Raw genomic sequence first — 144179 nt, 5'->3', positions numbered from 1 at the left:
CCAGAGCGATTCGCCCAATGAGTCCTTGATATTTAGTCATTTTCAGCCAATATTTTGGATTTTTGAAAATTTCACTTATTTGTGAAAATATCCACTAAATGAGGGAATAATATGTGTGAGGGTACTCCAGGAGAGTTCCAAATGTGTGTGGGTAGAATATATATCCCACGGGGGTAAAATTGAAAAAAGTTGAAAAAATTTTTTTCTTGGACTTAGTCATTTTTCCGGCGTTTATCAGACTTTCAGATAGGGGAAATGTGAGTGAGCGTTCCGATTTCAGTTCCAGAGCGATTCGCCCAATGAGTCCTTGATATTTAGTCGTTTTCAGCCAATATTTTGGATTTTTGAAAATTTCACTTTTTTGTGAAAATATCCACTAAATGAGGGAATAATATGTGTGAGGGTACCCCAGGAGAGTTCCAAATGTGTGTGGGTAGAATACATATCCCACGGGGGTAAAATTGAAAAAAGTTGAAAAAATTTTTTTCTTGGACTTAGTCATTTTTCCGGCGTTTATCAGACTTTCAGATAGGGGAAATGTCAGTGAGCGTTCCGATTTCAGTTCCAGAGCGATTCGCCCAATGACTCCTTGATATTTAGTCGTTTTCAGCCAATTTTCTGGATTTTTGAAAATTTCACTTTTTTGTGAAAATATCCACTAAATGAGGGAATAATATGTGTGAGGGTACCCCAGGAGAGTTCCAAATGTGTGTGGGTAGAATATATATCCCACGGGGGTAAAATTGAAAAAAGTTGAAAAATTTTTTTTCTTGGACTTAGTCATTTTTCCGGCGTTTATCAGACTTTCAGATAGGGGAAATGTCAGTGAGCATTCCGATTTCAGTTCCAGAGCGATTCGCCCAATGACTCCTTGATATTTAGTCGTTTTCAGCCAATATTTTGGATTTTTGAAAATTTCACTTTTTTGTGAAAATATACACTAAATGAGGGAATAATATGTGTGAGGGTACTCCAGGAGAGTTCCAAATGTGTGTGGGTAGAATATATATCCCACGGGGGTAAAATTGAAAAAAGTTGAAAAAATTTTTTTCTTGGACTTAGTCATTTTTCCGGCGTTTATCAGACTTTCAGATAGGGGAAATGTGAGTGAGCGTTCCGATTTCAGTTCCAGAGCGATTCGCCCAATGAGTCCTTGATATTTAGTCATTTTCAGCCAATATTTTGGATTTTTGAAAATTTCACTTATTTGTGAAAATATCCACTAAATGAGGGAATAATATGTGTGAGGGTACCCCAGGAGAGTTCCAAATGTGTGTGGGTAGAATACATATCCCACGGGGGTAAAATTGAAAAAAGTTGAAAAAAATTTTTTCTTGGACTTAGTCATTTTTCCGGCGTTTATCAGACTTTCAGATAGGGGAAATGTCAGTGAGCGTTCCGATTTCAGTTCCAGAGCGATTCGCCCAATGACTCCTTGATATTTAGTCGTTTTCAGCCAATTTTCTGGATTTTTGAAAATTTCACTTTTTTGTGAAAATATCCACTAAATGAGGGAATAATATGTGTGAGGGTACCCCAGGAGAGTTCCAAATGTGTGTGGGTAGAATATATATCCCACGGGGGTAAAATTGAAAAAAGTTGAAAAATTTTTTTTCTTGGACTTAGTCATTTTTCCGGCGTTTATCAGACTTTCAGATAGGGGAAATGTCAGTGAGCATTCCGATTTCAGTTCCAGAGCGATTCGCCCAATGACTCCTTGATATTTAGTCGTTTTCAGCCAATTTTCTGGATTTTTGAAAATTTCACTTTTTTGTGAAAATATCCACTAAATGAGGGAATAATATGTGTGAGGGTACCCCAGGAGAGTTCCAAATGTGTGTGGGTAGAATATATATCCCACGGGGGTAAAATTGAAAAAAGTTGAAAAATTTTTTTTCTTGGACTTAGTCATTTTCCGGCGTTTATCAGACTTTCAGATAGGGGAAATGTCAGTGAGCGTTCCGATTTCAGTTCCAGAGCGATTCGCCCAATGACTCCTTGATATTTAGTCGTTTTCAGCCAATTTTCTGGATTTTTGAAAATTTCACTTTTTTGTGAAAATATCCACTAAATGAGGGAATAATATGTGTGAGGGTACCCCAGGAGAGTTCCAACTGTGTGTGGGTAGAATATATATCCCACGGGGGTAAAATTGAAAAAAGTTGAAAAAATTTTTTTCTTGGACTTAGTCATTTTTCCGGCGTTTATCAGACTTTCAGATAGGGGAAATGTGAGTGAGCGTTCCGATTTCAGTTCCAGAGCGATTCGCCCAATGACTCCTTGATATTTAGTCGTTTTCAGCCAATTTTCTGGATTTTTGAAAATTTCACTTTTTTGTGAAAATATCCACTAAATGAGGGAATAATATGTGTGAGGGTACCCCAGGAGAGTTCCAAATGTGTGTGGGTAGAATATATATCCCACGGGGGTAAAATTGAAAAAAGTTGAAAAAAATTTTTTCTTGGACTTAGTCATTTTTCCGGCGTTTATCAGACTTTCAGATAGGGGAAATGTTAGTGAGCGTTCCGGTTTCAGTTCCAGAGCGATTCGCCCAATGAGTCCTTGATATTTAGTCGTTTTCAGCCAATATTTTGGATTTTTGAAAATTTCACTTTTTTTGTGAAAATATCCACTAAATGAGGGAATAATATGTGTGAGGGTACTCCAGGAGAGTTCCAAATGTGTGTGGGTAGAATATATATCCCACGGGGGTAAAATTGAAAAAAGTTGAAAAAATTTTTTTCTTGGACTTAGTCATTTTTCCGGCGTTTATCAGACTTTCAGATAGGGGAAATGTCAGTGAGCGTTCCGATTTCAGTTCCAGAGCGATTCGCCCAATGACTCCTTGATATTTAGTCGTTTTCAGCCAATATTTTGGATTTTTGAAAATTTCACTTTTTGGTGAAAATATCCACTAAATGAGGGAATAATATGTGTGAGGGTACTCCAGGAGAGTTCCAAATGTGTGTGGGTAGAATATATATCCCACGGGGGTAAAATTGAAAAAAGTTGAAAAAATTTTTTTTTTGGACTTAGTCATTTTTCCGGCGTTTATCAGACTTTCAGATAGGGGAAATGTCAGTGAGCGTTCCGATTTCAGTTCCAGAGCGATTCGCCCAATGAGTCCTTGATATTTAGTCGTTTTCAGCCAATATTTTGGATTTTTGAAAATTTCACTTTTTTGTGAAAATATCCACTAAATGAGGGAATAATATGTGTGAGGGTACCCCAGGAGAGTTCCAAATGTGTGTGGGTAGAATATATATCCCACGGGGGTAAAATTGAAAAAAGTTGAAAAAATTTTTTTCTTGGACTTAGTCATTTTTCCGGCGTTTATCAGACTTTCAGATAGGGGAAATGTCAGTGAGCATTCCGATTTCAGTTCCAGAGCGATTCGCCCAATGACTCCTTGATATTTAGTCGTTTTCAGCCAATTTTCTGGATTTTTGAAAATTTCACTTTTTTGTGAAAATATCCACTAAATGAGGGAATAATATGTGTGAGGGTACCCTAGGAGAGTTCCAAATGTGTGTGGGTAGAATATATATCCCACGGGGGTAAAATTGAAAAAAGTTGAAAAAATTTTTTTTTTGGACTTAGTCATTTTTCCGGCGTTTATCAGACTTTCAGATAGGGGAAATGTCAGTGAGCGTTCCGATTTCAGTTCCAGAGCGATTCGCCCAATGACTCCTTGATATTTAGTCGTTTTCAGGAAATTTTCTGGATTTTTGAAAATTTCACTTTTTTGTGAAAATATGCACTAAATGAGGGAATAATATGCGTGAGGGTACCCCAGGAGAGTTCCAAATGTGTGTGGGTAGAATATATATCCCACGGGGGTAAAATTGAAAAAAGTTGAAAAATTTTTTTTTTTGGACTTAGTCATTTTTCCGGCGTTTATCAGACTTTCAGAGAGGGGAAATGTGAGTGAGCGTTCCGATTTCAGTTCCAGAGCGATTCGCCCAATGAGTCCTTGATATTTAGTCGTTTTCAGCCAATATTTTGGATTTTTGAAAATTTCACTTTTTTGTGAAAATATCCACTAAATGAGGGAATAATATGTGTGAGGGTACCCCAGGAGAGTTCCAAATGTGTGTGGGTAGAATATATATCCCACGGGGGTAAAATTGAAAAAAGTTGAAAAAAATTTTTTCTTGGACTTAGTCATTTTTCCGGCGTTTATCAGACTTTCAGATAGGGGAAATGTTAGTGAGCGTTCCGGTTTCAGTTCCAGAGCGATTCGCCCAATGAGTCCTTGATATTTAGTCGTTTTCAGCCAATATTTTGGATTTTTGAAAATTTCACTTTTTTTGTGAAAATATCCACTAAATGAGGGAATAATATGTGTGAGGGTACTCCAGGAGAGTTCCAAATGTGTGTGGGTAGAATATATATCCCACGGGGGTAAAATTGAAAAAAGTTGAAAAAATTTTTTTCTTGGACTTAGTCATTTTTCCGGCGTTTATCAGACTTTCAGATAGGGGAAATGTCAGTGAGCGTTCCGATTTCAGTTCCAGAGCGATTCGCCCAATGACTCCTTGATATTTAGTCGTTTTCAGCCAATATTTTGGATTTTTGAAAATTTCACTTTTTGGTGAAAATATCCACTAAATGAGGGAATAATATGTGTGAGGGTACTCCAGGAGAGTTCCAAATGTGTGTGGGTAGAATATATATCCCACGGGGGTAAAATTGAAAAAAGTTGAAAAAATTTTTTTTTTGGACTTAGTCATTTTTCCGGCGTTTATCAGACTTTCAGATAGGGGAAATGTCAGTGAGCGTTCCGATTTCAGTTCCAGAGCGATTCGCCCAATGAGTCCTTGATATTTAGTCGTTTTCAGCCAATATTTTGGATTTTTGAAAATTTCACTTTTTTGTGAAAATATCCACTAAATGAGGGAATAATATGTGTGAGGGTACTCCAGGAGAGTTCCAAATGTGTGTGGGTAGAATATATATCCCACGGGGGTAAAATTGAAAAAAGTTTTAAAAATTTTTTTTTTGGACTTAGTCATTTTTCCGGCGTTTATCAGACTTTCAGATAGGGGAAATGTCAGTGAGCGTTCCGATTTCAGTTCCAGAGCGATTCGCCCAATGAGTCCTTGATATTTAGTCGTTTTCAGCCAATATTTTGGATTTTTGAAAATTTCACTTTTTTGTGAAAATATCCACTAAATGAGGGAATAATATGTGTGAGGGTACCCCAGGAGAGTTCCAAATGTGTGTGGGTAGAATATATATCCCACGGGGGTAAAATTGAAAAAAGTTGAAAAAATTTTTTTCTTGGACTTAGTCATTTTTCCGGCGTTTATCAGACTTTCAGATAGGGGAAATGTCAGTGAGCATTCCGATTTCAGTTCCAGAGCGATTCGCCCAATGACTCCTTGATATTTAGTCGTTTTCAGCCAATTTTCTGGATTTTTGAAAATTTCACTTTTTTGTGAAAATATCCACTAAATGAGGGAATAATATGTGTGAGGGTACCCTAGGAGAGTTCCAAATGTGTGTGGGTAGAATATATATCCCACGGGGGTAAAATTGAAAAAAGTTGAAAAAATTTTTTTTTTGGACTTAGTCATTTTTCCGGCGTTTATCAGACTTTCAGATAGGGGAAATGTCAGTGAGCGTTCCGATTTCAGTTCCAGAGCGATTCGCCCAATGACTCCTTGATATTTAGTCGTTTTCAGGAAATTTTCTGGATTTTTGAAAATTTCACTTTTTTGTGAAAATATGCACTAAATGAGGGAATAATATGCGTGAGGGTACCCCAGGAGAGTTCCAAATGTGTGTGGGTAGAATATATATCCCACGGGGGTAAAATTGAAAAAAGTTGAAAAATTTTTTTTTTTGGACTTAGTCATTTTTCCGGCGTTTATCAGACTTTCAGAGAGGGGAAATGTGAGTGAGCGTTCCGATTTCAGTTCCAGAGCGATTCGCCCAATGAGTCCTTGATATTTAGTCGTTTTCAGCCAATATTTTGGATTTTTGAAAATTTCACTTTTTTGTGAAAATATCCACTAAATGAGGGAATAATATGTGTGAGGGTACCCCAGGAGAGTTCCAAATGTGTGTGGGTAGAATATATATCCCACGGGGGTAAAATTGAAAAAAGTTTAAAAAATTTTTTTCTTGGACTTAGTCATTTTTCCGGCGTTTATCAGACTTTCAGATAGGGGAAATGTCAGTGAGCGTTCCGATTTCAGTTCCAGAGCGATTCGCCCAATGAGTACTTGATATTTAGTCGTTTTCAGCCAATATTTTGGATTTTTGAAAATTTCACTTTTTTGTGAAAATATCCACTAAATGAGGGAATAATATGTGTGAGGGTACCCCAGGAGAGTTCCAAATGTGTGTGGGTAGAATATATATCCCACGCGGGTAAAATTGAAAAAAGTTGAAAAAATTTTTTTCTTAGACTTAGTCATTTTTCCGGCGTTTATCAGACTTTCAGATAGGGGAAATGTCAGTGAGCATTCCGATTTCAGTTCCAGAGCGATTCGCCCAATGACTCCTTGATATTTAGTCGTTTTCAGCCAATTTTCTGGATTTTTGAAAATTTCACTTTTTTGTGAAAATATCCACTAAATGAGGGAATAATATGTGTGAGGGTACCCCAGGAGAGTTCCAAATGTGTGTGGGTAGAATATATATCCCACGGGGGTAAAATTGAAAAAAGTTGAAAAAAAATTTTTCTTGGACTTAGTCATTTTTCCGGCATTTATCAGACTTTCAGATAGGGGAAATGTCAGTGAGCGTTCCGATTTCAGTTCCAGAGCGATTCGCCCAATGACTCCTTGATATTTAGTCGTTTTCAGCCAATTTTCTGGATTTTTGAAAATTTCACTTTTTTGTGAAAATATCCACTAAATGAGGGAATAATATGTGTGAGATTACCCCAGGAGAGTTCCAAATGTGTGTCGGTAGAATATATATCCCACGGGGGTAAAATTGAAAAAAGTTGAACAAATTTTTTTTTGGACTTAGTCATTTTTCTGGCGTTTATCAGACTTTCAGATAGGGGAAATGTGAGTGAGCATTCCGATTTCAGTTCCAGAGCGATTCGCCCAATGAGTCCTTGATATTTAGTTGTTTTCAGCCAATTTTCTGGATTTTTGAAAATTTCACTTTTTTGTGAAAATATCCACTAAATGAGGGAATAATATGTGTGAGGGTACCCCAGGAGAGTTCCAAATGTGAGTGGGTAGAATATATATCCCACGGGGGTAAAATTGAAAAAAGTTAAAAAAAAATTTTTTTTGGACTTAGTCATTTTTCCGGCATTTATCAGACTTTCAGATAGGGGAAATGTCAGTGAGCGTTCCGATTTCAGTTCCAGAGCGATTCGCCCAATGACTCCTTGATATTTAGTCGTTTTCAGCCAATTTTCTGGATTTTTGAAAATTTCACTTTTTTGTGAAAATATCCACTAAATGAGGGAATAATATGTGTGAGGGTACCCCAGGAGAGTTCCAAATGTGTGTGGGTAGAATATATATCCCACGGGGGTAAAATTGAAAAAAGTTGAAAACATTTTTTTCTTGGACTTAGTCATTTTCCGGCGTTTATCAGACTTTCAGATAGGGGAAATGTCAGTGAGCGTTCCGATTTCAGTTCCAGAGCGATTCGCCCAATGACTCCTTGATATTTAGTCGTTTTCAGCCAATTTTCTGGATTTTTGAAAATTTCACTTTTTTGTGAAAATATCCACTAAATGAGGGAATAATATGTGTGAGGGTACCCCAGGAGAGTTCCAAATGTGTGTGGGTAGAATATATATCCCACGGGGGTAAAATTGAAAAAAGTTGAAAAAAATTTTTTCTTGGACTTAGTCATTTTTCCGGCGTTTATCAGACTTTCAGATAGGGGAAATGTGAGTGAGCGTTCCGATTTCAGTTCCAGAGCGATTCGCCCAATGAGTCCTTGATATTTAGTCGTTTTCAGCCAATATTTTGGATTTTTGAAAATTTCACTTTTTTGTGAAAATATCCACTAAATGAGGGAATAATATGTGTGAGGGTACTCCAGGAGAGTTCCAAATGTGTGTGGGTAGAATATATATCCCACGGGGGTAAAATTGAAAAAAGTTAAAAAAAATTTTTTTTTGGACTTAGTCATTTTTCCGGCGTTTATCAGACTTTCAGATAGGGGAAATGTCAGTGAGCGTTCCGATTTCAGTTCCAGAGCGATTCGCCCAATGAGTCCTTGATATTTAGTCGTTTTCAGCCAATATTTTGGATTTTTGAAAATTTCACTTTTTTGTGAAAATATCCACTAAATGAGGGAATAATATGTGTGAGGGTACCCCAGGAGAGTTCCAAATGTGTGTGGGTAGAATATATATCCCACGGGGGTAAAATTGAAAAAAGTTGAAAAAATTTTTTTCTTGGACTTAGTCATTTTTCCGGCGTTTATCAGACTTTCAGATAGGGGAAATGTCAGTGAGCATTCCGATTTCAGTTCCAGAGCGATTCGCCCAATGACTCCTTGATATTTAGTCGTTTTCAGCCAATTTTCTGGATTTTTGAAAATTTCACTTTTTTGTGAAAATATCCACTAAATGAGGGAATAATATGTGTGAGGGTACCCCAGGAGAATTCCAAATGTGTGTGGGTAGAATATATATCCCACGGGGGTAAAATTGAAAAAAGTTGAAAACATTTTTTTCTTGGACTTAGTCATTTTCCGGCGTTTATCAGACTTTCAGATAGGGGAAATGTCAGTGAGCGTTCCGATTTCAGTTCCAGAGCGATTCGCCCAATGACTCCTTGATATTTAGTCGTTTTCAGCCAATTTTCTGGATTTTTGAAAATTTCACTTTTTTGTGAAAATATCCACTAAATCAGGGAATAATATGTGTGAGGGTACCCCAGGAGAGTTCCAAATGTGTGTGGGTAGAATATATATCCCACGGGGGTAAAATTGAAAAAAGTTGAAAAAATTTTTTTCTTGGACTTAGTCATTTTTCCGGCGTTTATCATACTTTCAGATAGGGGAAATGTGAGTGAGCGTTCCGATTTCAGTTCCAGAGCGATTCGCCCAATGACTCCTTGATATTTAGTCGTTTTCAGCCAATTTTCTGGATTTTTGAAAATTTCACTTTTTTGTGAAAATATCCACTAAATGAGGGAATAATATGTGTGAGGGTACCCTAGGAGAGTTCCAAATGTGTGTGGGTAGAATATATATCCCACGGGGGTAAAATTGAAAAAGTTTAAAAAATTTTTTTTTTGGACTTAGTCATTTTTCCGGCGTTTATCAGACTTTCAGATAGGGGAAATGTCAGTGAGCATTCCGATTTCAGTTCCAGAGCGCTTCGCCCAATGACTCCTTGATATTTAGTCGTTTTCAGCCAATTTTCTGGATTTTTGAAAATTTCACTTTTTTGTGAAAATATCCACTAAATGAGGGAATAATATGTGTGAGGGTACCCCAGGAGAGTTCCAAATGTGTGTGGGTAGAATATATATCCCACGGGGGTAAAATTGAAAAAAGTAAAAAAAATTTTTTTTTTGGACTTAGTCATTTTTCCGGCGTTTATCAGACTTTCAGATAGGGGAAATGTCAGTGAGCGTTCCGATTTCAGTTCCAGAGCGATTCGCCCAATGAGTACTTGATATTTAGTCGTTTTCAGCCAATATTTTGGATTTTTGAAAATTTCACTTTTTTGTGAAAATATCCACTAAATGAGGGAATAATATGTGTGAGGGTACCCCAGGAGAGTTCCAAATGTGTGTGGGTAGAATATATATCCCACGCGGGTAAAATTGAAAAAAGTTGAAAAAATTTTTTTCTTGGACTTAGTCATTTTTCCGGCGTTTATCAGACTTTCAGATAGGGGAAATGTCAGTGAGCATTCCGATTTCAGTTCCAGAGCGATTCGCCCAATGACTCCTTGATATTTAGTCGTTTTCAGCCAATTTTCTGGATTTTTGAAAATTTCACTTTTTTGTGAAAATATCCACTAAATGAGGGAATAATATGTGTGAGGGTACCCCAGGAGAGTTCCAAATGTGTGTGGGTAGAATATATATCCCACGGGGGTAAAATTGAAAAAAGTTGAACAAATTTTTTTTTGGACTTAGTCATTTTTCCGGCGTTTATCAGACTTTCAGATAGGGGAAATGTGAGTGAGCATTCCGATTTCAGTTCCAGAGCGATTCGCCCAATGAGTCCTTGATATTTAGTTGTTTTCAGCCAATTTTCTGGATTTTTGAAAATTTCACTTTTTTGTGAAAATATCCACTAAATGAGGGAATAATATGTGTGAGGGTACCCCAGGAGAGTTCCAAATGTGTGTGGGTGGAATATATATCCCACGGGGTAAAATTGAAAAAAGTTGAAAACACTTTTTTCTTGGACTTAGTCATTTTTCCGGCGTTTATCAGACTTTCAGATAGGGCAAATGTCAGTGAGCGTTCCGATTTAAGTTCCAGAGCGATTCTCCCAATGAGTCCTTGATATTTAGTCGTTTTGAGCCAATTTTCTGGATTTTTGAAAATTTCACTTTTTTGTGAAAATATCCACTAAATGAGGGAATAATATGTGTGAGGGTACCCCAGGAGAGTTCCAAATGTGTGTGGGTAGAATATATATCCCACGGGGGTAAAATTGAAAAAAGTTGAAAAAAATTTTTTCTTGGACTTAGTCATTTTTCCGGCGTTTATCAGACTTTCAGATAGGGGAAATGTCAGTGAGCGTTCCGATTTCAGTTCCAGAGCGATTCGCCCAATGACTCCTTGATATTTAGTCGTTTTCAGCCAATTTTCTGGATTTTTGAAAATTTCACTTTTTTGTGAAAATATCCACTAAATGAGGGAATAATATGTGTGAGGGTACCCTAGGAGAGTTCCAAATGTGTGTGGGTAGAATATATATCCCACGGGGGTAAAATTGAAAAAAGTTTAAAAAATTTTTTTTTTGGACTTAGTCATTTTTCCGGCGTTTATCAGACTTTCAGATAGGGGAAATGTCAGTGAGCGTTCCGATTTCAGTTCCAGAGCGATTCGCCCAATGACTCCTTGATATTTAGTCGTTTTCAGCCAATTTTCTGGATTTTTGAAAATTTCACTTTTTTGTGAAAATATGCACTAAATGAGGGAATAATATGCGTGAGGGTACCCCAGGAGAGTTCCAAATGTGTGTGGGTAGAATATATATCCCACGGGGGTAAAATTGAAAAAAGTTGAAAAATTTTTTTTTTTGGACTTAGTCATTTTTCCGGCGTTTATCAGACTTTCAGATAGGGGAAATGTGAGTGAGCGTTCCGATTTCAGTTCCAGAGCGATTCGCCCAATGAGTCCTTGATATTTAGTCGTTTTCAGCCAATATTTTGGATTTTTGAAAATTTCACTTTTTTGTGAAAATATCCACTAAATGAGGGAATAATATGTGTGAGGGTACCCCAGGAGAGTTCCAAATGTGTGTGGGTAGAATATATATCCCACGGGGGTAAAATTGAAAAAAGTTGAAAAAAATTTTTTCTTGGACTTAGTCATTTTTCCGGCGTTTATCAGACTTTCAGATAGGGGAAATGTCAGTGAGCATTCCGATTTCAGTTCCAGAGCGATTCGCCCAATGACTCCTTGATATTTAGTCGTTTTCAGCCAATTTTCTGGATTTTTGAAAATTTCACTTTTTTGTGAAAATATCCACTAAATGAGGGAATAATATGTGTGAGGGTACCCCAGGAGAGTTCCAAATGTGTGTGGGTAGAATATATATCCCACGGGGGTAAAATTGAAAAAAGTTGAAAACATTTTTTTCTTGGACTTAGTCATTTTCCGGCGTTTATCAGACTTTCAGATAGGGGAAATGTCAGTGAGCGTTCCGATTTCAGTTCCAGAGCGATTCGCCCAATGACTCCTTGATATTTAGTCGTTTTCAGCCAATTTTCTGGATTTTTGAAAATTTCACTTTTTTGTGAAAATATCCACTAAATGAGGGAATAATATGTGTGAGGGTACCCCAGGAGAGTTCCAAATGTGTGTGGGTAGAATATATATCCCACGGGGGTAAAATTGAAAAAAGTTGAACAAATTTTTTTTTGGACTTAGTCATTTTTCCGGCGTTTATCAGACTTTCAGATAGGGGAAATGTGAGTGAGCATTCCGATTTCAGTTCCAGAGCGATTCGCCCAATGAGTCCTTGATATTTAGTTGTTTTCAGCCAATTTTCTGGATTTTTGAAAATTTCACTTTTTTGTGAAAATATCCACTAAATGAGGGAATAATATGTGTGAGGGTACCCCAGGAGAGTTCCAAATGTGTGTGGGTGGAATATATATCCCACGGGGTAAAATTGAAAAAAGTTGAAAACACTTTTTTCTTGGACTTAGTCATTTTTCCGGCGTTTATCAGACTTTCAGATAGGGCAAATGTCAGTGAGCGTTCCGATTTAAGTTCCAGAGCGATTCTCCCAATGAGTCCTTGATATTTAGTCGTTTTGAGCCAATTTTCTGGATTTTTGAAAATTTCACTTTTTTGTGAAAATATCCACTAAATGAGGGAATAATATGTGTGAGGGTACCCCAGGAGAGTTCCAAATGTGTGTGGGTAGAATATATATCCCACGGGGGTAAAATTGAAAAAAGTTGAAAAAAATTTTTTCTTGGACTTAGTCATTTTTCCGGCGTTTATCAGACTTTCAGATAGGGGAAATGTCAGTGAGCGTTCCGATTTCAGTTCCAGAGCGATTCGCCCAATGACTCCTTGATATTTAGTCGTTTTCAGCCAATTTTCTGGATTTTTGAAAATTTCACTTTTTTGTGAAAATATCCACTAAATGAGGGAATAATATGTGTGAGGGTACCCTAGGAGAGTTCCAAATGTGTGTGGGTAGAATATATATCCCACGGGGGTAAAATTGAAAAAAGTTTAAAAAATTTTTTTTTTGGACTTAGTCATTTTTCCGGCGTTTATCAGACTTTCAGATAGGGGAAATGTCAGTGAGCGTTCCGATTTCAGTTCCAGAGCGATTCGCCCAATGACTCCTTGATATTTAGTCGTTTTCAGCCAATTTTCTGGATTTTTGAAAATTTCACTTTTTTGTGAAAATATGCACTAAATGAGGGAATAATATGCGTGAGGGTACCCCAGGAGAGTTCCAAATGTGTGTGGGTAGAATATATATCCCACGGGGGTAAAATTGAAAAAAGTTGAAAAATTTTTTTTTTTGGACTTAGTCATTTTTCCGGCGTTTATCAGACTTTCAGATAGGGGAAATGTGAGTGAGCGTTCCGATTTCAGTTCCAGAGCGATTCGCCCAATGAGTCCTTGATATTTAGTCGTTTTCAGCCAATATTTTGGATTTTTGAAAATTTCACTTTTTTGTGAAAATATCCACTAAATGAGGGAATAATATGTGTGAGGGTACCCCAGGAGAGTTCCAAATGTGTGTGGGTAGAATATATATCCCACGGGGGTAAAATTGAAAAAAGTTGAAAAAAATTTTTTCTTGGACTTAGTCATTTTTCCGGCGTTTATCAGACTTTCAGATAGGGGAAATGTCAGTGAGCATTCCGATTTCAGTTCCAGAGCGATTCGCCCAATGACTCCTTGATATTTAGTCGTTTTCAGCCAATTTTCTGGATTTTTGAAAATTTCACTTTTTTGTGAAAATATCCACTAAATGAGGGAATAATATGTGTGAGGGTACCCCAGGAGAGTTCCAAATGTGTGTGGGTAGAATATATATCCCACGGGGGTAAAATTGAAAAAAGTTGAAAACATTTTTTTCTTGGACTTAGTCATTTTCCGGCGTTTATCAGACTTTCAGATAGGGGAAATGTCAGTGAGCGTTCCGATTTCAGTTCCAGAGCGATTCGCCCAATGACTCCTTGATATTTAGTCGTTTTCAGCCAATTTTCTGGATTTTTGAAAATTTCACTTTTTTGTGAAAATATCCACTAAATGAGGGAATAATATGTGTGAGGGTACCCCAGGAGAGTTCCAAATGTGTGTGGGTAGAATATATATCCCACGGGGGTAAAATTGAAAAAAGTTGAAAAAAATTTTTTCTTGGACTTAGTCATTTTTCCGGCGTTTATCATACTTTCAGATAGGGGAAATGTGAGTGAGCGTTCCGATTTCAGTTCCAGAGCGATTCGCCCAATGAGTCCTTGATATTTAGTCGTTTTCAGCCAATATTTTGGATTTTTGAAAATTTCACTTTTTTGTGAAAATATCCACTAAATGAGGGAATAATATGTGTGAGGGTACTCCAGGAGAGTTCCAAATGTGTGTGGGTAGAATATATATCCCACGGGGGTAAAATTGAAAAAAGTTTAAAAAATTTTTTTTTTGGACTTAGTCATTTTTCCGGCGTTTATCAGACTTTCAGATAGGGGAAATGTCAGTGAGCGTTCCGATTTCAGTTCCAGAGCGATTCGCCCAATGAGTCCTTGATATTTAGTCGTTTTCAGCCAATATTTTGGATTTTTGAAAATTTCACTTTTTTGTGAAAATATCCAATAAATGAGGGAATAATATGTGTGAGGGTACCCCAGGAGAGTTCCAAATGTGTGTGGGTAGAATATATATCCCACGGGGGTAAAATTGAAAAAAGTTGAAAAAATTTTTTTCTTGGACTTAGTCATTTTTCCGGCGTTTATCAGACTTTCAGATAGGGGAAATGTCAGTGAGCATTCCGATTTCAGTTCCAGAGCGATTCGCCCAATGACTCCTTGATATTTAGTCGTTTTCAGCCAATTTTCTGGATTTTTGAAAATTTCACTTTTTTGTGAAAATATCCACTAAATGAGGGAATAATATGTGTGAGGGTACCCCAGGAGAGTTCCAAATGTGTGTGGGTAGAATATATATCCCACGGGGGTAAAATTGAAAAAAGTTGAAAACATTTTTTTCTTGGACTTAGTCATTTTCCGGCGTTTATCAGACTTTCAGATAGGGGAAATGTCAGTGAGCGTTCCGATTTCACTTCCAGAGCGATTCGCCCAATGACTCCTTGATATTTAGTCGTTTTCAGCCAATTTTCTGGATTTTTGAAAATTTCACTTTTTTGTGAAAATATCCACTAAATGAGGGAATAATATGTGTGAGGGTACCCCAGGAGAGTTCCAAATGTGTGTGGGTAGAATATATATCCCACGGGGGTAAAATTGAAAAAAGTTGAAAAAATTTTTTTCTTGGACTTAGTCATTTTTCCGGCGTTTATCATACTTTCAGATAGGGGAAATGTGAGTGAGCGTTCCGATTTCAGTTCCAGAGCGATTCGCCCAATGAGTCCTTGATATTTAGTCGTTTTCAGCCAATATTTTGGATTTTTGAAAATTTCACTTTTTTGTGAAAATATCCACTAAATGAGGGAATAATATGTGTGAGGGTACTCCAGGAGAGTTCCAAATGTGTGTGGGTAGAATATATATCCCACGGGGGTAAAATTGAAAAAAGTTTAAAAAATTTTTTTTTTGGACTTAGTCATTTTTCCGGCGTTTATCAGACTTTCAGATAGGGGAAATGTCAGTGAGCGTTCCGATTTCAGTTCCAGAGCGATTCGCCCAATGAGTCCTTGATATTTAGTCGTTTTCAGCCAATATTTTGGATTTTTGAAAATTTCACTTTTTTGTGAAAATATCCACTAAATGAGGGAATAATATGTGTGAGGGTACCCCAGGAGAGTTCCAAATGTGTGTGGGTAGAATATATATCCCACGGGGGTAAAATTGAAAAAAGTTGAAAAAATTTTTTTCTTGGACTTAGTCATTTTTCCGGCGTTTATCAGACTTTCAGATAGGGGAAATGTCAGTGAGCATTCCGATTTCAGTTCCAGAGCGATTCGCCCAATGACTCCTTGATATTTAGTCGTTTTCAGCCAATTTTCTGGATTTTTGAAAATTTCACTTTTTTGTGAAAATATCCACTAAATGAGGGAATAATATGTGTGAGGGTACCCTAGGAGAGTTCCAAATGTGTGTGGGTAGAATATATATCCCACGGGGGTAAAATTGAAAAAGTTTAAAAAATTTTTTTTTTGGACTTAGTCATTTTTCCGGCGTTTATCAGACTTTCAGATAGGGGAAATGTCAGTGAGCATTCCGATTTCAGTTCCAGAGCGCTTCGCCCAATGACTCCTTGATATTTAGTCGTTTTCAGCCAATTTTCTGGATTTTTGAAAATTTCACTTTTTTGTGAAAATATCCACTAAATGAGGGAATAATATGTGTGAGGGTACCCCAGGAGAGTTCCAAATGTGTGTGGGTAGAATATATATCCCACGGGGGTAAAATTGAAAAAAGTAAAAAAAATTTTTTTTTTGGACTTAGTCATTTTTCCGGCGTTTATCAGACTTTCAGATAGGGGAAATGTCAGTGAGCGTTCCGATTTCAGTTCCAGAGCGATTCGCCCAATGAGTACTTGATATTTAGTCGTTTTCAGCCAATATTTTGGATTTTTGAAAATTTCACTTTTTTGTGAAAATATCCACTAAATGAGGGAATAATATGTGTGAGGGTACCCCAGGAGAGTTCCAAATGTGTGTGGGTAGAATATATATCCCACGCGGGTAAAATTGAAAAAAGTTGAAAAAATTTTTTTCTTGGACTTAATCATTTTTCCGGCGTTTATCAGACTTTCAGATAGGGGAAATGTCAGTGAGCATTCCGATTTCAGTTCCAGAGCGATTCGCCCAATGACTCCTTGATATTTAGTCGTTTTCAGCCAATTTTCTGGATTTTTGAAAATTTCACTTTTTTGTGAAAATATCCACTAAATAAGGGAATAATATGTGTGAGGGTACCCCAGGAGAGTTCCAAATGTGTGTGGGTAGAATATATATCCCACGGGGGTAAAATTGAAAAAAGTTGAAAAAATTTTTTTCTTGGACTTAGTCATTTTTCCGGCGTTTATCAGACTTTCAGATAGGGCAAATGTCAGTGAGCGTTCCGATTTAAGTTCCAGAGCGATTCTCCCAATGAGTCCTTGATATTTAGTCGTTTTGAGCCAATTTTCTGGATTTTTGAAAATTTCACTTTTTTGTGAAAATATCCACTAAATGAGGGAATAATATGTGTGAGGGTACCCCAGGAGAGTTCCAAATGTGTGTGGGTAGAATATATATCCCACGGGGGTAAAATTGAAAAAAGTTGAAAAAAATTTTTTCTTGGACTTAGTCATTTTTCCGGCGTTTATCAGACTTTCAGATAGGGGAAATGTCAGTGAGCGTTCCGATTTCAGTTCCAGAGCGATTCGCCCAATGACTCCTTGATATTTAGTCGTTTTCAGCCAATTTTCTGGATTTTTGAAAATTTCACTTTTTTGTGAAAATATGCACTAAATGAGGGAATAATATGCGTGAGGGTACCCCAGGAGAGTTCCAAATGTGTGTGGGTAGAATATATATCCCACGCGGGTAAAATTGAAAAAAGTTGAAAAAAATTTTTTCTTGGACTTAGTCATTTTTCCGGCGTTTATCAGACTTTCAGATAGGGGAAATGTCAGTGAGCATTCCGATTTCAGTTCCAGAGCGATTCGCCCAATGACTCCTTGATATTTAGTCGTTTTCAGCCAATTTTCTGGATTTTTGAAAATTTCACTTTTTTGTGAAAATATCCACTAAATAAGGGAAAAATATGTGTGAGGGTACCCCAGGAGAGTTCCAAATGTGTGTGGGTAGAATATATATCCCACGGGGGTAAAATTGAAAAAAGTTTAAAAAATTTTTTTTTTGGACTTAGTCATTTTTCCGGCGTTTATCAGACTTTCAGATAGGGGAAATGTCAGTGAGCGTTCCGATTTCAGTTCCAGAGCGATTCGCCCAATGAGTCCTTGATATTTAGTTGTTTTCAGCCAATTTTCTGGATTTTTGAAAATTTCACTTTTTTGTGAAAATATCCACTAAATGAGGGAATAATGTGTGTGAGGGTACCCCAGGAGAGTTCCAAATGTGTGTGGGTAGAATATATATCCCACGCGGGTAAAATTGAAAAAAGTTGAAAAAAATTTTTTCTTGGACTTAGTCATTTTTCCGGCGTTTATCAGACTTTCAGATAGGGGAAATGTCAGTGAGCATTCCGATTTCAGTTCCAGAGCGATTCGCCCAATGACTCCTTGATATTTAGTCGTTTTCAGCCAATTTTCTGGATTTTTGAAAATTTCACTTTTTTGTGAAAATATCCACTAAATAAGGGAAAAATATGTGTGAGGGTACCCCAGGAGAGTTCCAAATGTGTGTGGGTAGAATATATATCCCACGGGGGTAAAATTGAAAAAAGTTTAAAAAATTTTTTTTTTGGACTTAGTCATTTTTCCGGCGTTTATCAGACTTTCAGATAGGGGAAATGTCAGTGAGCGTTCCGATTTCAGTTCCAGAGCGATTCGCCCAATGAGTCCTTGATATTTAGTAGTTTTCAGCCAATTTTCTGGATTTTTGAAAATTTCACTTTTTTGTGAAAATATCCACTAAATGAGGGAATAATATGTGTTAGGGTACCCCAGGAGAGTTCCAAATGTGTGTGGGTAGAATATATATCCCACGGGGGTAAAATTGAAAAAAGTTTAAAAAATTTTTTTTTTGGACTTAGTCATTTTTCCGGCGTTTATCAGACTTTCAGATAGGGGAAATGTCAGTGAGCGTTCCGATTTCAGTTCCAGAGCGATTCGCCCAATGAGTCCTTGATATTTAGTCGTTTTCAGCCAATATTTTGGATTTTTGAAAATTTCACTTTTTTGTGAAAATATCCACTAAATGAGGGAATAATATGTGTGAGGGTACCCCAGGAGAGTTCCAAATGTGTGTGGGTAGAATATATATCCCACGGGGGTAAAATTGAAAAAAGTTGAAAAAATTTTTTTCTTGGACTTAGTCATTTTTCCGGCGTTTATCAGACTTTCAGATAGGGGAAATGTCAGTGAGCATTCCGATTTCAGTTCCAGAGCGATTCGCCCAATGACTCCTTGATATTTAGTCGTTTTCAGCCAATTTTCTGGATTTTTGAAAATTTCACTTTTTTGTGAAAATATCCACTAAATGAGGGAATAATATGTGTGAGGGTACCCCAGGAGAGTTCCAAATGTGTGTGGGTAGAATATATATCCCACGGGGGTAAAATTGAAAAAAGTTGAACAAATTTTTTTTTGGACTTAGTCATTTTTCCGGCGTTTATCAGACTTTCAGATAGGGGAAATGTGAGTGAGCATTCCGATTTCAGTTCCAGAGCGATTCGCCCAATGAGTCCTTGATATTTAGTTGTTTTCAGCCAATTTTCTGGATTTTTGAAAATTTCACTTTTTTGTGAAAATATCCACTAAATGAGGGAATAATATGTGTGAGGGTACCCCAGGAGAGTTCCAAATGTGTGTGGGTGGAATATATATCCCACGGGGTAAAATTGAAAAAAGTTGAAAACACTTTTTTCTTGGACTTAGTCATTTTTCCGGCGTTTATCAGACTTTCAGATAGGGCAAATGTCAGTGAGCGTTCCGATTTAAGTTCCAGAGCGATTCTCCCAATGAGTCCTTGATATTTAGTCGTTTTGAGCCAATTTTCTGGATTTTTGAAAATTTCACTTTTTTGTGAAAATATCCACTAAATGAGGGAATAATATGTGTGAGGGTACCCCAGGAGAGTTCCAAATGTGTGTGGGTAGAATATATATCCCACGGGGGTAAAATTGAAAAAAGTTGAAAAAAAATTTTTCTTGGACTTAGTCATTTTTCCGGCGTTTATCAGACTTTCAGATAGGGGAAATGTCAGTGAGCATTCCGATTTCAGTTCCAGAGCGATTCGCCCAATGACTCCTTGATATTTAGTCGTTTTCAGCCAATTTTCTGGATTTTTGAAAATTTCACTTTTTTGTGAAAATATCCACTAAATAAGGGAAAAATATGTGTGAGGGTACCCCAGGAGAGTTCCAAATGTGTGTGGGTAGAATATATATCCCACGGGGGTAAAATTGAAAAAAGTTTAAAAAATTTTTTTTTTGGACTTAGTCATTTTTCCGGCGTTTATCAGACTTTCAGATAGGGGAAATGTCAGTGAGCGTTCCGATTTCAGTTCCAGAGCGATTCGCCCAATGAGTCCTTGATATTTAGTAGTTTTCAGCCAATTTTCTGGATTTTTGAAAATTTCACTTTTTTGTGAAAATATCCACTAAATGAGGGAATAATATGTGTTAGGGTACCCCAGGAGAGTTCCAAATGTGTGTGGGTAGAATATATATCCCACGGGGGTAAAATTGAAAAAAGTTTAAAAAATTTTTTTTTTGGACTTAGTCATTTTTCCGGCGTTTATCAGACTTTCAGATAGGGGAAATGTCAGTGAGCGTTCCGATTTCAGTTCCAGAGCGATTCGCCCAATGAGTCCTTGATATTTAGTCGTTTTCAGCCAATATTTTGGATTTTTGAAAATTTCACTTTTTTGTGAAAATATCCACTAAATGAGGGAATAATATGTGTGAGGGTACCCCAGGAGAGTTCCAAATGTGTGTGGGTAGAATATATATCCCACGGGGGTAAAATTGAAAAAAGTTGAAAAAATTTTTTTCTTGGACTTAGTCATTTTTCCGGCGTTTATCAGACTTTCAGATAGGGGAAATGTCAGTGAGCATTCCGATTTCAGTTCCAGAGCGATTCGCCCAATGACTCCTTGATATTTAGTCGTTTTCAGCCAATTTTCTGGATTTTTGAAAATTTCACTTTTTTGTGAAAATATCCACTAAATGAGGGAATAATATGTGTGAGGGTACCCCAGGAGAGTTCCAAATGTGTGTGGGTAGAATATATATCCCACGGGGGTAAAATTGAAAAAAGTTGAACAAATTTTTTTTTGGACTTAGTCATTTTTCCGGCGTTTATCAGACTTTCAGATAGGGGAAATGTGAGTGAGCATTCCGATTTCAGTTCCAGAGCGATTCGCCCAATGAGTCCTTGATATTTAGTTGTTTTCAGCCAATTTTCTGGATTTTTGAAAATTTCACTTTTTTGTGAAAATATCCACTAAATGAGGGAATAATATGTGTGAGGGTACCCCAGGAGAGTTCCAAATGTGTGTGGGTGGAATATATATCCCACGGGGTAAAATTGAAAAAAGTTGAAAACACTTTTTTCTTGGACTTAGTCATTTTTCCGGCGTTTATCAGACTTTCAGATAGGGCAAATGTCAGTGAGCGTTCCGATTTAAGTTCCAGAGCGATTCTCCCAATGAGTCCTTGATATTTAGTCGTTTTGAGCCAATTTTCTGGATTTTTGAAAATTTCACTTTTTTGTGAAAATATCCACTAAATGAGGGAATAATATGTGTGAGGGTACCCCAGGAGAGTTCCAAATGTGTGTGGGTAGAATATATATCCCACGGGGGTAAAATTGAAAAAAGTTGAAAAAAAATTTTTCTTGGACTTAGTCATTTTTCCGGCGTTTATCAGACTTTCAGATAGGGGAAATGTCAGTGAGCGTTCCGATTTCAGTTCCAGAGCGATTCGCCCAATGACTCCTTGATATTTAGTCGTTTTCAGCCAATTTTCTGGATTTTTGAAAATTTCACTTTTTTGTGAAAATATCCACTAAATGAGGGAATAATATGTGTGAGGGTACCCTAGGAGAGTTCCAAATGTGTGTGGGTAGAATATATATCCCACGGGGGTAAAATTGAAAAAAGTTTAAAAAAATTTTTTTTTGGACTTAGTCATTTTTCCGGCGTTTATCAGACTTTCAGATAGGGGAAATGTCAGTGAGCGTTCCGATTTCAGTTCCAGAGCGATTCGCCCAATGACTCCTTGATATTTAGTCGTTTTCAGCCAATTTTCTGGATTTTTGAAAATTTCACTTTTTTGTGAAAATATGCACTAAATGAGGGAATAATATGCGTGAGGGTACCCCAGGAGAGTTCCAAATGTGTGTGGGTAGAATATATATCCCACGGGGGTAAAATTGAAAAAAGTTGAAAAATTTTTTTTTTTGGACTTAGTCATTTTTCCGGCGTTTATCAGACTTTCAGATAGGGGAAATGTGAGTGAGCGTTCCGATTTCAGTTCCAGAGCGATTCGCCCAATGAGTCCTTGATATTTAGTCGTTTTCAGCCAATATTTTGGATTTTTGAAAATTTCACTTTTTTGTGAAAATATCCACTAAATGAGGGAATAATATGTGTGAGGGTACCCCAGGAGAGTTCCAAATGTGTGTGGGTAGAATATATATCCCACGGGGGTAAAATTGAAAAAAGTTGAAAAAATTTTTTTCTTGGACTTAGTCATTTTTCCGGCGTTTATCAGACTTTCAGATAGGGGAAATGTCAGTGAGCATTCCGATTTCAGTTCCAGAGCGCTTCGCCCAATGACTCCTTGATATTTAGTCGTTTTCAGCCAATTTTCTGGATTTTTGAAAATTTCACTTTTTTGTGAAAATATCCACTAAATGAGGGAATAATATGTGTGAGGGTACCCCAGGAGAGTTCAAAATGTGTGTGGGTAGAATATATATCCCACGCGGGTAAAATTGAAAAAAGTTGAAAAAATTTTTTTCTTGGACTTAGTCATTTTTCCGGCGTTTATCAGACTTTCAGATAGGGGAAATGTCAGTGAGCATTCCGATTTCAGTTCCAGAGCGATTCGCCCAATGACTCCTTGATATTTAGTCGTTTTCAGCCAATTTTCTGGATTTTTGAAAATTTCACTTTTTTGTGAAAATATCCACTAAATAAGGGAATAATATGTGTGAGGGTACCCCAGGAGAGTTCCAAATGTGTGTGGGTAGAATATATATCCCACGGGGGTAAAATTGAAAAAAGTTTAAAAAATTTTTTTTTTTCGACTTAGTCATTTTTCCGGCGTTTATCAGACTTTCAGATAGGGGAAATGTCAGTGAGCGTTCCGATTTCAGTTCCAGAGCGATTCGCCCAATGAGTCCTTGATATTTAGTAGTTTTCAGCCAATTTTCTGGATTTTTGAAAATTTCACTTTTTTGTGAAAATATCCACTAAATGAGGGAATAATATGTGTTAGGGTACCCCAGGAGAGTTCCAAATGTGTGTGGGTAGAATATATATCCCACGGGGGTAAAATTGAAAAAAGTTTAAAAAATTTTTTTTTTGGACTTAGTCATTTTTCCGGCGTTTATCAGACTTTCAGATAGGGGAAATGTCAGTGAGCGTTCCGATTTCAGTTCCAGAGCGATTCGCCCAATGAGTCCTTGATATTTAGTCGTTTTCAGCCAATATTTTGGATTTTTGAAAATTTCACTTTTTTGTGAAAATATCCACTAAATGAGGGAATAATATGTGTGAGGGTACCCCAGGAGAGTTCCAAATGTGTGTGGGTAGAATATATATCCCACGGGGGTAAAATTGAAAAAAGTTGAAAAAATTTTTTTCTTGGACTTAGTCATTTTTCCGGCGTTTATCAGACTTTCAGATAGGGGAAATGTCAGTGAGCATTCCGATTTCAGTTCCAGAGCGATTCGCCCAATGACTCCTTGATATTTAGTCGTTTTCAGCCAATTTTCTGGATTTTTGAAAATTTCACTTTTTTGTGAAAATATCCACTAAATGAGGGAATAATATGTGTGAGGGTACCCCAGGAGAGTTCCAAATGTGTGTGGGTAGAATATATATCCCACGGGGGTAAAATTGAAAAAAGTTGAACAAATTTTTTTTTGGACTTAGTCATTTTTCCGGCGTTTATCAGACTTTCAGATAGGGGAAATGTGAGTGAGCATTCCGATTTCAGTTCCAGAGCGATTCGCCCAATGAGTCCTTGATATTTAGTTGTTTTCAGCCAATTTTCTGGATTTTTGAAAATTTCACTTTTTTGTGAAAATATCCACTAAATGAGGGAATAATATGTGTGAGGGTACCCCAGGAGAGTTCCAAATGTGTGTGGGTGGAATATATATCCCACGGGGTAAAATTGAAAAAAGTTGAAAACACTTTTTTCTTGGACTTAGTCATTTTTCCGGCGTTTATCAGACTTTCAGATAGGGCAAATGTCAGTGAGCGTTCCGATTTAAGTTCCAGAGCGATTCTCCCAATGAGTCCTTGATATTTAGTCGTTTTGAGCCAATTTTCTGGATTTTTGAAAATTTCACTTTTTTGTGAAAATATCCACTAAATGAGGGAATAATATGTGTGAGGGTACCCCAGGAGAGTTCCAAATGTGTGTGGGTAGAATATATATCCCACGGGGGTAAAATTGAAAAAAGTTGAAAAAAAATTTTTCTTGGACTTAGTCATTTTTCCGGCGTTTATCAGACTTTCAGATAGGGGAAATGTCAGTGAGCGTTCCGATTTCAGTTCCAGAGCGATTCGCCCAATGACTCCTTGATATTTAGTCGTTTTCAGCCAATTTTCTGGATTTTTGAAAATTTCACTTTTTTGTGAAAATATCCACTAAATGAGGGAATAATATGTGTGAGGGTACCCTAGGAGAGTTCCAAATGTGTGTGGGTAGAATATATATCCCACGGGGGTAAAATTGAAAAAAGTTTAAAAAAATTTTTTTTTGGACTTAGTCATTTTTCCGGCGTTTATCAGACTTTCAGATAGGGGAAATGTCAGTGAGCGTTCCGATTTCAGTTCCAGAGCGATTCGCCCAATGACTCCTTGATATTTAGTCGTTTTCAGCCAATTTTCTGGATTTTTGAAAATTTCACTTTTTTGTGAAAATATGCACTAAATGAGGGAATAATATGCGTGAGGGTACCCCAGGAGAGTTCCAAATGTGTGTGGGTAGAATATATATCCCACGGGGGTAAAATTGAAAAAAGTTGAAAAATTTTTTTTTTTGGACTTAGTCATTTTTCCGGCGTTTATCAGACTTTCAGATAGGGGAAATGTGAGTGAGCGTTCCGATTTCAGTTCCAGAGCGATTCGCCCAATGAGTCCTTGATATTTAGTCGTTTTCAGCCAATATTTTGGATTTTTGAAAATTTCACTTTTTTGTGAAAATATCCACTAAATGAGGGAATAATATGTGTGAGGGTACCCCAGGAGAGTTCCAAATGTGTGTGGGTAGAATATATATCCCACGGGGGTAAAATTGAAAAAAGTTGAAAAAATTTTTTTCTTGGACTTAGTCATTTTTCCGGCGTTTATCAGACTTTCAGATAGGGGAAATGTCAGTGAGCATTCCGATTTCAGTTCCAGAGCGCTTCGCCCAATGACTCCTTGATATTTAGTCGTTTTCAGCCAATTTTCTGGATTTTTGAAAATTTCACTTTTTTGTGAAAATATCCACTAAATGAGGGAATAATATGTGTGAGGGTACCCCAGGAGAGTTCAAAATGTGTGTGGGTAGAATATATATCCCACGCGGGTAAAATTGAAAAAAGTTGAAAAAATTTTTTTCTTGGACTTAGTCATTTTTCCGGCGTTTATCAGACTTTCAGATAGGGGAAATGTCAGTGAGCATTCCGATTTCAGTTCCAGAGCGATTCGCCCAATGACTCCTTGATATTTAGTCGTTTTCAGCCAATTTTCTGGATTTTTGAAAATTTCACTTTTTTGTGAAAATATCCACTAAATAAGGGAATAATATGTGTGAGGGTACCCCAGGAGAGTTCCAAATGTGTGTGGGTAGAATATATATCCCACGGGGGTAAAATTGAAAAAAGTTTAAAAAATTTTTTTTTTTCGACTTAGTCATTTTTCCGGCGTTTATCAGACTTTCAGATAGGGGAAATGTCAGTGAGCGTTCCGATTTCAGTTCCAGAGCGATTCGCCCAATGAGTCCTTGATATTTAGTAGTTTTCAGCCAATTTTCTGGATTTTTGAAAATTTCACTTTTTTGTGAAAATATCCACTAAATGAGGGAATAATATGTGTGACGGTACCCCAGGAGAGTTCCAAATGTGTGTGGGTAGAATATATATCCCACGGGGGTAAAATTGAAAAAAGTTTAAAAAATTTTTTTTTTGGACTTAGTCATTTTTCCGGCGTTTATCAGACTTTCAGATAGGGGAAATGTCAGTGAGCGTTCCGATTTCAGTTCCAGAGCGATTCGCCCAATGAGTCCTTGATATTTAGTCGTTTTCAGCCAATATTTTGGATTTTTGAAAATTTCACTTTTTTGTGAAAATATCCACTAAATGAGGGAATAATATGTGTGAGGGTACCCCAGGAGAGTTCCAAATGTGTGTGGGTAGAATATATATCCCACGGGGGTAAAATTGAAAAAAGTTGAAAAAATTTTTTTCTTGGACTTAGTCATTTTTCCGGCGTTTATCAGACTTTCAGATAGGGGAAATGTCAGTGAGCATTCCGATTTCAGTTCCAGAGCGATTCGCCCAATGACTCCTTGATATTTAGTCGTTTTCAGCCAATTTTCTGGATTTTTGAAAATTTCACTTTTTTGTGAAAATATCCACTAAATGAGGGAATAATATGTGTGAGGGTACCCCAGGAGAGTTCCAAATGTGTGTGGGTAGAATATATATCCCACGGGGGTAAAATTGAAAAAAGTTGAACAAATTTTTTTTTGGACTTAGTCATTTTTCCGGCGTTTATCAGACTTTCAGATAGGGGAAATGTGAGTGAGCATTCCGATTTCAGTTCCAGAGCGATTCGCCCAATGAGTCCTTGATATTTAGTTGTTTTCAGCCAATTTTCTGGATTTTTGAAAATTTCACTTTTTTGTGAAAATATCCACTAAATGAGGGAATAATATGTGTGAGGGTACCCCAGGAGAGTTCCAAATGTGAGTGGGTAGAATATATATCCCACGGGGGTAAAATTGAAAAAAGTTTAAAAAATTTTTTTTTTGGACTTAGTCATTTTTACGGCGTATATCAGACTTTCAGATAGGGGAAATGTCAGTGAGCATTCCGATTTCAGTTCCAGAGCGATTCGCCCAATGAGTCCTTGATATTTAGTCGTTTTCAGCCAATTTTCTGGATTTTTGAAAATTTCACTTTTTTGTGAAAATATCCACTAAATGAGGGAATAATATGTGTGAGGGTACCCCAGGAGAGTTCCAAATGTGTGTGGGTGGAATATATATCCCACGGGGTAAAATTGAAAAAAGTTGAAAACACTTTTTTCTTGGACTTAGTCATTTTTCCGGCGTTTATCAGACTTTCAGATAGGGCAAATGTCAGTGAGCGTTCCGATTTAAGTTCCAGAGCGATTCTCCCAATGAGTCCTTGATATTTAGTCGTTTTGAGCCAATTTTCTGGATTTTTGAAAATTTCACTTTTTTGTGAAAATATCCACTAAATGAGGGAATAATATGTGTGAGGGTACCCCAGGAGAGTTCCAAATGTGTGTGGGTAGAATATATATCCCACGGGGGTAAAATTGAAAAAAGTTGAACAAATTTTTTTTTGGACTTAGTCATTTTTCCGGCGTTTATCAGACTTTCAGATAGGGGAAATGTGAGTGAGCATTCCGATTTCAGTTCCAGAGCGATTCGCCCAATGAGTCCTTGATATTTAGTTGTTTTCAGCCAATTTTCTGGATTTTTGAAAATTTCACTTTTTTGTGAAAATATCCACTAAATGAGGGAATAATATGTGTGAGGGTACCCCAGGAGAGTTCCAAATGTGAGTGGGTAGAATATATATCCCACGGGGGTAAAATTGAAAAAAGTTAAAAAAAATTTTTTTTTGGACTTAGTCATTTTTACGGCGTATATCAGACTTTCAGATAGGGGAAATGTCAGTGAGCATTCCGATTTCAGTTCCAGAGCGATTCGCCCAATGAGTCCTTGATATTTAGTCGTTTTCAGCCAATTTTCTGGATTTTTGAAAATTTCACTTTTTTGTGAAAATATCCACTAAATGAGGGAATAATATGTGTGAGGGTACCCCAGGAGAGTTCCAAATGTGTGTGGGTAGAATATATATCCCACGGGGGTAAAATTGAAAAAAGTTGAAAACACTTTTTTCTTGGACTTAGTCATTTTTCCGGCGTTTATCAGACTTTCAGATAGGGCAAATGTCAGTGAGCGTTCCGATTTAAGTTCCAGAGCGATTCTCCCAATGAGTCCTTGATATTTAGTCGTTTTGAGCCAATTTTCTGGATTTTTGAAAATTTCACTTTTTTGTGAAAATATCCACTAAATGAGGGAATAATATGTGTGAGGGTACCCCAGGAGAGTTCCAAATGTGTGTGGGTGGAATATATATCCCACGGGGGTAAAATTGAAAAAAGTTGAAAACACTTTTTTCTTGGACTTAGTCATTTTTCCGGCGTTTATCAGACTTTCAGATAGGGCAAATGTCAGTGAGCGTTCCGATTTAAGTTCCAGAGCGATTCTCCCAATGAGTCCTTGATATTTAGTCGTTTTGAGCCAATTTTCTGGATTTTTGAAAATTTCACTTTTTTGTGAAAATATCCACTAAATGAGGGAATAATATGTGTGAGGGTACCCCAGGAGAGTTCCAAATGTGTGTGGGTAGAATATATATCCCACGGGGGTAAAATTGAAAAAAGTTGAACAAATTTTTTTTTGGACTTAGTCATTTTTCCGGCGTTTATCAGACTTTCAGATAGGGGAAATGTGAGTGAGCATTCCGATTTCAGTTCCAGAGCGATTCGCCCAATGAGTCCTTGATATTTAGTCGTTTTCAGCCAATTTTCTGGATTTTTGAAAATTTCACTTTTTTGTGAAAATATCCACTAAATGAGGGAATAATATGTGTGAGGGTACCCCAGGAGAGTTCCAAATGTGTGTGGGTAGAATATATATCCCACGGGGGTAAAATTAAAAAAAGTTGAAAAAAATTTTTTTTTGGGCTTAGTCATTTTTCCGGCGTTTATCAGACTTTCAGATAGGGGAAATGTGAGTGAGCATTCCGATTTCAGTTCCAGAGTGATTCGCCCAATGAGTCCTTGATATTTAGTCATTTTCAGCCAATATTTTGGATTTTTGAAAATTTCACTTTTTTGTGAAAATATCCACTAAATGAGGGAATAATATGTGTGAGGGTACCCCAGGAGAGTTCCAAATGTGTGTGGGTAGAATATATATCCCACGGGGGTAAAATTGAAAAAAGTTGAAAAAATTTTTTTCTTGGACTTAGTCATTTTTCCGGCGTTTATCAGACTTTCAGATAGGGGAAATGTCAGTGAGCATTCCGATTTCAGTTCCAGAGCGATTCGCCCAATGACTCCTTGATATTTAGTCGTTTTCAGCCAATTTTCTGGATTTTTGAAAATTTCACTTTTTTGTGAAAATATCCACTAAATGAGGGAATAATATGTGTGAGGGTACCCTAGGAGAGTTCCAAATGTGTGTGGGTAGAATATATATCCCACGGGGGTAAAATTGAAAAAAGTTGAAAAAATTTTTTTTTTGGACTTAGTCATTTTTCCGGCGTTTATCAGACTTTCAGATAGGGGAAATGTCAGTGAGCATTCCGATTTCAGTTCCAGAGCGATTCGCCCAATGACTCGATATTTAGTAGTTTTCAGCCAATTTTCTGGATTTTTGAAAATTTCACTTTTTTGTGAAAATATCCACTAAATGAGGGAATAATATGTGTGAGGATACCCCAGGAGAGTTCCAAATGTGTGTGGGTAGAATATATATCCCACGGGGGTAAAATTGAAAAAAGTTTAAAAAATTTTTTTTTTGGACTTAGTCATTTTTCCGGCATTTATCAGACTTTCAGATAGGGGAAATGTCAGTGAGCATTCCGATTTCAGTTCCAGAGCGATTCGCCCAATGACTCCTTGATATTTAGTCGTTTTCAGCCAATTTTCTGGATTTTTGAAAATTTCACTTTTTTGTGAAAATATCCACTAAATGAGGGAATAATATGTGTGAGGGTACCCCAGGAGAGTTCCAAATGTGTGTGGGTAGAATATATATCCCACGGGGGTAAAATTGAAAAAAGTTGAAAAAATTTTTTTCTTTGACTTAGTCATTTTTCCGGCGTTTACCAGACTTTCAGATAGGGGAAATGTCAGTGAGCATTCCGATTTCAGTTCCAGAGCGATTCGCCCAATGAGTCCTTGATATTTAGTTGTTTTCAGCCAATTTTCTGGATTTTTGAAAATTTCACTTTTTTGTGAAAATATCCACTAAATGAGGGAATAATATGTGTGAGGGTACCCCAGGAGAGTTCCAAATGTGTGTGGGTGGAATATATATCCCACGGGGGTAAAATTGAAAAAAGTTGAAAACACTTTTTTCTTGGACTTAGTCATTTTTCCGGCGTTTATCAGACTTTCAGATAGGGCAAATGTCAGTGAGCGTGCCGATTTAAGTTCCAGAGCGATTCTCCCAATGAGTCCTTGATGTTTAGTCGTTTTGAGCCAATTTTCTGGATTTTTGAAAATTTCACTTTTTTGTGAAAATATCCACTAAATGAGGGAATAATATGTGTGAGGGTACCCCAGGAGAGTTCCAAATGTGTGTGGGTAGAATATATATCCCACGGGGGTAAAATTGAAAAAAGTTTAAAAAAATTTTTTTTTGGACTTAGTCATATTTCCGGCGTTTATCAGACTTTCAGATAGGGGAAATGTCAGTGAGCGTTCCGATTTCAGTTCCAGAGCGATTCGCCCAATGACTCCTTGATATTTAGTCGTTTTCAGCCAATTTTCTGGATTTTTGAAAATTTCACTTTTTTGTGAAAATATGCACTAAATGAGGGAATAATATGTGTGAGGGTACCCCAGGAGAGTTCCAAATGTGAGTGGGTAGAATATATATCCCACGGGGGTAAAATTGAAAAAAGTTAAAAAAATTTTTTTTTTGGACTTAGTCATTTTTACGGCGTATATCAGACTTTCAGATAGGGGAAATGTCAGTGAGCATTCCGATTTCAGTTCCAGAGCGATTCGCCCAATGAGTCCTTGATATTTAGTCGTTTTCAGCCAATTTTCTGGATTTTTGAAAATTTCACTTTTTTGTGAAAATATCCACTAAATGAGGGAATAATATGTGTGAGGGTACCCCAGGAGAGTTCCAAATGTGTGTGGGTAGAATATATATCCCACGGGGGTAAAATTGAAAAAAGTTGAAAACACTTTTTTCTTGGACTTAGTCATTTTTCCGGCGTTTATCAGACTTTCAGATAGGGCAAATGTCAGTGAGCGTTCCGATTTAAGTTCCAGAGCGATTCTCCCAATGAGTCCTTGATATTTAGTCGTTTTGAGCCAATTTTCTGGATTTTTGAAAATTTCACTTTTTTGTGAAAATATCCACTAAATGAGGGAATAATATGTGTGAGGGTACCCCAGGAGAGTTCCAAATGTGTGTGGGTGGAATATATATCCCACGGGGGTAAAATTGAAAAAAGTTGAAAACACTTTTTTCTTGGACTTAGTCATTTTTCCGGCGTTTATCAGACTTTCAGATAGGGCAAATGTCAGTGAGCGTTCCGATTTAAGTTCCAGAGCGATTCTCCCAATGAGTCCTTGATATTTAGTCGTTTTGAGCCAATTTTCTGGATTTTTGAAAATTTCACTTTTTTGTGAAAATATCCACTAAATGAGGGAATAATATGTGTGAGGGTACCCCAGGAGAGTTCCAAATGTGTGTGGGTAGAATATATATCCCACGGGGGTAAAATTGAAAAAAGTTGAACAAATTTTTTTTTGGACTTAGTCATTTTTCCGGCGTTTATCAGACTTTCAGATAGGGGAAATGTGAGTGAGCATTCCGATTTCAGTTCCAGAGCGATTCGCCCAATGAGTCCTTGATATTTAGTTGTTTTCAGCCAATTTTCGGGATTTTTGAAAATTTCACTTTTTTGTGAAAATATCCACTAAATGAGGGAATAATATGTGTGAGGGTACCCCAGGAGAGTTCCAAATGTGAGTGGGTAGAATATATATCCCACGGGGGTAAAATTGAAAAAAGTTTAAAAAATTTTTTTTTTGGACTTAGTCATTTTTACGGCGTATATCAGACTTTCAGATAGGGGAAATGTCAGTGAGCATTCCGATTTCAGTTCCAGAGCGATTCGCCCAATGAGTCCTTGATATTTAGTCGTTTTCAGCCAATTTTCTGGATTTTTGAAAATTTCACTTTTTTGTGAAAATATCCACTAAATGAGGGAATAATATGTGTGAGGGTACCCCAGGAGAGTTCCAAATGTGTGTGGGTAGAATATATATCCCACGGGGGTAAAATTAAAAAAAGTTGAAAAAAATTTTTTTTTGGGCTTAGTCATTTTTCCGGCGTTTATCAGACTTTCAGATAGGGGAAATGTGAGTGAGCATTCCGATTTCAGTTCCAGAGCGATTCGCCCAATGAGTCCTTGATATTTAGTTGTTTTCAGCCAATTTTCGGGATTTTTGAAAATTTCACTTTTTTGTGAAAATATCCACTAAATGAGGGAATAATATGTGTGAGGGTACCCCAGGAGAGTTCCAAATGTGAGTGGGTAGAATATATATCCCACGGGGGTAAAATTGAAAAAAGTTTAAAAAATTTTTTTTTTGGACTTAGTCATTTTTACGGCGTATATCAGACTTTCAGATAGGGGAAATGTCAGTGAGCATTCCGATTTCAGTTCCAGAGCGATTCGCCCAATGAGTCCTTGATATTTAGTCGTTTTCAGCCAATTTTCTGGATTTTTGAAAATTTCACTTTTTTGTGAAAATATCCACTAAATGAGGGAATAATATGTGTGAGGGTACCCCAGGAGAGTTCCAAATGTGTGTGGGTGGAATATATATCCCACGGGGTAAAATTGAAAAAAGTTGAAAACACTTTTTTCTTGGACTTAGTCATTTTTCCGGCGTTTATCAGACTTTCAGATAGGGCAAATGTCAGTGAGCGTTCCGATTTAAGTTCCAGAGCGATTCTCCCAATGAGTCCTTGATATTTAGTCGTTTTGAGCCAATTTTCTGGATTTTTGAAAATTTCACTTTTTTGTGAAAATATCCACTAAATGAGGGAATAATATGTGTGAGGGTACCCCAGGAGAGTTCCAAATGTGTGTGGGTAGAATATATATCCCACGGGGGTAAAATTGAAAAAAGTTGAACAAATTTTTTTTTGGACTTAGTCATTTTTCCGGCGTTTATCAGACTTTCAGATAGGGGAAATGTGAGTGAGCATTCCGATTTCAGTTCCAGAGCGATTCGCCCAATGAGTCCTTGATATTTAGTTGTTTTCAGCCAATTTTCTGGATTTTTGAAAATTTCACTTTTTTGTGAAAATATCCACTAAATGAGGGAATAATATGTGTGAGGGTACCCCAGGAGAGTTCCAAATGTGAGTGGGTAGAATATATATCCCACGGGGGTAAAATTGAAAAAAGTTAAAAAAAATTTTTTTTTGGACTTAGTCATTTTTACGGCGTATATCAGACTTTCAGATAGGGGAAATGTCAGTGAGCATTCCGATTTCAGTTCCAGAGCGATTCGCCCAATGAGTCCTTGATATTTAGTCGTTTTCAGCCAATTTTCTGGATTTTTGAAAATTTCACTTTTTTGTGAAAATATCCACTAAATGAGGGAATAATATGTGTGAGGGTACCCCAGGAGAGTTCCAAATGTGTGTGGGTAGAATATATATCCCACGGGGGTAAAATTGAAAAAAGTTGAAAACACTTTTTTCTTGGACTTAGTCATTTTTCCGGCGTTTATCAGACTTTCAGATAGGGCAAATGTCAGTGAGCGTTCCGATTTAAGTTCCAGAGCGATTCTCCCAATGAGTCCTTGATATTTAGTCGTTTTGAGCCAATTTTCTGGATTTTTGAAAATTTCACTTTTTTGTGAAAATATCCACTAAATGAGGGAATAATATGTGTGAGGGTACCCCAGGAGAGTTCCAAATGTGTGTGGGTGGAATATATATCCCACGGGGGTAAAATTGAAAAAAGTTGAAAACACTTTTTTCTTGGACTTAGTCATTTTTCCGGCGTTTATCAGACTTTCAGATAGGGCAAATGTCAGTGAGCGTTCCGATTTAAGTTCCAGAGCGATTCTCCCAATGAGTCCTTGATATTTAGTCGTTTTGAGCCAATTTTCTGGATTTTTGAAAATTTCACTTTTTTGTGAAAATATCCACTAAATGAGGGAATAATATGTGTGAGGGTACCCCAGGAGAGTTCCAAATGTGTGTGGGTAGAATATATATCCCACGGGGGTAAAATTGAAAAAAGTTGAACAAATTTTTTTTTGGACTTAGTCATTTTTCCGGCGTTTATCAGACTTTCAGATAGGGGAAATGTGAGTGAGCATTCCGATTTCAGTTCCAGAGCGATTCGCCCAATGAGTCCTTGATATTTAGTCGTTTTCAGCCAATTTTCTGGATTTTTGAAAATTTCACTTTTTTGTGAAAATATCCACTAAATGAGGGAATAATATGTGTGAGGGTACCCCAGGAGAGTTCCAAATGTGTGTGGGTAGAATATATATCCCACGGGGGTAAAATTAAAAAAAGTTGAAAAAAATTTTTTTTTGGGCTTAGTCATTTTTCCGGCGTTTATCAGACTTTCAGATAGGGGAAATGTGAGTGAGCATTCCGATTTCAGTTCCAGAGTGATTCGCCCAATGAGTCCTTGATATTTAGTCATTTTCAGCCAATATTTTGGATTTTTGAAAATTTCACTTTTTTGTGAAAATATCCACTAAATGAGGGAATAATATGTGTGAGGGTACCCCAGGAGAGTTCCAAATGTGTGTGGGTAGAATATATATCCCACGGGGGTAAAATTGAAAAAAGTTGAAAAAATTTTTTTCTTGGACTTAGTCATTTTTCCGGCGTTTATCAGACTTTCAGATAGGGGAAATGTCAGTGAGCATTCCGATTTCAGTTCCAGAGCGATTCGCCCAATGACTCCTTGATATTTAGTCGTTTTCAGCCAATTTTCTGGATTTTTGAAAATTTCACTTTTTTGTGAAAATATCCACTAAATGAGGGAATAATATGTGTGAGGGTACCCTAGGAGAGTTCCAAATGTGTGTGGGTAGAATATATATCCCACGGGGGTAAAATTGAAAAAAGTTGAAAAAATTTTTTTTTTGGACTTAGTCATTTTTCCGGCGTTTATCAGACTTTCAGATAGGGGAAATGTCAGTGAGCATTCCGATTTCAGTTCCAGAGCGATTCGCCCAATGACTCGATATTTAGTAGTTTTCAGCCAATTTTCTGGATTTTTGAAAATTTCACTTTTTTGTGAAAATATCCACTAAATGAGGGAATAATATGTGTGAGGATACCCCAGGAGAGTTCCAAATGTGTGTGGGTAGAATATATATCCCACGGGGGTAAAATTGAAAAAAGTTTAAAAAATTTTTTTTTTGGACTTAGTCATTTTTCCGGCATTTATCAGACTTTCAGATAGGGGAAATGTCAGTGAGCATTCCGATTTCAGTTCCAGAGCGATTCGCCCAATGACTCCTTGATATTTAGTCGTTTTCAGCCAATTTTCTGGATTTTTGAAAATTTCACTTTTTTGTGAAAATATCCACTAAATGAGGGAATAATATGTGTGAGGGTACCCCAGGAGAGTTCCAAATGTGTGTGGGTAGAATATATATCCCACGGGGGTAAAATTGAAAAAAGTTGAAAAAATTTTTTTCTTTGACTTAGTCATTTTTCCGGCGTTTACCAGACTTTCAGATAGGGGAAATGTCAGTGAGCATTCCGATTTCAGTTCCAGAGCGATTCGCCCAATGAGTCCTTGATATTTAGTTGTTTTCAGCCAATTTTCTGGATTTTTGAAAATTTCACTTTTTTGTGAAAATATCCACTAAATGAGGGAATAATATGTGTGAGGGTACCCCAGGAGAGTTCCAAATGTGTGTGGGTGGAATATATATCCCACGGGGGTAAAATTGAAAAAAGTTGAAAACACTTTTTTCTTGGACTTAGTCATTTTTCCGGCGTTTATCAGACTTTCAGATAGGGCAAATGTCAGTGAGCGTGCCGATTTAAGTTCCAGAGCGATTCTCCCAATGAGTCCTTGATGTTTAGTCGTTTTGAGCCAATTTTCTGGATTTTTGAAAATTTCACTTTTTTGTGAAAATATCCACTAAATGAGGGAATAATATGTGTGAGGGTACCCCAGGAGAGTTCCAAATGTGTGTGGGTAGAATATATATCCCACGGGGGTAAAATTGAAAAAAGTTTAAAAAAATTTTTTTTTGGACTTAGTCATATTTCCGGCGTTTATCAGACTTTCAGATAGGGGAAATGTCAGTGAGCGTTCCGATTTCAGTTCCAGAGCGATTCGCCCAATGACTCCTTGATATTTAGTCGTTTTCAGCCAATTTTCTGGATTTTTGAAAATTTCACTTTTTTGTGAAAATATGCACTAAATGAGGGAATAATATGTGTGAGGGTACCCCAGGAGAGTTCCAAATGTGAGTGGGTAGAATATATATCCCACGGGGGTAAAATTGAAAAAAGTTAAAAAAATTTTTTTTTTGGACTTAGTCATTTTTACGGCGTATATCAGACTTTCAGATAGGGGAAATGTCAGTGAGCATTCCGATTTCAGTTCCAGAGCGATTCGCCCAATGAGTCCTTGATATTTAGTCGTTTTCAGCCAATTTTCTGGATTTTTGAAAATTTCACTTTTTTGTGAAAATATCCACTAAATGAGGGAATAATATGTGTGAGGGTACCCCAGGAGAGTTCCAAATGTGTGTGGGTAGAATATATATCCCACGGGGGTAAAATTGAAAAAAGTTGAAAACACTTTTTTCTTGGACTTAGTCATTTTTCCGGCGTTTATCAGACTTTCAGATAGGGCAAATGTCAGTGAGCGTTCCGATTTAAGTTCCAGAGCGATTCTCCCAATGAGTCCTTGATATTTAGTCGTTTTGAGCCAATTTTCTGGATTTTTGAAAATTTCACTTTTTTGTGAAAATATCCACTAAATGAGGGAATAATATGTGTGAGGGTACCCCAGGAGAGTTCCAAATGTGTGTGGGTGGAATATATATCCCACGGGGGTAAAATTGAAAAAAGTTGAAAACACTTTTTTCTTGGACTTAGTCATTTTTCCGGCGTTTATCAGACTTTCAGATAGGGCAAATGTCAGTGAGCGTTCCGATTTAAGTTCCAGAGCGATTCTCCCAATGAGTCCTTGATATTTAGTCGTTTTGAGCCAATTTTCTGGATTTTTGAAAATTTCACTTTTTTGTGAAAATATCCACTAAATGAGGGAATAATATGTGTGAGGGTACCCCAGGAGAGTTCCAAATGTGTGTGGGTAGAATATATATCCCACGGGGGTAAAATTGAAAAAAGTTGAACAAATTTTTTTTTGGACTTAGTCATTTTTCCGGCGTTTATCAGACTTTCAGATAGGGGAAATGTGAGTGAGCATTCCGATTTCAGTTCCAGAGCGATTCGCCCAATGAGTCCTTGATATTTAGTTGTTTTCAGCCAATTTTCGGGATTTTTGAAAATTTCACTTTTTTGTGAAAATATCCACTAAATGAGGGAATAATATGTGTGAGGGTACCCCAGGAGAGTTCCAAATGTGAGTGGGTAGAATATATATCCCACGGGGGTAAAATTGAAAAAAGTTTAAAAAATTTTTTTTTTGGACTTAGTCATTTTTACGGCGTATATCAGACTTTCAGATAGGGGAAATGTCAGTGAGCATTCCGATTTCAGTTCCAGAGCGATTCGCCCAATGAGTCCTTGATATTTAGTCGTTTTCAGCCAATTTTCTGGATTTTTGAAAATTTCACTTTTTTGTGAAAATATCCACTAAATGAGGGAATAATATGTGTGAGGGTACCCCAGGAGAGTTCCAAATGTGTGTGGGTAGAATATATATCCCACGGGGGTAAAATTAAAAAAAGTTGAAAAAAATTTTTTTTTGGGCTTAGTCATTTTTCCGGCGTTTATCAGACTTTCAGATAGGGGAAATGTGAGTGAGCATTCCGATTTCAGTTCCAGAGCGATTCGCCCAATGAGTCCTTGATATTTAGTTGTTTTCAGCCAATTTTCGGGATTTTTGAAAATTTCACTTTTTTGTGAAAATATCCACTAAATGAGGGAATAATATGTGTGAGGGTACCCCAGGAGAGTTCCAAATGTGAGTGGGTAGAATATATATCCCACGGGGGTAAAATTGAAAAAAGTTTAAAAAATTTTTTTTTTGGACTTAGTCATTTTTACGGCGTATATCAGACTTTCAGATAGGGGAAATGTCAGTGAGCATTCCGATTTCAGTTCCAGAGCGATTCGCCCAATGAGTCCTTGATATTTAGTCGTTTTCAGCCAATTTTCTGGATTTTTGAAAATTTCACTTTTTTGTGAAAATATCCACTAAATGAGGGAATAATATGTGTGAGGGTACCCCAGGAGAGTTCCAAATGTGTGTGGGTAGAATATATATCCCACGGGGGTAAAATTAAAAAAAGTTGAAAAAAATTTTTTTTTGGGCTTAGTAATTTTTCCGGCGTTTATCAGACTTTCAGATAGGGGAAATGTGAGTGAGCATTCCGATTTCAGTTCCAGAGTGCTTCGCCCAATGAGTCCTTGATATTTAGTCATTTTCAGCCAATATTTTGGATTTTTGAAAATTTCACTTTTTTGTGAAAATATCCACTAAATGAGGGAATAATATGTGTGAGGGTACCCTAGGAGAGTTCCAAATGTGTGTGGGTAGAATATATATCCCACGGGGGTAAAATTGAAAAAAGTTAAAAAAATTTTTTTTTTGGACTTAGTCATTTTTCCGGCGTTTATCAGACTTTCAGATAGGGGAAATGTCAGTGAGCATTCCGATTTCAGTTCCAGAGCGATTCGCCCAATGACTCGATATTTAGTAGTTTTCAGCCAATTTTCTGGATTTTTGAAAATTTCACTTTTTTGTGAAAATATCCACTAAATGAGGGAATAATATGTGTGAGGATACCCCAGGAGAGTTCCAAATGTGTGTGGGTAGAATATATATCCCACGGGGGTAAAATTGAAAAAAGTTTAAAAAATTTTTTTTTTGGACTTAGTCATTTTTCCGGCGTTTATCAGACTTTCAGATAGGGGAAATGTCAGTGAGCATTCCGATTTCAGTTCCAGAGCGATTCGCCCAATGACTCCTTGATATTTAGTCATTTTCAGCCAATTTTCTGGATTTTTGAAAATTTCACTTTTTTGTGAAAATATCCACTAAATGAGGGAATAATATGTGTGAGGGTACCCCAGGAGAGTTCCAAATGTGTGTGGGTAGAATATATATCCCACGGGGGTAAAATTGAAAAAAGTTGAAAAAATTTTTTTCTTGGACTTAGTCATTTTTCCGGCGTTTATCAGACTTTCAGATAGGGGAAATGTCAGTGAGCATTCCGATTTCAGTTCCAGAGCGATTCGCCCAATGAGTCCTTGATATTTAGTTGTTTTCAGCCAATTTTCTGGATTTTTGAAAATTTCACTTTTTTGTGAAAATATCCACTAAATGAGGGAATAATATGTGTGAGGGTACCCCAGGAGAGTTCCAAATGTGTGTGGGTGGAATATATATCCCACGGGGGTAAAATTGAAAAAAGTTGAAAACACTTTTTTCTTGGACTTAGTCATTTTTCCGGCGTTTATCAGACTTTCAGATAGGGCAAATGTCAGTGAGCGTTCCGATTTAAGTTCCAGAGCGATTCTCCCAATGAGTCCTTGATGTTTAGTCGTTTTGAGCCAATTTTCTGGATTTTTGAAAATTTCACTTTTTTGTGAAAATATCCACTAAATGAGGGAATAATATGTGTGAGGGTACCCCAGGAGAGTTCCAAATGTGTGTGGGTAGAATATATATCCCACGGGGGTAAAATTGAAAAAAGTTTAAAAAAATTTTTTTTTGGACTTAGTCATATTTCCGGATTTTATCAGACTTTCAGATAGGGGAAATGTCAGTGAGCGTTCCGATTTCAGTTCCAGAGCGATTCGCCCAATGACTCCTTGATATTTAGTCGTTTTCAGCCAATTTTCTGGATTTTTGAAAATTTCACTTTTTTGTGAAAATATGCACTAAATGAGGGAATAATATGTGTGAGGGTACCCCAGGAGAGTTCCAAATGTGTGTGGGTAGAATATATATCCCACGGGGGTAAAATTGAAAAAAGTTGAAAAAATTTTTTTCTTGGACTTAGTCATTTTTCCAGCGTTTATCAGACTTTCAGATAGGGGAAATGTCAGTGAGCATTCCGATTTCAGTTCCAGAGCGATTCGCCCAATGACTCCTTGATATTTAGTCGTTTTCAGCCAATTTTCTGGATTTTTGAAAATTTCACTTTTTTGTGAAAATATCCACTAAATGAGGGAATAATATGTGTGAGGGTACCCCAGGAGAGTTCCAAATGTGTGTGGGTAGAATATATATCCCACGGGGGTAAAATTGAAAAAAGTTGAAAAAAATTTTTTCTTGAACTTAGTCATTTTTCCGGCGTTTATCAGACTTTCAGATAGGGGAAATGTCAGTGAGCATTCCGATTTCAGTTCCAGAGCGATTCGCCCAATGAGTCCTTGATATTTAGTCGTTTTCAGCCAATTTTCTGGATTTTTGAAAATTTCACTTTTTTGTGAAAATATCCACTAAATGAGGAAATAATATGTGTGAGGGTACCCCAGGAGAGTTCCAAATGTGTGTGGGTAGAATATATATCTCACGGGGGTAAAATTAAAAAAAGTTGAAAAAAATTTTTTTTTGGACTTAGTCATTTTTCCGGCGTTTATCAGACTTTCAGATAGGGGAAATGTGAGTGAGCGTTCCGATTTCAGTTCCAGAGCGATTCGCCCAATGAGTCCTTGATATTTAGTCGTTTTCAGCCAATATTTTGGATTTTTGAAAATTTCACTTTTTTGTGAAAATATCCACTAAATGAGGGAATAATATGTGTGAGGGTACCCCAGGAGAGTTCCAAATGTGTGTGGGTAGAATATATATCCCACGGGGGTAAAATTGAAAAAAGTTGAAAAAATTTTTTTCTTGGACTTAGTCATTTTTCCGGCGTTTATCAGACTTTCAGATAGGGGAAATGTCAGTGAGCATTCCGATTTCAGTTCCAGAGCGATTCGCCCAATGACTCCTTGATATTTAGTAGTTTTCAGCCAATTTTCTGGATTTTTGAAAATTTCACTTTTTTGTGAAAATATCAACTAAATGAGGGAATAATATGTGTGAGGGTACCCTAGGAGAGTTCCAAATGTGTGTGGGTAGAATATATATCCCACGGGGGTAAAATTGAAAAAAGTTGAACAAATTTTTTTTTGGACTTAGTCATTTTTCCGGCGTTTATCAGACTTTCAGATAGGGGAAATGTGAGTGAGCATTCCGATTTCAGTTCCAGAGCGATTCGCCCAATGAGTCCTTGATATTTAGTTGTTTTCAGCCAATTTTCTGGATTTTTGAAAATTTCACTTTTTTGTGAAAATATCCACTAAATGAGGGAATAATATGTGTGAGGGTACCCCAGGAGAGTTCCAAATGTGAGTGGGTAGAATATATATCCCACGGGGGTAAAATTGAAAAAAGTTAAAAAAAATTTTTTTTTGGACTTAGTCATTTTTACGGCGTATATCAGACTTTCAGATAGGGGAAATGTCAGTGAGCATTCCGATTTCAGTTCCAGAGCGATTCGCCCAATGAGTCCTTGATATTTAGTCGTTTTCAGCCAATTTTCTGGATTTTTGAAAATTTCACTTTTTTGTGAAAATATCCACTAAATGAGGGAATAATATGTGTGAGGGTACCCCAGGAGAGTTCCAAATGTGTGTGGGTAGAATATATATCCCACGGGGGTAAAATTGAAAAAAGTTGAAAACACTTTTTTCTTGGACTTAGTCATTTTTCCGGCGTTTATCAGACTTTCAGATAGGGCAAATGTCAGTGAGCGTTCCGATTTAAGTTCCAGAGCGATTCTCCCAATGAGTCCTTGATATTTAGTCGTTTTGAGCCAATTTTCTGGATTTTTGAAAATTTCACTTTTTTGTGAAAATATCCACTAAATGAGGGAATAATATGTGTGAGGGTACCCCAGGAGAGTTCCAAATGTGTGTGGGTGGAATATATATCCCACGGGGGTAAAATTGAAAAAAGTTGAACAAATTTTTTTTTGGACTTAGTCATTTTTCCGGCGTTTATCAGACTTTCAGATAGGGGAAATGTGAGTGAGCATTCCGATTTCAGTTCCAGAGCGATTCGCCCAATGAGTCGTTGATATTTAGTTGTTTTCAGCCAATTTTCGGGATTTTTGAAAATTTCACTTTTTTGTGAAAATATCCACTAAATGAGGGAATAATATGTGTGAGGGTACCCCAGGAGAGTTCCAAATGTGAGTGGGTAGAATATATATCCCACGGGGGTAAAATTGAAAAAAGTTTAAAAAATTTTTTTTTTGGACTTAGTCATTTTTACGGCGTATATCAGACTTTCAGATAGGGGAAATGTCAGTGAGCATTCCGATTTCAGTTCCAGAGCGATTCGCCCAATGAGTCCTTGATATTTAGTCGTTTTCAGCCAATTTTCTGGATTTTTGAAAATTTCACTTTTTTGTGAAAATATCCACTAAATGAGGGAATAATATGTGTGAGGGTACCCCAGGAGAGTTCCAAATGTGTGTGGGTAGAATATATATCCCACGGGGGTAAAATTAAAAAAAGTTGAAAAAAATTTTTTTTTGGGCTTAGTCATTTTTCCGGCGTTTATCAGACTTTCAGATAGGGGAAATGTGAGTGAGCATTCCGATTTCAGTTCCAGAGTGATTCGCCCAATGAGTCCTTGATATTTAGTCATTTTCAGCCAATATTTTGGATTTTTGAAAATTTCACTTTTTTGTGAAAATATCCACTAAATGAGGGAATAATATGTGTGAGGGTACCCCAGGAGAGTTCCAAATGTGTGTGGGTAGAATATATATCCCACGGGGGTAAAATTGAAAAAAGTTGAAAAAATTTTTTTCTTGGACTTAGTCATTTTTCCGGCGTTTATCAGACTTTCAGATAGGGGAAATGTCAGTGAGCATTCCGATTTCAGTTCCAGAGCGATTCGCCCAATGACTCCTTGATATTTAGTCGTTTTCAGCCAATTTTCTGGATTTTTGAAAATTTCACTTTTTTGTGAAAATATCCACTAAATGAGGGAATAATATGTGTGAGGGTACCCTAGGAGAGTTCCAAATGTGTGTGGGTAGAATATATATCCCACGGGGGTAAAATTGAAAAAAGTTGAAAAAATTTTTTTTTTGGACTTAGTCATTTTTCCGGCGTTTATCAGACTTTCAGATAGGGGAAATGTCAGTGAGCATTCCGATTTCAGTTCCAGAGCGATTCGCCCAATGACTCGATATTTAGTAGTTTTCAGCCAATTTTCTGGATTTTTGAAAATTTCACTTTTTTGTGAAAATATCCACTAAATGAGGGAATAATATGTGTGAGGATACCCCAGGAGAGTTCCAAATGTGTGTGGGTAGAATATATATCCCACGGGGGTAAAATTGAAAAAAGTTTAAAAAATTTTTTTTTTGGACTTAGTCATTTTTCCGGCATTTATCAGACTTTCAGATAGGGGAAATGTCAGTGAGCATTCCGATTTCAGTTCCAGAGCGATTCGCCCAATGACTCCTTGATATTTAGTCGTTTTCAGCCAATTTTCTGGATTTTTGAAAATTTCACTTTTTTGTGAAAATATCCACTAAATGAGGGAATAATATGTGTGAGGGTACCCCAGGAGAGTTCCAAATGTGTGTGGGTAGAATATATATCCCACGGGGGTAAAATTGAAAAAAGTTGAAAAAATTTTTTTCTTTGACTTAGTCATTTTTCCGGCGTTTACCAGACTTTCAGATAGGGGAAATGTCAGTGAGCATTCCGATTTCAGTTCCAGAGCGATTCGCCCAATGACTCCTTGATATTTAGTCGTTTTCAGCCAATTTTCTGGATTTTTGAAAATTTCACTTTTTTGTGAAAATATGCACTAAATGAGGGAATAATATGTGTGAGGGTACCCCAGGAGAGTTCCAAATGTGAGTGGGTAGAATATATATCCCACGGGGGTAAAATTGAAAAAAGTTAAAAAATTTTTTTTTTTGGACTTAGTCATTTTTACGGCGTATATCAGACTTTCAGATAGGGGAAATGTCAGTGAGCATTCCGATTTCAGTTCCAGAGCGATTCGCCCAATGAGTCCTTGATATTTAGTCGTTTTCAGCCAATTTTCTGGATTTTTGAAAATTTCACTTTTTTGTGAAAATATCCACTAAATGAGGGAATAATATGTGTGAGGGTACCCCAGGAGAGTTCCAAATGTGTGTGGGTAGAATATATATCCCACGGGGGTAAAATTGAAAAAAGTTGAAAACACTTTTTTCTTGGACTTAGTCATTTTTCCGGCGTTTATCAGACTTTCAGATAGGGCAAATGTCAGTGAGCGTTCCGATTTAAGTTCCAGAGCGATTCTCCCAATGAGTCCTTGATATTTAGTCGTTTTGAGCCAATTTTCTGGATTTTTGAAAATTTCACTTTTTTGTGAAAATATCCACTAAATGAGGGAATAATATGTGTGAGGGTACCCCAGGAGAGTTCCAAATGTGTGTGGGTGGAATATATATCCCACGGGGGTAAAATTGAAAAAAGTTGAAAACACTTTTTTCTTGGACTTAGTCATTTTTCCGGCGTTTATCAGACTTTCAGATAGGGCAAATGTCAGTGAGCGTTCCGATTTAAGTTCCAGAGCGATTCTCCCAATGAGTCCTTGATATTTAGTCGTTTTGAGCCAATTTTCTGGATTTTTGAAAATTTCACTTTTTTGTGAAAATATCCACTAAATGAGGGAATAATATGTGTGAGGGTACCCCAGGAGAGTTCCAAATGTGTGTGGGTAGAATATATATCCCACGGGGGTAAAATTGAAAAAAGTTGAACAAATTTTTTTTTGGACTTAGTCATTTTTCCGGCGTTTATCAGACTTTCAGATAGGGGAAATGTGAGTGAGCATTCCGATTTCAGTTCCAGAGCGATTCGCCCAATGAGTCCTTGATATTTAGTTGTTTTCAGCCAATTTTCGGGATTTTTGAAAATTTCACTTTTTTGTGAAAATATCCACTAAATGAGGGAATAATATGTGTGAGGGTACCCCAGGAGAGTTCCAAATGTGAGTGGGTAGAATATATATCCCACCGGGGTAAAATTGAAAAAAGTTTAAAAAATTTTTTTTTTGGACTTAGTCATTTTTACGGCGTATATCAGACTTTCAGATAGGGGAAATGTCAGTGAGCATTCCGATTTCAGTTCCAGAGCGATTCGCCCAATGAGTCCTTGATATTTAGTCGTTTTCAGCCAATTTTCTGGATTTTTGAAAATTTCACTTTTTTGTGAAAATATCCACTAAATGAGGGAATAATATGTGTGAGGGTACCCCAGGAGAGTTCCAAATGTGTGTGGGTAGAATATATATCCCACGGGGGTAAAATTAAAAAAAGTTGAAAAAAATTTTTTTTTGGGCTTAGTAATTTTTCCGGCGTTTATCAGACTTTCAGATAGGGGAAATGTGAGTGAGCATTCCGATTTCAGTTCCAGAGTGATTCGCCCAATGAGTCCTTGATATTTAGTCATTTTCAGCCAATATTTTGGATTTTTGAAAATTTCACTTTTTTGTGAAAATATCCACTAAATGAGGGAATAATATGTGTGAGGGTACCCTAGGAGAGTTCCAAATGTGTGTGGGTAGAATATATATCCCACGGGGGTAAAATTGAAAAAAGTTAAAAAAATTTTTTTTTTGGACTTAGTCATTTTTCCGGCGTTTATCAGACTTTCAGATAGGGGAAATGTCAGTGAGCATTCCGATTTCAGTTCCAGAGCGATTCGCCCAATGACTCGATATTTAGTAGTTTTCAGCCAATTTTCTGGATTTTTGAAAATTTCACTTTTTTGTGAAAATATCCACTAAATGAGGGAATAATATGTGTGAGGATACCCCAGGAGAGTTCCAAATGTGTGTGGGTAGAATATATATCCCACGGGGGTAAAATTGAAAAAAGTTTAAAAAATTTTTTTTTTGGACTTAGTCATTTTTCCGGCGTTTATCAGACTTTCAGATAGGGGAAATGTCAGTGAGCATTCCGATTTCAGTTCCAGAGCGATTCGCCCAATGAGTCCTTGATATTTAGTTGTTTTCAGCCAATTTTCTGGATTTTTGAAAATTTCACTTTTTTGTGAAAATATCCACTAAATGAGGGAATAATATGTGTGAGGGTACCCCAGGAGAGTTCCAAATGTGTGTGGGTGGAATATATATCCCACGGGGGTAAAATTGAAAAAAGTTGAAAACACTTTTTTCTTGGACTTAGTCATTTTTCCGGCGTTTATCAGACTTTCAGATAGGGCAAATGTCAGTGAGCGTTCCGATTTAAGTTCCAGAGCGATTCTCCCAATGAGTCCTTGATGTTTAGTCGTTTTGAGCCAATTTTCTGGATTTTTGAAAATTTCACTTTTTTGTGAAAATATCCACTAAATGAGGGAATAATATGTGTGAGGGTACCCCAGGAGAGTTCCAAATGTGTGTGGGTAGAATATATATCCCACGGGGGTAAAATTGAAAAAAGTTTAAAAAAATTTTTTTTTGGACTTAGTCATATTTCCGGCGTTTATCAGACTTTCAGATAGGGGAAATGTCAGTGAGCGTTCCGATTTCAGTTCCAGAGCGATTCGCCCAATGACTCCTTGATATTTAGTCGTTTTCAGCCAATTTTCTGGATTTTTGAAAATTTCACTTTTTTGTGAAAATATGCACTAAATGAGGGAATAATATGTGTGAGGGTACCCCAGGAGAGTTCCAAATGTGTGTGGGTAGAATATATATCCCACGGGGGTAAAATTGAAAAAAGTTGAAAAAATTTTTTTCTTGGACTTAGTCATTTTTCCAGCGTTTATCAGACTTTCAGATAGGGGAAATGTCAGTGAGCATTCCGATTTCAGTTCCAGAGCGATTCGCCCAATGACTCCTTGATATTTAGTCGTTTTCAGCCAATTTTCTGGATTTTTGAAAATTTCACTTTTTTGTGAAAATATCCACTAAATGAGGGAATAATATGTGTGAGGGTACCCCAGGAGAGTTCCAAATGTGTGTGGGTAGAATATATATCCCACGGGGGTAAAATTGAAAAAAGTTGAAAAAAATTTTTTCTTGAACTTAGTCATTTTTCCGGCGTTTATCAGACTTTCAGATAGGGTAAATGTCAGTGAGCATTCCGATTTCAGTTCCAGAGCGATTCGCCCAATGAGTCCTTGATATTTAGTCGTTTTCAGCCAATTTTCTGGATTTTTGAAAATTTCACTTTTTTGTGAAAATATCCACTAAATGAGGAAATAATATGTGTGAGGGTACCCCAGGAGAGTTCCAAATGTGTGTGGGTAGAATATATATCTCACGGGGGTAAAATTAAAAAAAGTTGAAAAAAATTTTTTTTTGGACTTAGTCATTTTTCCGGCGTTTATCAGACTTTCAGATAGGGGAAATGTGAGTGAGCGTTCCGATTTCAGTTCCAGAGCGATTCGCCCAATGAGTCCTTGATATTTAGTCGTTTTCAGCCAATATTTTGGATTTTTGAAAATTTCACTTTTTTGTGAAAATATCCACTAAATGAGGGAATAATATGTGTGAGGGTACCCCAGGAGAGTTCCAAATGTGTGTGGGTAGAATATATATCCCACGGGGGTAAAATTGAAAAAAGTTGAAAACACTTTTTTCTTGGACTTAGTCATTTTTCCGGCGTTTATCAGACTTTCAGATAGGGCAAATGTCAGTGAGCGTTCCGATTTAAGTTCCAGAGCGATTCTCCCAATGAGTCCTTGATATTTAGTCGTTTTGAGCCAATTTTCTGGATTTTTGAAAATTTCACTTTTTTGTGAAAATATCCACTAAATGAGGGAATAATATGTGTGAGGGTACCCCAGGAGAGTTCCAAATGTGTGTGGGTGGAATATATATCCCACGGGGGTAAAATTGAAAAAAGTTGAAAACACTTTTTTCTTGGACTTAGTCATTTTTCCGGCGTTTATCAGACTTTCAGATAGGGCAAATGTCAGTGAGCGTTCCGATTTAAGTTCCAGAGCGATTCTCCCAATGAGTCCTTGATATTTAGTCGTTTTGAGCCAATTTTCTGGATTTTTGAAAATTTCACTTTTTTGTGAAAATATCCACTAAATGAGGGAATAATATGTGTGAGGGTACCCCAGGAGAGTTCCAAATGTGTATGGGTAGAATATATATCTCACGAGGGTAAAATTAAAAAAAGTTGAAAAAAATTTTTTTTTGGACTTAGTCATTTTTCCGGCGTTTATCAGACTTTCAGATAGGGGAAATGTGAGTGAGCGTTCCGATTTCAGTTCCAGAGCGATTCGCCCAATGAGTCCTTGATATTTAGTCGTTTTCAGCCAATATTTTGGATTTTTGAAAATTTCACTTTTTTGTGAAAATATCCACTAAATGAGGGAATAATATGTGTGAGGGTACCCCAGGAGAGTTCCAAATGTGTGTGGGTAGAATATATATCCCACGGGGGTAAAATTGAAAAAAGTTGAAAAAATTTTTTTCTTGGACTTAGTCATTTTTCCGGCGTTTATCAGACTTTCAGATAGGGGAAATGTCAGTGAGCATTCCGATTTCAGTTCCAGAGCGATTCGCCCAATGACTCCTTGATATTTAGTAGTTTTCAGCCAATTTTCTGGATTTTTGAAAATTTCACTTTTTTGTGAAAATATCAACTAAATGAGGGAATAATATGTGTGAGGGTACCCTAGGAGAGTTCCAAATGTGTGTGGGTAGAATATATATCCCACGGGGGTAAAATTGAAAAAAGTTTAAAAAAATTTTTTTTTGGACTTAGTCATTTTTCCGGCGTTTATCAGACTTTCAGATAGGGGAAATGTCAGTGAGCGTTCCGATTTCAGTTCCAGAGCGATTCGCCCAATGACTCCTTGATATTTAGTCGTTTTCAGCCAATTTTCTGGATTTTTGAAAATTTCACTTTTTTGTGAAAATATGCACTAAATGAGGGAATAATATGTGTGAGGGTACCCCAGGAGAGTTCCAAATGTGTGTGGGTAGAATATATATCCCACGGGGGTAAAATTGAAAAAAGTTGAAAAAAATTTTTTCTTGGACTTAGTCATTTTTCCGGCGTTTATCAGACTTTCAGATAGGGGAAATGTCAGTGAGCATTCCGATTTCAGTTCCAGAGCGATTCGCCCAATGACTCCTTGAAATTTAGTCGTTTTCAGCCAATTTTCTGGATTTTTGAAAATTTCACATTTTTGTGAAAATATCCACTAAATGAGGGAATAATATGTGTGAGGGTACCCCAGGAGAGTTCCAAATGTGTGTGGGTAGAATATATATCCCACGGGGGTAAAATTGAAAAAAGTTTAAAAAATTTTTTTTTTGGACTTAGTCATTTTTCCGGCGTTTATCAGACTTTCAGATAGGGGAAATGTCAGTGAGCGTTCCGATTTCAGTTCCAGAGCGATTCGCGCAATGACTCCTTGATATTTAGTCGTTTTCAGCCAATTTTCTGGATTTTTGAAAATTTCACTTTTTTGTGAAAATATCCACTAAATGAGGAAATATTATGTGTGAGGGTACCCCAGGAGAGTTCCAAATGTGTGTGGGTAGAATATATATCTCACGGGGGTAAAATTAAAAAAAGTTGAAAAAAATTTTTTTTTGGACTTAGTCATTTTTCCGGCGTTTATCATACTTTCAGATAGGGGAAATGTGAGTGAGAGTTCCGATTTCAGTTCCAGAGCGATTCACCCAATGAGTCCTTGATATTTAGTCGTTTTCAGCCAATATTTTGGATTTTTGAAAATTTCACTTTTTTGTGAAAATATCCACTAAATGAGGGAATAATATGTGTGAGGGTACCCCAGGAGAGTTCCAAATGTGTGTGGGTAGAATATATATCCCACGGAGGTAAAATTGAAAAAAGTTTAAAAAATTTTTTTTTTGGACTTAGTCATTTTTCCGGCGTTTATCAGAGTTTCAGATAGGGGAAATGTCAGTGAGCGTTCCGATTTCAGTTCCAGAGCGATTCGCCCAATGACTCCTTGATATTTAGTCGTTTTCAGCCAATTTTCTGGATTTTTGAAAATTTCACTTTTTTGTGAAAATATCCACTAAATGAGGGAATAATATGTGTGAGGGTACCCCAGGAGAGTTTCAAATCTGTGTGGGTAGAATATATATCCCACGGGGGTAAAATTGAAAAAAGTTTAAAAAATTTTTTTTTTGGACTTAGTCATTTTTCCGGCGTTTATCAGACTTTCAGATAGGGGAAATGTCAGTGAGCGTTCCGATTTCAGTTCCAGAGCGATTCGCGCAATGACTCCTTGATATTTAGTCGTTTTCAGCCAATTTTCTGGATTTTTGAAAATTTCACTTTTTTGTGAAAATATCCACTAAATGAGGAAATATTATGTGTGAGGGTACCCCAGGAGAGTTCCAAATGTGTGTGGGTAGAATATATATCCCACGGGGGTAAAATTGAAAAAAGTTAAAAAAAAATTTTTTTTGGACTTAGTCATTTTTCCGGCGTTTATCAGACTTTCAGATAGGGGAAATGTCAGTGAGCATTCCGATTTCAGTTCCAGAGCGATTCGCCCAATGACTCCTTGATATTTAGTCGTTTTCAGCCAATTTTCTGGATTTTTGAAAATTTCACTTTTTTGTGAAAATATCCACTAAATGAGGGAATAATATGTGTGAGGGTACCCCAGGAGAGTTCCAAATGTGTGTGGGTAGAATATATATCCCACGGGGGTAAAATTGAAAAAAGTTGAAAAATTTTTTTTCTTGGACTTAGTCATTTTTCCGGCGTTTATCAGACTTTCAGATAGGGGAAATGTCAGTGAGCATTCCGATTTCAGTTCCAGAGCGATTCGCCCAATGACTCCTTGATATTTAGTCGTTTTCAGCCAATTTTCTGGATTTTTGAAAATTTCACTTTTTTGTGAAAATATCCACTAAATGAGGGAATAATATGTGTGAGGGTACCCCAGGAGAGTTCCAAATGTGTGTGGGTAGAATATATATCCCACGGGGGTAAAATTGAAAAAAGTTGAAAAAATTTTTTTTTTGGACTTAGTCATTTTTCCGGCGTTTTTCAGACTTTCAGATAGGGGAAATGTCAGTGAGCGTTCCGATTTCAGTTCCAGAGCGATTCGCCCAATGAGTCCTTGATATTTAGTCGTTTTCAGCCAATATTTTGGATTTTTGAAAATTTCACTTTTTTGTGAAAATATCCACTAAATGAGGGAATAATATGTGTGAGGGTACCCCAGGAGAGTTCCAAATGTGTGTGGGTAGAATATATATCCCATGGGGGTAAAATTGAAAAAAGTTGAAAAATTTTTTTTCTTGGACTTAGTCATTTTTCCGGCGTTTATCAGAGTTTCAGATAGGGGAAATGTCAGTGAGCATTCCGATTTCAGTTCCAGAGCGATTCGCCCAATGACTCCTTGATATTTAGTCGTTTTCAGCCAATTTTCTGGATTTTTGAAAATTTCACTTTTTTGTGAAAATATCCACTAAATGAGGGAATAATATGTGTGAGGGTACCCCAGGAGAGTTCCAAATGTGTGTGGGTAGAATATATATCCCACGGGGGTAAAATTGAAAAAAGTTTAAAAAATTTTTTTTTTGGACTTAGTCATTTTTCCGGCGTTTATCAGACTTTCAGATAGGGGAAATGTCAGTGAGCGTTCCGATTTCAGTTCCAGAGCGATTCGCGCAATGACTCCTTGATATTTAGTCGTTTTCAGCCAATTTTCTGGATTTTTGAAAATTTCACTTTTTTGTGAAAATATCCACTAAATGAGGAAATAATATGTGTGAGGGTACCCCAGGAGAGTTCCAAATGTGTGTGGGTAGAATATATATCTCACGGGGGTAAAATTAAAAAAAGTTGAAAAAAATTTTTTTTTGGACTTAGTCATTTTTCCGGCGTTTATCAGACTTTCAGATAGGGGAAATGTGAGTGAGCATTCCGATTTCAGTTCCAGAGCGATTCGCCCAATGAGTCCTTGATATTTAGTCGTTTTCAGCCAATATTTTGGATTTTTGAAAATTTCACTTTTTTGTGAAAATATCCACTAAATGAGGGAATAATATGTGTGAGGGTACCCCAGGAGAGTTCCAAATGTGTGTGGGTAGAATATATATCCCACGGGGGTAAAATTGAAAAAAGTTAAAAAAAAATTTTTTTTGGACTTAGTCATTTTTCCGGCGTTTATCAGACTTTCAGATAGGGGAAATGTCAGTGAGCATTCCGATTTCAGTTCCAGAGCGATTCGCCCAATGACTCCTTGATATTTAGTCGTTTTCAGCCAATTTTCTGGATTTTTGAAAATTTCACTTTTTTGTGAAAATATCCACTAAATGAGGGAATAATATGTGTGAGGGTACCCCAGGAGAGTTCCAAATGTGTGTGGGTAGAATATATATCCCACGGGGGTAAAATTGAAAAAAGTTTAAAAAATTTTTTTTTTGGACTTAGTCATTTTTCCGGCGTTTATCAGACTTTCAGATAGGGGAAATGTCAGTGAGCGTTCCGATTTCAGTTCCAGAGCGATTCGCGCAATGACTCCTTGATATTTAGTCGTTTTCAGCCAATTTTCTGGATTTTTGAAAATTTCACTTTTTTGTGAAAATATCCACTAAATGAGGAAATAATATGTGTGAGGGTACCCCAGGAGAGTTCCAAATGTGTGTGGGTAGAATATATATCTCACGGGGGTAAAATTAAAAAAAGTTGAAAAAAATTTTTTTTTGGACTTAGTCATTTTTCCGGCGTTTATCAGACTTTCAGATAGGGGAAATGTGAGTGAGCATTCCGATTTCAGTTCCAGAGCGATTCGCCCAATGAGTCCTTGATATTTAGTCGTTTTCAGCCAATATTTTGGATTTTTGAAAATTTCACTTTTTTGTGAAAATATCCACTAAATGAGGGAATAATATGTGTGAGGGTACCCCAGGAGAGTTCCAAATGTGTGTGGGTAGAATATATATCCCACGGGGGTAAAATTGAAAAAAGTTAAAAAAAAATTTTTTTTGGACTTAGTCATTTTTCCGGCGTTTATCAGACTTTCAGATAGGGGAAATGTCAGTGAGCATTCCGATTTCAGTTCCAGAGCGATTCGCCCAATGACTCCTTGATATTTAGTCGTTTTCAGCCAATTTTCTGGATTTTTGAAAATTTCACTTTTTTGTGAAAATATCCACTAAATGAGGGAATAATATGTGTGAGGGTACCCCAGGAGAGTTCCAAATGTGTGTGGGTAGAATATATATCCCACGGGGGTAAAATTGAAAAAAGTTGAAAAAAATTTTTTTTTTTGGACTTAGTCATTTTTCCGGCGTTTTTCAGACTTTCAGATAGGGGAAATGTCAGTGAGCGTTCCGATTTCAGTTCCAGAGCGATTCGCCCAATGAGTCCTTGATATTTAGTCGTTTTCAGCCAATATTTTGGATTTTTGAAAATTTCACTTTTTTGTGAAAATATCCACTAAATGAGGGAATAATATGTGTGAGGGTACCCCAGGAGAGTTCCAAATGTGTGTGGGTAGAATATATATCCCATGGGGGTAAAATTGAAAAAAGTTGAAAAAATTTTTTTCTTGGACTTAGTCATTTTTCCGGCGTTTATCAGAGTTTCAGATAGGGGAAATGTCAGTGAGCATTCCGATTTCAGTTCCAGAGCGATTCGCCCAATGACTCCTTGATATTTAGTCGTTTTCAGCCAATTTTCTGGATTTTTGAAAATTTCACTTTTTTGTGAAAATATCCACTAAATGAGGGAATAATATGTGTGAGGGTACCCCAGGAGAGTTCCAAATGTGTGTGGGTAGAATATATATCCCACGGGGGTAAAATTGAAAAAAGTTTAAAAAATTTTTTTTTTGGACTTAGTCATTTTTCCGGCGTTTATCACACTTTCAGATAGGGGAAATGTCAGTGAGCGTTCCGATTTCAGTTCCAGAGCGATTCGCGCAATGACTCCTTGATATTTAGTCGTTTTCAGCCAATTTTCTGGATTTTTGAAAATTTCACTTTTTTGTGAAAATATCCACTAAATGAGGAAATAATATGTGTGAGGGTACCCCAGGAGAGTTCCAAATATGTGTGGGTAGAATATATATCTCACGGGGGTAAAATTAAAAAAAGTTTAAAAAAATTTTTTTTTGGACTTAGTCATTTTTCCGGCGTTTATCAGACTTTCAGATAGGGGAAATGTGAGTGAGCATTCCGATTTCAGTTCCAGAGCGATTCGCCCAATGAGTCCTTGATATTTAGTCGTTTTCAGCCAATATTTTGGATTTTTGAAAATTTCACTTTTTTGTGAAAATATCCACTAAATGAGGGAATAATATGTGTGAGGGTACCCCAGGAGAGTTCCAAATGTGTGTGGGTAGAATATATATCCCACGGGGGTAAAATTGAAAAAAGTTAAAAAAAAATTTTTTTTGGACTTAGTCATTTTTCCGGCGTTTATCAGACTTTCAGATAGGGGAAATGTCAGTGAGCATTCCGATTTCAGTTCCAGAGCGATTCGCCCAATGACTCCTTGATATTTAGTCGTTTTCAGCCAATTTTCTGGATTTTTGAAAATTTCACTTTTTTGTGAAAATATCCACTAAATGAGGGAATAATATGTGTGAGGGTACCCCAGGAGAGTTCCAAATGTGTGTGGGTAGAATATATATCCCACGGGGGTAAAATTGAAAAAAGTTGAAAAAATTTTTTTCTTGGACTTAGTCATTTTTCCGGCGTTTATCAGACTTTCAGATAGGGGAAATGTCAGTGAGCATTCCGATTTCAGTTCCAGAGTGATTCGCCCAATGACTCCTTGATATTTAGTCGTTTTCAGCCAATTTTCTGGATTTTTGAAAATTTCACTTTTTTGTGAAAATATCCACTAAATGAGGGAATAATATGTGTGAGGGTACCGCAGGAGAGTTCCAAATGTGTGTGGGTAGAATATATATCCCACGGGGGTAAAATTGAAAAAAGTTTAAAATTTTTTTTTTTTGGAATTAGTCATTTTTCCGGCGTTTATCAGACTTTCAGATAGGGGAAATGTGAGTGAGCGTTCCGATTTCAGTTCCAGAGCGATTGGCCCAATGAGTCCTTGATGTTTAGTCGTTTTCAGCCAATATTTTGGATTTTTGAAAATTTCACTTTTTTGTGAAAATATCCACTAAATGAGGGAATAATATGTGTGAGGGTACCCCAGGAGAGTTCCAAATGTGTTTGGGTAGAATATATATCCCACGGGGGTAAAATTGAAAAAAGTTAAAAAAATTTTTTTTTTTGGACTTAGTCATTTTTCCGGCGTTTATCAGACTTTCAGATAGGGGAAATGTCAGTGAGCATTCCGATTTCAGTTCCAGAGCGATTCGCCCAATGACTCCTTGATATTTAGTCGTTTTCAGCCAATTTTCTGGATTTTTGAAAATTTCACTTTTTTGTGAAAATATCCACTAAATGAGGGAATAATATGTGTGAGGGTACCCCAGGAGAGTTCCAAATGTGTGTGGGTAGAATATATATCCCACGGGGGTAAAATTGAAAAAAGTTTAAAAAATTTTTTTTTGGACTTAGTCATTTTTCCGGCGTTTATCAGACTTTCAGATAGGGGAAATGTCAGTGAGCATTCCGATTTCAGTTCCAGAGCGATTCGCCCAATGACTCCTTGATATTTAGTCGTTTTCAGCCAATTTTCTGGATTTTTGAAAATTTCACTTTTTTGTGAAAATATCCACTAAATGAGGGAATAATATGTGTGAGGGTACCCCAGGAGAGTTCCAAATGTGTGTGGGTAGAATATATATCCCACGGGGGTAAAATTGAAAAAAGTTGAAAAAAATTTTTTTTTTTGGACTTAGTCATTTTTCCGGCGTTTTTCAGACTTTCAGATAGGGGAAATGTCAGTGAGCGTTCCGATTTCAGTTCCAGAGCGATTCGCCCAATGAGTCCTTGATATTTAGTCGTTTTCAGCCAATATTTTGGATTTTTGAAAATTTCACTTTTTTGTGAAAATATCCACTAAATGAGGGAATAATATGTGTGAGGGTACCCCAGGAGAGTTCCAAATGTGTTTGGGTAGAATATATATCCCATTGGGGTAAAATTGAAAAAAGTTGAAAAAATTTTTTTCTTGGACTTAGTCATTTTTCCGGCGTTTATCAGAGTTTCAGATAGGGGAAATGTCAGTGAGCATTCCGATTTCAGTTCCAGAGCGATTCGCCCAATGACTCCTTGATATTTAGTCGTTTTCAGCCAATTTTCTGGATTTTTGAAAATTTCACTTTTTTGTGAAAATATCCACTAAATGAGGGAATAATATGTGTGAGGGTACCCCAGGAGAGTTCCAAATGTGTGTGGGTAGAATATATATCCCACGGGGGTAAAATTGAAAAAAGTTTAAAAAATTTTTTTTTTGGACTTAGTCATTTTTCCGGCGTTTATCAGACTTTCAGATAGGGGAAATGTCAGTGAGCGTTCCGATTTCAGTTCCAGAGCGATTCGCGCAATGACTCCTTGATATTTAGTCGTTTTCAGCCAATTTTCTGGATTTTTGAAAATTTCACTTTTTTGTGAAAATATCCACTAAATGAGGAAATAATATGTGTGAGGGTACCCCAGGAGAGTTCCAAATGTGTGTGGGTAGAATATATATCTCACGGGGGTAAAATTAAAAAAAGTTGAAAAAAATTTTTTTTTGGACTTAGTCATTTTTCCGGCGTTTATCAGACTTTCAGATAGGGGAAATGTGAGTGAGCATTCCGATTTCAGTTCCAGAGCGATTCGCCCAATGAGTCCTTGATATTTAGTCGTTTTCAGCCAATATTTTGGATTTTTGAAAATTTCACTTTTTTGTGAAAATATCCACTAAATGAGGGAATAATATGTGTGAGGGTACCCCAGGAGAGTTCCAAATGTGTGTGGGTAGAATATATATCCCACGGGGGTAAAATTGAAAAAAGTTAAAAAAAAATTTTTTTTGGACTTAGTCATTTTTCCGGCGTTTATCAGACTTTCAGATAGGGGAAATGTCAGTGAGCATTCCGATTTCAGTTCCAGAGCGATTCGCCCAATGACTCCTTGATATTTAGTCGTTTTCAGCCAATTTTCTGGATTTTTGAAAATTTCACTTTTTTGTGAAAATATCCACTAAATGAGGGAATAATATGTGTGAGGGTACCCCAGGAGAGTTCCAAATGTGTGTGGGTAGAATATATATCCCACGGGGGTAAAATTGAAAAAAGTTGAAAAAATTTTTTTCTTGGACTTAGTCATTTTTCCGGCGTTTATCAGACTTTCAGATAGGGGAAATGTCAGTGAGCATTCCGATTTCAGTTCCAGAGTGATTCGCCCAATGACTCCTTGATATTTAGTCGTTTTCAGCCAATTTTCTGGATTTTTGAAAATTTCACTTTTTTGTGAAAATATCCACTAAATGAGGGAATAATATGTGTGAGGGTACCGCAGGAGAGTTCCAAATGTGTGTGGGTAGAATATATATCCCACGGGGGTAAAATTGAAAAAAGTTTAAAAATTTTTTTTTTTTGGAATTAGTCATTTTTCCGGCGTTTATCAGACTTTCAGATAGGGGAAATGTGAGTGAGCGTTCCGATTTCAGTTCCAGAGCGATTCGCCCAATGAGTCCTTGATGTTTAGTCGTTTTCAGCCAATATTTTGGATTTTTGAAAATTTCACTTTTTTGTGAAAATATCCACTAAATGAGGGAATAATATGTGTGAGGGTACCCCAGGAGAGTTCCAAATGTGTTTGGGTAGAATATATATCCCACGGGGGTAAAATTGAAAAAAGTTAAAAAAATTTTTTTTTTTGGACTTAGTCATTTTTCCGGCGTTTATCAGACTTTCAGATAGGGGAAATGTCAGTGAGCATTCCGATTTCAGTTCCAGAGCGATTCGCCCAATGACTCCTTGATATTTAGTCGTTTTCAGCCAATTTTCTGGATTTTTGAAAATTTCACTTTTTTGTGAAAATATCCACTAAATGAGGGAATAATATGTGTGAGGGTACCCCAGGAGAGTTCCAAATGTGTGTGGGTAGAATATATATCCCACGGGGGTAAAATTGAAAAAAGTTGAAAAAAATTTTTTCTTGGACTTAGTCATTTTTCCGGCGTTTATCAGACTTTCAGATAGGGGAAATGTCAGTGAGCATTCCGATTTCAGTTCCAGAGCGATTCGCCCAATGACTCCTTGATATTTAGTCGTTTTCAGCCAATTTTCTGGATTTTTGAAAATTTCACTTTTTTGTGAAAATATCCACTAAATGAGGGAATAATATGTGTGAGGGTACCGCAGGAGAGTTCCAAATGTGTGTGGGTAGAATATATATCCCACGGGGGTAAAATTGAAAAAAGTTTAAAAATTTTTTTTTTTTGGAATTAGTCATTTTTCCGGCGTTTATCAGACTTTCAGATAGGGGAAATGTGAGTGAGCGTTCCGATTTCAGTTCCAGAGCGATTCGCCCAATGAGTCCTTGATATTTAGTCGTTTTCAGCCAATATTTTGGATTTTTGAAAATTTCACTTTTTTGTGAAAATATCCACTAAATGAGGGAATAATATGTGTGAGGGTACCCCAGGAGAGTTCCAAATGTGTTTGGGTAGAATATATATCCCACGGGGGTAAAATTGAAAAAAGTTGAAAAAATTTTTTTCTTGGACTTAGTCATTTTTCCGGCGTTTATCAGACTTTCAGATAGGGCAACTGTCAGTGAGCATTCCGATTTCAGTTCCAGAGCGATTCGCCCAATGACTCCTTGATATTTAGTCGTTTTCAGCCAATTTTCTGGATTTTTGAAAATTTCACTTTTTTGTGAAAATATCCACTAAATGAGGGAATAATATGTGTGAGGGTACCCCAGGAGAGTTCCAAATGTGTGTGGGTAGAATATATATTCCACGGGGGTAAAATTAAAAAAAGTTGAAAAAAAATTTTTTTTGGACTTAGTCATTTTTCCGGCGTTTATCAGACTTTCAGATAGGGGAAATGTCAGTGAGCGTTCCGATTTCAGTTCCAGAGCGATTCGCCCAATGAGTCCTTGATATTTAGTCGTTTTCAGCCAATATTTTGGATTTTTGAAAATTTCACTTTTTTGTGAAAATATCCACTAAATGAGGGAATAATATGTGTGAGGGTACCCCAGGAGAGTTCCAAATGTGTGTGGGTAGAATATATATCCCACGGGGGTAAAATTGAAAAAAGTTTAAAAATTTTTTTTTTTTGGAATTAGTCATTTTTCCGGCGTTTATCAGACTTTCAGATAGGGGAAATGTGAGTGAGCGTTCCGATTTCAGTTCCAGAGCGATTCGCCCAATGAGTCCTTGATGTTTAGTCGTTTTCAGCCAATATTTTGGATTTTTGAAAATTTCACTTTTTTGTGAAAATATCCACTAAATGAGGGAATAATATGTGTGAGGGTACCCCAGGAGAGTTCCAAATGTGTTTGGGTAGAATATATATCCCACGGGGGTAAAATTGAAAAAAGTTAAAAAAATTTTTTTTTTTGGACTTAGTCATTTTTCCGGCGTTTATCAGACTTTCAGATAGGGGAAATGTCAGTGAGCATTCCGATTTCAGTTCCAGAGCGATTCGCCCAATGACTCCTTGATATTTAGTCGTTTTCAGCCAATTTTCTGGATTTTTGAAAATTTCACTTTTTTGTGAAAATATCCACTAAATGAGGGAATAATATGTGTGAGGGTACCCCAGGAGAGTTCCAAATGTGTGTGGGTAGAATATATATCCCACGGGGGTAAAATTGAAAAAAGTTGAAAAAAATTTTTTCTTGGACTTAGTCATTTTTCCGGCGTTTATCAGACTTTCAGATAGGGGAAATGTCAGTGAGCATTCCGATTTCAGTTCCAGAGCGATTCGCCCAATGACTCCTTGATATTTAGTCGTTTTCAGCCAATTTTCTGGATTTTTGAAAATTTCACTTTTTTGTGAAAATATCCACTAAATGAGGGAATAATATGTGTGAGGGTACCGCAGGAGAGTTCCAAATGTGTGTGGGTAGAATATATATCCCACGGGGGTAAAATTGAAAAAAGTTTAAAAATTTTTTTTTTTTGGAATTAGTCATTTTTCCGGCGTTTATCAGACTTTCAGATAGGGGAAATGTGAGTGAGCGTTCCGATTTCAGTTCCAGAGCGATTCGCCCAATGAGTCCTTGATATTTAGTCGTTTTCAGCCAATATTTTGGATTTTTGAAAATTTCACTTTTTTGTGAAAATATCCACTAAATGAGGGAATAATATGTGTGAGGGTACCCCAGGAGAGTTCCAAATGTGTTTGGGTAGAATATATATCCCACGGGGGTAAAATTGAAAAAAGTTGAAAAAATTTTTTTCTTGGACTTAGTCATTTTTCCGGCGTTTATCAGACTTTCAGATAGGGCAACTGTCAGTGAGCATTCCGATTTCAGTTCCAGAGCGATTCGCCCAATGACTCCTTGATATTTAGTCGTTTTCAGCCAATTTTCTGGATTTTTGAAAATTTCACTTTTTTGTGAAAATATCCACTAAATGAGGGAATAATATGTGTGAGGGTACCCCAGGAGAGTTCCAAATGTGTGTGGGTAGAATATATATTCCACGGGGGTAAAATTAAAAAAAGTTGAAAAAAAATTTTTTTTGGACTTAGTCATTTTTCCGGCGTTTATCAGACTTTCAGATAGGGGAAATGTCAGTGAGCGTTCCGATTTCAGTTCCAGAGCGATTCGCCCAATGAGTCCTTGATATTTAGTCGTTTTCAGCCAATATTTTGGATTTTTGAAAATTTCACTTTTTTGTGAAAATATCCACTAAATGAGGGAATAATATGTGTGAGGGTACCCCAGGAGAGTTCCAAATGTGTGTGGGTAGAATATATATTCCACGGGGGTAAGATTGAAAAAAGTTAAAAAAAATTTTTTTTTGGACTTAGTCATTTTTCCGGCGTTTATCAGACTTTCAGATAGGGCAAATGTCAGTGAGCATTCCGATTTCAGTTCCAGAGCGATTCGCCCAATGACTCCTTGATATTTAGTCGTTTTCAGCCAATTTTCTGGATTTTTGAAAATTTCACTTTTTTGTGAAAATTTCCACTAAATGAGGGAATAATACGTGTGAGGGTACCCCAGGAGAGTTCCAAATGTGAGTGGGTAGAATATATATCCCACGGGGGTAAAATTGAAAAAAGTTTAAAAAATTTTTTTTTTGAACTTAGTCATTTTTACGGCGTATATCAGACTTTCAGATAGGGGAAATGTCAGTGAGCATTCCGATTTCAGTTCCAGAGCGATTCGCCCAATGACTCCTTGATATATAGTCGTTTTCAGCCAATTTTCTGGATTTTTGAAAATTTCACTTTTTTGTGAAAATATCCACTAAATGAGGGAATAATATGTGTGAGGGTACCCCAGGAGAGTTCCAAATGTGTTTGGGTAGAATATATATCCCACGGGGGTAAAATTGAAAAAAGTTGAAAAATTTTTTTTCTTGGACTTAGTCATTTTTCCGGCGTTTATCAGACTTTCAGATAGGGGAAATGTCAGTGAGCATTCCGATTTCAGTTCCAGAGCGATTCGCCCAATGACTCCTTGATATTTAGTCGTTTTCAGCCAATTTTCTGGATTTTTGAAAATTTTACTTTTTTGTGAAAATATCTACTAAATGAGGGAATAATATGTGTGAGGGTACCCCAGGAGAGTTCCAAATGTGTGTGGGTAGAATATATATCCCACGGGGGTAAAATTGAAAAAAGTTTAAAAAATTTTTTTTTGGACTTAGTCATTTTTCCGGCGTTTATCAGACTTTCAGATAGGGGAAATGTGAGTGAGCATTCCGATTTCAGTTCCAGAGCGATTCACCCAATGAGTCCTTGATATTTAGTCGTTTTCAGCCAATATTTTGGATTTTTGAAAATTTCACTTTTTTGTGAAAATATCCACTAAATGAGGGAATAATATGTGTGAGGGTACCCCAGGAGAGTTCCAAATGTGTGTGGGTAGAATATATATCCCACGGGGGTAAAATTGAAAAAAGTTAAAAAAAATTTTTTTTTGGACTTAGTCATTTTTCCGGCGTTTATCAGACTTTCAGATAGGGGAAATGTCAGTGAGCATTCCGATTTCAGTTCCAGAGCGATTCGCCCAATGACTCCTTGATATTTAGTCGTTTTCAGCCAATTTTCTGGATTTTTGAAAATTTCACTTTTTTGTGAAAATATCCACTAAATGAGGGAATAATATGTGTGAGGGTACCCCAGGAGAGTTCCAAATGTGTGTGGGTAGAATATATATCCCACGGGGGTAAAATTGAAAAAAGTTGAAAAAAATTTTTTTTTTTGGACTTAGTCATTTTTCCGGCGTTTTTCAGACTTTCAGATAGGGGAAATGTCAGTGAGCGTTCCGATTTCAGTTCCAGAGCGATTCGCCCAATGAGTCCTTGATATTTAGTCGTTTTCAGCCAATATTTTGGATTTTTGAAAATTTCACTTTTTTGTGAAAATATCCACTAAATGAGGGAATAATATGTGTGAGGGTACCCCAGGAGAGTTCCAAATGTGTTTGGGTAGAATATATATCCCATTGGGGTAAAATTGAAAAAAGTTGAAAAAATTTTTTTCTTGGACTTAGTCATTTTTCCGGCGTTTATCAGAGTTTCAGATAGGGGAAATGTCAGTGAGCATTCCGATTTCAGTTCCAGAGCGATTCGCCCAATGACTCCTTGATATTTAGTCGTTTTCAGCCAATTTTCTGGATTTTTGAAAATTTCACTTTTTTGTGAAAATATCCACTAAATGAGGGAATAATATGTGTGAGGGTACCCCAGGAGAGTTCCAAATGTGTGTGGGTAGAATATATATCCCACGGGGGTAAAATTGAAAAAAGTTTAAAAAATTTTTTTTTTGGACTTAGTCATTTTTCCGGCGTTTATCAGACTTTCAGATAGGGGAAATGTCAGTGAGCGTTCCGATTTCAGTTCCAGAGCGATTCGCGCAATGACTCCTTGATATTTAGTCGTTTTCAGCCAATTTTCTGGATTTTTGAAAATTTCACTTTTTTGTGAAAATATCCACTAAATGAGGAAATAATATGTGTGAGGGTACCCCAGGAGAGTTCCAAATGTGTGTGGGTAGAATATATATCCCACGGGGGTAAAATTGAAAAAAGTTAAAAAAAAATTTTTTTTGGACTTAGTCATTTTTCCGGCGTTTATCAGACTTTCAGATAGGGGAAATGTCAGTGAGCATTCCGATTTCAGTTCCAGAGCGATTCGCCCAATGACTCCTTGATATTTAGTCGTTTTCAGCCAATTTTCTGGATTTTTGAAAATTTCACTTTTTTGTGAAAATATCCACTAAATGAGGGAATAATATGTGTGAGGGTACCCCAGGAGAGTTCCAAATGTGTGTGGGTAGAATATATATCCCACGGGGGTAAAATTGAAAAAAGTTGAAAAAATTTTTTTCTTGGACTTAGTCATTTTTCCGGCGTTTATCAGACTTTCAGATAGGGGAAATGTCAGTGAGCATTCCGATTTCAGTTCCAGAGTGATTCGCCCAATGACTCCTTGATATTTAGTCGTTTTCAGCCAATTTTCTGGATTTTTGAAAATTTCACTTTTTTGTGAAAATATCCACTAAATGAGGGAATAATATGTGTGAGGGTACCCCAGGAGAGTTCCAAATGTGTGTGGGTAGAATATATATTCCACGGGGGTAAAATTAAAAAAAGTTGAAAAAAAATTTTTTTTGGACTTAGTCATTTTTCCGGCGTTTATCAGACTTTCAGATAGGGGAAATGTCAGTGAGCGTTCCGATTTCAGTTCCAGAGCGATTCGCCCAATGAGTCCTTGATATTTAGTCGTTTTCAGCCAATATTTTGGATTTTTGAAAATTTCACTTTTTTGTGAAAATATCCACTAAATGAGGGAATAATATGTGTGAGGGTACCCCAGGAGAGTTCCAAATGTGTGTGGGTAGAATATATATCCCACGGGGGTAAAATTGAAAAAAGTTTAAAAATTTTTTTTTTTTGGAATTAGTCATTTTTCCGGCGTTTATCAGACTTTCAGATAGGGGAAATGTGAGTGAGCGTTCCGATTTCAGTTCCAGAGCGATTCGCCCAATGAGTCCTTGATGTTTAGTCGTTTTCAGCCAATATTTTGGATTTTTGAAAATTTCACTTTTTTGTGAAAATATCCACTAAATGAGGGAATAATATGTGTGAGGGTACCCCAGGAGAGTTCCAAATGTGTTTGGGTTGAATATATATCCCACGGGGGTAAAATTGAAAAAAGTTAAAAAAATTTTTTTTTTTGGACTTAGTCATTTTTCCGGCGTTTATCAGACTTTCAGATAGGGGAAATGTCAGTGAGCATTCCGATTTCAGTTCCAGAGCGATTCGCCCAATGACTCCTTGATATTTAGTCGTTTTCAGCCAATTTTCTGGATTTTTGAAAATTTCACTTTTTTGTGAAAATATCCACTAAATGAGGGAATAATATGTGTGAGGGTACCCCAGGAGAGTTCCAAATGTGTGTGGGTAGAATATATATCCCACGGGGGTAAAATTGAAAAAAGTTGAAAAAAATTTTTTCTTGGACTTAGTCATTTTTCCGGCGTTTATCAGACTTTCAGATAGGGGAAATGTCAGTGAGCATTCCGATTTCAGTTCCAGAGCGATTCGCCCAATGACTCCTTGATATTTAGTCGTTTTCAGCCAATTTTCTGGATTTTTGAAAATTTCACTTTTTTGTGAAAATATCCACTAAATGAGGGAATAATATGTGTGAGGGTACCGCAGGAGAGTTCCAAATGTGTGTGGGTAGAATATATATCCCACGGGGGTAAAATTGAAAAAAGTTTAAAAATTTTTTTTTTTTGGAATTAGTCATTTTTCCGGCGTTTATCAGACTTTCAGATAGGGGAAATGTGAGTGAGCGTTCCGATTTCAGTTCCAGAGCGATTCGCCCAATGAGTCCTTGATATTTAGTCGTTTTCAGCCAATATTTTGGATTTTTGAAAATTTCACTTTTTTGTGAAAATATCCACTAAATGAGGGAATAATATGTGTGAGGGTACCCCAGGAGAGTTCCAAATGTGTTTGGGTAGAATATATATCCCACGGGGGTAAAATTGAAAAAAGTTGAAAAAATTTTTTTCTTGGACTTAGTCATTTTTCCGGCGTTTATCAGACTTTCAGATAGGGCAACTGTCAGTGAGCATTCCGATTTCAGTTCCAGAGCGATTCGCCCAATGACTCCTTGATATTTAGTCGTTTTCAGCCAATTTTCTGGATTTTTGAAAATTTCACTTTTTTGTGAAAATATCCACTAAATGAGGGAATAATATGTGTGAGGGTACCCCAGGAGAGTTCCAAATGTGTGTGGGTAGAATGTATATTCCACGGGGGTAAAATTAAAAAAAGTTGAAAAAAAATTTTTTTTGGACTTAGTCATTTTTCCGGCGTTTATCAGACTTTCAGATAGGGGAAATGTCAGTGAGCGTTCCGATTTCAGTTCCAGAGCGATTCGCCCAATGAGTCCTTGATATTTAGTCGTTTTCAGCCAATATTTTGGATTTTTGAAAATTTCACTTTTTTGTGAAAATATCCACTAAATGAGGGAATAATATGTGTGAGGGTACCCCAGGAGAGTTCCAAATGTGTGTGGGTAGAATATATATTCCACGGGGGTAAGATTGAAAAAAGTTAAAAAAAATTTTTTTTTGGACTTAGTCATTTTTCCGGCGTTTATCAGACTTTCAGATAGGGCAAATGTCAGTGAGCATTCCGATTTCAGTTCCAGAGCGATTCGCCCAATGACTCCTTGATATTTAGTCGTTTTCAGCCAATTTTCTGGATTTTTGAAAATTTCACTTTTTTGTGAAAATTTCCACTAAATGAGGGAATAATACGTGTGAGGGTACCCCAGGAGAGTTCCAAATGTGAGTGGGTAGAATATATATCCCACGGGGGTAAAATTGAAAAAAGTTTAAAAAATTTTTTTTTTGAACTTAGTCATTTTTACGGCGTATATCAGACTTTCAGATAGGGGAAATGTCAGTGAGCATTCCGATTTCAGTTCCAGAGCGATTCGCCCAATGACTCCTTGATATATAGTCGTTTTCAGCCAATTTTCTGGATTTTTGAAAATTTCACTTTTTTGTGAAAATATCCACTAAATGAGGGAATAATATGTGTGAGGGTACCCCAGGAGAGTTCCAAATGTGTTTGGGTAGAATATATATCCCACGGGGGTAAAATTGAAAAAAGTTGAAAAATTTTTTTTCTTGGACTTAGTCATTTTTCCGGCGTTTATCAGACTTTCAGATAGGGGAAATGTCAGTGAGCATTCCGATTTCAGTTCCAGAGCGATTCGCCCAATGACTCCTTGATATTTAGTCGTTTTCAGCCAATTTTCTGGATTTTTGAAAATTTTACTTTTTTGTGAAAATATCTACTAAATGAGGGAATAATATGTGTGAGGGTACCCCAGGAGAGTTCCAAATGTGTGTGGGTAGAATATATATCTCACGGGGGTAAAATTAAAAAAAGTTGAAAAAAAATTTTTTTTGGACTTAGTCATTTTTCCGGCGTTTATCAGACTTTCAGATAGGGGAAATGTGAGTGAGCGTTCCGATTTCAGTTCCAGAGCGATTCGCCCAATGAGTCCTTGATATTTAGTCGTTTTCAGCCAATATTTTGGATTTTTGAAAATTTCACTTTTTTGTGAAAATATCCACTAAATGAGGGAATAATATGTGTGAGGGTACCCCAGGAGAGTTCCAAATGTGTGTGGGTAGAATATATATCCCACGGGGGTAAAATTGAAAAAAGTTGAAAAAATTTTTTTCTTGGACTTAGTCATTTTTCCGGCGTTTATCAGACTTTCAGATAGGGCAACTGTCAGTGAGCATTCCGATTTCAGTTCCAGAGCGATTCGCCCAATGACTCCTTGATATTTAGTCGTTTTCAGCCAATTTTCTGGATTTTTGAAAATTTCACTTTTTTGTGAAAATATCCACTAAATGAGGGAATAATATGTGTGAGGGTACCCCAGGAGAGTTCCAAATGTGTGTGGGTAGAATATATATTCCACAGGGGTAAAATTAAAAAAAGTTGAAAAAAAATTTTTTTTGGACTTAGTCATTTTTCCGGCGTTTATCAGACTTTCAGTTAGGGGAAATGTCAGTGAGCGTTCCGATTTCAGTTCCAGAGCGATTCGCCCAATGAGTCCTTGATATTTAGTCGTTTTCAGCCAATATTTTGGATTTTTGAAAATTTCACTTTTTTGTGAAAATATCCACTAAATGAGGGAATAATATGTGTGAGGGTACCCCAGGAGAGTTCCAAATGTGTGTGGGTAGAATATATATCTCACGGGGGTAAAATTAAAAAAAGTTGAAAAAAATATTTTTTTGGACTTAGTCATTTTTCCGGCGTTTATCAGACTTTCAGATAGGGGAAATGTCAGTGAGCATTCCGATTTCAGTTCCAGAGCGATTCGCCCAATGACTCCTTGATATTTAGTCGTTTTCAGCCAATTTTCTGGATTTTTTAAAATTTCACTTTTTTGTGAAAATATCCACTAAATGAGAGAATAATATGTGTGAGGGTACCCCAGGAGAGTTCCAAATGTGTGTGGGTAGAATATATATCCCACGGGGTAAAATTGAAAAAAGTTTAAAAAATTTTTTTTTTGGACTGTCATTTTTCCGGCGTTTATCAGACTTTCAGATAGGGCAAAAGTCAGTGAGCATTCCGATTTCAGTTCCAGAGCGATTCGCCCAATGAGTCCTTGATATTTAGTCGTTTTCAGCCAATATTTTGGATTTTTGAAAATTTCACTTTTTTGTGAAAATATCCACTAAATGAGGAAATAATATGTGTGAGGGTACCCCAGGAGAGTTCCAAATGTGTGTGGGTAGAATATATATCTCACGGGGGTAAAATTAAAAAAAGTTGAAAAAAAATTTTTTTTGGACTCAGTCATTTTTCCGGCGTTTATCAGACTTTCAGATAGGGGAAATGTGAGTGAGCGTTCCGATTTCAGTTCCAGAGCGATTCGCCCAATGAGTCCTTGATATTTAGTCGTTTTCAGCCAATATTTTGGATTTTTGAAAATTTCACTTTTTTGTGAAAATATCCACTAAATGAGGGAATAATATGTGTGAGGGTACCCCAGGAGAGTTCCAAATGTGTGTGGGTAGAATATATATCCCACGGGGGTAAAATTGAAAAAAGTTGAAAAAAATTTTTTCTTGGACTTAGTCATTTTTCCGGCGTTTATCAGACTTTCAGATAGGGCAACTGTCAGTGAGCATTCCGATTTCAGTTCCAGAGCGATTCGCCCAATGACTCCTTGATATTTAGTCGTTTTCAGCCAATTTTCTGGATTTTTGAAAATTTCACTTTTTTGTGAAAATATCCACTAAATGAGGGAATAATATGTGTGAGGGTACCCCAGGAGAGTTCCAAATGTGTGTGGGTAGAATATATATCCCACGGGGGTAAATTGAAAAAAGTTTAAAAAATTTTTTTTTTGGACTTGGTCATTTTTCCGGCGTTTATCAGACTTTCAGATAGGGGAAATGTCAGTGAGCGTTCCGATTTCAGTTCCAGAGCGATTCGCCCAATGACTCCTTGATATTTAGTCGTTTTCAGCCAATTTTCTGGATTTTTGAAAATTTCACTTTTTTGTGAAAATATCCACTAAATGAGGGAATAATATGTGTGAGGGTACCCCAGGAGAGTTCCAAATGTGTGTGGGTAGAATATATATCCCATGGGGTTAAAATTGAAAAAAATTAAAAAAATTTTTTTTTTGGACTTAGTCATTTTTCCGGCGTTTATCAGACTTTCAGATAGGGGAAATGTCAGTGAGCGTTCCGATTTCAGTTCCAGAGCGATTCGCCCAATGAGTCCTTGATATTTAGTCGTTTTCAGCCAATTTTCTGGATTTTTGAAAATTTCACTTTTTTGTGAAAATATCCACTAAATGAGGGAATAATATGTGTGAGGGTACCCCAGGAGAGTTCCAAATGTGTGTGGGTAGAATATATATTCCACGGGGGTAAGATTGAAAAAAGTTAAAAAAATTTTTTTTTTGGACTTAGTCATTTTTCCGGCGTTTATCAGACTTTCAGATAGGGCAAATGTCAGTGAGCATTCCGATTTCAGTTCCAGAGCGATTCGCCCAATGAGTCCTTGATATTTAGTCGTTTTCAGCCAATATTTTGGATTTTTGAAAATTTCACTTTTTTGTGAAAATATCCACTAAATGAGGAAATAATATGTGTGAGGGTACCCCAGGAGAGTTCCAAATGTGTGTGGGTAGAATATATATCTCACGGGGGTAAAATTAAAAAAAGTTGAAAAAAAATTTTTTTTGGACTCAGTCATTTTTCCGGCGTTTATCAGACTTTCAGATAGGGGAAATGTGAGTGAGCGTTCCGATTTCAGTTCCAGAGCGATTCGCCCAATGAGTCCTTGATATTTAGTCGTTTTCAGCCAATATTTTGGATTTTTGAAAATTTCACTTTTTTGTGAAAATATCCACTAAATGAGGGAATAATATGTGTGAGGGTACCCCAGGAGAGTTCCAAATGTGTGTGGGTAGAATATATATCCCACGGGGGTAAAATTGAAAAAAGTTGAAAAAATTTTTTTCTTGGACTTAGTCATTTTTCCGGCGTTTATCAGACTTTCAGATAGGGCAACTGTCAGTGAGCATTCCGATTTCAGTTCCAGAGCGATTCGCCCAATGACTCCTTGATATTTAGTCGTTTTCAGCCAATTTTCTGGATTTTTGAAAATTTCACTTTTTTGTGAAAATATCCACTAAATGAGGGAATAATATGTGTGAGGGTACCCCAGGAGAGTTCCAAATGTGTGTGGGTAGAATATATATCCCACGGGGGTAAAATTGAAAAAAGTTTAAAAAATTTTTTTTTTGGACTTGGTCATTTTTCCGGCGTTTATCAGACTTTCAGATAGGGGAAATGTCAGTGAGCGTTCCGATTTCAGTTCCAGAGCGATTCGCCCAATGACTCCTTGATATTTAGTCGTTTTCAGCCAATTTTCTGGATTTTTGAAAATTTCACTTTTTTGTGAAAATATCCACTAAATGAGGGAATAATATGTGTGAGGGTACCCCAGGAGAGTTCCAAATGTGTGTGGGTAGAATATATATTCCACGGGGGTAAAATTAAAAAAAGTTGAAAAAAAATTTTTTTTGGACTTAGTCATTTTTCCGGCGTTTATCAGACTTTCAGTTAGGGGAAATGTCAGTGAGCGTTCCGATTTCAGTTCCAGAGCGATTCGCCCAATGAGTCCTTGATATTTAGTCGTTTTCAGCCAATATTTTGGATTTTTGAAAATTTCACTTTTTTGTGAAAATATCCACTAAATGAGGGAATAATATGTGTGAGGGTACCCCAGGAGAGTTCCAAATGTGTGTGGGTAGAATATATATCTCACGGGGGTAAAATTAAAAAAAGTTGAAAAAAATATTTTTTTGGACTTAGTCATTTTTCCGGCGTTTATCAGACTTTCAGATAGGGGAAATGTCAGTGAGCATTCCGATTTCAGTTCCAGAGCGATTCGCCCAATGACTCCTTGATATTTAGTCGTTTTCAGCCAATTTTCTGGATTTTTTAAAATTTCACTTTTTTGTGAAAATATCCACTAAATGAGGGAATAATATGTGTGAGGGTACCCCAGGAGAGTTCCAAATGTGTGTGGGTAGAATATATATCCCACGGGGTAAAATTGAAAAAAGTTTAAAAAATTTTTTTTTTGGACTGTCATTTTTCCGGCGTTTATCAGACTTTCAGATAGGGCAAAAGTCAGTGAGCATTCCGATTTCAGTTCCAGAGCGATTCGCCCAATGAGTCCTTGATATTTAGTCGTTTTCAGCCAATATTTTGGATTTTTGAAAATTTCACTTTTTTGTGAAAATATCCACTAAATGAGGAAATAATATGTGTGAGGGTACCCCAGGAGAGTTCCAAATGTGTGTGGGTAGAATATATATCTCACGGGGGTAAAATTAAAAAAAGTTGAAAAAAAATTTTTTTTGGACTCAGTCATTTTTCCGGCGTTTATCAGACTTTCAGATAGGGGAAATGTGAGTGAGCGTTCCGATTTCAGTTCCAGAGCGATTCGCCCAATGAGTCCTTGATATTTAGTCGTTTTCAGCCAATATTTTGGATTTTTGAAAATTTCACTTTTTTGTGAAAATATCCACTAAATGAGGGAATAATATGTGTGAGGGTACCCCAGGAGAGTTCCAAATGTGTGTGGGTAGAATATATATCCCACGGGGGTAAAATTGAAAAAAGTTGAAAAAAATTTTTTCTTGGACTTAGTCATTTTTCCGGCGTTTATCAGACTTTCAGATAGGGCAACTGTCAGTGAGCATTCCGATTTCAGTTCCAGAGCGATTCGCCCAATGACTCCTTGATATTTAGTCGTTTTCAGCCAATTTTCTGGATTTTTGAAAATTTCACTTTTTTGTGAAAATATCCACTAAATGAGGGAATAATATGTGTGAGGGTACCCCAGGAGAGTTCCAAATGTGTGTGGGTAGAATATATATCCCACGGGGGTAAATTGAAAAAAGTTTAAAAAATTTTTTTTTTGGACTTGGTCATTTTTCCGGCGTTTATCAGACTTTCAGATAGGGGAAATGTCAGTGAGCGTTCCGATTTCAGTTCCAGAGCGATTCGCCCAATGACTCCTTGATATTTAGTCGTTTTCAGCCAATTTTCTGGATTTTTGAAAATTTCACTTTTTTGTGAAAATATCCACTAAATGAGGGAATAATATGTGTGAGGGTACCCCAGGAGAGTTCCAAATGTGTGTGGGTAGAATATATATTCCACGGGGGTAAGATTGAAAAAAGTTAAAAAAATTTTTTTTTTGGACTTAGTCATTTTTCCGGCGTTTATCAGACTTTCAGATAGGGCAAATGTCAGTGAGCATTCCGATTTCAGTTCCAGAGCGATTCGCCCAATGAGTCCTTGATATTTAGTCGTTTTCAGCCAATATTTTGGATTTTTGAAAATTTCACTTTTTTGTGAAAATATCCACTAAATGAGGAAATAATATGTGTGAGGGTACCCCAGGAGAGTTCCAAATGTGTGTGGGTAGAATATATATCTCACGGGGGTAAAATTAAAAAAAGTTGAAAAAAAATTTTTTTTGGACTCAGTCATTTTTCCGGCGTTTATCAGACTTTCAGATAGGGGAAATGTGAGTGAGCGTTCCGATTTCAGTTCCAGAGCGATTCGCGCAATGAGTCCTTGATATTTAGTCGTTTTCAGCCAATATTTTGGATTTTTGAAAATTTCACTTTTTTGTGAAAATATCCACTAAATGAGGGAATAATATGTGTGAGGGTACCCCAGGAGAGTTCCAAATGTGTGTGGGTAGAATATATATTCCACGGGGGTAAGATTGAAAAAAGTTAAAAAAAATTTTTTTTTGGACTTAGTCATTTTTCCGGCGTTTATCAGACTTTCAGATAGGGCAAATGTCAGTGAGCATTCCGATTTCAGTTCCAGAGCGATTCGCCCAATGACTCCTTGATATTTAGTCGTTTTCAGCCAATTTTCTGGATTTTTGAAAATTTCACTTTTTTGTGAAAATTTCCACTAAATGAGGGAATAATACGTGTGAGGGTACCCCAGGAGAGTTCCAAATGTGAGTGGGTAGAATATATATCCCACGGGGGTAAAATTGAAAAAAGTTTAAAAAATTTTTTTTTTGAACTTAGTCATTTTTACGGCGTATATCAGACTTTCAGATAGGGGAAATGTCAGTGAGCATTCCGATTTCAGTTCCAGAGCGATTCGCCCAATGACTCCTTGATATATAGTCGTTTTCAGCCAATTTTCTGGATTTTTGAAAATTTCACTTTTTTGTGAAAATATCCACTAAATGAGGGAATAATATGTGTGAGGGTACCCCAGGAGAGTTCCAAATGTGTGTGGGTAGAATATATATCTCACGGGGGTAAAATTAAAAAAAGTTGAAAAAAATATTTTTTTGGACTTAGTCATTTTTCCGGCGTTTATCAGACTTTCAGATAGGGCAACTGTCAGTGAGCATTCCGATTTCAGTTCCAGAGCGATTCGCCCAATGACTCCTTGATATTTAGTCGTTTTCAGACAATTTTCTGGATTTTTGAAAATTTCACTTTTTTGTGAAAATATCCACTAAATGAGGGAATAATATGTGTGAGGGTACCCCAGGAGAGTTCCAAATGTGTGTGGGTAGAATATATATCCCACGGGGGTAAAATTGAAAAAAGTTTAAAAAATTTTTTTTTTGGACTTGGTCATTTTTCCGGCGTTTATCAGACTTTCAGATAGGGGAAATGTCAGTGAGCGTTCCGATTTCAGTTCCAGAGCGATTCGCCCAATGACTCCTTGATATTTAGTCGTTTTCAGCCAATTTTCTGGATTTTTGAAAATTTCACTTTTTTGTGAAAATATCCACTAAATGAGGGAATAATATGTGTGAGGGTACCCCAGGAGAGTTCCAAATGTGTGTGGGTAGAATATATATCCCACGGGGTTAAAATTGAAAAAAATTTAAAAAATTTTTTTTTTGGACTTAGTCATTTTTCCGGCGTTTATCAGACTTTCAGATAGGGGAAATGTCAGTGAGCGTTCCGATTTCAGTTCCAGAGCGATTCGCCCAATGACTCCTTGATATTTAGTCGTTTTCAGCCAATTTTCTGGATTTTTGAAAATTTCACTTTTTTGTGAAAATATCCACTAAATGAGGGAATAATATGTGTGAGGGTACCCCAGGAGAGTTCCAAATGTGTGTGGGTAGAATATATATCTCACGGGGGTAAAATTAAAAAAAGTTGAAAAAAATATTTTTTTGGACTTAGTCATTTTTCCGGCGTTTATCAGACTTTCAGATAGGGCAACTGTCAGTGAGCATTCCGATTTCAGTTCCAGAGCGATTCGCCCAATGACTCCTTGATATTTAGTCGTTTTCAGACAATTTTCTGGATTTTTGAAAATTTCACTTTTTTGTGAAAATATCCACTAAATGAGGGAATAATATGTGTGAGGGTACCCCAGGAGAGTTCCAAATGTGTGTGGGTAGAATATATATCCCACGGGGGTAAAATTGAAAAAAGTTTAAAAAATTTTTTTTTTGGACTTGGTCATTTTTCCGGCGTTTATCAGACTTTCAGATAGGGGAAATGTCAGTGAGCGTTCCGATTTCAGTTCCAGAGCGATTCGCCCAATGACTCCTTGATATTTAGTCGTTTTCAGCCAATTTTCTGGATTTTTGAAAATTTCACTTTTTTGTGAAAATATCCACTAAATGAGGGAATAATATGTGTGAGGGTACCCCAGGAGAGTTCCAAATGTGTGTGGGTAGAATATATATCCCACGGGGTTAAAATTGAAAAAAATTTAAAAAATTTTTTTTTTGGACTTAGTCATTTTTCCGGCGTTTATCAGACTTTCAGATAGGGGAAATGTCAGTGAGCGTTCCGATTTCAGTTCCAGAGCGATTCGCCCAATGACTCCTTGATATTTAGTCGTTTTCAGCCAATTTTCTGGATTTTTGAAAATTTCACTTTTTTGTGAAAATATCCACTAAATGAGGGAATAATATGTGTGAGGGTACCCCAGGAGAGTTCCAAATGTGTGTGGGTAGAATATATATTCCACGGGGGTAAGATTGAAAAAAGTTAAAAAAATTTTTTTTTTGAACTTAGTCATTTTTCCGGCGTTTATCAGACTTTCAGATAGGGCAAATGTCAGTGAGCATTCCGATTTCAGTTCCAGAGCGATTCGCCCAATGACTCCTTGATATTTAGTCGTTTTCAGCCAATTTTCTGGATTTTTGAAAATTTCACTTTTTTGTGAAAATTTTCACTAAATGAGGGAATAATACGTGTGAGGGTACCCCAGGAGAGTTCCAAATGTGAGTGGGTAGAATATATATCCCACGGGGGTAAAATTGAAAAAAGTTTAAAAAATTTTTTTTTTGAACTTAGTCATTTTTACGGCGTATATCAGACTTTCAGATAGGGGAAATGTCAGTGAGCATTCCGATTTCAGTTCCAGAGCGATTCGCCCAATGACTCCTTGATATATAGTCGTTTTCAGCCAATTTTCTGGATTTTTGAAAATTTCACTTTTTTGTGAAAATATCCACTAAATGAGGGAATAATATGTGTGAGGGTACCCCAGGAGAGTTCCAAATGTGTGTGGGTAGAATATATATCTCACGGGGGTAAAATTAAAAAAAGTTGAAAAAAATATTTTTTTGGACTTAGTCATTTTTCCGGCGTTTATCAGACTTTCAGATAGGGGAAATGTCAGTGAGCATTCCGATTTCAGTTCCAGAGCGATTCGCCCAATGACTCCTTGATATTTAGTCGTTTTCAGCCAATTTTCTGGATTTTTGAAAATTTCACTTTTTTGTGAAAATATCCACTAAATGAGAGAATAATATGTGTGAGGGTACCCCAGGAGAGTTCCAAATGTGTGTGGGTAGAATATATATCCCACGGGGGTAAAATTGAAAAAAGTTTAAAAAATTTTTTTTTTGGACTGTCATTTTTCCGGCGTTTATCAGACTTTCAGATAGGGCAAAAGTCAGTGAGCGTTCCGATTTCAGTTCCAGAGCGATTCCCCCAATGACTCCTTGATATTTAGTCGTTTTCAGCCAATTTTCTGTATTTTTGAAAATTTCACTTTTTTGTGAAAATATCCACTAAATGAGGGAATAATATGTGCGAGGGTACCCCAGGAAAGTTCCAAATGTGTGTGGGTAGAATGTATATTCCACGGGGGTAAGATTGAAAAAAGTTAAAAAAAATTTTTTTTTGAACTTAGTCATTTTTACGGCGTATATCAGACTTTCAGATAGGGGAAATGTCAGTGAGCATTCCGATTTCAGTTCCAGAGCGATTCGCCCAATGACTCCTTGATATATAGTCGTTTTCAGCCAATTTTCTGGATTTTTGAAAATTTCACTTTTTTGTGAAAATATCCACTAAATGAGGGAATAATATGTGTGAGGGTACCCCAGGAGAGTTCCAAATGTGTGTGGGTAGAATATATATTCCACGGGGGTAAAATTAAAAAAAGTTGAAAAAAAATTTTTTTTGGACTTAGTCATTTTTCCGGCGTTTATCAGACTTTCAGTTAGGGGACATGTCAGTGAGCGTTCCGATTTCAGTTCCAGAGCGATTCGCCCAATGACTCCTTGATATTTAGTCGTTTTCAGCCAATTTTCTGGATTTTTGAAAATTTCACTTTTTTGTGAAAATATCCACTAAATGAGAGAATAATATGTGTGAGGGTACCCCAGGAGAGTTCCAAATGTGTGTGGGTAGAATATATATTCCACGGGGGTAAGATTGAAAAAAGTTAAAAAAAATTTTCTTTTGGACTTAGTCATTTTTCCGGCGTTTATCAGACTTTCAGATAGGGCAAATGTCAGTGAGCATTCCGATTTCAGTTCCAGAGCGATTCGCCCAATGACTCCTTGATATTTAGTCGTTTTCAGCCAATTTTCTGGATTTTTGAAAATTTCACTTTTTTGTGAAAATTTCCACTAAATGAGGGAATAATACGTGTGAGGGTACCCCAGGAGAGTTCCAAATGTGAGTGGGTAGAATATATATCCCACGGGGGTAAAATTGAAAAAAGTTTAAAAAATTTTTTTTTGAACTTAGTCATTTTTACGGCGTATATCAGACTTTCAGATAGGGGAAATGTCAGTGAGCATTCCGATTTCAGTTCCAGAGCGATTCGCCCAATGACTCCTTGATATATAGTCGTTTTCAGCCAATTTTCTGGATTTTTGAAAATTTCACTTTTTTGTGAAAATATCCACTAAATGAGGGAATAATATGTGTGAGGGTACCCCAGGAGAGTTCCAAATGTGTGTGGGTAGAATATATATCTCACGGGGGTAAAATTAAAAAAAGTTGAAAAAAATATTTTTTTGGACTTAGTCATTTTTCCGGCGTTTATCAGGCTTTCAGATAGGGCAACTGTCAGTGAGCATTCCGATTTCAGTTCCAGAGCGATTCGCCCAATGACTCCTTGATATTTAGTCGTTTTCAGCCAATTTTCTGGATTTTTGAAAATTTCACTTTTTTGTGAAAATATCCACTAAATGAGGGAATAATATGTGTGAGGGTACCCCAGGAGAGTTCCAAATGTGTGTGGGTAGAATATATATCCCACGGGGCTAAAATTGAAAAAAGTTTAAAAAATTTTTTTTTTGGACTTGGTCATTTTTCCGGCGTTTATCAGACTTTCAGATAGGGGAAATGTCAGTGAGCGTTCCGATTTCAGTTCCAGAGCGATTCGCCCAATGACTCCTTGATATTTAGTCGTTTTCAGCCAATTTTCTGGATTTTTGAAAATTTCACTTTTTTGTGAAAATATCCACTAAATGAGGGAATAATATGTGTGAGGGTACCCCAGGAGAGTTCCAAATGTGTGTGGGTAGAATATATATCCCACGGGGTTAAAATTGAAAAAAATTTAAAAAAATTTTTTTTTGGACTTAGTCATTTTTCCGGCGTTTATCAGACTTTCAGATAGGGGAAATGTCAGTGAGCGTTCCGATTTCAGTTCCAGAGCGATTCGCCCAATGACTCCTTGATATTTAGTCGTTTTCAGCCAATTTTCTGGATTTTTGAAAATTTCACTTTTTTGTGAAAATATCCACTAAATGAGGGAATAATATGTGTGAGGGTACCCCAGGAGAGTTCCAAATGTGTGTGGGTAGAATATATATCCCACGGGGGTAAAATTGAAAAAAGTTTAAAAAATTTTTTTTTTGAACTTAGTCATTTTTACGGCGTATATCAGACTTTCAGATAGGGGAAATGTCAGTGAGCATTCCGATTTCAGTTCCAGAGAGATTCGCCCAATGACTCCTTGATATATAGTCGTTTTCAGCCAATTTTCTGGATTTTTGAAAATTTCACTTTTTTGTGAAAATATCCACTAAATGAGGGAATAATATGTGTGAGGGTACCCCAGGAGAGTTCCAAATGTGTGTGGGTAGAATATATATCTCACGGGGGTAAAATTAAAAAAAGTTGAAAAAAATATTTTTTTGGACTGTCATTTTTCCGGCGTTTATCAGACTTTCAGATAGGGGAAATGTCAGTGAGCATTCCGATTTCAGTTCCAGAGCGATTCGCCCAATGACTCCTTGATATTAAGTCGTTTTCAGCCAATTTTCTGGATTTTTGAAAATTTCACTTTTTTGTGAAAATATCCACTAAATGAGAGAATAATATGTGTGAGGGTACCCCAGGAGAGTTCCAAATGTGTGTGGGTAGAATATATATCCCACGGGGGTAAAATTGAAAAAAGTTTAAAAAATTTTTTTTTTGGACTGTCATTTTTCCGGCGTTTATCAGACTTTCAGATAGGGCAAAAGTCAGTGAGCGTTCCGATTTCAGTTCCAGAGCGATTCGCCCAATGACTCCTTGATATTTAGTCGTTTTCAGCCAATTTTCTGGATTTTTGAAAATTTCACTTTTTTGTGAAAATATCCACTAAATGAGGGAATAATATGTGCGAGGGTACCCCAGGAAAGTTCCAAATGTGTGTGGGTAGAATATATATTCCACAGGGGTAAGATTGAAAAAAGTTAAAAATTTTTTTTTTTGGACTTAGTCTTTTTTCCGGCGTTTATCAGACTTTCAGATAGGGCAAATGTCAGTGAGCATTCCGATTTCAGTTCCAGAGCGATTCGCCCAATGAGTCCTTGATATTTAGTCGTTTTCAGCCAATTTTCTGGATTTTTGAAAATTTCACTTTTTTGTGAAAATTTCCACTAAATGAGGGAATAATATGTGTGAGGGTACCCCAGGAGAGTTCCAAATGTGTGTGGGTAGAATATATATCTCTCGGGGGTAAAATTAAAAAAAGTTGAAAAAAATGTTTTTTTGGACTTAGTCATTTTTCCGGCGTTTATCAGACTTTCAGATAGGGGAAATGTCAGTGAGCATTCCGATTTCAGTTCCAGAGCGATTCGCCCAATGACTCCTTGATATTTAGTCGTTTTCAGCCAATTTTCTGGATTTTTGAAAATTTCACTTTTTTGTGAAAATATCCACTAAATGAGAGAATAATATGTGTGAGGGTACCCCAGGAGAGTTCCAAATGTGTGTGGGTAGAATATATATCCCACGGGGGTAAAATTGAAAAAAGTTAAAAAAAATTTTTTTTCGGACTGTCATTTTTCCGGCGTTTATCAGACTTTCAGATAGGGGAAATGTCAGTGAGCGTTCCGATTTCAGTTCCAGAGCGATTCGCCCAATGAGTCCTTGATATTTAGTCGTTTTCAGCCAATATTTTGGATTTTTGAAAATTTCACTTTTTTGTGAAAATATCCACTAAATGAGGGAATAATATGTGTGAGGGTACCCCAGGAGAGTTCCAAATGTGTGTGGGTAGAATATATATCCCACGGGGGTAAAATTGAAAAAAATTGAACAAATTTTTTTTTGGACTTAGTCATTTTTCCGGCGTTTATCAGACTTTCAGATAGGGGAAATGTCAGTGAGCGTTCTGATTTCAGTTCCAGAGCGATTCGCCCAATGAGTCCTTGATATTTAGTCGTTTTCAGCCAATTTTCTGGATTTTTGAAAATTTCACTTTTTTGTGAAAATATCCACTAAATGAGGGAATAATATGTGTGAGGGTACCCCAGGAGAGTTCCAAATGTGTGTGGGTAGAATATATATCTCTCGGGGGTAAAATTAAAAAAAGTTGAAAAAAATATTTTTTTGGACTTAGTCATTTTTCCGGCGTTTATCAGACTTTCAGATAGGGGAAATGTCAGTGAGCATTCCGATTTCAGTTCCAGAGCGATTCGCCCAATTACTCCTTGATATTTAGTCGTTTTCAGCCAATTTTCTGGATTTTTGAAAATTTCACTTTTTTGTGAAAATATCCACTAAATGAGAGAATAATATGTGTGAGGGTACCCCAGGAGAGTTCCAAATGTGTGTGGGTAGAATATATATCCCACGGGGGTAAAATTGAAAAAAGTTTAAAAAATTTTTTTTTTGGACTGTCATTTTTCCGGCGTTTATCAGACTTTCAGATAGGGGAAATGTCAGTGAGCGTTCCGATTTCAGTTCCAGAGCGATTCGCCCAATGAGTCCTTGATATTTAGTCGTTTTCAGCCAATATTTTGGATTTTTGAAAATTTCACTTTTTTGTGAAAATATCCACTAAATGAGGGAATAATATGTGTGAGGGTACCCCAGGAGAGTTCCAAATGTGTGTGGGTAGAATATATATCTCACGGGGGTAAAATTAAAAAAAGTTGAAAAAAATATTTTTTTGGACTTAGTCATTTTTCCAGCGTTTATCAGACTTTCAGATAGGGGAAATGTCAGTGAGCATTCCGATTTCAGTTCCAGAGCGATTCGCCCAATGACTCCTTGATATTTAGTTGTTTTCAGCCAATTTTCTGGATTTTTGAAAATTTCACTTTTTTGTGAAAATATCCACTAAATGAGGGAATAATATGTGTGAGGGTACGCCAGGAGAGTTCCAAATGTGAGTGGGTAGAATATATATCACACGGGGGTAAAATTGAAAAAAGTTTAAAAATTTTTTTTTTTGGACTTAGTCATTTTTACGGCGTATATCAGACTTTCAGATAGGGGAAATGTCAGTGAGCATTCCGATTTCAGTTCCAGAGCGATTCGCCCAATGAGTCCTTGATATTTAGTCGTTTTCAGCCAATTTTCTGGATTTTTGAAAATTTCACTTTTTTGTGAAAATATCCACTAAATGAGGGAATAATATGTGTGAGGGTACCCCAGGAGAGTTCCAAATGTGTATGGGTAGAATATATATCCCACGGGGGTAAAATTGAAAAAAGTTGAAAAAATTTTTTTCTTGGACTTAGTCATTTTTCCGGCGTTTATCAGACTTTCAGATAGGGGAAATGTCAGTGAGAGTTCGGTTTTCAGTTCCAGAGCGATTCTCCCAATGAGTACTTGTTATTTAGTTGTTTTCAGCCAATTTTCTGGATTTTTGAAAATTTCACTTTTTTGTGAAAATATCCACTAAATGAGGGAATAATATGTGTGAGGGAACCCCAGGAGAGTTCCAAATGTGTGTGGGTAGAATATATATCTCTCGGGGGTAAAATTAAAAAAAGTTGAAAAAAATTTTTTTTTTGGACTTAGTCATTTTTCCGGCGTTTATCAGACTTTCAGATAGGGCAAATGTCAGTGAGCATTCCGATTTCAGTTCCAGAGCGATTCGCCCAATGAGTCCTTGATATTTAGTCGTTTTCAGCCAATTTTCTGGATTTTTGAAAATTTCACTTTTTTGTGAAAATTTCCACTAAATGAGGGAATAATATGTGTGAGGGTACCCCAGGAGAGTTCCAAATGTGAGTGGGTAGAATATATATCCCACGGGGGTAAAATTGAAAAAAGTTTAAAAAATTTTTTTTTTGAACTTAGTCATTTTTACGGCGTATATCACACTTTCAGATAGGGGAAATGTGAGTGAGCATTCCGATTTCAGTTCCAGAGCGATTCGCCCAATGAGTCCTTGATATTTATTTGTTTTCTGCCAATTTTCTGGATTTTTGAAAATTTCACTTTTTTGTGAAAATATCCACTAAATGAGGGAATAATATGTGTGAGGGTACCCCAGGAGAGTTCCAAATGTGTGTGGATAGAATATATATTCCACGGGGGTAAAATTGAAAAAAATTGAAAAATTTTTTTTTTTGGACTTAGTCATTTTTTCGGCGTTTATCAGACTTTCAGATAGGGGAAATGTCAGTGAGAGTTCTGTTTTCAGTTCCAGAGCGATTCTCCCAATGAGTACTTGTTATTTAGTTGTTTTCAGCCAATTTTCTGGATTTTTGAAAATTTCACTTTTTTGTGAAAATATCCACTAAATGAGGGAATAATATGTGTGAGGGTACCCTAGGAGAGTTCCAAATGTGTGTGGGTAGAATATATATCCCACGGGGGTAAAATTGAAAAAAGTTGAAAACACTTTTTTCTTGGACTTAGTCATTTTTCCGGCGTTTATCAGACTTTCAGATAGGGCAAATGTCAGTGAGCGTTCCGATTTAAGTTCCAGAGCGATTCTCCCAATGAGTCCTTGATATTTAGTCGTTTTGAGCCAATTTTCTGGATTTTTGAAAATTTCACTTTTTTGTGAAAATATCCACTAAATGAGGGAATAATATGTGTGAGGGTATCCCAGGAGAGTTCCAAATGTGTGTGGATAGAATATTTATCCCATGGGGGTAAAATTGAAAAAAATTTTTTTTGGACTTAGTCATTTTTCCGGCGTTTATCAGACTTTCAGATAGGGGAAATGTGAGTGAGCATTCCGATTTCAGTTCCAGAGCGATTCGCCCAATGACTCCTTGATATTTAGTCGTTTTCAGCCAATTTTCTGGATTTTTGAAAAATTCACTTTTTTGTGAAAATATCCACTAAATGAGAGAATAATATGTGTGAGGGTACCCCAGGAGAGTTCCAAATGTGTGTGGGTAGAATATATATCCCACGGGGGTAAAATTGAAAAAAGTTTAAAAAATTTTTTTTTTGGACTGTCATTTTTCCGGCGTTTATCAGACTTTCAGATAGGGGAAATGTCAGTGAGCGTTCCGATTTAAGTTCCAGAGCGATTTGCCCAATGACTCCTTGATATTTAGTCGTTTTCAGCCAATTTTCTGGATTTTTGAAAATTTCACTTTTTTGTGAAAATATCCACTAAATGAGGGAATAATATGTGTGAGGGTACCCCAGGAAAGTTCCAAATGTGTGTGGGTAGAATATATATTCCACGGGGGTAAGATTGAAAAAAGTTAAAAAAAATTTTTTTTTGGACTTAGTCATTTTTCCGGCGTTTATCAGACTTTCAGATAGGGCAAATGTCAGTGAGCATTCCGATTTCAGTTCCAGAGCGATTCGCCCAATGAGTCCTTGATATTTATTTGTTTTCAGCCAATTTTCTGGATTTTTGAAAATTTCACTTTTTTGTGAAAATATCCACTAAATGAGGGAATAATATGTGTGAGGGTACCCCAGGAGAGTTCCAAATGTGTGTGGATAGAATATATATTCCACGGGGGTAAAATTGAAAAAAGTTGAAAAATTTTTTTTTTTGGACTTAGTCATTTTTTCGGCGTTTATCAGACTTTCAGATAGGGGAAATGTCAGTGAGAGTTCTGTTTTCAGTTCCAGAGCGATTCTCCCAATGAGTACTTGTTATTTAGTTGTTTTCAGCCAATTTTCTGGATTTTTGAAAATTTCACTTTTTTGTGAAAATATCCACTAAATGAGGGAATAATATGTGTGAGGGTACCCTAGGAGAGTTCCAAATGTGTGTGGGTAGAATATATATCCCACGGGGGTAAAATTGAAAAAAGTTGAAAACACTTTTTTCTTGGACTTAGTCATTTTTCCGGCGTTTATCAGACTTTCAGATAGGGCAAATGTCAGTGAGCGTTCCGATTTAAGTTCCAGAGCGATTCTCCCAATGAGTCCTTGATATTTAGTCGTTTTGAGCCAATTTTCTGGATTTTTGAAAATTTCACTTTTTTGTGAAAATATCCACTAAATGAGGGAATAATATGTGTGAGGGTATCCCAGGAGAGTTCCAAATGTGTGTGGATAGAATATTTATCCCATGGGGGTAAAATTGAAAAAAATTTTTTTTGGACTTAGTCATTTTTCCGGCGTTTATCAGACTTTCAGATAGGGCAAATGTCAGTGAGCATTCCGATTTCAGTTCCAGAGCGATTCGCCCAATGAGTCCTTGATATTTAGTCGTTTTCAGACAATATTTTGGATTTTTGAAAATTTCACTTTTTTATGAAAATATCCACTAAATGAGGGAATAATATGTGTGAGGCTACCCCAGAAGAGTTACAAATGTGTGTGGGTAGAATATATATCCCACGGGGGTAAAATTGAAAAAAGTTGAAAACACTTTTTTCTTACACTTAGTCATTTTTCCGGCGTTTATCAGACTTTCAGATAGGGCAAATGTCAGTGAGCATTCCGATTTAAGTTCCAGAGCGATTCTCCCAATGAGTCCTTGATATTTAGTCGTTTTGAGCCAATTTTCTGGATTTTTGAAAATTTCACTTTTTTGTGAAAATATCCACTAAATGAGGGAATAATATGTGTGAGGGTATCCCAGGAGAGTTCCAAATGTGTGTGGGTAGAATATTTATCCCACGGGGGTAAAATTGAAAAAAGTTGAAAACACTTTTTTCTTGGACTGTCATTTTTCCGGCGTTTATCAGACTTTCAGATAGGGGAAATGTCAGTGAGCGTTCCGATTTCAGTTCCAGAGCGATTCTCCCAATGAGTCCTTGATATTTAGTCGTTTTCAGCCAATATTTTGGATTTTTGAAAATTTCACTTTTTTGTGAAAATATCCACTAACTGAGGGAATAAAATGTCTGAGGGTACCCTAGGAGAGTTCCAAATGTGTGTGGGTAGAATATATATCCCACGGGGGTAAAATTGAAAAAAGTTGAAAACACTTTTTTCTTGGACTTAGTCATTTTTCCGGCGTTTATCAGACTTTCAGATAGGGCAAATGTCAGTGAGCGTTCCGATTTAAGTTCCAGAGCGATTCTCCCAATGAGTCCTTGATATTTAGTCGTTTTGAGCCAATTTTCTGGATTTTTGAAAATTTCACTTTTTTGTGAAAATATCCACTAAATGAGGGAATAATATGTGTGAGGGTATCCCAGGAGAGTTCCAAATGTGTGTGGATAGAATATTTATCCCATGGGGGTAAAATTGAAAAAAATTTTTTTTGGACTTAGTCATTTTTCCGGCGTTTATCAGACTTTCAGATAGGGCAAATGTCAGTGAGCATTCCGATTTCAGTTCCAGAGCGATTCGCCCAATGAGTCCTTGATATTTAGTCGTTTTCAGACAATATTTTGGATTTTTGAAAATTTCACTTTTTTATGAAAATATCCACTAAATGAGGGAATAATATGTGTGAGGGTACCCCAGGAGAGTTCCAAATGTGTGTGGGTAGAATATATATCTCACGGGGGTAAAATTAAAAAAAGTTGAAAAAAATATTTTTTTGGACTTAGTCATTTTTCCAGCGTTTATCAGACTTTCAGATAGGGGAAATGTCAGTGAGCATTCCGATTTCAGTTCCAGAGCGATTCGCCCAATGACTCCTTGATATTTAGTCCTTTTCAGCCAATTTTCTGGATTTTTGAAAATTTCACTTTTTTGTGAAAATATCCACTAAATGAGAGAATAATATGTGTGAGGGTACCCCAGGAGAGTTCCAAATGTGTGTGCGTAGAATATATATCCCACGGGGGTAAAATTGAAAAAAATTGAACAAATTTTTTTTTGGACTTAGTCATTTTTCCGGCGTTTATCAGACTTTCAGATAGGGGAAATGTGAGTGAGCATTCCGATTTCAGTTCCAGAGCGATTCGCCCAATGAGTCCTTGATATTTAGTTGTTTTCAGCCAATTTTCTGGATTTTTGAAAATTTCACTTTTTTGTGAAAATATCCACTAAATGAGGGAATAATATGTGTGAGGGTACGCCAGGAGAGTTCCAAATGTGAGTGGGTAGAATATATATCACACGGGGGTAAAATTGAAAAAAGTTTAAAAATTTTTTTTTTTGGACTTAGTCATTTTTACGGCGTATATCAGACTTTCAGATAGGGGAAATGTCAGTGAGCATTCCGATTTCAGTTCCAGAGCGATTCGCCCAATGAGTCCTTGATATTTAGTCGTTTTCAGCCAATTTTCTGGATTTTTGAAAATTTCACTTTTTTGTGAAAATATCCACTAAATGAGGGAATAATATGTGTGAGGGTACCCCAGGAGAGTTCCAAATGTGTATGGGTAGAATATATATCCCACGGGGGTAAAATTGAAAAAAGTTGAAAAAATTTTTTTCTTGGACTTAGTCATTTTTCCGGCGTTTATCAGACTTTCAGATAGGGGAAATGTCAGTGAGAGTTCGGTTTTCAGTTCCAGAGCGATTCTCCCAATGAGTACTTGTTATTTAGTTGTTTTCAGCCAATTTTCTGGATTTTTGAAAATTTCACTTTTTTGTGAAAATATCCACTAAATGAGGGAATAATATGTGTGAGGGAACCCCAGGAGAGTTCCAAATGTGTGTGGGTAGAATATATATCTCTCGGGGGTAAAATTAAAAAAAGTTGAAAAAAATTTTTTTTTTGGACTTAGTCATTTTTCCGGCGTTTATCAGACTTTCAGATAGGGCAAATGTCAGTGAGCATTCCGATTTCAGTTCCAGAGCGATTCGCCCAATGAGTCCTTGATATTTAGTCGTTTTCAGCCAATTTTCTGGATTTTTGAAAATTTCACTTTTTTGTGAAAATTTCCACTAAATGAGGGAATAATATGTGTGAGGGTACCCCAGGAGAGTTCCAAATGTGAGTGGGTAGAATATATATCCCACGGGGGTAAAATTGAAAAAAGTTTAAAAAATTTTTTTTTTGAACTTAGTCATTTTTACGGCGTATATCACACTTTCAGATAGGGGAAATGTGAGTGAGCATTCCGATTTCAGTTCCAGAGCGATTCGCCCAATGAGTCCTTGATATTTATTTGTTTTCTGCCAATTTTCTGGATTTTTGAAAATTTCACTTTTTTGTGAAAATATCCACTAAATGAGGGAATAATATGTGTGAGGGTACCCCAGGAGAGTTCCAAATGTGTGTGGATAGAATATATATTCCACGGGGGTAAAATTGAAAAAAATTGAAAAATTTTTTTTTTTGGACTTAGTCATTTTTTCGGCGTTTATCAGACTTTCAGATAGGGGAAATGTCAGTGAGAGTTCTGTTTTCAGTTCCAGAGCGATTCTCCCAATGAGTACTTGTTATTTAGTTGTTTTCAGCCAATTTTCTGGATTTTTGAAAATTTCACTTTTTTGTGAAAATATCCACTAAATGAGGGAATAATATGTGTGAGGGTACCCTAGGAGAGTTCCAAATGTGTGTGGGTAGAATATATATCCCACGGGGGTAAAATTGAAAAAAGTTGAAAACACTTTTTTCTTGGACTTAGTCATTTTTCCGGCGTTTATCAGACTTTCAGATAGGGCAAATGTCAGTGAGCGTTCCGATTTAAGTTCCAGAGCGATTCTCCCAATGAGTCCTTGATATTTAGTCGTTTTGAGCCAATTTTCTGGATTTTTGAAAATTTCACTTTTTTGTGAAAATATCCACTAAATGAGGGAATAATATGTGTGAGGGTATCCCAGGAGAGTTCCAAATGTGTGTGGATAGAATATTTATCCCATGGGGGTAAAATTGAAAAAAATTTTTTTTGGACTTAGTCATTTTTCCGGCGTTTATCAGACTTTCAGATAGGGGAAATGTGAGTGAGCATTCCGATTTCAGTTCCAGAGCGATTCGCCCAATGACTCCTTGATATTTAGTCGTTTTCAGCCAATTTTCTGGATTTTTGAAAAATTCACTTTTTTGTGAAAATATCCACTAAATGAGAGAATAATATGTGTGAGGGTACCCCAGGAGAGTTCCAAATGTGTGTGGGTAGAATATATATCCCACGGGGGTAAAATTGAAAAAAGTTTAAAAAATTTTTTTTTTGGACTGTCATTTTTCCGGCGTTTATCAGACTTTCAGATAGGGGAAATGTCAGTGAGCGTTCCGATTTAAGTTCCAGAGCGATTTGCCCAATGACTCCTTGATATTTAGTCGTTTTCAGCCAATTTTCTGGATTTTTGAAAATTTCACTTTTTTGTGAAAATATCCACTAAATGAGGGAATAATATGTGTGAGGGTACCCCAGGAAAGTTCCAAATGTGTGTGGGTAGAATATATATTCCACGGGGGTAAGATTGAAAAAAGTTAAAAAAATTTTTTTTTTGGACTTAGTCATTTTTCCGGCGTTTATCAGACTTTCAGATAGGGCAAATGTCAGTGAGCATTCCGATTTCAGTTCCAGAGCGATTCGCCCAATGAGTCCTTGATATTTATTTGTTTTCAGCCAATTTTCTGGATTTTTGAAAATTTCACTTTTTTGTGAAAATATCCACTAAATGAGGGAATAATATGTGTGAGGGTACCCCAGGAGAGTTCCAAATGTGTGTGGATAGAATATATATTCCACGGGGGTAAAATTGAAAAAAGTTGAAAAATTTTTTTTTTTGGACTTAGTCATTTTTTCGGCGTTTATCAGACTTTCAGATAGGGGAAATGTCAGTGAGAGTTCTGTTTTCAGTTCCAGAGCGATTCTCCCAATGAGTACTTGTTATTTAGTTGTTTTCAGCCAATTTTCTGGATTTTTGAAAATTTCACTTTTTTGTGAAAATATCCACTAAATGAGGGAATAATATGTGTGAGGGTACCCTAGGAGAGTTCCAAATGTGTGTGGGTAGAATATATATCCCACGGGGGTAAAATTGAAAAAAGTTGAAAACACTTTTTTCTTGGACTTAGTCATTTTTCCGGCGTTTATCAGACTTTCAGATAGGGCAAATGTCAGTGAGCGTTCCGATTTAAGTTCCAGAGCGATTCTCCCAATGAGTCCTTGATATTTAGTCGTTTTGAGCCAATTTTCTGGATTTTTGAAAATTTCACTTTTTTGTGAAAATATCCACTAAATGAGGGAATAATATGTGTGAGGGTATCCCAGGAGAGTTCCAAATGTGTGTGGATAGAATATTTATCCCATGGGGGTAAAATTGAAAAAAATTTTTTTTGGACTTAGTCATTTTTCCGGCGTTTATCAGACTTTCAGATAGGGCAAATGTCAGTGAGCATTCCGATTTCAGTTCCAGAGCGATTCGCCCAATGAGTCCTTGATATTTAGTCGTTTTCAGACAATATTTTGGATTTTTGAAAATTTCACTTTTTTATGAAAATATCCACTAAATGAGGGAATAATATGTGTGAGGCTACCCCAGAAGAGTTACAAATGTGTGTGGGTAGAATATATATCCCACGGGGGTAAAATTGAAAAAAGTTGAAAACACTTTTTTCTTACACTTAGTCATTTTTCCGGCGTTTATCAGACTTTCAGATAGGGCAAATGTCAGTGAGCATTCCGATTTAAGTTCCAGAGCGATTCTCCCAATGAGTCCTTGATATTTAGTCGTTTTGAGCCAATTTTCTGGATTTTTGAAAATTTCACTTTTTTGTGAAAATATCCACTAAATGAGGGAATAATATGTGTGAGGGTATCCCAGGAGAGTTCCAAATGTGTGTGGGTAGAATATTTATCCCACGGGGGTAAAATTGAAAAAAGTTGAAAACACTTTTTTCTTGGACTGTCATTTTTCCGGCGTTTATCAGACTTTCAGATAGGGGAAATGTCAGTGAGCGTTCCGATTTCAGTTCCAGAGCGATTCTCCCAATGAGTCCTTGATATTTAGTCGTTTTCAGCCAATATTTTGGATTTTTGAAAATTTCACTTTTTTGTGAAAATATCCACTAACTGAGGGAATAAAATGTCTGAGGGTACCCTAGGAGAGTTCCAAATGTGTGTGGGTAGAATATATATCCCACGGGGGTAAAATTGAAAAAAGTTGAAAACACTTTTTTCTTGGACTTAGTCATTTTTCCGGCGTTTATCAGACTTTCAGATAGGGCAAATGTCAGTGAGCGTTCCGATTTAAGTTCCAGAGCGATTCTCCCAATGAGTCCTTGATATTTAGTCGTTTTGAGCCAATTTTCTGGATTTTTGAAAATTTCACTTTTTTGTGAAAATATCCACTAAATGAGGGAATAATATGTGTGAGGGTATCCCAGGAGAGTTCCAAATGTGTGTGGATAGAATATTTATCCCATGGGGGTAAAATTGAAAAAAATTTTTTTTGGACTTAGTCATTTTTCCGGCGTTTATCAGACTTTCAGATAGGGCAAATGTCAGTGAGCATTCCGATTTCAGTTCCAGAGCGATTCGCCCAATGAGTCCTTGATATTTAGTCGTTTTCAGACAATATTTTGGATTTTTGAAAATTTCACTTTTTTATGAAAATATCCACTAAATGAGGGAATAATATGTGTGAGGCTACCCCAGAAGAGTTACAAATGTGTGTGGGTAGAATATATATCCCACGGGGGTAAAATTGAAAAAAGTTGAAAACACTTTTTTCTTACACTTAGTCATTTTTCCGGCGTTTATCAGACTTTCAGATAGGGCAAATGTCAGTGAGCATTCCGATTTAAGTTCCAGAGCGATTCTCCCAATGAGTCCTTGATATTTAGTCGTTTTGAGCCAATTTTCTGGATTTTTGAAAATTTCACTTTTTTGTGAAAATATCCACTAAATGAGGGAATAATATGTGTGAGGGTATCCCAGGAGAGTTCCAAATGTGTGTGGGTAGAATATTTATCCCACGGGGGTAAAATTGAAAAAAGTTGAAAACACTTTTTTCTTGGACTGTCATTTTTCCGGCGTTTATCAGACTTTCAGATAGGGGAAATGTCAGTGAGCGTTCCGATTTCAGTTCCAGAGCGATTCTCCCAATGAGTCCTTGATATTTAGTCGTTTTCAGCCAATATTTTGGATTTTTGAAAATTTCACTTTTTTGTGAAAATATCCACTAACTGAGGGAATAAAATGTCTGAGGGTACCCCAGGAGAGTTCCAAATGTGTGTGGGTAGAATATATATCCCACGAGGGTAAAATTGAAAAAAGTTGAAAAAAAATTTTTTTTGGACTTAGTCATTTTTCCGGCGTTTATCAGACTTTCAGATAGGGGAAATGTCAGTGAGCATTCCGATTTCAGTTCCAGAGCGATTCGCCCAATGAGTCCTTGATATTTACTCGTTTTCAGCCAATTTTCTGGATTTTTTGAAAATTTCACTTTTTTGTGAAAATATCCACTAAATGACTGAATAATATGTGTGAGGGTACCCCAGGAGAGTTCCAAATGTGTGTGGGTAGAATATATATCCCACGGGGGTAAAATTGAAAAAAGTTGAAAACACTTTTTTCTTGGACTTACTCATTTTTCCGGCGTTTATCAGACTTTCAGATAGGGCAAATGTCAGTGAGCGTTCCGATTTCAGTTCCAGAGCGATTCGCCCAATGAGTCCTTGATATTTAGTGGTTTTCAGCCAATTTTTTGGATTTTTGGAAAATTTCACTTTTTTTGTGAAAATATCCACTAAATGAGGGTGAGGGTACCCCAGGAGAGTTCCAATTGTGAATGGGTAGAATATATATCCCACGGGGGAAAATTGAAAAAGGTTGAAAACACTTTTTTCTTAGACTTAGTCATTTTTCCGGCGTTTATCAGACTTTCAGATAGGGCAAATGTCAGTGAGCATTCCGATTTCAGTTCCAGAGCGATTCGCCCAATGAGTCCTTGATATTTAGTCGTTTTCAGCCAATTTTCTGGATTTTTGAAAATTTCACTTTTTTGTGAAAATTTCCACTAAATGAGGGAATAATATGTGTGAGGGTACCCCAGGAGAGTTCCAAATGTGAGTGGGTAGAATATATATCCCACGGGGGTAAAATTGAAAAAAGTTTAAAAAATTTTTTTTTTGAACTTAGTCATTTTTACGGCGTATATCACACTTTCAGATAGGGGAAATGTGAGTGAGCATTCCGATTTCAGTTCCAGAGCGATTCGCCCAATGAGTCCTTGATATTTATTTGTTTTCAGCCAATTTTCTGGATTTTTGAAAATTTCACTTTTTTGTGAAAATATCCACTAAATGAGGGAATAATATGTGTGAGGGTACCCCAGGAGAGTTCCAAATGTGTGTGGATAGAATATATATTCCACGGGGGTAAAATTGAAAAAAGTTGAAAAATTTTTTTTTTTGGACTTAGTCATTTTTTCGGCGTTTATCAGACTTTCAGATAGGGGAAATGTCAGTGAGAGTTCTGTTTTCAGTTCCAGAGCGATTCTCCCAATGAGTACTTGTTATTTAGTTGTTTTCAGCCAATTTTCTGGATTTTTGAAAATTTCACTTTTTTGTGAAAATATCCACTAAATGAGGGAATAATATGTGTGAGGGTACCCTAGGAGAGTTCCAAATGTGTGTGGGTAGAATATATATCCCACGGGGGTAAAATTGAAAAAAGTTGAAAACACTTTTTTCTTGGACTTAGTCATTTTTCCGGCGTTTATCAGACTTTCAGATAGGGCAAATGTCAGTGAGCGTTCCGATTTAAGTTCCAGAGCGATTCTCCCAATGAGTCCTTGATATTTAGTCGTTTTGAGCCAATTTTCTGGATATTTGAAAATTTCACTTTTTTGTGAAAATATCCACTAAATGAGGGAATAATATGTGTGAGGGTATCCCAGGAGAGTTCCAAATGTGTGTGGATAGAATATTTATCCCATGGGGGTAAAATTGAAAAAAATTTTTTTTGGACTTAGTCATTTTTCCGGCGTTTATCAGACTTTCAGATAGGGCAAATGTCAGTGAGCATTCCGATTTCAGTTCCAGAGCGATTCGCCCAATGAGTCCTTGATATTTAGTCGTTTTCAGACAATATTTTGGATTTTTGAAAATTTCACTTTTTTATGAAAATATCCACTAAATGAGGGAATAATATGTGTGAGGCTACCCCAGAAGAGTTACAAATGTGTGTGGGTAGAATATATATCCCACGGGGGTAAAATTGAAAAAAGTTGAAAACACTTTTTTCTTACACTTAGTCATTTTTCCGGCGTTTATCAGACTTTCAGATAGGGCAAATGTCAGTGAGCATTCCGATTTAAGTTCCAGAGCGATTCTCCCAATGAGTCCTTGATATTTAGTCGTTTTGAGCCAATTTTCTGGATTTTTGAAAATTTCACTTTTTTGTGAAAATATCCACTAAATGAGGGAATAATATGTGTGAGGGTATCCCAGGAGAGTTCCAAATGTGTGTGGGTAGAATATTTATCCCACGGGGGTAAAATTGAAAAAAGTTGAAAACACTTTTTTCTTGGACTGTCATTTTTCCGGCGTTTATCAGACTTTCAGATAGGGGAAATGTCAGTGAGCGTTCCGATTTCAGTTCCAGAGCGATTCTCCCAATGAGTCCTTGATATTTAGTCGTTTTCAGCCAATATTTAGGATTTTTGAAAATTTCACTTTTTTGTGAAAATATCCACTAACTGAGGGAATAAAATGTCTGAGGGTACCCCAGGAGAGTTCCAAATGTGTGTGGGTAGAATATATATCCCACGAGGGTAAAATTGAAAAAAGTTGAAAAAAAATTTTTTTTGGACTTAGTCATTTTTCCGGCGTTTATCAGACTTTCAGATAGGGGAAATGTCAGTGAGCATTCCGATTTCAGTTCCAGAGCGATTCGCCCAATGAGTCCTTGATATTTAGTCGTTTTCAGCCAATTTTCTGGATTTTTTGAAAATTTCACTTTTTTGTGAAAATATCCACTAAATGACTGAATAATATGTGTGAGGGTACCCCAGGAGAGTTCCAAATGTGTGTGGGTAGAATATATATCCCACGGGGGTAAAATTGAAAAAAGTTGAAAACACTTTTTTCTTGGACTTACTCATTTTTCCGGCGTTTATCAGACTTTCAGATAGGGCAAATGTCAGTGAGCGTACCGATTTCAGTTCCAGAGCGATTCGCCCAATGAGTCCTTGATATTTAGTGGTTTTCAGACAATTTTCTGGATTTTTGGAAAATTTCACTTTTTTTGTGAAAATACCCACTAAATGAGGGTGAGGGTACCCCAGGAGAGTTCCAATTGTGAATGGGTAGAATATATATCCCACGGGGGTAAAATTGAAAAAGGTTGAATACACTTTTTTCTTAGACTTAGTCATTTTTCCGGCGTTTATCAGACTTTCAGATAGGGGAAATGTCAGTGAGCGTTCCGATTTCAGTTCCAAAGCGATTCGCCCAATGAGTCCTTGATATTTAGTCGTTTTCAGCCAATTTTCTGGATTTTTGGAAAATTTCACTTTTTTGTGAAAATATCCACTAAATGAGGGAAAAATATGTGTGAGGCTACCCCAGAAGAGTTACAAATGTGTGTGGGTAGAATATATATCCCACGGGGGTAAAATTGAAAAAAGTTGAAAACACTTTTTTCTTACACTTAGTCATTTTTCCGGCGTTTATCAGACTTTCAGATAGGGCAAATGTCAGTGAGCGTTCCGATTTAAGTTCCAGAGTGATTCGCCCAATGAGTCCTTGATATTTAGTCGTTTTGAGCCAATTTTCTGGATTTTTGAAAATTTCACTTTTTTGTTAAAATATCTACAAAATGAGGGAATAATATGTGTGAGGGTATCCCAGGAGAGTTCCAAATGTGTGTGGGTAGAATATATATCCCACGGGGGTAAAATTGAAAAAAGTTGAAAACACTTTTTTCTTAGACTTAGTCATTTTTCCGGCGTTTATCAGACTTTCAGATAGGGCAAATGTCAGTGAGCGTTCCGATTTAAGTTCCAGAGCGATTCGCCCAATGAGTCCTTGATATTTAGTCATTTTGAGCCAATTTTCTGGATTTTTGAAAATTTCACTTTTTTGTGAAAATATCCACTAAATGAGGGAATAATATGTGTGAGGGTACCCCAGGAGAGTTCCAAATGTGTGTGGGTAGAATATATATCCCACGGGGGTAAAATTGAAAAAAGTTGAAAAAAAATTTTCTTTGGACTACGGCATTTTTCCGGCGTTTATCAGACTTTCAGATAGGGCAAATGTCAGTGAGCGTTCCGATTTCAGTTCCAGAGCGATTCGCCCAATGAGTCCTTGATATTTAGTCGTTTTCAGCCAATTTTCTGGATTTTTGGAAAATTTCACTTTTTTTGTGAAAATATCCACTAAATGAGGGAATAATATGTGTGAGGGTACCCCAGGAGAGTTCCAATTGTGAGTGGGTAGAATATAAATCCCACGGGGGTAAAATTGAAAAAAGTTGAAAACACTTTTTTCTTGGACTTAGTCATTTTTCCGGCGTTTATCAGATTTTCACATAGGGCAAATGTCAGTGAGCGTTCCGATTAAAGTTCTAGAACGATTCGCCCAATGAGTCCTTGATATTTAGTCGTTTTGAGCCAATTTTCTGGATTTTTGAAAATTTCACTTTTTTGTGAAAATATCCACTAAATGAGGGAATAATATGTGTGAGGGTATCCCAGGAGAGTTCCAAATGTGTGTGGGTAGAATATAAATCCCACGGGGGTAAAATTGAAAAAAGTTGAAATTTTTTTTTTCTTGGACTGAGTCATTTTTCCGGCGTTTATCAGACTTTCAGATAGGGGAAATGTCAGTGAGCGTTCCGATTTCAGTTCCAGAGCGATTCGCCCAATGAGTCCTTGATATTTAGTCGTTTTCAACCAATTTTCTGGATTTTTTGAAAATTTCACTTTTTTGTAAAAATATCCACTAAATGCGGGAATAATATGTGTGAGGGTACCCCAGGAGAGTTCCAAATGTGAGTGGGTAGAATATATATCCCACGGTGGTAAAATTGAAAAAAGTTGAAAACAGTTTTTTCTTGGACTTAGTCATTTTTCCGGCGTTTATCAGACTTTCAGATAGGGGAAATGTCAGTGAGCATTCCGATTTCAGTTCCAGAGCGATTCGCCCAATGAGTCCTTGATATTTAGTCGTTTTCAGCCAATATTTTGGTTTTTTGAAAATGTCACTTTTTTGTGAAAATATCCACTAAATGAGGGAATAATATGTGTGAGGGTACCCCAGGAGAATTCCAAATGTGTGTGGGTAGAATATATATCCCACGGGGGTAAAATTGAAAAAAGTTTAAAAAAAAATTTCTTTGGACTTAGTCATTTTTCCGGCGTTTATCAGACTTTCAGATAGGGGAAATGTCAGTGAGCGTTCCGATTTCAGTTCCAGAGCGATTCGCCCAATGAGTCCTTGATATTTAGTCATTATCAGCCAATTTTCTGGATTTTTTGAAAATTTCACTGTTTTGTGAAAATATCCACTAAATGAGGGAATAATATGTGTGAGGGTACCCCAGGAGAGTTCCGAATGTGTGTGGGTAGAAGATATATCCCACGGGGGTAAAATTGAAAAAAGTTGAAAATACTTTTTTCTTGGACTTAGTCATTTTTCTGGCGTTTATCAGACTTTCAGATAGGGGAAATGTCAGTGAGCGTTCCGATTTCAGTTCCAGAGCGATTGGACCAATGAGTCCTAGATATTTAGTCGTTTTCAGCCAATTTTCTGAATTTTTGGAAAATTTCAATTTTTTGTGAAAATATCCACTAAATGAGGGAATAATATGTGTGAGGGTTCCCCAGGAGAGTTCCAAATGTGAGTGGGTAGAATATATATCCCACGGGGGTAAAATTGAAAAAAAATTTTTTTTGGACTTAGTCATTTTTCCGGCGTTTATCAGACTTTCAGATAGGGGAAATGTGAGTGAGCTTTCCGATTTCAGTTCCAGAGCGATTCGCCCAATGAGTCCTTGATATTTAGTCGTTTTCAGACAATTTTTCTGGATTTTTGAAAATTTCACTTTTTTGTGAAAATATCCACTAAATGAGGGAATAATATGTGTGAGGGTACCCCAGGAGAGTTCCAAATGTATGTGGGTAGAATATATATCCCACGGGGGTAAAATTAAAAAAAGTTGAAAAAATTTTTTCTTTGGACTTAGTCATTTTTCCGGCGTTTATCAGACTTTCAGATAGGGGAAATGTCAGTGAGCGTTCCGATTTCAGTTCCAGAGCGAATCGCCCAATGAGTCCTTGATATTTAGTCGTTTTCAGCCACTTTTCGGGATTTTTGAAAATTTCACTTTTTTGTGAAAATATCCACTAAATGAGGGAATAATATGTGTGAGGGTACCCCAGGAGAGTACCAAATGTGTGTGGGTAGAATATATATCCCACAGGGGTAAAATTGAAAAAAGTTGAAATTTTTTTTTTCTTGGACTGAGTCATTTTTCCGGCGTTTATCAGACTTTCAGATAGGGGAAATGTCAGTGAGTGTTCCTATTTTAGTTCCAGATCGATTCGCCCAATGTTTCCTTGATATTTAGTCGTTTTCAGACAATTTTCTGGATTTTTTGAAAATTTCACTTTTTTGTGAAAATATCCACTAAATGAGGGAATAATATGTGTGAGGGTACCCCAGGAGAGTTCCAAATGTGAGTGGGTAGAATATATATCACACGGGGGTAAAATTGAAAAAAGTTGAAAACACTTTTTTCTTGGACTTAGTCATTTTTCCGGCGTTTATCAGACTTTCAGATAGGGGAAATGTGAGTGAGCGCTCCGATTTCAGTTCCAGAGCGATTCGCCCAATGAGTCCTTGATATTTAGTCGTTTTCAGCCAATATTTTGGATTTTTGAAAATTTCACTTTTTTGTGAAAATATCCACTAAATGAGGGAATAATATGTGTGAGGGTACCCCAGGAGAGTTCCAAATGTGAGTGGGTAGAATATATATCCCACGGGGGTAAAATTGAAAAAAGTTGAAAACACTTTTTTCTTGGACTTAGTCATTTTTCCGGCGTTTATCAGACTTTCAGATAGGGGAAATGTGAGTGAGCGCTCCGATTTCTGTTCCAGAGCGATTCGCCCAATGAGTCCTTGATATTTAGTCGTTTTCAGACAATTTTCTGGATTTTTGAAAATTTTACTTTTTTGTGAAAATATCCACTAAATGAGGGAATAATATGTGTGAGGGTACCCCAGGAGAGTTCCAAATGTGTTTGGGTAGAATATATATCCCACGGGGGTAAAATTGAAAAAAGTTGAAATTTTATTTTTCTTGGACTGAGTCATTTTTCCGGCGTTTATCAGACTTTCAGATAGGGGAAATGTCAGTGAGCGTTCCGATTTCAGTTCCAGAGCGTTTCACCCAATGAGTCCTTGATATTTTGTCGTTTTCAGCCAATTTTCTTGATTTTTTGAAAATTTCACTTTTTTGTGAAAATATCCACTAAATGAGGGAATAATATGTGTGAGGGTACCCCAGGAGAGTTCCAAATGTGAGTGGGTAGAATATATATCCCACGGGGGTAAAATTGAAAAAAGTTGAAAATACTTTTTTCTTGGACTTAGTCATTTTTCCGGCGTTTATCAGACTTTCAGATAGGGGCAATGTCAGTGAGCGTTCCGATTTCAGTTCCAGAGCGATTCGCCTAATGAGTCCTAGATATTTAGTCGTTTTCAGCCAATTTTCTGAATTTTTGGAAAATTTCAATTTTTTGTGAAAATATCCACTAAATGAGGGAATAATATGTGTGAGGGTTCCCCAGGAGAGTTCCAAATGTGAGTGGGTAGAATATATATTCCACGGGGGTAAAATTGAAAAAAATTTTTTTTTGGACTTAGTCATTTTTCCGGCGTTTATCAGACTTTCAGATAGGGGAAATGTGAGTGAGCTTTCCGATTTCAGTTCCAGAGCGATTCGCCCAATGAGTCCTTAATATTTAGTAGTTTTCAGACAATTTTTCTGGATTTTTGAAAATTTCACTTTTTTGTGAAAATATCCACTAAATGAGGGAATAATATGTGTGAGGGTACCCCAGGAGAATTCCAAATGTGTGTGGGTAGAATATATATCCCACGGGGGTAAAATTGAAAAAAGTTTAAAAAAAAATTTCTTTGGACTTAGTCATTTTTCCGGCGTTTATCAGACTTTCAGATAGTTGAAATGTCAGTGAGCGTTCCGATTTCAGTTCCAGAGCGATTCGCCCAATGAGTCCTTGATATTTAGTCATTTTCAGCCAATATTCTGGATTTTTTGAAAATTTCACTGTTTTGTGAAAATATCCACTAAATGAGGGAATAATATGTGTGAGGGTACCCCAGTAGAGTTCCAAATGTGAGTGGGTAGAATATATATCCCACAGGGGTCAAATTGAAAAAAGTTGAAATTTTTTTTTTCTTGGACTGAGTCATTTTTCCGGCGTTTATCAGACTTTCAGATAGGGGAAATGTCAGTGAGTGTTCGTATTTTAGTTCCAGATCGATTCGCCCAATGAGTCCTTGATATTTAGTCGTTTTCAGACAATTTTCTGGATTTTTTGAAAATTTCACTTTTTTGTGAAAATATCCACTAAATGAGGGAATAATATGTGTGAGGGTACCCCAGGAGAGTTCCAAATGTGAGTGGGTAGAATATATATCCCACGGGGGTAAAATTGAAAAAAGTTGAAAACACTTTTTTCTTGGACTTAGTCATTTTTCCGGCGTTTATCAGACTTTCAGATAGGGGAAATGTGAGTGAGCGCTCCGATTTCAGTTCCAGAGCGATTCGCCCAATGAGTCCTTGATATTTAGTCGTTTTCAGCCAATATTTTGGATTTTTGAAAATTTCACTTTTTTGTGAAAATATCCACTAAATGAGGGAATAATATGTGTGAGGGTACCCCAGGAGAGTTCCAAATGTGAGTGGGTAGAATATATATCCCACGGGGGTAAAATTGAAAAAAGTTGAAAACACTTTTTTCTTGGACTTAGTCATTTTTCCGTCGTTTATCAGACTTTCAGATAGGGGAAATGTCAGTGAGTGTTCCGATTTTAGTTCCAGATCGATTCGCCCAATGAGTCCTTGATATTTAGTCGTTTTCAGACAATTTTCTGGATTTTTTGAAAATTTCACTTTTTTGTGAAAATATCCACTAAATGAGGGAATAATATGTGTGAGGGTACCCCAGGAGAGTTCCAAATGTGTGTGGGTAGAATGTATATCCCACGGGGGTAAAATTAAAAAAAGTTGAAAAATTTTTTTATTTGGACTTAGTCATTTTTCCGGCGTTTATCAGACTTTCAGATAGGGGAAATGTCAGTGAGCGTTCCGATTTCAGTTCCAGAGCGATTCGCCCAATGAGTCCTTGATATTTAGTCGTTTTCAGCCAATTTTCTGGATTTTTGAAAATTTCACTTTTTTGTGAAAATATCCACTAAATGAGGGAAAAATATGTGTGAGGGTACCCCAGGAGAGTTCCAAATGTGTATGGGTAGAATATATATCCCACAGGGGTAAAATTAAAAAAAGTTGAAATTTTTTTTTTCTTGGACTGATTCATTTTTCCGGCGTTTATCAGACTTTCAGATAGGGGAAATGTCAGTGAGTGTTCCTATTTTAGTTCCAGATCGATTCGCCCAATGAGTCCTTGATATTTAGTCGTTTTCAGACAATTTTCTGGATTTTTTGAAAATTTCACTTTTTTGTGAAAATATCCACTAAATGAGGGAATAATATGTGTGAGGGTACCCCAGGAGAGTTCCAAATGTGAGTGGGTAGAATATATATCCCATGGGGGTAAAATTGAAAAAAGTTGAAAACACTTTTTTCTTGGACTTAGTCATTTTTCCGGCGTTTATCAGACTTTCAGATAGGGGAAATGTGAGTGAGCGCTCCGATTTCAGTTCCAGAGCGATTCGCCCAATGAGTCCTTGATATTTAGTCGTTTTCAGCCAATATTTTGGATTTTTGAAAATTTCACTTTTTTGTGAAAATATCCACTAAATGAGGGAATAATATGTGTGAGGGTACCCCAGGAGAGTTCCAAATGTGAGTGGGTAGAATATATATCCCACGGGGGTAAAATTGAAAAAAGTTGAAAACACTTTTTTCTTGGACTTAGTCATTTTTCCGGCGTTTATCAGACTTTCAGATAGGGGAAATGTGAGTGAGCGCTCCGATTTCAGTTCCAGAGCGATTCGCCCAATGAGTCCTTGATATTTAGTCGTTTTCAGACAATTTTCTGGATTTTTGAAAATTTTACTTTTTTGTGAAAATATCCACTAAATGAGGGAATAATATGTGTGAGGGTACCCCAGGAGAGTTCCAAATGTGTGTGGGTAGAATGTATATCCCACGGGGGTAAAATTAAAAAAAGTTGAAAAATTTTTTTATTTGGACTTAGTCATTTTTCCGGCGTTTATCAGACTTTCAGATAGGGGAAATGTCAGTGAGCGTTCCGATTTCAGTTCCAGAGCGATTCGCCCAATGAGTCCTTGATATTTAGTCGTTTTCAGCCAATTTTCTGGATTTTTGAAAATTTCACTTTTTTGTGAAAATATCCACTAAATGAGGGAAAAATATGTGTGAGGGTACCCCAGGAGAGATCCAAATGTGTATGGGTAGAATATATATCCCACAGGGGTAAAATTAAAAAAAGTTGAAATTTTTTTTTTCTTGGACTGATTCATTTTTCCGGCGTTTATCAGACTTTCAGATAGGGGAAATGTCAGTGAGTGTTCCTATTTTAGTTCCAGATCGATTCGCCCAATGAGTCCTTGATATTTAGTCGTTTTCAGACAATTTTCTGGATTTTTTGAAAATTTCACTTTTTTGTGAAAATATCCACTAAATGAGGGAATAATATGTGTGAGGGTACCCCAGGAGAGTTCCAAATGTGAGTGGGTAGAATATATATCCCATGGGGGTAAAATTGAAAAAAGTTGAAAACACTTTTTTCTTGGACTTAGTCATTTTTCCGGCGTTTATCAGACTTTCAGATAGGGGAAATGTGAGTGAGCGCTCCGATTTCAGTTCCAGAGCGATTCGCCCAATGAGTCCTTGATATTTAGTCGTTTTCAGCCAATATTTTGGATTTTTGAAAATTTCACTTTTTTGTGAAAATATCCACTAAATGAGGGAATAATATGTGTGAGGGTACCCCAGGAGAGTTCCAAATGTGAGTGGGTAGAATATATATCCCACGGGGGTAAAATTGAAAAAAGTTGAAAACACTTTTTTCTTGGACTTAGTCATTTTTCCGGCGTTTATCAGACTTTCAGATAGGGGAAATGTGAGTGAGCGCTCCGATTTCAGTTCCAGAGCGATTCGCCCAATGAGTCCTTGATATTTAGTCGTTTTCAGACAATTTTCTGGATTTTTGAAAATTTTACTTTTTTGTGAAAATATCCACTAAATGAGGGAATAATATGTGTGAGGGTACCCCAGGAGAGTTCCAAATGTGTGTGGGTAGAATATATATCCCACAGGGGTAAAATTGAAAAAAGTTGAAAAAATTTTTTTTTTGGACTTAGTCATTTTTCCGGCGTTTATCAGACTTTCAGATAGGGGAAATGTCAGTGAGCGTTCCGATTTCAGTTCCAGAGCGATTCGCCCAATGAGTCCTTGATATTTAGTCGTTTTCAGCCAATTTTCTGGATTTTTGAAAATTTCACTTTTTTGTGAAAATATCCACTAAATGAGGGAAAAATATGTGTGAGGGTACCCCAGGAGAGTTCCAAATGTGTATGGGTAGAATATATATCCCACAGGGGTAAAATTAAAAAAAGTTGAAATTTTTTTTTTCTTGGACTGATTCATTTTTCCGGCGTTTATCAGACTTTCAGATAGGGGAAATGTCAGTGAGTGTTCCTATTTTAGTTCCAGATCGATTCGCCCAATGAGTCCTTGATATTTAGTCGTTTTCAGACAATTTTCTGGATTTTTTGAAAATTTCACTTTTTTGTGAAAATATCCACTAAATGAGGGAATAATATGTGTGAGGGTACCCCAGGAGAGTTCCAAATGTGAGTGGGTAGAATATATATCCCATGGGGGTAAAATTGAAAAAAGTTGAAAACACTTTTTTCTTGGACTTAGTCATTTTTCCGGCGTTTATCAGACTTTCAGATAGGGGAAATGTGAGTGAGCGCTCCGATTTCAGTTCCAGAGCGATTCGCCCAATGAGTCCTTGATATTTAGTCGTTTTCAGCCAATATTTTGGATTTTTGAAAATTTCACTTTTTTGTGAAAATATCCACTAAATGAGGGAATAATATGTGTGAGGGTACCCCAGGAGAGTTCCAAATGTGAGTGGGTAGAATATATATCCCACGGGGGTAAAATTGAAAAAAGTTGAAAACACTTTTTTCTTGGACTTAGTCATTTTTCCGGCGTTTATCAGACTTTCAGATAGGGGAAATGTGAGTGAGCGCTCCGATTTCAGTTCCAGAGCGATTCGCCCAATGAGTCCTTGATATTTAGTCAATTTCAGACAATTTTCTGGATTTTTGAAAATTTTACTTTTTTGTGAAAATATCCACTAAATGAGGGAATAATATGTGTGAGGGTACCCCAGGAGAGTTCCAAATGTGTGTGGGTAGAATATATATCCCACAGGGGTAAAATTGAAAAAAGTTGAAAAAATTTTTTTTTTGGACTTAGTCATTTTTCCGGCGTTTATCAGACTTTCAGATAGGGGAAATGTCAGTGAGCGTTCCGATTTCAGTTCCAGAGCGATTCTCCCAATGAGTCCTTGATATTTAGTCGTTTTCAGACAATTTTCTTGATTTTTTGAAAATTTCACTTTTTTGTGAAAATATCCACTAAATGAGGGAATAATATGTGTGAGGGTACCCCAGGAGAGTTCCAAATGTGTGTGGGTAGAATATATATCCCACGGGGGTAAAATTGAAAAAAGTTGAAATTTTTTTTTTCTTGGACTGAGTCATTTTTCCGTCGTTTATCAGACTTTCAGATAGGGGAAATGTCAGTGAGTGTTCCGATTTTAGTTCCAGATCGATTCGCCCAATGAGTCCTTGATATTTAGTCGTTTTCAGACAATTTTCTGGATTTTTTGAAAATTTCACTTTTTTGTGAAAATATCCACTAAATGAGGGAATAATATGTGTGAGGGTACCCCAGGAGAGTTCCAAATGTGTGTGGGTAGAATATATATCCCACGGGGGTAAAATTGAAAAAAGTTGAAAAATTTTTTTATTTGGACTTAGTCATTTTTCCGGCGTTTATCAGACTTTCAGATAGGGGAAATGTCAGTGAGCGTTCCGATTTCAGTTCCAGAGCGATTCGCCCAATGAGTCCTTGATATTTAGTCGTTTTGAGCCAATTTTCTGGATTTTTGAAAATTTCACTTTTTTGTTAAAATATCTACAAAATGAGGGAATAATATGTGTGAGGGTACCCCAGGAGAGTTCCAAATGTGAGTGGGTAGAATATATATACCAAGTGGGTAAAATTGAAAAAAGTTGAAAAAATTTTTTTTTTGGACTTAGTCATTTTTCCGGCGTTTATCAGACTTTCAGATAGGGGAAATGTCAGAGAGCATTCCGATTTCAGTTCCAGAGCGATTCGCCAAATGAGTCCTTGATATTTAGTCGTTTTCACCCAATATTTTGTATTTTTGAAAATTTCACTTTTTTGTGAAAATATCCACTAACTGAGGGAATAATATGTGTGAGGGTACCGCAGGAGAGTTCCAAATGTGTGTGGGTAGAATATATATCCCACGGGGGTAAAATTGAAAAAAGTTGAAAACACTTTTTTCTTAGACTTAGTCATTTTTCCGGCGTTTATCAGACTTTCAGATAGGGCAAATGTCAGTGAGCGTTCCGATTTAAGTTCCAGAGCGATTCGCCCAATGAGTCCTTGATATTTAGTCGTTTTCAGACAATTTTCTGGATTTTTGAAAATTTCACTTTTTTGTGAAAATATCCACTAAATGAGGGAATAATATGTGTGAGCGTACCCCAGGAGAGTTCCAAATGTATGTGGGTAGAATATATATCCCACGGGGGTAAAATTGAAAAAAGTTGAAAAATTTTTTTTTTTGGACTTAGTCATTTTTCCGCCGTTTATCAGACTTTCAGATAGGGGAAATGTCAGTGAGCGTTCCGATTTCAGTTCCAAAGCGATTCGCCCAATGAGTCCTTGATATTTAGTCGTTTTGAGCCAATTTTCTAGATTTTTGAAAATTTCACTTTTTTGTGAAAATATCCACTAACTGAGGAGAGTTCCAAATGTGTGTGGGTAGAATATATATTCCACGGGGGTAAAATTAAAAAAAGTTGAAAAAAAATTTTTTTTGGACTTAGTCATTTTTCCGGTGTTTATCAGACTTTCAGATAGGGGAAATGTCAGTGAGCATTCCGATTTCAGTTCCAGAGCGATTTGCCCAATGAGTCCTTGATATTTAGTCGTTTTCAGCCAATTTTCTGGATTATTGAAAATTTCACTTTTTTGTGAAAATATCCACTAAGTGAGGGAATAATATGTGTGAGGGTACCCCAGGAGAGTTCCAAATGTGAGTGGGTAGAATATATATCCCACGGGGGTAAAATTGAAAAAAGTTGAAAAATTTTTTTTTTGGGACTTAGTCATTTTTCCGGCGTTTATCAGACTTTCAGATAGGGGAAATGTCAGTGAGCATTCTGATTTCAGTTCCAGAGCGATTCGCCCAATGAGTCCTTGATATTTAGTCGTTTTCAGCCAATTTTCTGGATTTTTGAAAATTTCACTTTTTTGTGAAAATATCCACTAAATGAGGGAATAATATGTGTGAGAGTACCCCAGGAGAGTTCCAAATGTGAGTGGGTAGAATATATATACCAAGTGGGTAAAATTGAAAAAAGTTGAAAAAATTTTTTTTTTGGACTTAGTCATTTTTCCGGCGTTTATCAGACTTTCAGATAGGGGAAATGTCAAAGAGCATTCCGATTTCAGTTCCAGAGCGATTCGCCCAATGAGTCCTTGATATTTAGTCGTTTTCACCCAATATTTTGTATTTTTGAAAATTTCACTTTTTTGTGAAAATATCCACTAACTGAGGGAATAATATGTGTGAGGGTACCCCAGGAGAGTTCCAAATGTGTGTGGGTAGAATATATATCCCACGGGGGTAAAATTGAAAAAAGTTGAAAACACTTTTTTCTTAGACTTAGTCATTTTTCCGGCGTTTATCAGACTTTCAGATAGGGCAAATGTCAGTGAGCGTTCCGATTTAAGTTCCAGAGCGATTCGCCCAATGAGTCCTTGATATTTAGTCGTTTTGAGCCAATTTTCTAGATTTTTGAAAATTTCACTTTTTTGTGAAAATATCCACTAACTGAGGAGAGTTCCAAATGTGTGTGGGTAGAATATATATTCCACGGGGGTAAAATTGAAAAAAGTTGAAAAAAATTTTTCTTTGTCTACGGCATTTTTCCGGCGTTTATCAGACTTTCAGATAGGGCAAATGTCAGTGAGCGTTCCGATTTCAGTTCCAGAGCGATTCGCCCAATGAGTCCTTGATATTTAGTCGTTTTCAGCCACTTTTCGGGATTTTTGAAAATTTCACTTTTTTGTGAAAATATCCACTAAATGTGGGAATAATATGTGTGAGGGTACCCCAGGAGAGTTCCAATTGTGAGTGGGTAGAATATAAATCCCACGGGGGTAAAATTGAAAAAAGTTGAAAACAGTTTTTTCTTGGACTTAGTCATTTTTCCGGCGTTTATCAGATTTTCAGATAGGGCAAATGTCAGTGAGCGTTCAGATTTCAGTTCCAGAGCGATTCTCCCAATGAGTCCTTGATATTTAGTCGTTTTCAGACAATTTTCTGGATTTTTGAAAATTTCACTTTTTTGTGAAAATATCCACTAAATGAGGGAATAATATGTGTGAGGGTACCCCAGGAGAGTTCCAAATGTGAGTGGGTAGAATATATATACCAAGTGGGTAAAATTGAAAAAAGTTGAAAAAATTTTTTTTTTGGACTTAGTCATTTTTCCGGCGTTTATCAGACTTTCAGATAGGGGAAATGTCAAAGAGCGTTCCGATTTCAGTTCCAGAGCGATTCGCCCAATGAGTCCTTGATATTTAGTCGTTTTCACCCAATATTTTGTATTTTTGAAAATTTCACTTTTTTGTGAAAATATCCACTAACTGAGGGAATAATATGTGTGAGGGTACCCCAGGAGAGTTCCAAATGTGTGTGGGTAGAATATATATCCCACGGGGGTAAAATTGAAAAAAGTTGAAAACACTTTTTTCTTAGACTTAGTCATTTTTCCGGCGTTTATCAGACTTTCAGATAGGGCAAATGTCAGTGAGTGTTCCTATTTTAGTTCCAGATCGATTCGCCCAATGAGTCCTTGATATTTAGTCGTTTTCAGACAATTTTCTGGATTTTTTGAAAATTTTACTTTTTTGTGAAAATATCCACTAAATGAGGGAATAATATGTGTGAGGGTACCCCAGGAGAGTTCCAAATGTGTTTGGGTAGAATATATATCCCACGGGGGTAAAATTGAAAAAAGTTGAAATTTTATTTTTCTTGGACTGAGTCATTTTTCCGGCGTTTATCAGACTTTCAGATAGGGGAAATGTCAGTGAGCATTCCGATTTCAGTTCCAGAGCGATTCGCCCAATGAGTCCTTGATATTTCGTCGTTTTCAGCCAATTTTCTGGATTTTTTGAAAATTTCACTTTTTTGTAAAAATATCCACTAAATGAGGGAATAATATGTGTGAGGGTACCCCAGGAGAGTTCCAAATGTGAGTGGGTAGAATATATATCCCACGGTGGTAAAATTGAAAAAAGTTGAAAACACTTTTTTCTTGGACTTAGTCATTTTTCCGGCGTTTATCAGACTTTCAGATAGGGGAAATGTCAGTGAGCATTCCGATTTCAGTTCCAGAGCGATTCGCCCAATGAGTCCTTGATATTTAGTCGTTTTCAGCCAATATTTTGGATTTTTGAAAATTTCACTTTTTTGTGAAAATATCCACTAAATGAGGGAATAATATGTGTGAGGGTACCCCAGGAGAGTTCCGAATGTGTGTGGGTAGAAGATATATCCCACGGGGGTAAAATTGAAAAAAGTTTAACAAATTTTTTTTTGGACTTATTCATTTTTCCGGCGTTTATCAGACTTTCAGATAGGGGAAATGTGAGTGAGCGTTCCGATTTCAGTTCCAGAGCGATTCGCCCAATGAGTCCTTCATATTTAGTCGTTTTCAGCCAATTTTCTGGATTTTTGAAAATTTCACTTTTTTGTGAAAATATCCACTAAATGAGGGAATAATATGTGTGAGGGTTCCCCAGGAGAGTTCCAAATGTGAGTGGGTAGAATATATATCCCACGGGGGTAAAATTGAAAAAAAATTTTTTTTGGACTTATTCATTTTTCCGGCGTTGATCAGACTTTCAGATAGGGGAAATGTGAGTGAGCTTTCCGATTTCAGTTCCAGAGCGATTCGCCCAATGAGTCCTTGATATTTAGTCGTTTTCAGCCAATTTTCTGGATTTTTGAAAATTTCACTTTTTTGTGAAAATATCCACTAAATGAGGGAATAATATGTGTCAGGGTTCCCCAGGAGAGTTCCAAATGTGAGTGGGTAGAATATATATCCCACGGGGGTAAAATTGAAAAAAATTTTTTTTTGGACTTAGTCATTTTTCCGGCGTTTATCAGACTTTCAGATAGGGGAAATGTGAGTGAGCTTTCCGATTTCAGTTCCAGAGCGATTCGCCCAATGAGTCCTTGATATTTAGTCGTTTTCAGACAATTTTCTGGATTTTTGAAAATTTCACTTTTTTGTGAAAATATCCACTAAATGAGGGAATAATATGTGTGAGGGTACCCCAGGAGAGTTCCAAATGTGTGTGGGTAGAATATATATCCCACGGGGATAAAATTAAAAAAAGTTGAAAAAAAATTTTCTTTGGACTTAGTCATTTTTCCGGCGTTTATCAGACTTTCAGATAGGGGAAATGTCAGTAAGCATTCCGATTTCAGTTCCAGAGCGATTCGCCCAATGAATCCTTGATATTTAGTCGTCAGCCAATTTTCGGGATTTTTGAAAATTTCACTTTTTTGTGAAAATATCCACTAAATGAGGGAATAATATCTGTGAGGGTACCCCGGGAGAGTTCCAAATGTGTGTGGGTAGAATATATATCCCACGGGGGTAAAATTTAAAAAAGTTTTTAAAAAATTTTTTTTGGACTTAGTCATTTTTCCGGCGTTTATCAGACTTTCAGATAGGGGAAATGTCAGTGAGTGTTCTTATTTCAGTTCCAGAGCGATTCGCCCAATGAGTCTTTGATATTTAGTCGTTTTCAGACAATTTTCTGGATTTTTGAAAATTTCACTTTTTTGTGAAAATGTCCACTAAATGAGGGAATAATATGTGTGAGGGTACCCCAGGAGAGTTCCAAATGTGTGTGGGTAGAATATATATCCCACAGGGGTAAAATTGAAAAAAGTTGAAAAATTTTTTTTTTTGGACTTCGTCATTTTTCCGGCGTTTATCAGACTTTCAGATAGGGGAAATGTCAGTGAGCGTTCCGATTTCAGTTCCAGAGCGATTCGCCCAATGAGTCCTTGATATTTAGTCATTTTCAGCCAATTTTCGGGATAGGGGAAATGTCAGTGAGCATTCCGATTTCAGTTCCAGAGCGATTCGCCCAATGAGTCCTTGATACTGAGTCTTTTTCAGCCAATTTTCTGGATTTTTTGAAAATTTCACTTTTTTGTGAAAATATCCACTAAATGAGGGAATGATATGTGTGAGGGTACCCCAGGAGATGTCCAAATGTGAGTGGGTAGAATATATATCCCACGAGGGTAAAATTGAAAAAAGTTGAAAACACTTTTTTCTTGGACTTAGTCATTTTTCCGGCGTTTATCAGACTTTCAGATAGGGGAAATGTCAGTGAGTGTTCTTATTTCAGTTCCAGAGCGATTCGCCCAATGAGTCCTTGATATTTAGTCGTTTTCAGACAATTTTCTGGATTTTTGAAAATTTCACTTTTTTGTGAAAATGTCCACTAAATAAGGGAATAATATGTGTGAGGGTACCCCAGGAGAGTTCCAAATGTGTGTGGGTAGAATATATATCCCACGGGGGTAAAATTGAAAAAAGTTGAAATTTTTTTTTTTTTGGACTGAGTCATTTTTCCGGCGTTTATCAGACTTTCAGATAGGGGAAATGTCAGTGAGCATTCCGATTTCAGTTCCAGAGCGACTCGCCCAATGAGTCCTTGATATTTAGTCGTTTTCAGCCAATTTTCTGGATTTTTGAAAATTTCACTTTTTTGTGAAAATATCCACTAAATGAGGGAATAATATGTGTCAGGGTTCCCCAGGAGAGTTCCAAATGTGAGTGGGTAGAATATATATCCCACGGGGGTAAAATTGAAAAAAATTTTTTTTTGGACTTAGTCATTTTTCCGGCGTTTATCAGACTTTCAGATAGGGGAAATGTGAGTGAGCTTTCCGATTTCAGTTCCAGAGCGATTCGCCCAATGAGTCCTTGATATTTAGTCGTTTTCAGACAATTTTCTGGATTTTTGAAAATTTCACTTTTTTGTGAAAATATCCACTAAATGAGGGAATAATATGTGTGAGGGTACCCCAGGAGAGTTCCAAATGTGTGTGGGTAGAATATATATCCCACGGGGATAAAATTAAAAAAAGTTGAAAAAAAATTTTCTTTGGACTTAGTCATTTTTCCGGCGTTTATCAGACTTTCAGATAGGGGAAATGTCAGTAAGCATTCCGATTTCAGTTCCAGAGCGATTCGCCCAATGAATCCTTGATATTTAGTCGTCAGCCAATTTTCGGGATTTTTGAAAATTTCACTTTTTTGTGAAAATATCCACTAAATGAGGGAATAATATCTGTGAGGGTACCCCGGGAGAGTTCCAAATGTGTGTGGGTAGAATATATATCCCACGGGGGTAAAATTTAAAAAAGTTTTTAAAAAATTTTTTTTGGACTTAGTCATTTTTCCGGCGTTTATCAGACTTTCAGATAGGGGAAATGTCAGTGAGTGTTCTTATTTCAGTTCCAGAGCGATTCGCCCAATGAGTCTTTGATATTTAGTCGTTTTCAGACAATTTTCTGGATTTTTGAAAATTTCACTTTTTTGTGAAAATGTCCACTAAATGAGGGAATAATATGTGTGAGGGTACCCCAGGAGAGTTCCAAATGTGTGTGGGTAGAATATATATCCCACAGGGGTAAAATTGAAAAAAGTTGAAAAATTTTTTTTTTTGGACTTCGTCATTTTTCCGGCGTTTATCAGACTTTCAGATAGGGGAAATGTCAGTGAGCGTTCCGATTTCAGTTCCAGAGCGATTCGCCCAATGAGTCCTTGATATTTAGTCATTTTCAGCCAATTTTCGGGATAGGGGAAATGTCAGTGAGCATTCCGATTTCAGTTCCAGAGCGACTCGCCCAATGAGTCCTTGATATTTAGTCGTTTTCAGCCAATTTTCTGGATTTTTTGAAAATTTCACTTTTTTGTGAAAATGTCCACTAAATGAGGGAATAATATGTGTGAGGGTACCCCAGGAGAGTTCCAAATGTGTGTGGGTAGAATATATATCCCACGGGGGTAAAATTGAAAAAAGTTTAAAAAAAATTTTTTTTGGACTTAGTCATTTTTCCGGCGTTTATCAGACTTTCAGATAGGGGAAATGTCAGTGAGTGTTCTTATTTCAGTTCCAGAGCGATTCGCCCAATGAGTCCTTGATATTTAGTCGTTTTCAGACAATTTTCTGGATTTTTGAAAATTTCACTTTTTTGTGAAAATGTCCACTAAATGAGGGAATAATATGTGTGAGGGTACCCCAGGAGAGTTCCAAATGTGTGTGGGTAGAATATATATCCGACGGGGGTAAAATTGAAAAAAGTTGAAATTTTTTTTTTCTTGGACTGAGTCATTTATCCGGCGTTTATCAGACTTTCAGATAGGGGAAATGTCAGTGAGCATTCCGATTTCAGTTCCAGAGCGATTCGCCCAATGAGTCCTTGATATTTAGTCGTTTTCAGCCAATTTTCTGGATTTTTTGAAAATTTCACTTTTTTGTGAAAATATCCACTAAATGAGGGAATAATATGTGTGAGGGTACCCCAGGAGAGTTCCAAATGTGTGTGGGTAGAATATATATCCCACGGGGGTAAAATTGAAAAAAGTTGAAAAAAAATTTTCTTTGGACTTAGGCATTTTTCTGGCGTTTATCAGACTTTCAGATAGGGGAAATGTCAGTGAGCATTCCGATTTCAGTTCCAGAGCGATTCGCCCAATGAGTCCTTGATATTTAGTCGTTTTCAGCCAATTTTCTGGATTTTTTGAAAATTTCACTTTTTTGTGAAAATATCCACTAACTGAGGGAATAATATGTGTGAGGGTACCCCAGGATTGTTCCAAATGTGTGTGGGTAGAATATATATCCCACGGGGGTAAAATTGAAAAAAGTTTAAATTTTTTTTTTCTTGGACTGAGTCATTTTTCCGGCGTTTATCAGACTTTCAGATTGGGGGAAATGTCAGTGAGCATTCCGATTTCAGTTCCAGAGCGATTCGCCCAATGAGTCCTTGATATTTAGTCGTTTTCAGCCAATTTTCTGGATTTTTTGAAAATTTCACTTTTTTGTGAAAATATCCACTAAATGAGGGAATAATATGTGTGAGCGTACCCCAGGAGAGTTCCAAATGTATGTGAGTAGAATATATATCCCACGGGGGTAAAATTGAAAAAAGTTGAAAACATTTTTTTCTTGGACTTAGTCATTTTTCCGTCGTTTATCAGACTTTCAGATAGGGGAAATTTCAGTGAGCGTTCCGATTTCAGTTCCAGAGCGATTCGCCCAATGAGTCCTTGATATTTAGTCGTTTTCAGCCAATTTTCTGGATTTTTTGAAAATTTCACTTTTTTGTGAAAATATCCACTAAATGAAGGAATAATATGTGTGAGGCTTACCCAGGAGAGTTTCGAATGTGTGTAGATAGAATATATATCCCACGAGGGTAAAATTGAAAAAAGTTGAAAACATTTTTTTCTTGGACTTAGTCATTTTTCCGGCGTTTATCAGACTTTCAGATAGGGGAAATGTCAGTGAGCATTCCGATTTCAGTTCCAGAGCGATTCGCCCAATGAGTCCTTGATATTTAGTCGTTTTCAGCCAATTTTCTGGATTTTTTGAAAATTTCACTTTTTTGTGAAAATATCCACTAAATGAGGGAATAATATGTGTGAGGGTACCCCAGGAGAGTTCCAAATGTGTGTGGGTAGAATATATATCCCACGGGGGTAAAATTGAAAAAAGTTGAAATTTTTTTTTTCTTGGACTGAGTCATTTTTCCGGCGTTTATCAGACTTTCAGATAGGGGAAATGTCAGTGAGCATTCCGATTTCAGTTCCAGAGTGATTCGCCCAATGAGTCCTTGATATTTAGTCGTTTTCAGCCAATTTTCTGGATTTTTGGAAAATTTCACTTTTTTGTGAAAATATCCACTAAATTAGGGAATAAGATGTGTGAGGGTACCCCAGGAGAGTTCCAAATTTGAGTGGGTAGAATATATATCCCAAGGGGGTAAAATTGAAAAAAGTTGAAAAAAAATTTTTTTTGGACTTAGTCATTTTTCCGGCGTTTATCAGACTTTCAGATAGGGGAAATGTCAGTGAGATTTCCGATTTCAGTTCCAGAGCGATTCGCCCAATGAGTCCTTGATATTTTGTCGTTTTCAGCCAATATATTGGATTTTTGAAAATTTCACTTTTTTGTGAAAATATCCACTAAATGAGGGAATAATATGTGTGAGGGTACCCCAGGAGAGTTCCAAATGTGTGTGGGTAGAATATATATCCCACGGGGGTAAAATTGAAAAAAGTTGAAAAAAAATTTTCTTTGGACTTAGGCATTTTTCCGGCGTTTATCAGACTTTCAGATAGGGGAAATGTCAGTGAGCGTTCCGATTTCAGTTCCAGAGCGATTCGCCCAATGAGTCCTTGATATTTAGTCGTTTTCAGCCAATTTTCTGGATTTTTTGAAAATTTCACTTTTTTGTGAAAATATCCACTAAATGAAGGAATAATATGTGTGAGGCTTCCCCAGGAGAGTTTAGAATGTGTGTGGGTAGAATATATATCCCACGGGGGTAAAATTGAAAAAAGTTTAAATTTTTTTTTTCTTGGACTGAGTCATTTTTCCGGCGTTTATCAGACTTTCAGATTGGGGGAAATGTCAGTGAGCATTCCGATTTCAGTTCCAGAGCGATTCGCCCAATGAGTCCTTGATATTTAGTCGTTTTCAGCCAATTTTCTGGATTTTTTGAAAATTTCACTTTTTTGTGAAAATATCCACTAAATGAGGGAATAATATGTGTGAGCGTACCCCAGGAGAGTTCCAAATGTATGTGGGTAGAATATATATCCCACGGGGGTAAAATTGAAAAAAGTTGAAAACATTTTTTTCTTGGACTTAGTCATTTTTCCGTCGTTTATCAGACTTTCAGATAGGGGAAATTTCAGTGAGCGTTCCGATTTCAGTTCCAGAGCGATTCGCCCAATGAGTCCTTGATATTTAGTCGTTTTCAGCCAATTTTCTGGATTTTTTGAAAATTTCACTTTTTTGTGAAAATATCCACTAAATGAAGGAATAATATGTGTGAGGCTTACCCAGGAGAGTTTCGAATGTGTGTAGGTAGAATATATATCCCACGAGGGTAAAATTGAAAAAAGTTGAAAACATTTTTTTCTTGGACTTAGTCATTTTTCCGGCGTTTATCAGACTTTCAGATAGGGGAAATGTCAGTGAGCATTCCGATTTCAGTTCCAGAGCGATTCGCCCAATGAGTCCTTGATATTGTGTCGTTTTCAGCCAATATTTTGGATTTTTGAAAATTTCACTTTTTTGTGAAAATATCCACTAAATGAGGGAATAATATGTGTGAGGGTACCCCAGGAGAGTTCCAAATGTGTGTGGGTAGAATATATATCCCACGGGGGTAAAATTGAAAAAAGTTGAAAACATTTTTTTCTTGGACTTAGTCTTTTTTCCGGCGTTTATCAAAATTTCAGATAGGGGAAATGTGAGTGAGCGTTCTGATTTCAGTTCCAGAGCGATTCGCCCAATGAGTCCTTGACATTTAGTCGTTTTTAGCCAATTTTCTGGATTTTTTGAAAATTTCACTTTTTTGTGAAAATGTCCACTAAATGAGGGAATAATATGTGTGAGGGTACCCCAGGAGAGTTCCAAATGTGTGTGGGTAGAATATATATCCCACGGGGGTAAAATTGAAAAAAGTTAAAATTTTTTTTTTCTTGGACTGAGTCATTTTTCCGGCGTTTATCAGACTTTCAGATTGGGGGAAATGTCAGTGAGCATTCCGATTTCAGTTCCAGAGCGATTCGCCCAATGAGTCCTTGATATTTAGCCGTTTTCAGCCAATTTTCTGGATTTTTTGAAAATTTCACTTTTTTGTGAAAATATCCACTAAATGAGGGAATAATATGTGTGAGGGTACCCCAGGATTGTTCCAAATGTGTGTGGGTAGAATATATATCCCACGGGGGTAAAATTGAAAAAAGTTTAAATTTTTTTTTTCTTGGACTGAGTCATTTTTCCGGCGTTTATCAGACTTTCAGATAGGGGAAATGTCAGTGAGCGTTCCGATTTCAGTTCCAGAGCGATTCGCCCAATGAGTCCTTGATATTTAGTCGTTTTCAGCCAATTTTCTGGATTTTTTGAAAATTTCACTTTTTTGTGAAAATATCCACTAAATGAAGGAATAATATGTGTGAGGCTTCCCCAGGAGAGTTTAGAATGTGTGTGGGTAGAATATATATCCCACGGGGGTAAAATTGAAAAAAGTTGAAAACATTTTTTTCTTGGACTTAGTCATTTTTCTGGCGTTTATCAGAATTTCAGATAGGGGAAATGTCAGTGAGCGTTCTTATTTCAGTTCCAGAGCGATTCACCCAATGAGTCCTTGATATTTAGTCTTTTTCAGCCAATTTTCTGGATTTTTTGAAAATTTCACTTTTTTGTGAAAATATCCACTAACTGAGGGAATAATATGTGTGAGGGTACCCCAGGATTGTTCCAAATGTGTGTGGGTAGAATATATATCCCACGGGGGTAAAATTGAAAAAAGTTTAAATTTTTTTTTTCTTGGACTGAGTCATTTTTCCGGCGTTTATCAGACTTTCAGATTGGGGGAAATGTCAGTGAGCATTCCGATTTCAGTTCCAGAGCGATTCGACCAATGAGTCCTTGATATTTAGTCGTTTTCAGCCAATTTTCTGGATTTTTTGAAAATTTCACTTTTTTGTGAAAATATCCACTAAATGAGGGAATAATATGTGTGAGCGTACCCCAGGAGAGTTCCAAATGTATGTGGGTAGAATATATATCCCACGGGGGTAAAATTGAAAAAAGTTGAAAACATTTTTTTCTTGGACTTAGTCATTTTTCCGTCGTTTATCAGACTTTCAGATAGGGGAAATTTCAGTGAGCGTTCCGATTTCAGTTCCAGAGCGATTCGCCCAATGAGTCCTTGATATTTAGTCGTTTTCAGCCAATTTTCTGGATTTTTTGAAAATTTCACTTTTTTGTGAAAATATCCACTAAATGAAGGAATAATATGTGTGAGGCTTACCCAGGAGAGTTTCGAATGTGTGTAGGTAGAATATATATCCCACGAGGGTAAAATTGAAAAAAGTTGAAAACATTTTTTTCTTGGACTTAGTCATTTTTCCGGCGTTTATCAGACTTTCAGATAGGGGAAATGTCAGTGAGCATTCCGATTTCAGTTCCAGAGCGATTCGCCCAATGAGTCCTTGATATTTTGTCGTTTTCAGCCAATATTTTGGATTTTTGAAAATTTCACTTTTTTGTGAAAATATCCACTAAATGAGGGAATAATATGTGTGAGGGTACCCCAGGAGAGTTCCAAATGTGTGTGGGTAGAATATATATCCCACGGGGGTAAAATTGAAAAAAGTTGAAAACATTTTTTTCTTGGACTTAGTCTTTTTTCCGGCGTTTATCAAAATTTCAGATAGGGGAAATGTGAGTGAGCGTTCTGATTTCAGTTCCAGAGCGATTCGCCCAATGAGTCCTTGACATTTAGTCGTTTTTAGCCAATTTTCTGGATTTTTTGAAAATTTCACTTTTTTGTGAAAATGTCCACTAAATGAGGGAATAATATGTGTGAGGGTACCCCAGGAGAGTTCCAAATGTGTGTGGGTAGAATATATATCCCACGGGGGTAAAATTGAAAAAAGTTTAAATTTTTTTTTTCTTGGACTGAGTCATTTTTCCGGCGTTTATCAGACTTTCAGATTGGGGGAAATGTCAGTGAGCATTCCGATTTCAGTTCCAGAGCGATTCGCCCAATGAGTCCTTGATATTTAGCCGTTTTCAGCCAATTTTCTGGATTTTTTGAAAATTTCACTTTTTTGTGAAAATATCCACTAAATGAGGGAATAATATGTGTGAGGGTACCCCAGGATTGTTCCAAATGTGTGTGGGTAGAATATATATCCCACGGGGGTAAAATTGAAAAAAGTTTAAATTTTTTTTTTCTTGGACTGAGTCATTTTTCCGGCGTTTATCAGACTTTCAGATTGGGGGAAATGTCAGTGAGCATTCCGATTTCAGTTCCAGAGCGATTCGCCCAATGAGTCCTTGATATTTAGTCGTTTTCAGCCAATTTTCTGGATTTTTTGAAAATTTCACTTTTTTGTGAAAATATCCACTAATTGAGGGAATAATATGTGTGAGCGTACCCCAGGAGAGTTCCAAATGTATGTGGGTACAATATATATCCCACGGGGGTAAAATTGAAAAAAGTTGAAAACATTTTTTTCTTGGACTTAGTCATTTTTCCGTCGTTTATCAGACTTTCAGATAGGGGAAATTTCAGTGAGCGTTCCGATTTCAGTTCCAGAGCGATTCGCCCAATGAGTTCTTGATATTTAGTCGTTTTCAGCCAATTTTCTGGATTTTTTGAAAATTTCACTTTTTTGTGAAAATATCCACTAAATGAAGGAATAATATGTGTGAGGCTTACCCAGGAGAGTTTCGAATGTGTGTAGGTAGAATATATATCCCACGAGGGTAAAATTGAAAAAAGTTGAAAACATTTTTTTCTTGGACTTAGTCATTTTTCCGGCGTTTATCAGACTTTCAGATAGGGGAAATGTCAGTGAGCATTCCGATTTCAGTTCCAGAGCGATTCGCCCAATGAGTCCTTGATATTTTGTCGTTTTCAGCCAATATTTTGGATTTTTGAAAATTTCACTTTTTTGTGAAAATATCCACTAAATGAGGGAATAATATGTGTGAGGGTACCCCAGGAGAGTTCCAAATGTGTGTGGGTAGAATATATATCCCACGGGGGTAAAATTGAAAAAAGTTGAAAACATTTTTTTCTTGGACTTAGTCTTTTTTCCGGCGTTTATCAAAATTTCAGATAGGGGAAATGTGAGTGAGCGTTCTGATTTCAGTTCCAGAGCGATTCGCCCAATGAGTCCTTGACATTTAGTCGTTTTTAGCCAATTTTCTTGATTTTTTGAAAATTTCACTTTTTTGTGAAAATGTCCACTAAATGAGGGAATAATATGTGTGAGGGTACCCCAGGAGAGTTCCAAATTGTGTGGGTAGAATATATATCCCACGGGGGTAAAATTGAAAAAAGTTTAAATTTTTTTTTTCTTGGACTGAGTCATTTTTCCGGCGTTTATCAGACTTTCAGATTGGGGGAAATGTCAGTGAGCATTCCGATTTCAGTTCCAGAGCGATTCGCCCAATGAGTCCTTGATATTTAGCCGTTTTCAGCCAATTTTCTGGATTTTTTGAAAATTTCACTTTTTTTGTGAAAATATCCACTAAATGAGGGAATAATATGTGTGAGCGTACCCCAGGAGAGTTCCAAATGTATTTGGGTAGAATATATATCCCACGGGGGTAAAATTGAAAAAAGTTGAAAACATTTTTTTCTTGGACTTAGTCATTTTTCCGGCGTTTATCAGACTTTCAGATAGGGGAAATGTCAGTGAGCATTCCGATTTCAGTTCCAGAGCGATTCGCCCAATGAGTCCTTGATATTTTGTCGTTTTCAGCCAATATTTTGGATTTTTGAAAATTTCACTTTTTTGTGAAAATATCCACTAAATGAGGGAATAATATGTGTGAGGGTACCCCAGGAGAGTTCCAAATGTGTGTGGGTAGAATATATATCCCACGGGGGTAAAATTGAAAAAAGTTGAAAACATTTTTTTCTTGGACTTAGTCTTTTTTCCGGCGTTTATCAAAATTTCAGATAGGGGAAATGTGAGTGAGCGTTCTGCTTTCAGTTCCAGAGCGATTCGCCCAATGAGTCCTTGATATTTAGTCGTTTTCAGCCAATTTTCAGGATTTTTGAAAATTTCACTTTTTTGTGAAAATATCCACTAAATGAGGGAATAATATGTGTGAGGGTACCCTAGGAGAGTTCCAAATGTGTGTGGGTAGAATATATATCCCACGGGGGTAAAATTGAAAAAAGTTGAAATTTTTTTTTTCTTGGACTGAGTCATTTTTCCGGCGTTTATCAGACTTTCAGATAGGGGAAAGGTCAGTGAGCGTTCCGATTTCAGTTCCAGAGCGATTCGCCCAATGAGTCCTTGATATTTAGTCGTTTTCAGCCAATTTTCTGGATTTTTTGAAAATTTCACTTTTTTGTGAAAATATCCACTAAATGAAGGAATAATATGTGTGAGGCTTCCCCAGGAGAGTTTAGAATGTGTGTGGGTAGAATATATATCCCACGGGGGTAAAATTGAAAAAAGTTGAAAACATTTTTTTCTTGGACTTAGTCATTTTTCTGGCGTTTATCAGAATTTCAGATAGGGGAAATGTCAGTGAGCGTTCTTATTTCAGTTCCAGAGCGATTCGCCCAATGAGTCCTTGATATTTAGTCTTTTTCAGCCAATTTTCTGGATTTTTTGAAAATTTCACTTTTTTGTGAAAATATCCACTAACTGAGGGAATAATATGTGTGAGGGTACCCCAGGAGAGTTCCAAATGTGTGTGGGTAGAATATATATCCCACGGGGGTAAAATTGAAAAAAGTTTAAAAAAATTTTTTTTTGTGACTTAGTCTTTTTTCCGGCGTTTATCAAAATTTCAGATAGGGGAAATGTGAGTGAGCGTTCTGATTTCAGTTCCAGAGCGATTCGCCCAATGAGTCCTTGACATTTAGTCGTTTTTAGCCAATTTTCTGGATTTTTTGAAAATTTCACTTTTTTGTGAAAATGTCCACTAAATGAGGGAATAATATGTGTGAGGGTACCCCAGGATTGTTCCAAATGTGTGTGGGTAGAATATATATCCAACGGGGGTAAAATTGAAAAAAGTTTAAATTTTTTTTTTCTTGGACTGAGTCATTTTTCCGGCGTTTATCAGACTTTCAGATTGGGGGAAATGTCAGTGAGCATTCCGATTTCAGTTCCAGAGCGATTCGCCCAATGAGTCCTTGATATTTAGTCGTTTTCAGCCAATTTTCTGGATTTTTTGAAAATTTCACTTTTTTGTGAAAATATCCACTAAATGAGGGAATAATATGTGTGAGCGTACCCCAGGAGAGATCCAAATGTATGTGGGTAGAATATATATCCCACGGGGGTAAAATTGAAAAAAGTTGAAAACATTTTTTTCTTGGGCTTAGTCATTTTTCCGTCGTTTATCAGACTTTCAGATAGGGGAAATTTCAGTGAGCGTTCCGATTTCAGTTCCAGAGCGATTCGCCCAATGAGTCCTTGATATTTAGTCGTTTTCAGCCAATTTTCTGGATTTTTTGAAAATTTCACTTTTTTGTGAAAATATCCACTAAATGAAGGAATAATATGTGTGAGGCTTACCCAGGAGAGTTTCGAATGTGTGTGGGTAGAATATATATCCCACGAGGGTAAAATTGAAAAAAGTTGAAAACATTTTTTTCTTGGACTTAGTAATTTTTCCGGCGTTTATCAGACTTTCAGATAGGGGAAATGTCAGTGAGCATTCCGATTTCAGTTCCAGAGCGATTCGCCCAATGAGTCCTTGATATTTTGTCGTTTTCAGCCAATATTTTGGATTTTTGAAAATTTCACTTTTTTGTGAAAATATCCACTAAATGAGGGAATAATATGTGTGAGGGTACCCCAGGAGAGTTCCAAATGTGTGTGGGTAGAATATATATCCCACGGGGGTAAAATTGAAAAAAGTTGAAAAAAAATTTTCTTTGGACTTAGTCATTTTTCCGGTGTTTATCAGACTTTCAGTTAGGGCAAATGTCAGTGAGCGTTCCGATTTCAGTTCCAGAGCGATTCGCCCAATGAGTCCTTGATATTTAGTCATTTTCAGCCAATTTTCTCGATTTTTTGAAAATTTCACATTTTTGTGAAAATATCCACTAAATGAGGGAATAATATGTGTGAGGGTACCCCAGGAGAGTTACAAATGTGTGTGGGGAGAATATATATCCCACGGGGGTAAAATTGAAAAAAGTTTAAAAAAATTTTTTTTTGGACTTAGTCATTTTTCCGGCATTTATCAGACTTTCAGATAGGGGAAATGTCAGTGAGCGTTCTTATTTTAGTTCCAGAGCGATTCGCCCAATGAGTCCTTGATATTTTGTCGTTTTCAGCCAATTTTCTGGATTTTTGGAAAATTTCACTTTTTTGTGAGAATATCCACTAAATGAGGGAATAATATGTGTGAGGGTACCCCAGGAGAGTTCATAATTTGAGTGGGTAGAATATATATCCCACGGGGGTAAAATTGAAAAAAGTTGAAAAAAAATTTCTTTGGACTTAGGCATTTTTCCGGCGTTTATCAGACTTTCAGATAGGGGAAATGTCAGTGAGATTTCCGATTTCAGTTCCAGAGCGATTCGCCCAATGAGTCCTTGATATTTTGTCGTTTTCAGCCAATATTTTGGATTTTTGAAAATTTCACTTTTTTGTGAAAATATCCACTAAATGAGGGAATAATATGTGTGAGGGTACCCCAGGAGAGTTCCAAATGTGTGTGGGTAGAATATATATCCCACGGGGGTAAAATTGAAAAAAGTTGAAAAAAAATTTTCTTTGGACTTAGTCATTTTTCCGGCGTTTATCAAACTTTCAGACAGGGGAAATGTCAGTGAGCATTCTTATTTCAGTTCCAGAGCGATTCGCCCAATGAGTCCTTGATATTTAATAGTTTTCAGCCAATTTTCTGAATTTTTGAAAATTTCACTTTTTTGTGAAAATATCCACTAAATGAAGGAATAATATGTGTGAGGGTACCCCAGGAGAGTTCCAAATGTGTGTGGGTAGAATATATATCCCACGGGGGTAAAAGTGAAAAAAGTTGAAAACATTTTTTTCTTCGACTTAGTCATTTTTCCGGCGTTTATCAGACTTTCAGATAGGGCAAATGTCAGTGAGCATTCCGATTTCAGTTCCAGAGCGATTCGCCCAATGAGTCCTTGATATTTAGTCGTTTTCAGCCAATTTTCTGGAATTTTTGAAAATTTCACTTTTTTGTGAAAATATCCACTAAATGAAGGAAAAATATGTGTGAGGGTACACCAGGAGAGTTCCAAATGTGTGTGGGTAGAATATATATCCCACGGGGGTAAAATTGAAATAAGTTGAAAACATTTTTTCTTCGACGTAGTCATTTTTCCGGTGTTTATCAGACTTTCAGATAGGGCAAATGTCAGTGAGCGTTCCGATTTCAGTTCCAGAGCGATTTGCCCAATGAGTCCTTTATATTTAGTCGTTTTCAGCCAATTTTCTGGATATTTGAATATTTCACTTTTTTTGTGAAAATATCCACTAAATGAGGGAATAATATGTGTGAGGGTACCCCAGGAGAGTTCCAAATGTGTGTGGGTAGAATATATATCCCACGGGGGTAAAATTGAAAAAAGTTGAAAATTTTTTTTTCTTGGACTGAGTCATTTTTCCGGCGTTTATCAGAATTTCAGATAGGGGAAATGTCGAGCATTCCGATTTCAGTTCCAGAGCGATTCGCTTAATGAGTCCTTGATATTTAGTCGTTTTCAGCCAATTTTCTGGATTTTTGAAAATTTCACTTTTTTGTGAAAATATCAACTAAATGAGGGAATAATATGTGTGAGGGTACCCCAGGAGGGTTCCAAATGTGTGTGGGTAGAATATATATCCCACGGGGGTAAAATTGAAAAAAGTTGAAAAAATTTTTTTCTTGGACTTAGTCATTTTTCCGCCGTTTATCAGACTTTCAGATAGGGCAAATGTCAGTGAGCGTTCCGATTTCAGTTCAAAGAGCGATTTGCCCAATAAGTCCTTAATATTTAGTCGTTTTCAGCCAATTTTCTGGATTTTTGAAAATTTCACTTTTTTGTGAAAATATCCACTAAATGAGGGAATAATATGTGTGAGGGTACCCCAGGAGAGTTCCAAATGTGTGTGGGTAGAATATATATCCCACGGGGGTAAAATTGAAAAAGTTGAAAAAAAATTTTTCTTGGACTGAGTCATTTTTCCGCCGTTTATCAGACTTTCAGATAGGGGAAATGTCAGTGAGCATTCCGATTTCAGTTCCAGAGCGATTCGCTCAATGAGTCCTTGATATTTAGTCGTTTTCAGCCAATTTTCTGGATTTTTTGAAAATTTCACTTTTTTGTGAAAATATCCACTAAATGAGGGAATAATATGTGTGAGGGTACCCCAGGAGAGTTCCAAATGTGTGTGGGTAGAATATATATCCCACGGGGGTAAAATTGAGAAAAGTTTAAAAAAAATTTTTTTTTGACGTTGTAATTTTTCCGGCGTTTATCAGACTTTCAGATAGGGGAAATTTCAGTGAGCGTTCCGTTTTCAGTTCCAGAGCGATTCGCCCAATGAGTCCTTGATATTTAGTCATTTTCATCCAATTTTCTGGATTTTTGAAAATTTCACTTTTTTGTGAAAATATCCACTAAATGAGTTAATAATATGTGTGAGGGTACCCCAGGAGGGTTCCAAATGTGTGTGGGTAGAATATATATCCCACGGGGTTAAAATTGAAAAAAGTTGAAAAAATTTTTTTCTTGGACTTAGTCATTTTTCCGGCGTTTATCAGACTTTCAGATAAGGGAAATGTCAGTGAGCGTTCCGATTTCAGTTCCAGAGCAATTTGCCCAATGAGTCCTTAATATTTAGTCGTTTTCAGCCAATTTTCTGGATTTTTGAAAATTTCACTTTTTTGTGAAAATATCCACTAAATGAGGGAATAATATGTGTGAGGGTACCCCAGGAGAGTTCCAAATGTGTGTGGGTAGAATATATATCCCACGGTGGTAAAATTGAAAAAAGTTGAAAAAATTTTTTTTTGGAGTTAGTCATTTTTCCGGCGTTTATCAGACTTTCAGATAGGGCAACTGTCAGTGAGCGTTCCGATTTCAGTTCCAGAGTGATTCGCCCAATGAGTCCTTGATATTTAGTCGCTTTCAGCCAATTTTCTGGATTTTTGAAAATTTCACTTTTTTTGTGAAATTATCCACTAAATGAGGGAATAATATGTGTGAGGGTACCCCAGGAGAGTTCCAAATGTGTGTCGGTATAATATATATCCCACGGGGGTAAAATTGAAAAAAGTTGAAAACATTTTTTTCTTGGACTTAGTCATTTTTCCGGCGTTTATCAGACTTTCAGATAGGGGAAATGTCAGTGAGCATTCTTATTTCAGTTCCAGAGCGATTCGCCCAATGAGTAATTGATATTTAGTCGTTTTCAGCCAATTTTCTGGATTTTTTGAAAATTTCACTTTTTTGTGAAAATATCCACTAAATGAGGGAATAATATGTGTGAGGGTACCCCAGGAGGGTTCCAATTGTGTGTGGGTAGAATATATATCCCACGGGGGTAAAATTGAAAAAAGTTGAAAACATTTTTTTCTTGGACTTAGTCATTTTTCCGGCGTTTATCAGACTTTCAGATAGGGCAAATGTCTGTGAGCGTTTCGATTTCAGTTCCAGAGCGATTCGCCCAATGAGTCCTTGATATTTAGTCGTTTTCAGCCAATTTTCTGGATTTTTGAAAATTTCACTTTTTTGTGAAAATATCCACTAAATGAGGGAATAATATGTGTGAGGGTACCCCAGGAGAGTTCCAAATGTGTGTGGGTAGAATATATATCCCACGGGGGTAAAATTGAAGAAAGTTGAAAAAAATTTTTTTGGACTTAGTCTTTTTTCCGGCATTTATCAGACTTTCAGATAGGGCAAATGTCTGTGAGCATTCCGATTTCAGTTCCAGAGCGATTTGCCCAATGAGTCCTTAATATTTAGTCGTTTTCAGCCAATTTTCGGGATTTTTGAAAATTTCACTTTTTTGTGAAAATATCCACTAAATGAGGGAATAATATGTGTGAAGGTACCCCAGGAGAGATCCAAATGTGTGTGGGTAGAATATATATCCCACGGGGGTAAAATAGAAAAAAGTTGAAAAAATTTTTTTCTTCGACTTATAGTCATTTTTCCGGCGTTTATCAGACTTTCAGATAGGGGAAATGTCAGTGAGCGTTCCGATTTCAGTTCCAGAGCGATTCGCCCAATGAGTCCTTGATATTTAGTAGTTTTCAGACAATTTTCTGGATTTTTTGAAAATGTCACTTTTTTGTGAAAATATCCACTAAATGAGGGAATAATATGTGTGAGGGTAGCCCAGGAGAGTTCCAAATGTGTGTGGGTAGAATATATATCCCACGGGGGTAAAATTGAAAAAAGTTGAACATTTTTTTTTCTTGGACTGTCATTTTTCCGGCGTTTATCAGTCTTTCAGATAGGGGAAATGTCAGTGAGCATTCCGATTTCAGTTCCAGAGCGATTCGCCCAATGAGTCCTTGATATTTAGTCGTTTTCAGCCAATTTTCTGGATTTCTTGAAAATTTCACGTTTTTGTGAAAATATCCACTAAATGAGGGAATAATATGTGTGAGGGTACCCCAGGAGAGTTCCAAATGTGTGTGGGTAGAATATATATCCAACGGGGGTAAAATTGAAAAAAGTTGAAAATTTTTTTTTCTTGGACTAAGTCATTTTTCCGGCGTTTATCAGACTTTCAGATAGGGGAAATGTCAGTGAGCGTTCCCATTTCAGTTCTAGAGCGATTCGCCCAATGAGTCCTTGATATATTAGTTTTCAGCCAATTTTCGGGATTTTTGAAAATTTCACTTTTTTGTGAAAATATCCACTAAATGAGGGAATAATATGTGTGAGGGTTCCCCAGGAGAGTTCCGAATGTGTGTGGGTAGAATATATATCCCACGGGGGTAAAATTGAAAAAAGTTGAAAACATTTTTTTCTTGGACTTAGTCATTTTTCCGGCGTTTATCAGACTTTCAGATAGGGGAAATGTCAGTGAGCATTCCGATTTCAGTTCCAGAGCGATTTGCCCAATGAGTCCTTTAAATTTAGTCGTTTTCAGCCAATTTTCTGGATTTTTGAAAATGTCACTTTTTTGTGAAAATATCCACTAAATGAGGGAATAATATGTGTGAGGGTAGCCCAGGAGAGTTCCAAATGTGTGTGGGTAGAATATATATCCCACGGGGGTAAAATTGAAAAAAGTTGAAAATTTTTTTTTTCTTGGACTGTCATTTTTCCGGCGTTTATCAGTCTTTCAGATAGGGGAAATGTCAGTGAGCATTCCGATTTCAGTTCCAGAGCGATTCGCCCAATGAGTCCTTGATATTTAGTCGTTTTCAGCCAATTTTCTGGATTTTTTGAAAATTTCACGTTTTTGTGAAAATATCCACTAAATGAGGGAATAATATGTGTGAGGGTACCCCAGGAGAGTTCCAAATGTGTGTGGGTAGAATATATATCCAACGGGGGTAAAATTGAAAAAAGTTGAAAATTTTTTTTCTTGGACTGTCATTTTTCCGGCGTTTATCAGACTTTCAGATAGGGGAAATGTCAGTGAGCGTTCCCATTTCAGTTCCAGAGCGATTCGCCCAATGAGTCCTTGATATATAGTAGTTTTCAGCCAATTTTCTGCATTTTTGAAAATTTCACTTTTTTATGAAAATATCCACTAAATGAGGGAATAATATGTGTGAGGGTACCCCAGGAGAGTTCCAAATGTGTGTGGGTAGAATATATATCCCACGGGGGTAAAATTGAGAAAAGTTGAAAACATTTTTTTTTTTGACTTAGTCATTTTTCCGGCGTTTATCAGACTTTCAGATAGGGGAAATGTCAGTGAGCGTTCCGATTTCAGTTCCAGAGCGATTCGCCCAATGAGTCCTTGATATTTAGTCATTTTCAGCCAATTTTCTGGATTTTTGAAAATTTCACTTTTTTGTGAAAATATCCACTAAATGAGGGAATAATATGTGTGAGGGTACCCCAGGAGAGTTCCAAATGTGTGTGGGTAGAATACATATCCCACGGGGGTAAAATTGAAAAAGTTAAAAAAAATTTTTCTTGGACTGAGTCATTTTTCCGGCGTCTATCAGACTTTCAGATAGGGGAAATGTCAGTGAGCATTCCGATTTCAGTTCCAGAGCGATTCGCTCAATGAGTCCTTGATATTTAGTCGTTTTCAGCCAATTTTCTGGATTTTTTGAAAATTTCACTTTTTTGTGAAAATATCCACTAAATGAGGGAATAATATGTGTGAGGGTACCCCAGGAGAATTCTAAATGTGTGTGGGTAGAATATATATCCCACGGGGGTAAAATTGAGAAAAGTTGAAAAAATTTTTTTCTTGGACTGAGTCATTTTTCCGGCGTCTATCAGACTTTCAGATAGGGGAAATGTCAGTGAGCATTCCGATTTCAGTTCCAGAGCGATTCGCTCAATGAGTCCTTGATATTTAGTCATTTTCATCCAATTTTCTGGATTTTTGAAAATTTCACTTTTTTGTGAAAATATCCACTAAATGAGTTAATAATATGTGTGAGGGTACCCCAGGAGGGTTCCAAATGTGTGTGGGTAGAATATATATCCCACGGGGGTAAAATTTAAAAAAGTTGAAAAAATTTTTTTCTTGGACTTAGTCATTTTTCCGGCGTTTATCAGACTTTCAGATAGGGGAAATGTCAGTGAGCGTTCCGATTTCAGTTCCAGAGCAATTCGCCCAAAGAGTCCTTGATATTTAGTCGTTTTCAGCCAATTTTCTGGATTTTTGAAAATTTCACTTTTTTGTGAAAATATCCACTAAATGAGGGAATAATATGTGTGAGGGTACCCCAGGAGAATTCTAAATGTGTGTGGGTAGAATATATATCCCACGGGGGTAAAATTGAGAAAAGTTGAAAAATTTTTTTTCTTGGACTGAGTCATTTTTCCGGCGTCTATCAGACTTTCAGATAGGGGAAATGTCAGTGAGCATTCCGATTTCAGTTCCAGAGCGATTCGCTCAATGAGTCCTTGATATTTAGTCATTTTCATCCAATTTTCTGGATTTTTGAAAATTTCACTTTTTTGTGAAAATATCCACTAAATGAGTTAATAATATGTGTGAGGGTACCCCAGGAGGGTTCCAAATGTGTGTGGGTAGAATATATATCCCACGGGGGTAAAATTTAAAAAAGTTGAAAAAATTTTTTTCTTGGACTTAGTCATTTTTCCGGCGTTTATCAGACTTTCAGATAGGGGAAATGTCAGTGAGCGTTCCGATTTCAGTTCCAGAGCAATTCGCCCAAAGAGTCCTTGATATTTAGTCGTTTTCAGCCAATTTTCTGGATTTTTGAAAATTTCACTTTTTTGTGAAAATATCCACTAAATGAGGGAATAATATGTGTGAGGGTACCCCAGGAGGGTTCCAAATGTGTGTGGGTAGAATATATATCCCACGGGGGTAAAATTGAAAAAAGTTGAAAAATTTTTTTCTTGGACTTAGTCATTTTTCCGGCGTTTATCAGACTTTCAGATAGGGGAAATGTCAGTGAGCGTTCCGATTTCAGTTCCAGAGCAATTCTCCCAAAGAGTCCTTGATATTTAGTCGTTTTCAGCCAATTTTCTGGATTTTTGAAAATTTCACTTTTTTGTGAAAATATCCACTAAATGAGGGAATAATATGTGTGAGGGTACCCCAGGAGGGTTCCAAATGTGTGTGGGTAGAATATATATCCCACGGGGGTAAAATTGAAAAAAGTTGAAAAATTTTTTTTCTTGGACTTAGTCATTTTTCCGGCGTTTATCAGACTTTCAGATAGGGGAAATGTCAGTGAGCATTCCGATTTCAGTTTCAGAGCGATTCGCCCAAAGAGTCCTTGATATTTAGTCGTTTTCAGCCAATTTTCTGGATTTTTGAATATTTCACTTTTTTGTGAAAATATCCACTAAATGAGGGAATAATATGTGTGAGGGTACCCCAGGAGAGTTCCAAATGTGTGTGGGTAGAATATATATCCCACGGGGGTAAAATTGAAAAAAGTTGAAAATTTTTTTTTCTTGGACTGAGTCATTTTTCCGGCGTCTATCAGAATTTCAGATAGGGGAAATGTCGAGCATTCCGATTTCAGTTCCAGAGCGATTCGCTTAATGAGTCCTTGATATTTAGTCGTTTTCAGCCAATTTTCTGGATTTTTGAAAATTTCACTTTTTTGTGAAAATATCCACTAAATGAGGGAATAATATGTGTGAGGGTACCCCAGGAGAGTTCCAAATGTGTGTGGGTAGAACATATATCCCACGGAGGTAAAATTGAAAAAAGTTGAAAAAATTTTTTTTTGGAGTTAGTCATTTTTCCGGCGTTTATCAGACTTTCAGATAGGGCAAATGTCTGTGAGCGTTTCGATTTCAGTTCCAGAGCGATTCGCCCAATGAGTCCTTGATATTTAGTCGTTTTCAGCCAATTTTCTGGATTTTTGAAAATTTCACTTTTTTGTGAAAATATCCACTAAATGAGGGAATAATATGTGTGAGGGTACCCCAGGAGAGTTCCAAATGTGTGTGGGTAGAATATATATCCCACGGGGGTAAAATTGAAGAAAGTTGAAAAAAATTTTTTTTTGGACTTAGTCATTTTTCCGGCATTTATCAGACTTTCAGATAAGGGAAATGTCAGTGAGCGTTCCGATTTCAGTTCCAGAGCAATTTGCCCAATGAGTCCTAAATATTTAGTCGTTTTCAGCCAATTTTCTGGATTTTTGAAAATTTCACTTTTTTTGTGAAAATATCCACTAAATGAGGAAATAATATGTGTGAGGGTGCCCCAGGAGGGTTCCAAATGTGTGTGGGTAGAATATATATCCCACGGGGGTAAAATTGAAGAAAGTTGAAAAAATTTTTTTTTCTTGGACTTAGTAATTTTTCCGGCGTTTATCACTTTCAGATAGGGCAAATGTCTGTGAGCATTCCGATTTCAGTTCCAGAGCGATTCGCCTAATTAGTCATAGATATTTAGTCGTTTTTAGCCAATTTTCTGGATTTTTGAAAATTTCACTTTTTTGTGAAAATATCCACTAAATGAGGGAATAATATGTGTGAAGGTACCCCAGGAGAGTTCCAAATGTGTGTGGGTAGAATATATATCCCACGGGGGTAAAATTGAAAAAAGTTGAAAATTTTTTTTTTCTTGGACTGTCATTTTTCCGGCGTTTATCAGTCTTTCAGATAGGGGAAATGTCAGTGAGCATTCCGATTTCAGTTCCAGAGCGATTCGCCCAATGAGTCCTTGATATTTAGTCGTTTTCAGCCAATTTTCTGGATTTTTTGAAAATTTCACGTTTTTGTGAAAATATCCACTAAATGAAGGAATAATATGTGTGAGGGTTCCCCAGGAGAGTTCTGAATGTGTGTGGGTAGAATATATATCCCACGTGGGTAAAATAGAAAAAAGTTGAAAACATTTTTTTCTTGGACTTAGTCATTTTTCCGGCGTTTATCAGACTTTCAGATAGGGGAAATGTCAGTGAGCATTCCGATTTCAGTTCCAGAGCGATTTGCCCAATGAGTCCTTTATATTTAGTCGTTTTCAGCCAATTTTCTGGATTTTTGAAAATGTCACTTTTTTGTGAAAATATCCACTAAATGAGGGAATAATATGTGTGAGGGTAGCCCAGGAGAGTTCCAAATGTGTGTGGGTAGAATATATATCCCACGGGGGTAAAATTGAAAAAAGTTGAAAATTTTTTTTTCTTGGACTGTCATTTTTCCGGCGTTTATCAGTCTTTCAGATAGGGGAAATGTCAGTGAGCATTCCGATTTCAGTTCCAGAGCGATTCGCCCAATGAGTCCTTGATATTTAGTCGTTTTCAGCCAATTTTCTGGATTTCTTGAAAATTTCACGTTTTTGTGAAAATATCCACTAAATGAGGGAATAATATGTGTGAGGGTACCCCAGGAGAGTTCCAAATGTGTGTGGGTAGAATATATATCCAACGGGGGTAAAATTGAAAAAAGTTGAAAATTTTTTTTTCTTGGACTAAGTCATTTTTCCGGCGTTTATCAGACTTTCAGATAGGGGAAATGTCAGTGAGCGTTCCCATTTCAGTTCCAGAGCGATTCGCACAATGAGTCCTTGATATATAGTAGTTTTCAGCCAATTTTCGGGATTTTTGAAAATTTCACTTTTTTGTGAAAATATCCACTAAATGAGGGAATAATATGTATGAGGGTACCCCAGGAGAGTTCCAAATGTGTGTGGGTAGAATATATATCCCACGGGGATAAAATTGAGAAAAGTTGAAAAAAATTTATTTTTTGACTTAGTCATTTTTCCGGCGTTTATCAGACTTTCAGATATGGCAAATGTCAGTGAGCATTCCGATTTCAGTTCCAGAGCGATTTGCCCAATAAGTCCTTAATATTTAGTCGTTTTCAGCCAATTTTCTGGATTTTTGAAAATTTCACTTTTTTGTGAAAATATCCACTAAATGAGGGAATAATATGTGTGAGGGTTCCCCAGGAGAGTTCTGAATGTGTGTGGGTAGAATATATATCCCACGGGGGTAAAATTGAAAAAAGCTGAAAACATTTTTTTCTTGGACTTAGTCATTTTTCCGGCGTTTATCAGACTTTCAGATAGGGGAAATGTCAGTGAGCATTCCGATTTCAGTTCCAGAGCGATTTGCCCAATGAGTCCTTTAAATTTAGTCGTTTTCAGCCAATTTTCTGGATTTTTGAAAATGTAACTTTTTTGTGAAAATATCCACTAAATGAGGGAATAATATGTGTGAGGGTAGCCCAGGAGAGTTCCAAATGTGTGTGGGTAGAATATATATCCCACGGGGGTAAAATTGAAAAAAGTTGAAAATTTTTTTTTCTTGGACTGAGTCATTTTTCCGGCGTCTATCAGAATTTCAGATAGGGGAAATGTCGAGCATTCCGATTTCAGTTCCAGAGCGATTCGCTTAATGAGTCCTTGATATTTAGTCGTTTTCAGCCAATTTTCTGGATTTTTGAAAATGTAACTTTTTTGTGAAAATATCCACTAAATGAGGGAATAATATGTGTGAGGGTAGCCCAGGAGAGTTCCAAATGTGTGTGGGTAGAATATATATCCCACGGGGGTAAAATTGAAAAAAGTTGAACATTTTTTTTTCTTGGACTGAGTCATTTTTCCGGCGTCTATCAGAATTTCAGATAGGGGAAATGTCGAGCATTCTGATTTCAGTTCCAGAGCGATTCGCTTAATGAGTCCTTGATATTTAGTCGTTTTCAGCCAATTTTCTGGATTTTTGAAAATTTCACTTTTTTGTGAAAATATCCACTAAATGAGGGAATAATATGTGTGAGGGTACCCCAGGAGAGTTCCAAATGTGTGTGGGTAGAATATATATCCCACGGAGGTAAAATTGAAAAAAGTTGAAAAAATTTTTTTTTGGAGTTAGTCATTTTTCCGGCGTTTATCAGACTTTCAGATAGGGCAAATGTCTGTGAGCGTTTCGATTTCAGTTCCAGAGCGATTCGCCCAATGAGTCCTTGATATTTAGTCGTTTTCAGCCAATTTTCTGGATTTTTGAAAATTTCACTTTTTTGTGAAAATATCCACTAAATGAGGGAATAATATGTGTGAGGGTACCCCAGGAGAGTTCCAAATGTGTGTGGGTAGAATGTATATCCCACGGGGGTAAAATTGAAGAAAGTTGAAAAAAATTTTTTTTTGGACTTAGTCATTTTTCCAGCGTTTATCAGACTTTCAGATAAGGGAAATGTCAGTGAGCGTTCCGATTTCAGTTCCAGAGCAATTTGCCCAATGAGTCCTTAATATTTAGTCGTTTTCAGCCAATTTTCTGGATTTTTGAAAATTTCACTTTTTTGTGAAAATATCCACTAAATGAGGAAATAATATGTGTGAGGGTGCCCCAGGAGGGTTCCAAATGTGTGTGGGTAGAATATATATCCCACGGGGGTAAAATTGAAGAAAGTTGAAAAAAATTTTTTTTCTTGGACTTAGTAATTTTTCCGGCGTTTATCAGACTTTCAGATAGGGCAAATGTCTGTGAGCATTCCGATTTCAGTTCCAGAGCGATTCGCCTAATGAGTCATAGATATTTAGTCGTTTTTAGCCAATTTTCTGGATTTTTGAAAATTTCACTTTTTTGTGAAAATATCCACTAAATGAGGGAATAATATGTGTGAGGGTACCCCAGGAGAGTTGCAAATGTGTGTGGGTAGAATATATATCCCACGGGGGTAAAATTGAAAAAAGTTAAAAAAAAATTTTTCTTGGACTTAGTCATTTTTCCGGCGTTTATCAGACTTTCAGATAGGGGAAATGTCAGTGAGCATTCCGATTTCAGTTCCAGAGCGATTTGCCCAATGAGTCCTTAATATTTAGTCATTTTCAGCCAATTTTCGGGATTTTTGAAAATTTCACTTTTTTGTGAAAATATCCACTAAATGAGGGAATAATATGTGTGAAGGTACCCCAGGAGAGTTCCAAATGTGTGTGGGTAGAATATATATCCCACGGGTGTAAAATAGAAAAAAGTTGAAAACATTTTTTTCTTGGACTTAGTCATTTTTCCGGCGTTTATCAGACTTTCAGATAGGGGAATTGTCAGTGAGCGTTCCGATTTCAGTTCCAGAGCGATTCGCCCAATGAGTCCTTGATATTTAGTAGTTTTCAGACAATTTTCTGGATTTTTTGAAAATTTCACTTTTTTGTGAAAATATCCACTAAATGAGGGAATAATATGTGTGAGGGTAGCCCAGGAGAGTTCCAAATGTGTGTGGATAGAATATATATCCCACGGGGGTAAAATTGAAAAAAGTTGAAAATTTTTTTTTCTTGGACTGTCATTTTTCCGGCGTTTATCAGTCTTTCAGATAGGGGAAATGTCAGTGAGCATTCCGATTTCAGTTCCAGAGCGATTCGCCCAATGAGTCCTTGATATTTAGTGGTTTTCAGCCAATTTTCTGGATTTCTTGAAAATTTCACGTTTTTGTGAAAATATCCACTAAATGAGGGAATAATATGTGTGAGGGTACCCCAGGAGAGTTCCAAATGTGTGTGGGTAGAATATATATCCAACGGGGGTAAAATTGAAAAAAGTTGAAAATTTTTTTTTCTTGGACTAAGTCATTTTTCCGGCGTTTATCAGACTTTCAGATAGGGGAAATGTCAGTGAGCGTTCCCATTTCAGTTCCAGAGCGATTCGCCCAATGAGTCCTTGATATATAGTAGTTTTCAGCCAATTTTCGGGATTTTTGAAAATTTCACTTTTTTGTGAAAATATCCACTAAATGAGGGAATAATATGTATGAGGGTACCCCAGGAGAGTTCCAAATGTGTGTGGGTAGAATATATATCCCACGGGGATAAAATTGAGAAAAGTTGAAAAAAATTTATTTTTTGACTTAGTCATTTTTCCGGCGTTTATCAGACTTTCAGATATGGCAAATGTCAGTGAGCATTCCGATTTCAGTTCCAGAGCGATTTGCCCAATAAGTCCTTAATATTTAGTCGTTTTCAGCCAATTTTCTGGATTTTTGAAAATTTCACTTTTTTGTGAAAATATCCACTAAATGAGGGAATAATATGTGTGAGGGTTCCCCAGGAGAGTTCCGAATGTGTGTGGGTAGAATATATATCCCACGGGGGTAAAATTGAAAAAAGTTGAAAACATTTTTTTCTTGGACTTAGTCATTTTTCCGGCGTTTATCAGACTTTCAGATAGGGGAAATGTCAGTGAGCATTCCGATTTCAGTTCCAGAGCGATTTGCCCAATGAGTCCTTTAAATTTAGTCGTTTTCAGCCAATTTTCTGGATTTTTGAAAATGTCACTTTTTTGTGAAAATATCCACTAAATGAGGGAATAATATGTGTGAGGGTAGCCCAGGAGAGTTCCAAATGTGTGTGGGTAGAATATATATCCCACGGGGGTAAAATTGAAAAAAGTTGAAAATTTTTTTTTTCTTGGACTGTCATTTTTCCGGCGTTTATCAGTCTTTCAGATAGGGGAAATGTCAGTGAGCATTCCGATTTCAGTTCCAGAGCGATTCGCCCAATGAGTCCTTGATATTTAGTCGTTTTCAGCCAATTTTCTGGATTTTTTGAAAATTTCACGTTTTTGTGAAAATATCCACTAAATGAGGGAATAATATGTGTGAGGGTACCCCAGGAGAGTTCCAAATGTGTGTGGGTAGAATATATATCCAACGGGGGTAAAATTGAAAAAAGTTGAAAACTTTTTTTTCTTGGACTAAGTCATTTTTCCGGCGTTTATCAGACTTTCAGATAGGGGAAATGTCAGTGAGCGTTCCCATTTCAGTTCCAGAGCGATTCGCCCAATGAGTCCTTGATATATAGTAGTTTTCAGCCAATTTTCGGGATTTTTGAATATTTCACTTTTTTGTGAAAATATCCACTAAATGAGGGAATAATATGTGTGAGGGTACCCCAGGAGGGTTCCAAATGTGTGTGGGTAGAATATATATCCCACGGGGGTAAAATTGAAAAAAGTTGAAAAATTTTTTTTCTTGGACTTAGTCATTTTTCCGGCGTTTATCAGACTTTCAGATACGGGAAATGTCAGTGAGCATTCCGATTTCAGTTTCAGAGCGATTCGCCCAAAGAGTCCTTGATATTTAGTCGTTTTCAGCCAATTTTCTGGATTTTTGAATATTTCACTTTTTTGTGAAAATATCCACTAAATGAGGGAATAATATGTGTGAGGGTACCCCAGGAGAGTTCCAAATGTGTGTGGGTAGAATATATATCCCACGGGGGTAAAATTGAAAAAAGTTGAAAATTTTTTTTTCTTGGACTGAGTCATTTTTCCGGCGTCTATCAGAATTTCAGATAGGGGAAATGTCGAGCATTCCGATTTCAGTTCCAGAGCGATTCGCTTAATGAGTCCTTGATATTTAGTCGTTTTCAGCCAATTTTCTGGATTTTTGAAAATTTCACTTTTTTGTGAAAATATCCACTAAATGAGGGAATAATATGTGTGAGGGTACCCCAGGAGAGTTCCAAATGTGTGTGGGTAGAATATATATCCCACGGGGGTAAAATTGAGAAAAGTTGAAAACATTTTTTTTTTTGACTTGGTCATTTTTCCGGCGTTTATCAGACTTTCAGATAGGGGAAATGTCAGTGAGCGTTCCGATTTCAGTTCCAGAGCGATTCGCCCAATGAGTCCTTGATATTTAGTCATTTTCAGCCAATTTTCTGGATTTTTGAAAATTTCACTTTTTTGTGAAAATATCCACTAAATGAGGGAATAATATGTGTGAGGGTACCCCAGGAGAGTTCCAAATGTGTGTGGGTAGAATATATATCCCACGGGGGTAAAATTGAAAAAATTGAAAAAAATTTTTTCTTGGACTGAGTCATTTTTCCGGCGTCTATCAGACTTTCAGATAGGGGAAATGTCAGTGAGCATTCCGATTTCAGTTCCAGAGTGATTCGCTCAATGAGTCCTTGATATTTAGTCGTTTTCAGCCAATTTTCTGGATTTTTTGAAAATTTCACTTTTTTGTGAAAATATCCACTAAATGAGGGAATAATATGTGTGAGGGTACCCCAGGAGAATTCTAAATGTGTGTGGGTAGAATATATATCCCACGGGGGTAAAATTGAAAAAAGTTGAAAATTTTTTTTTTCTTGGACTGTCATTTTTCCGGCGTTTATCAGTCTTTCAGATAGGGGAAATGTCAGTGAGCATTCCGATTTCAGTTCCAGAGCGATTCGCCCAATGAGTCCTTGATATTTAGTCGTTTTCAGCCAATTTTCTGGATTTTTTGAAAATTTCACGTTTTTGTGAAAATATCCACTAAATGAGGGAATAATATGTGTGAGGGTACCCCAGGAGAGTTCCAAATGTGTGTGGGTAGAATATATATCCAACGGGGGTAAAATTGAAAAAAGTTGAAAATTTTTTTTTCTTGGACTTAGGCATTTTTCCGGCGTTTATCAGACTTTCAGATAGGGGAAATGTCAGTGAGCGTTCCCATTTCAGTTCCAGAGCGATTCGCCCAATGAGTCCTTGATATATAGTAGTTTTCAGCCAATTTTCGGGATTTTTGAATATTTCACTTTTTTGTGAAAATATCCACTAAATGAGGGAATAATATGTGTGAGGGTACCCCAGGAGGGTTCCAAATGTGTGTGGGTAGAATATATATCCCACGGGGGTAAAATTGAAAAAAGTTGAAAAAATTTTTTTCTTGGACTTAGTCATTTTTCCGGCGTTTATCAGACTTTCAGATACGGGAAATGTCAGTGAGCATTCCGATTTCAGTTTCAGAGCGATTCGCCCAAAGAGTCCTTGATATTTAGTCGTTTTCAGCCAATTTTCTGGATTTTTGAATATTTCACTGTTTTGTGAAAATATCCACTAAATGAGGGAATAATATGTGTGAGGGTACCCCAGGAGAATTCTAAATGTGTGTGGGTAGAATATATATCCCACGGGGGTAAAATTGAGAAAAGTTGAAAAAATTTTTTTCTTGGACTGAGTCATTTTTCCGGCGTCTATCAGACTTTCAGATAGGGGAAATGTCAGTGAGCATTCCGATTTCAGTTCCAGAGCGATTCGCTCAATGAGTCCTTGATATTTAGTCGTTTTCAGCCAATTTTCTGGATTTTTTGAAAATTTCACTTTTTTGTGAAAATATCCACTAAATGAGGGAATAATATGTGTGAGGGTACCCCAGGAGAGTACCAAATGTGTGTGGGTAGAATATATATCCCACGGGGGTAAAATTGAGAAAAGTTTAAAAAAAATTTTTTTTGGACGTAGTAATTTTTCCGGCGTTTATCAGACTTTCAGATAGGGGAAATGTCAGTGAGCATTCCGATTTCAGTTCCAGAGCGATTCGCCCAATGAGTCCTTGATATTTAGTCATTTTCATCCAATTTTCTGGATTTTTGAAAATTTCACTTTTTTGTGAAAATATCCACTAAATGAGTTAATAATATGTGTGAGGGTACCCCAGGAGGGTTCCAAATGTGTGTGGGTAGAATATATATCCCACGGGGGTAAAATTGAAGAAAGTTGAAAAAAAAATTTTTTTGGACTTAGTCATTTTTCCGGCGTTTATCAGACTTTCAGATAGGGCAAATGTCTGTGAGCATTCCGATTTCAGTTCCAGAGCGATTTGCCTAATGAGTCCTTGATATTTAGTCGTTTTTAGCCAATTTTCTGGATTTTTGAAAATTTCACTTTTTTGTGAAAATATCCACTAAATGAGGGAATAATATGTGTGAGGGTACCCCAGGAGAGTTCCAAATATGTGTGGGTAGAATATATATCCCACGGGGGTAAAATTGAAAAAAGTTGAAAAATTTTTTTTCTTGGAGTTAGTCATTTTTCCGGCGTTTATCAGACTTTCAGATAGGGCAACTGTCAGTGAGCGTTCCGATTTCAGTTCCAGAGTGATTCGCCCAATGAGTCCTTGATATTTAGTCGCTTTCAGCCAATTTTCTGGATTTTTGAAAATTTCACTTTTTTTGTGAAAATATCCACTAAATGAGGGAATAATATGTGTGAGGGTACCCCAGGAGAGTTCCAAATGTGTGTGGGTATAATATATATCCCAAGGGGGTAAAATTGAAAAAAGTTGAAAACATTTTTTTCTTGGACTTAGTCATTTTTCCGGCGTTTATCAGACTTTCAGATAGGGGAAATGTCAGTGAGCATTCTTATTTCCGTTCCAGAGCGATTCGCCCAATGAGTAATTGATATTTAGTCGTTTTCAGCCAATTTTCTGGATTTTTTGAATATTTCACTTTTTTGTGAAAATATCCACTAAATGAGGGAATAATATGTGTGAGGGTACCCCAGGAGGGTTCCAAATGTGTGTGGGTAGAATATATATCCCACGGGGGTAAAATTGAAAAAAGTTGAAAACATTTTTTTCTTGGACTTAGTCATTTTTCCGGCGTTTATCAGACTTTCAGATAGGGCAAATGTCTGTGAGCGTTTCGATTTCAGTTCCAGAGCGATTCGCCCAATGAGTCCTTGATATTTAGTCGTTTTCAGCCAATTTTCTGGATTTTTGAAAATTTCACTTTTTTGTGAAAATATCCACTAAATGAGGGAATAATATGTGTGAGGGTACCCCAGGAGAGTTCCAAATGTGTGTGGGTAGAATATATATCCCACGGGGGTAAAATTGAAAAAAGTTGAAAAAAATTTTTTCTTGGAGTTAGTCATTTTTCCGGCGTTTATCAGACTTTCAGATAGGGCAACTGTCAGTGAGCGTTCCGATTTCAGTTCCAGAGTGATTCGCCCAATGAGTCCTTGATATTTAGTCGCTTTCAGCCAATTTTCTGGATTTTTGAAAATTTCACTTTTTTGGTGAAAATATCCAATAATTAAGGGAATAATATGTGTGAGGGTACCCCAGGAGAGTTCCAAATGTGTGTGGGTATAATATATATCCCACGGGGGTAAAATTGAAAAAAGTTGAAAACATTTTTTTCTTGGACTTAGTCATTTTTCCGGCGTTTATCAGACTTTCAGATAGGGGAAATGTCAGTGAGCATTCTTATTTCCGTTCCAGAGCGATTCGCCCAATGAGTAATTGATATTTAGTCGTTTTCAGCCAATTTTCTGGATTTTTTGAAAATTTCACTTTTTTGTGAAAATATCCACTAAATGAGGGAATAATATGTGTGAGGGTACCCCAGGAGGGTTCCAAATGTGTGTGGGTAGAATATGTATCCCACGGGGGTAAAATTGAAAAAAGTTGAAATCATTTTTTTCTTGGACTTAGTCATTTTTCCGGCGTTTATCAGACTTTCAGATAGGGCAAATGTCTGTGAGCGTTTCGATTTCAGTTCCAGAGCGATTCGCCCAATGAGTCCTTGATATTTAGTCGTTTTCAGCCAATTTTCTGGATTTTTGAAAATTTCACTTTTTTGTGAAAATATCCACTAAATGAGGGAATAATATGTGTTAGGGTACCCCAGGAGAGTTCCAAATGTGTGTGGGTAGAATATATATCCCACGGGGGTAAAATTGAAGAAAGTTGAAAAAAAATTTTTTTTGGACTTAGTCATTTTTCCAGCGTTTATCAGACTTTCAGATAGGGGAAATGTCAGTGAGCATTCTTATTTCAGTTCCAGAGCGATTCGCCCAATGAGTAATTGATATTTAGTCGTTTTCAGCCAATTTTCTGGATTTTTTGAAAATTTCACTTTTTTGTGAAAATATCCACTAAATGAGGGAATAATATGTGTGAGGGTACCCCAGGAGGGTTCCAAATGTGTGTGGGTAGAATATATATCCCACGGGGGTAAAATTGAAAAAAGTTGAAAACATTTTTTTCTTGGACTTAGTCATTTTTCCGGCGTTTATCAGACTTTCAGATAGGGCAAATGTCTGTGAGCGTTTCGATTTCAGTTCCAGAGCGATTCGCCCAATGAGTCCTTGATATTTAGTCGTTTTCAGCCAATTTTCTGGATTTTTGAAAATTTCACTTTTTTGTGAAAATATCCACTAAATGAGGGAATAATATGTGTGAGGCTACCCCAGGAGAGTTCCAAATGTGTGTGGGTAGAATATATATCCCACGGGGGTAAAATTGAAAAAAGTTGAAAAAATTTTTTTCTTGGAGTTAGTCATTTTTCCGGCGTTTATCAGACTTTCAGATAGGGCAACTGTCAGTGAGCGTTCCGATTTCAGTTCCAGAGTGATTCGCCCAATGAGTCCTTGATATTTAGTCGCTTTCAGCCAATTTTCTGGATTTTTGAAAATTTCACTTTTTTTGTGAAAATATCCACTAAATGAGGGAATAATATGTGTGAGGGTACCCCAGGAGAGTTCCAAATGTGTGTGGGTATAATATATATCCCACGGGGGTAAAGTTGAAAAAAGTTGAAAACATTTTTTTCTTGGACTTAGTCATTTTTCCGGCGTTTATCAGACTTTCAGATAGGGGAAATGTCAGTGAGCATTCTTATTTCCGTTCCAGAGCGATTCGCCCAATGAGTAATTGATATTTAGTCGTTTTCAGCCAATTTTCTGGATTTTTTGAAAATTTCACTTTTTTGTGAAAATATCCACTAAATGAGGGAATAATATGTGTGAGGGTACCCCAGGAGGGTTCCAAATGTGTGTGGGTAGAATATATATCCCACGGGGGTAAAATTGAAAAAAGTTGAAAACATTTTTTTCTTGGACTTAGTCATTTTTCCGGCGTTTATCAGACTTTCAGATAGGGCAAATGTCTGTGAGCGTTTCGATTTCAGTTCCAGAGCGATTCGCCCAATGAGTCCTTGATATTTAGTCGTTTTCAGCCAATTTTCTGGATTTTTGAAAATTTCACTTTTTTGTGAAAATATCCACTAAATGAGGGAATAATATGTGTGAGGGTACCCCAGGAGAGTTCCAAATGTGTGTGGGTAGAATATATATACCACGGGGGTAAAATTGAAGAAAGTTGAAAAAAAATTTTTTTTGGACTTAGTCATTTTTCCGGCGTTTATCAGACTTTCAGATAGGGGAAATGTCAGGGAGCATTCTTATTTCAGTTCCAGAGCGATTCGCCCAATTAGTAATTGATATTTAGTCGTTTTCAGCCAATTTTCTGGATTTTTTGAAAATTTCACTTTTTTGTGAAAATATCCACTAAATGAGGGAATAATATGTGTGAGGGTACCCCAGGAGGGTTCCAAATGTGTGTGGGTAGAATATATATCCCACGGGGGTAAAATTGAAAAAAGTTGAAAACATTTTTTTCTTGGACTTAGTCATTTTTCCGGCGTTTATCAGACTTTCAGATAGGGCAAATGTCTGTGAGCGTTTCGATTTCAGTTCCAGAGCGATTCGCCCAATGAGTCCTTGATATTTAGTCGTTTTCAGCCAATTTTCTGGATTTTTGAAAATTTCACTTTTTTGTGAAAATATCCACTAAATGAGGGAATAATATGTGTGAGGGTACCCCAGGAGAGTTCCAAATGTGTGTGGGTATAATATATATCCCACGGGGGTAAAATTGAAAAAAGTTGAAAACATTTTTTTCTTGGACTTAGTCATTTTTCCGGCGTTTATCAGACTTTCAGATAGGGGAAATGTCAGTGAGCATTCTTATTTCCGTTCCAGAGCGATTCGCCCAATGAGTAATTGATATTTAGTCGTTTTCAGCCAATTTTCTGGATTTTTTGAAAATTTCACTTTTTTGTGAAAATATCCACTAAATTAGGGAATAATATGTGTGAGGGTACCCCAGGAGGGTTCCAAATGTGTGTGGGTAGAATATATATCCCACGGGGGTAAAATTGAAAAAAGTTGAAAACATTTTTTTCTTGGACTTAGTCATTTTTCCGGCGTTTATCAGACTTTCAGATAGGGCAAATGTCTGTGAGCGTTTCGATTTCAGTTCCAGAGCGATTCGCCCAATGAGTCCTTGATATTTAGTCGTTTTCAGCCAATTTTCTGGATTTTTGAAAATTTCACTTTTTTGTGAAAATATCCACTAAATGAGGGAATAATATGTGTGAGGGTACCCCAGGAGAGTTCCAAATGTGTGTGGGTAGAATATATATCCCACGGGGGTAAAATTGAAAAAAGTTGAAAAAATTTTTTTCTTGGAGTTAGTCATTTTTCCGGCGTTTATCAGACTTTCAGATAGGGCAACTGTCAGTGAGCGTTCCGATTTCAGTTCCAGAGTGATTCGCCCAATGAGTCCTTGATATTTAGTCGCTTTCAGCCAATTTTCTGGATTTTTGAAAATTTCACTTTTTTTGTGAAAATATCCACTAAATGAGGGAATAATATGTGTGAGGGTACCCCAGGAGAGTTCCAAATGTGTGTGGGTATAATATATATCCCACGGGGGTAAAATTGAAAAAAGTTGAAAACATTTTTTTCTTGGACTTAGTCATTTTTCCGGCGTTTATCAGACTTTCAGATAGGGGAAATGTCAGTGAGCATTCTTATTTCCGTTCCAGAGCGATTCGCCCAATGAGTAATTGATATTTAGTCGTTTTCAGCCAATTTTCTGGATTTTTTGAAAATTTCACTTTTTTGTGAAAATATCCACTAAATGAGGGAATAATATGTGTGAGGGTACCCCAGGAGGGTTCCAAATGTGTGTGGGTAGAATATATATCCCACGGGGGTAAAATTGAAAAAAGTTGAAAACATTTTTTTCTTGGACTTAGTCATTTTTCCGGCGTTTATCAGACTTTCAGATAGGGCAAATGTCTGTGAGCGTTTCGATTTCAGTTCCAGAGCGATTCGCCCAATGAGTCCTTGATATTTAGTCGTTTTCAGCCAATTTTCTGGATTTTTGAAAATTTCACTTTTTTGTGAAAATATCCACTAAATGAGGGAATAATATGTGTGAGGGTACCCCAGGAGAGTTCCAAATGTGTGTGGGTAGAATATATATCCCACGGGGGTAAAATTGAAAAAAGTTGAAAAAATTTTTTTCTTGGAGTTAGTAATTTTTCCGGCGTTTATCAGACTTTCAGATAGGGCAACTGTCAGTGAGCGTTCCGATTTCAGTTCCAGAGTGATTCGCCCAATGAGTCCTTGATATTTAGTCGCTTTCAGCCAATTTTCTGGATTTTTGAAAATTTCACTTTTTTTGTGAAAATATCCACTAAATGAGGGAATAATATGTGTGAGGGTACCCCAGGAGAGTTCCAAATGTGTGTGGGTAGAATATATATCCCACGGGGGTAAAATTGAAAAAAGTTGAAAACATTTTTTTCTTGGACTTAGTCATTTTTCCGGCGTTTATCAGACTTTCAGATAGGGGAAATGTCAGTGAGCATTCTTATTTCCGTTCCAGAGCGATTCGCCCAAAGAGTAATTGATATTTAGTCGTTTTCAGCCAATTTTCTGGATTTTTTGAAAATTTCACTTTTTTGTGAAAATATCCACTAAATGAGGGAATAATATGTGTGAGGGTACCCCAGGAGGGTTCCAAATGTGTGTGGGTAGAATATATATCCCACGGGGGTAAAATTGAAAAAAGTTGAAAACATTTTTTTCTTGGACTTAGTCATTTTTCCGGCGTTTATCAGACTTTCAGATAGGGCAAATGTCTGTGAGCGTTTGGATTTCAGTTCCAGAGCGAATCGCCCAATGAGTCCTTAATATTTAGTCATTTTCAGCCAATTTTCTGGATTTTTGAAAATTTCACTTTTTTTGTGAAAATATCCACTAAATGAGGGAATAATATATGTGAGGGTACCCCAGGAGGGTTCCAAATGTGTGTGGGTAGAATATATATCCCACGGGGGTAAAATTGAAAAAAGTTGAAAAAATTTTATTCTTGGACTTAGTCATTTTTCCGGCGTTTATCAGACTTTCAGAAAGGGGAAATGTCAGTGAGCGTTCCGATTTCAGTTCCAGAGCGATTTGCCCAATGAGTCCTTAATATTTAGTCGTTTTCAGCCAATTTTCTGGCTTTTTGAAAATTTCACTTTTTTGTGAAAATATCCACTAAAT

The sequence above is a fragment of the Phyllobates terribilis genome, unplaced genomic scaffold (genome assembly GCF_046119375.1).
Source record: "Phyllobates terribilis strain yellow unplaced genomic scaffold, ASM4611937v1 Scaffold_2__4_contigs__length_985480577, whole genome shotgun sequence".
In the NCBI taxonomy this organism is placed as follows: Eukaryota; Metazoa; Chordata; class Amphibia; order Anura; family Dendrobatidae; genus Phyllobates; species Phyllobates terribilis.
This window is presented reverse-complemented; position numbering follows the sequence as displayed.